Source organism: Paralichthys olivaceus, chromosome 15, assembly GCF_024713975.1.
Source record: "Paralichthys olivaceus isolate ysfri-2021 chromosome 15, ASM2471397v2, whole genome shotgun sequence".
Lineage (NCBI taxonomy): Eukaryota > Metazoa > Chordata > Actinopteri > Pleuronectiformes > Paralichthyidae > Paralichthys > Paralichthys olivaceus.
Genome location: NC_091107.1, coordinates 13,988,091 through 14,132,269, shown reverse-complemented (window position 1 = coordinate 14,132,269; position 144,179 = coordinate 13,988,091). Strand labels below are relative to the sequence as shown.

At 40.1% G+C, this 144,179-nt stretch overlaps 6 protein-coding genes and 1 long non-coding RNA gene across 11 annotated transcripts; 5 read left to right on the top strand and 2 right to left on the bottom strand.

The window, feature by feature from the left end:
• Nucleotides 1-5,383: 5,383 nt before the first annotated feature.
• Nucleotides 5,384-12,855, bottom strand: LOC109628394 (uncharacterized). Of its 2 annotated transcripts, none has more exons than XM_020085477.2 (4): nucleotides 12,732-12,855; nucleotides 12,195-12,314; nucleotides 10,368-10,715; nucleotides 5,384-9,959 (listed from the first exon to the last, which is right to left on the bottom strand). In XM_020085477.2, exons 1-4 carry the CDS (start codon nucleotides 12,838-12,840, stop codon nucleotides 9,853-9,855), a joined length of 684 nt encoding a protein of 227 aa, XP_019941036.1. In that variant the 5' UTR covers nucleotides 12,841-12,855; the 3' UTR covers nucleotides 5,384-9,852. The 2 variants fall into 2 exon arrangements, with proteins under 2 accessions (XP_019941036.1, XP_069396006.1); XM_069539905.1 differs by lacking the exon at nucleotides 12,732-12,855 and adding an exon at nucleotides 12,412-12,682.
• A 2,489-nt stretch (nucleotides 12,856-15,344) lies between these two features.
• On the top strand, nucleotides 15,345-20,487 carry thy1 (Thy-1 cell surface antigen). Of its 3 annotated transcripts, none has more exons than XM_069539904.1 (6): nucleotides 15,345-15,820; nucleotides 15,920-16,023; nucleotides 17,621-17,693; nucleotides 18,254-18,297; nucleotides 18,433-18,756; nucleotides 18,881-20,306. In XM_069539904.1, the coding sequence occupies exons 4-6, from the start codon at nucleotides 18,267-18,269 to the stop codon at nucleotides 18,985-18,987; spliced, it is 462 nt and encodes a 153-aa protein (XP_069396005.1). In that variant the 5' UTR covers nucleotides 15,345-15,820; nucleotides 15,920-16,023; nucleotides 17,621-17,693; nucleotides 18,254-18,266; the 3' UTR covers nucleotides 18,988-20,306. The 3 variants fall into 3 exon arrangements, with proteins under 3 accessions (XP_069396005.1, XP_069396004.1, XP_069396003.1); XM_069539903.1 differs by having other exon boundaries at nucleotides 17,324-17,693; XM_069539902.1 differs by lacking the exons at nucleotides 15,345-15,820; nucleotides 15,920-16,023; nucleotides 17,621-17,693; nucleotides 18,254-18,297 and having other exon boundaries at nucleotides 18,390-18,756; nucleotides 18,881-20,487.
• A 1,686-nt stretch (nucleotides 20,488-22,173) lies between these two features.
• f11r.1 (F11 receptor, tandem duplicate 1) lies at nucleotides 22,174-30,129 on the top strand. 2 transcript variants are annotated; one of them, XM_020085813.2, is made up of 10 exons: nucleotides 22,174-22,752; nucleotides 25,759-25,818; nucleotides 26,244-26,360; nucleotides 26,861-27,001; nucleotides 27,156-27,358; nucleotides 27,450-27,552; nucleotides 27,868-27,975; nucleotides 28,760-28,772; nucleotides 28,882-28,942; nucleotides 29,070-30,129. In XM_020085813.2, the coding sequence occupies exons 1-10, from the start codon at nucleotides 22,701-22,703 to the stop codon at nucleotides 29,103-29,105; spliced, it is 894 nt and encodes a 297-aa protein (XP_019941372.1). In that variant the 5' UTR covers nucleotides 22,174-22,700; the 3' UTR covers nucleotides 29,106-30,129. The 2 variants fall into 2 exon arrangements, with proteins under 2 accessions (XP_019941372.1, XP_069395584.1); XM_069539483.1 differs by lacking the exon at nucleotides 28,760-28,772 and having other exon boundaries at nucleotides 27,868-27,979.
• Nucleotides 30,130-31,122: 993 nt separating this feature from the next.
• On the top strand, nucleotides 31,123-50,142 carry ubash3ba (ubiquitin associated and SH3 domain containing Ba). The gene is made up of 14 exons (XM_069539482.1): nucleotides 31,123-31,920; nucleotides 43,298-43,351; nucleotides 43,552-43,738; nucleotides 44,791-44,989; nucleotides 45,180-45,349; nucleotides 45,457-45,665; nucleotides 46,415-46,559; nucleotides 46,750-46,870; nucleotides 46,973-47,095; nucleotides 47,490-47,582; nucleotides 48,009-48,153; nucleotides 48,251-48,357; nucleotides 48,806-48,915; nucleotides 49,011-50,142. Exons 1-14 carry the CDS (start codon nucleotides 31,790-31,792, stop codon nucleotides 49,146-49,148), a joined length of 1,932 nt encoding a protein of 643 aa, XP_069395583.1. The 5' UTR covers nucleotides 31,123-31,789; the 3' UTR covers nucleotides 49,149-50,142.
• Nucleotides 50,143-56,699: 6,557 nt separating this feature from the next.
• LOC109628528 (uncharacterized) lies at nucleotides 56,700-121,978 on the top strand. The gene is made up of 3 exons (XR_011246174.1): nucleotides 56,700-57,008; nucleotides 76,281-76,333; nucleotides 95,890-121,978. It is a non-coding gene; the product is annotated as an uncharacterized lncRNA (long non-coding RNA).
• A 201-nt stretch (nucleotides 121,979-122,179) lies between these two features.
• Nucleotides 122,180-131,632, bottom strand: LOC109628365 (carotenoid-cleaving dioxygenase, mitochondrial-like). The gene is made up of 12 exons (XM_020085446.2): nucleotides 131,485-131,632; nucleotides 129,032-129,236; nucleotides 128,725-128,936; nucleotides 127,833-127,948; nucleotides 127,623-127,725; nucleotides 126,947-127,075; nucleotides 126,688-126,848; nucleotides 126,433-126,600; nucleotides 125,827-125,964; nucleotides 125,529-125,711; nucleotides 124,821-124,931; nucleotides 122,180-123,656 (listed from the first exon to the last, which is right to left on the bottom strand). The coding sequence occupies exons 1-12, from the start codon at nucleotides 131,501-131,503 to the stop codon at nucleotides 123,540-123,542; spliced, it is 1,662 nt and encodes a 553-aa protein (XP_019941005.2). The 5' UTR covers nucleotides 131,504-131,632; the 3' UTR covers nucleotides 122,180-123,539.
• On the top strand, nucleotides 128,822-140,070 carry snx19a (sorting nexin 19a). The gene is made up of 13 exons (XM_069539481.1): nucleotides 128,822-128,960; nucleotides 132,394-132,642; nucleotides 133,814-135,304; nucleotides 136,281-136,419; nucleotides 136,507-136,607; nucleotides 136,679-136,798; nucleotides 137,127-137,245; nucleotides 137,545-137,635; nucleotides 137,723-137,873; nucleotides 138,067-138,190; nucleotides 139,138-139,322; nucleotides 139,414-139,501; nucleotides 139,704-140,070. The coding sequence occupies exons 3-13, from the start codon at nucleotides 133,832-133,834 to the stop codon at nucleotides 139,831-139,833; spliced, it is 2,721 nt and encodes a 906-aa protein (XP_069395582.1). The 5' UTR covers nucleotides 128,822-128,960; nucleotides 132,394-132,642; nucleotides 133,814-133,831; the 3' UTR covers nucleotides 139,834-140,070.
• The last annotated feature ends 4,109 nt before the right edge of the window (nucleotides 140,071-144,179 follow it).

Sequence of the window (144,179 nt, the reverse complement as noted above, 5' to 3'; positions counted from 1 at the left end):
GGCAAACATCATTCACTTTCAGAGCTTGTATAAATATGTGTTTCCACAGTTCCTTCAGCAGTAAAACCAAACCATTGAGTCATGTGATTGATATCTTAAATTAAATCTGAGTGTAAATTCATTGGAAGGGCAATGAATGAATGAAGCGTGTTACTGCTGGTTCACATTAAATACATTACAAAAACATACTGTGCCTTTAACACATTGACTTCAGTTTGTTTTCAGGGTATCAGCCCAGGGCAGGACCCAAATTAAAATGTCATCATGACTTTTGATCACTATCAGGACTAATTTCATTTCGTCCTATAGGGGCCTCACTCAGTCTCTGCACGCTCTTAGCTAACTGGTGTTGAATGAGCTGTGACTTGAACAGAGGGTGTACACCAATACATCTAGTCATTTCCTCATTAATATAAATGGAAACCATTAGAACACATTAAGGGTTTCTCAAGGACTCAGTATGTTTCCAACAAACTAGGTCACACAACATGTTGCTGTCACAGCCTCATTCTGTGTCTCTGGGGTCTCTATGAAATATTTTAATATAAGATGTATTCATACAGTAGATAATGAGATAATATATATCACTGATAAATATTGGGGTGTTGCTTTCACAGGCATGGTTTGATTGTTTTGATTGATGTCCTCACATATTCCTCTCTGTCAGAGGTCTGCTGGCTAATCTGACAATTCATAGTATGAGCAGGCTACAACCCACAACTTCAGAATTACCTTTATGGCGGCAAATGTGAACAAATTGGTGGTTGATCATCTTTATTGACTTTCAAATTGTATTGATTGCCTTAATAAAGGATAGGCTTTCTGTCAAAAATGATGGATGGTCACCTCTGACCCCCCACCTCCCCGCCTTGTTTATTTGACTTTCTGTGTGGATAGACTTTGACCGAGTTTTAACCATTTTTAGCACTTTTGAAAAATCCCAGATTTAACCTTGAACTAGTTTTAACCGTTGTTTTTTTGTTTGACCTTTTCATCAAAGGGGGGTGGGGGGGTGGGGGGGGGGGAGTTAAAGTGAACCTTGAGAGTCTAAGAATTTCTATTTAAAATGCTTAAAAGCTCTTTTGGGAAGTCTGCAGAAACACCTGGCTCACGTCACATGACTGGACATTTCAGCTTAAAACATGTTGTAAATTACGTTGTTTTCGAATTGAATTTGAATGTCGGGGCTTATGAACACTTGGATGAGACCACAGGAGCAGTATGGAGGCATTTTATGTTCTTTTTTGCTTTACATATAAATAAGCGGTCACCATTTACTTAAATTGTATTGGGGAGACTGAGACTCAAACACTTCACGCCCCCATCTGCATAGTGGTGAGTAGATAATGAAAGCGTTTATGGGTGAACTATCCCTTTAAATTACTTTTATCTCTATTATAATTAATATTGCCACTATTATTAATGTGCATCCTTCTATGGTTGAAAAGTGCTCTTTAAGTTAAGTGTTATTATTATCATTATCTTCATCGTCAACAAAAGTCTATCCTTGAAACATCCTTCTCATATTTGTAACTTTATTTCCTGTTTTATTTTGACATTATTAACATTTGACATTACTAACATTTCCTGTCATTCCTGTCACCTGACAACTGTTCACCTGTTACCTGATTACTTCCTGTCCCTGTGCTTCCCATCAAGAAACCCCTTACGTGTCCTGCTTTGTAGTCCTTAGCCTGATTGACATGTTTGTCCTCATGTCCTTCCTGAGTGAAGCCTCGTTGGTTGCTGGAGTTTGGCGTGCTCCTGACCTGTCACCCTGCGATCATCTGGACTGTGACTGTAAGTACACAAGACATTGACTTCATACTTAATCCCTTGTCTCCTGAGTGATCTTTGTGTTTGAGTCCCATCACTAGTGTCTCAGTTGTTTACAGTAATATGAAACAAGCCAAGGTAACAGGTTTTACTGTGCACAGGAAATATCTCCACTCCAGATTGGGATTTTTATTTTGATCTGCACCAGACTTCACACATTCATAAATGGCCTCTATACATGCCTGATTTTATTTCAAGATATGTGCATTATTATCTGAGAAACTGAGAAAATGTTGAACATTGCAATGTTATAAAAGGTGAAACGATAATAATTCTGGATCTGCCTCCTGATCTGGATCCACACAAAAATGGAATGAGTTCTACCTTGAAGTTACATGGTAATCCATACTTTTCATAGTTTTTACATAATACTGCTAACATTCAGACAGACAGATGAACACAGACCTCATTATGGGAAGTAATAAGAGATAGTAGATCATTACAGCACAACCTTTATTGACACTTTGGTCTCAGTCAGGTGTGACAAACATGATCTCACTTACAGCAGGTTCATTTTTCCTGTATGAAAATAGGCCACATCGCAGCCACAGCAGGATCCTTGTTTGTACAGGAGCAATGTTCAGGAGAATCTGATAAAAATATCAAATATTCCAATTTTGTGCATCTGAAAGGACTTTCTGACTGAAATATATAGTCATTTTGTGTGATTTTAAAAATGTGTGCGTTCACTATTCTTTCATCACTGACTGTTTGACCATAAGCTTTTTTTTTTTTTTTTTTGAAATAGTAACAGAACCAACCGTCATCACACAATTAATCCCACCATGAGAGCCATTCAGTGACAATATAGTGCCTGAGTGGTGGTTGTTGTTTCCAGGGCCGTGGGGTCACCTCTCCTGCCTGACTGCTCAATATCGTGTGGTAGCAGGAACTAGCTGAGTGGGGAGGCTCACTGACACTTATTTGTTTGACTCCTGCACATGTTCTCTGCTTCATTAGCCATAAAACATGCACCTTTACACAGCCTAGACTTAAAGTATGAACTACTGCCTGTTCTGGGCCTTATTGCTTAAAGAAAAAAGGTGAAAGACTGAGAGAATATAACATGAAGTGATCAGTAACATGCTCAGCTGTCACACAAATGGGTGGCCCTTACAGCTATTGACTGTATGGTTGATATAATAGCGGTTTCTGCAGATTTGTCAGCTGCAGAGTCTCGGCTACAAGCAGCGAGGAGACTTTCTGGATCCTGACGAAGAATGAGAACACAGATGTAACACAGATGTAACTAACAAACAGTTGCACAAACATTTTCCTTTCCACTCGAAGCAATTTCTCCAGAATAGTCAGTTTCTTACATATTCTTTTCAAGGTTCTGATACTACTAACACAGGCGACAAACTGATCATCTGATATTCCCCCTCTAAAATGACACATAGCCAAAAATTACAACTTTATTCTCTTAATTTTACAACTATAGTCTCATATAATGACCTTATTCTAGAAATTTCAGTTTTTCCCCTTCCCTTAAGTAGAAGGAAAAATAAAATCAAACCACCTGAACCACATTTATTCAACAGCACTTCTCTAGTAAACTCATAAAATAATGTGCTAGAATATTCATAAACGAGTCACATCTGCTGGATTGCATACAGTAAAAGTAGTGATTTATGAGATTCTATGCCTTAAAATTGAGATTACGATAAAAAGGAATATAGTCTGTTCGTAACCTATGGCTGTAATTTATCACTTAAAGGTACAGTGTGTAGAATTTGGTGATATCTAGTGTTGAAATTTCATGTTGCAGCTGAACACCCCTCACCTCACCCTCTCCTTCCAAACATGAAAAAGAACCTGTGGTAGACTTTAATTGTCATAAAAACTCAAAAGGTGTTTAGTTTGTCCAGTCTGGATTACTGTAAAAAACATGGCAGCCTCTGTAGAGAGGGTCCCCTCGATGTAAATATAAAGTGTTTGAATATAAAGGGCATTTTCTGGGGTAAAGAAAACTACAATTCATACAATTTAGATGAAATGAACTAGTGAAAATATCATGAGAATTATTCTACATTAAATTTCTGCCAATAGTTCCCTTTCATCTAAATCTTACACACTGGACCTTTAAGGGATTTATTCAAACACTAGTTAAAGTGAGTGAATGTTGAGGTTAATCTGCAGCAGAACACATCTGAAATGAGACTTGCTGTAACTCATGACACAGATTGGGTTTAAAGGTGTCCTGCTGTGCTCTTGACGCTCATAATTGACTCATAGAAAATGCAGCAAAACCTCCATTAACATCTGCAGGGATTGGAAGATGACTGTTTGTTCAAGGCACCGCTGACCTGAATTAGATTATTCCTGCCATGCTTGTATAAATAAGGTGGACCTTTGTTCACAGGTTTCACCCATGGGGGGGTGGCGGCCTGGGCATGCGAGCTGGGGTCCGGGCTAATTTATCCGTGCGGCCATGGCACAAGGCCAGGCAATTAGATGGTTTGGGTCATTGGAGATAATGTAAGCTTTGCTAATGTAAAAGACAGCATGCACATGAGCACCCAGCATCAGAGCAGCAATGCATTGCTGTGTCTCTCAGAAGGAGGCCAAGATTGAGATGAATTCATGATGAGGTTAACCTGACAGCAGCTTGCTGATCAGTGGAGTCGTATAATGTTTGAACAGGAAACAGAGAAAAATCAGGTCGGTTGTATGGGTGCAAACAACAGTGGTTACCTGTGACCGAGCTGGATCATGGCTCTGGGTGAATGAATCAAATCAAATGCTTTTACGCCTATAAGAGAGAAGATGGTTGATAAATTGGTAGATGACATTATTGTTTTGTTTTTTCCTCTTGAAGGGATAATCTATAATTTCAGTGTAATAATTTTATAATGTTAAGCCCCCTAATGTTATTACCTCCGCTAAGGAGGTTATATTTTCATTTTGTTTGTGGGCTCATTGGTTTGTGAGCAAGGTTGTGCAGGACGGTGTGTTGGAGGGATTTCTACGAAATGTATGAAAAGATGTGGCGTGGGTAGATAATTCATGGAGCTCGAGGGGGGGGGCAGACAGATTTTTATAAATGATATCTATGAGTGTGTGACTCTCATTTGGTGCAGCTTGATTGGATGTTAGAACTGTTGGGCCTTTACAGACATATACTACAATTGAATGCTATTCTAGTTTCATACTGTTTTCAACTGTTGGACTATTTACCCAAACTAAAAAACAACATGGATGTGAAGTGTTATAATATACGCCAGCTCTTGAGTGTTGTCTTGCCTAAGACATGGTCATGGTGGCCATGTTTCAGAATGAGTAAGTAAGCCAACACTAATAAAAAAATAGCACAACTCAGATCATTGGTACTGGGTAGAGTTAACCCAGTATTGACTCAGTTTGTGTCAATTTGGATACAATCGGTTGATATTGTGAAGAGTGGTCGAGCAGGGTAGATCCTACACTTCCCATAATGCAGCAAATCTCAGTCCCAGATATGACATAGTAAGAGTTCCTTTCTAGCTCCATCCAGAATCACAATGTACACCATCACAATTGCATTAATGTAATCATCTTTGCTGAAAAGTTTGTTAGTTGTTGTTTATTAGTTGTATTTCACAAAAACTACAGGACGGATTATCATAACTTGGTGGAGGGAAGTGGTATAAAGGTCAGAGGAATTATCAGAGATTTATACTTCACGGATCTTGATAGGGGAAAAAAAAAATTATTGCAGATCCAAAATAAAATCTGGATCTACAATTTAAATGTTTCATGAGGAGACTGTTGGACAGAAAAGTCACATGTTTCTCTGAACTGCAGTGCTTACTACAACAGGAAGTGACTTCAATGTCAGTTTTTGTCTCTTCTTCACATCTTCAACATATGAGTGTTTCAGTTCTGCAGCACAGTATTTGAGCGTCACATGAGGGACGTCTTCTCTCGGACAGGCCCCGTTTCCTCAACCATTGTCCTTTTTCAGCTTCTGTGTGAACAATTAATGTCAGAAAATCTCTAAAATGTGACACCGCTACAACACTGAGACACTAGAACACCGTCTGGTGAAATACACACAGCTTTCTTTTTTACAGCGTGAACAACCACTGCAGGGAAGTCACACCATCAGTTACTGTATTGGTGTAGCTGCTCATCAAGGGTCCCTTTTCATGCATGAATTCACTGCTCAGCTTTAAACTTAAAAAATGAATGTAATGAACCAACTGTTGACATTTGATCATAATGAATGTAGTTCTTGAAAATAACAAAATTCTTCCTTTTTTTTTATGAATGTGTGTGTGCGTGCAAATGAAAGCCAGCGAGTGTGACTGTGTCATTTTGGCAAACATCAAGTAAGTGCTGCTCAGTATCATGTGCTGCTTGGAGGCTCCAACACAGTTTTTCTTGCTTGATCTGGATTTCTGCTGAAAACATCTTCAGGGACTGAGATGAGTTTATCATCATTATACTGCATTTCTGTAACAGACTTTTCTCACAGCTCATAGTTTGATTTTTGTGCAGTGGTGGAAGAAGTATTGAACTTTTCCTGAAATAAAAAGTAGCACTACAAACAGTGTAACAATGCTCCATTGTAACACATGAAATTACACATACATGCATATAAGCACTGCATAGATTGATCAGTAACGATGCACCGTGACCTATGTGCAATGTAACTATATGTTGTGAAGATAGTGACATAGAAAGTATAAATTGTTCCTCTGGTTACACGGTGGCAGATTTATTAGGATGTATAAAATGTAAATAGTAAAGTAAATAAAGGAACCTTTATGAACTGTGTTACTTCCCATCACTGTCCAGCTCTGAACATTGTGTTAAGTTTAAATGTTCCACTAATTCATGACAGGATGCAAAATACGAGCGTCCTGGACCTAAATAGTACTTATCATTATTTACATTGTATTATTATTTATATTGTATCATCTGTTTTTCAAAATGACATGTGGATCCTGATGCACAGTTGTATAACTTGAATTAAATTATGGTGCAAAACAAGAGCTCCCCCTGCAGGACGAAGGATGACATTCAGTTAAACATGGAGATGTGTTTGGTAAAAAGCTTGAGGTTTGAGAGCTTTTCAAAACTTATCATTCTAAAAACGAATTAGACTCTTGCTTTTGTAGTAAGTGGGACTGAATTATATCCCATCATGCACTGGAGGTGGAAACACTGGTCAGGTTTGACATTAAAGACATTTTTCCACCGTTTTCGACACTGCTGAACATGAACATATTTCTATATGTTTTACTTGCATATAATGTCATTGAGATTTAGTTTGAACTATTCACGTGTGTGTTTTTGTCTTGGACATGTCCATATGTTTTGACATTCATCATTTGCCAAGGCTACCATCTGGTGGCTGGTTGCAGTACAGGCCAAAACCCTGCCTCCTCCATGTTAGTGAATGGAAGATGACCAAATTATGTTATTTTTGGTAGTTCTTATCACAGGTTCGTATTTCTGATAAATGGTTTTGATTAGTTATTAAATGCTATATAACAGGGTGAAACCTAAAGGTTGACAGCTGAGAGTGACTCTCGATTGTTCGTGCATGTGTATCGTTGGGACCTTGACACCCTGGCTTCAGTGTGGCATTCGTATCTTCGATATTTTGGCTTCATTTCTGGATAGTGGCAGGAAGTGGAGATGTGTGGTCCAGAAAGTCAAAAGCTGCTTTCAGACATGTACTGAACCCCAAAGATCCTCTGTAGTTTCTCTGGAGGAGGTGCCTGTGTGAACACAAATGTCCGAGTGAGAGCCTCCCAGTTTCTACAGACTTTCTTCACCTGGCCTCCTAGCATGTAGATGCTGTTGTGAATGCATCTGTGCATAGAACGCCCTGTAATGTTGTGCATGTATGAAAGGCAAACTGCGGGTAGAGTCCAGAGATTTGGGGTAAGGATTTTACTCGCAGGTCATGTCTGAAAATGGCTAATAGTTACCCCACAGACAGAAAATAAACTCTGAATGCATGCTGAGGATGAACATTGACCCAAACACAGTATTAAAGTGTCTCAACTGAGAATAATTATCTTGTGTGTAAACTAAACCTCCCTTACTGAGAAAAACTTTCTCCACTATCTCTGTATCACCTTAAATGTACTTTTACATATATTTTACAGAAACAAGAGAAAACACAGGATTTTTTTTACTGTGCATAACCTTTATTTGTTACTATAGTTTTGCTACAGCATTTAATACTCATTTGGTAATGGAGTAAAATCAACAAAATCCGCTGACTTGTCTATTTGAAAAATATAAGAACACTTTGATTCGTAGTGCCACTATATGCAAAATATACTGAGCAGTGTCACTTCAGAGAATGATGGCAACATAAAGCAGAAAAACAATGAGGACACAATTCTAGTTCTAAATGTGACATAAAAATAGCATGAAGGTTAAATTAACTATTGAAGTAAATATAAAAGTTCAAATGGAAGCGACTTTAAAAAAGACAAGGCTCCAATATTTTTGTTATACTACACACTGTGATACTGTGAACATTAACACATAAGTACTTGTACATGGAGAGAGTTTGGACTAATTTTAACACACCAGGATTATAACAGGATTGAATATCTACTGTGTGATACATGAAACCTCCACCATCTCTTCTTCTTACTATCAATGTATTGACTATCCATCAGTAATTACTTGAGGTGATACTGAGTGAGCTGTGGTTTCTCTACGATTGTGAGGCTGCAGAGCTAAAACCTCTTCCTCGTCTGCATTTCTTGTTCTTCTATGGGGCAGAATAGAAATGTTTTATTTCAAATTTTTATGTTGTTCATTTTATCGTTTCATCTTAAAAACATTTTTTTGTACTGTTGGTTTTGTAGCATTGACAATGCAACACTGTTAGATAATGTGTGATCCGACTAACGGGTACAAATCACTGATGTTTCTTCTTCACTTTGCTTTATTTTCGCATAATGTATGTGATGTGTTGTGCATCCATCTGCATGTGTGGAATTAAATCTCAGAACGTGCAGCGCTGACTTTGCTCTTGAAATTACCACTACAGCATCAAAGCACTGAGTGAAACACTGTGTGTCGACGTCGCTGTCTACTTACAATGCTGATTGATTATTGCTGTCCAAAGGGGAAACTGGTTTTGTTTGAGCTGCTGTTTTATAACCAGATACCTTCTAAATTCTCTTTAAAGGTACTGAAGTTGTTAGCATTGCTAGCAGGAAAGGCAGTGTTTGAGCACTTATTATTCAGAAGCCATGACATCCATCTCATTACCTGTCTATGTTCATTACTGTATTGTAAATATAGGTGAGCAAAGTGTTAACACATAGCATAAAACAATGCAAATTATATAATGACACAAAAAGCTGCAATGTTTTCACTCTTAAGTGAAAGATTTGATGGTAACAATACATCCAGTCAAAGGGCTCTCCACTTTGTCACATACAGTTGAATGTTACAGCAGCACCATATATGTGTTAAGGGAATTTCTTTATATATTATAAGTCTTTATATATAATTTAATTAAACATATTTGTGTTGAGGACTGCAACAAGGTGCAATATAAATCTATAAGAAGCATCATTTTCTTTTTTTAAATCTAAAAGCGTAATGATTATTACAGATATAGGTCCCAATGTATCTTATTTATAAGGAAGACCTGATCGAGACAGCACTTCAAAAGACCGTAATCTGATTTTTTTAAATAGCTGTTAAAACAGAAAATGAACAGTGTTCACTGCTGCATTTGTTTACTTTGCTTTTATGTATTTCTCCATGATTCCTCTCTTCTTTTTATAGCATTGTGAAACAATGTTGTTCAAGGTACTGTGGTGATAATGATGTCTGTTACATAAAATCTTTCTCACCACAAAGATACATTTCTAAACAGAAGTCAAGGTTTGATTTAATTCAGTCGTATGTATTTCGTAGTGCATTCATGGCTTCTATTCTTTTGCCTAAAATTAAAATAACAGAAAACTAAAATCCTTCCACATCGTTTCAGCCCATTGTGAGTCAAACATGTAAAAATGTCCACTGAGTTGTTACCCTGTGAGAGGGTGTTCATGGACTCAGAAGACCCACAGCGACAGGAAGTGACATCACCAGGGACAAAAGCCACGGCGCAGATTGGAACATAACACTGATGGCAGAGCAGATCGGCAGGATCCCTGCGAAAGAGCAGAACGTGGGTTTAGATGTCGTTTGTGTCATTGTTGAGATGGAACGCTCTCCCGGATCCAGGGGTGGGGCCAGGGGGACTGACGATTAAAGTACCTTCACTTATTGACAATAGAGAGTGTTTATTTATTCAGTGTTTTTTGAAGAGCACAATTTGCTTGAACAGACAACAATGTTCAAATTATATTCAATGATGTGTGGTTTTGAATCAAAGCTATAGAGCTAACAGTAAACAAGTAATGACTTAATTGAGCACCTTACTGAATCAGGAAATGTGTAGGAGAAATAATTGACCCTTTGCTGTAAATTGCAGCCCCTTATTATGGCCCCTGATTTAGAAAAGGTGTAGATCCACCACTGAAACAAAAGGGAAAAGTCCTAATGAGATTTCTACTCACGGTGATGCACAGCCATGCTGTTCTCTTTCCAGCTGCTGCCCTGGTAAACTCTGCAGGTGTAGGTGAAAGGTTTCTCGTCATCCATCGGGGCCCAGGTGAGGCGGCACAGAGAAGGAGTGACCAGGCTGACGTTGCTCCTCCGGCGGTCATCGTGGGACACGTAGGTGACGGCGTTGGGGTAGGTGCTGCCCACCAGCCGACTGTCCTGCCGGTATTCACAGTAGGGGCCAGGGACCTGGTAAGTGGGTGGGAACTCGCAGTCCACCCTGACGTTTTTCTCCAGGTAAGTTAGACATGGAAACATCTGGGGCCCACGTGGAGTGAAGAGATACATATACACTGAGTTCACTGAAAGAGATGTGAGCAGGAAGTGAGTCACTGATGCAGAGTACACACTATGATTATGACGGTCTTGAATCTATTATGCAGGTCTGTATGAGTTTTGAAAAAGCTGAATGAATTAACAAAAATACGTTCAGCTCTAAACTTGCAAACATTTATACTATTGTTTTAAATCCAGTCATTATGAAATAAATGTATACATATATGTATGGACATGGATTGAAATTTATGAACAAATTCTTAGTGAAATTATTAAGACTGGTATTAAAGCTCTGCTGTCATGTTACCTATAGCCGCTAATTAGCTAAAGGCCAGTTTCTGTGGCAAGTGAAGAGTCTGTGTTAACCTTAGCTCTTGTTGGCTTGAACAACCACAGAAATGTCTGTCATTGTGTTTGATCTCCACAGGGTTGTGTGTATTTCTCTGAGGAACACTTAGAATCAACATGGAAAAGAGGTGGCCTAGCTGTAAAAAACCTTTTGAAAAGTATATGAAATGAAAATATTGAAATAAAAGTCTCTTTTACTATAAAATTAATAATACATTTGGAAGATTTCATAATTTCAGCTTTAAAATGTTCTAAAAAGTTTAGATTAAGATATTTTGACTTTTGTATACAGTTTTGTAATATTTTGAGTCTGTGCTGATATTTATTTTAATTTTAGGTTTTTTTCCATGATCAATAATTACCTGATTACATATTAGCTTTGAAAATATGAGCATGGAAAAAGTCGGAGTGTTGTCTGTGATACAGAGCTTTTGGGATGATGTAACCTACCTTTGCTACTCACGTGACCTCATCTCATTTATATTCATCTCAATGTCTAATTTTAAGTTGGATTGTAATAACTTTACCCTATCGTAATAAAACCAGTAAAACTTTATACATAAATCTTAACTAATATATGTGGTGAAACTGGCTAATGGTACATTTCGTGTAGTAGCATTTAATTTGTATCTGTTAGCCTGATATGGAGGACTGCACTGTAAAATGTCTGGCAGCAAAAGTTACCAAACTCTTCAGAAACACTTCTATAGAATTTTGTTAAACAGATATAAATACTTACATTCAGCAATATATATATATATATATATATATATATTCATAGAACTAAATGCAATTCAACAAATAAAATTAAGGAATTGAATAATCCTGTAATATAAAATCCATAATTCTGATTCAATAAAAGTATTTAATTCCCAATAAGTATATTTTAATGTACAAGAAAAAATACATGTAAAATTTGTTCAGTAAATGTATCTAACTGTTTTACAGTGCACATGGGCCAACTACAGTTACTCTAGATTTCCATAAGATGTATTAATATAACTTAATGTGGGCATTTAATTATGTTAAGCAGTATCCCAGAGTTTGGTTTCTGGCCACAACAACCTCCCATGTGTATCTTCCCGGCATGTAACATGTGACGTATGCCATGCCTGATCATATACTGTATATAAAAGATTACATGGAATGACACGTACTGTGAGACTGATGCGTTATCGTGATCCTGGCAAAGAGGAGACAGGCGGTGGTGATCAGGTGCAGCCCCATGGTGATCGGCCCGATCAGATCAGTAACCTTGGCACGCCACGTCAGATCACCTGGCAGAGTTCAACATGGGACGACATGAGAAAGTTGCAGACGCAGGCCCAGAGCACAGTGATCACAGCATGAGGAACACAGGATGCTAACGATAACCTGCAGACAGTGTCAACAAGCTGCTGCTGCGTTCATGCATCGCATGTGTGGAGCCTGGATGAGCTGCTCTCCCTGCAGCCTGAATGCAGACACGACTACGCCCATGCAGAGAGACTGTGCACTGCAGCAAAGTACCGAGCTCCCCTCTCCCTCTCTGTGAGTATGCGCACAGTCTGTCCTCACTGCAGGGGACAGGGCCGGACAGCCAGGCGGACAACCAGCGGACACATGCAGGACAGATCTGATAACATGACATGTTCTACACTGACATGTCTGCGTCTGGTTTTCAGCCTTTGTGGATGCAGAGTGCTCGGTCTCACCTGGTGTTTGGTCCCGGTGTGGAGATGGAGTTGCAGCGCCCAGTGCCGTGGGAAGTAGGGGTGCTGGGGGTGCTGCAGCACCCCCTGTTGGAAAAGGCAGATATCCCATAAGATGTATAAAAACAGATGTAATATGTAATATTTAATAAAATATTTTTCTGTTCTCATTAACTTACAAAGAAATTATTACCTGGGGAAGTTTTTAGAAATGATTAAATACTGAATAATTATTACATATAAATAATGCAATGCATCATGGTATACGGGAAGTCACGTATAGTAGCTGCATCATCAGGTAGATTTCTTTGGTAAATCACCAGCCTCTAAAAAGAGCACAACAGAAGACCAGTGGATGGTTTGGGATGGAAACCTTTAATCGATCATTCAAACCAGCTTGGTTTATTAAGTGGAAGTGGCTGCATTACGTTGCTGACACCACTCGAGTTGTCTGTTTTGCTTGCCTGAAAGTGATTGGGGGAAAAAGCTTATCAGTGCAAACAGTTTTAGGGCAGGCAATCCATTCGTGACAGAATGCTTTGGAAAGTGGTGTAAAGCCAGTGAAAAATTCAAGGAACACGAAAGATCTAAGTTGCACACCGATTCAATTCAAAGACGCTGCTTTGAGGAATGTGCTGATAAATTCTGTCTTGTTCGATGCTTTTTCCAAACAGCAGGAAACCGCACGTTGTGTTTTGGAACCCCTACTTTTTCTGTCCTTTAGATTCCTGGGCAGCAAGGGGATCCTGTTCAGGGGTGACACCTCACGTGATGGAATTCTCTATGAGCTGATGCTGGAATGCAATTGTGATCTCCCCAAAGAACGAGAGTGGGTGACGAGAAGAGACAATTGGATTTCCAACAGTATACAAAATTAAATTATCCAACAGTTTGCCCGTGCTATTCAGAGGGACATTGTTCGCCTGTTCGGAGGTTGCGGTTAACATTCTTGGCCTGTGCCCAACGAAGCAGTGCATCTGCACCACAGCCATCAAACGCTTCTGTTTCTCTTACAGCGCTCTTCTGGCCACACTGAATTTGCTGAAAGATTACAAGAAGATTCTCAGAGGGGACAGCAGAGCAAAGATCAATGCCAAGCATTGTTTGAAGCCTGCAAGGCAGTTGGCCGGAGACTGCAGAGGCACAAGTTTGGAGGAAAAATTTAAGTAGATTTTCTTCCATTTATCAGAAAACAAAGTTAAAACTCTGGGCTCAGATTTCATTACTCTCTTGTGTGTGACTCAAGCTTATAGTGACAAGGCTTCCCTACTGTAAGTGCTTCCATTGGGATATCTCTATAGAAAACAAGAACTTTGGTCTTTTTACTGTATTGAGATGTTCGTGTATTTATTTTTTTAAATAACCAATCGATTTTTCAATTCATCTATAGGTGTACTATAGGACAAACGTTTTCTTGGTGCAAAGGAACACTTCCCTCTGCAGGGGAAAAAACTGAAGGCACCAACGCAAAAAGTGACAAAGCAATCAAAGGTTTTGGTGGCATCTAGTGTAAAAGAAAGGTGTGACACACTCTCACACCCCCTGCAGTGTGTAATTTGATTTAACCATCTGCAATCCAAATCACTCAGGAACTGATTTAGTTTTATTTCACTTTTATTAGCATCCAGGGAATTAGTTTCAATGGTGAATGAATTCAATAGACCAACACAGACCTAACAAAAAGTGAACGAAAAACAATGTCCAAATACTCTCTGTAGCATCCACTATAGTTTTGGTTACAAACAAAAAGTTGTTTTATGTATAAGTAGAATGTGGAAAACATACACATCTCTTAAACTGATCAACTTGGCATCACAAAATGATAAAAAAAATATATATATATATATATATATAGAAATTCACTGTGGACCTAATGTGTTAGGTAGAGATGGAATAAAAGATGAACAAGTAGGTCAACAATCTACTCTCTGCCTACATAGTCCTATAACCTAATACACATCCAGTTCCCTTTGGAAAATACATATAGGCCACTGCTGCATTTTATTTACTTTACCTGAATTTATGTACAGTGAAAATGTTATATTGTCATCAAAGAGGATTAGTAGGAGCAACTCTCAATGAGAGACTGTAAATCTGGCTGTGCCACACAGGTGTAGCACCATGGAGATTGGTATCTGTTTGATCAGATCAATAACCTTTACACAGCTTCTTTGCCTGGCAGAGCACAACATGAGAAAGTTGAATATGCAGCCCGCAGAACACCTTCAGGGATTCATATTAGGAACACACAAGAAGCTTTCTGTCTGTATTCAGACACAAAATGGAAACTGTCCTGTCACTGTGTCCCACTACAGTGCACAGACAGCAGGCCTGGATGTGCTGTTCTGACTGCAGCACAACACAAACTGCAGGTGAGACAACCCACTTTGTGTTGTGTTTTGGGTCACTGGGACACAAAGATCTCAGCCATACTGCGTAGATCAAGCTTTGACATGGAATATAAACAATTTATATATATATATATATATATATATATATATACATATATATTTTAACACATGGAAACTTATATTGCAAGATGATGAATTGTTATTTCTATGTTAGAAATTCATATAATATACAGTATATTTGTAATGTTTTGACAATTATTAGGGGTGTGTTCAAAATAACCCTAGTTGGTAGACCGATATAGAGTCTAAATATGACAATAAAAAATGTGACGGAAGCATTTAGCCTGTGCCGTATCTAATGACAACCATTCATTCATATGCTGGTCTTTCTCTGAGGTAGAGTAAAGGAGAGTCAAAATAAAAACACACAAGACCTACACACAAACTTTGATTGTGTGAGACACAGTTTCTTTAGGAATTCTGTAAAACTGTTCAAACCAGAACAACCTTTAAACCTTGAATAGCCAGTGACTTAATAAATACTGCAGATTGAATGTATTATTTATATCAGTTCTAATGTATTGTGTATTATTAAAGAAGAATATGTAATGGCTTTGTGCCTCATCTGCAGTGAATCAGCAGCAGCAGCATCCAGCAGAGGAATCTCTAATGAATACCTCTGGCAGGGATCACTACACCTGCTCTCTCTGCCTCTGACTTTCAAAGAAAAGAGACGGATGAGTAAAAAATCAATATATATTGTTAATATTTAGAATAAAATATCATGTAAGATGGTAATTATCCTCTGCTTTCATTGTTTGCTGTGTTTGTGCCTTTCAGAAAAGTCAGCAACACTTCACGCAGTGTCCTTGTTCAGCCACTGTCGAGGAAGGACCTTGACAAAATGGATGAGCTGAGGGAAGAGGAGGATACAGGAGGACATGGTGAGACGAGCTCAGTGGATTTAACAAGGAGAAGTGTGTGTGTGTGTGTGTGTGTGTGTGTGTGTGTGTGTGTGTGTGTGTGTGTGTTCTTGTACAGATATCTTTGTGAGGACTATGTTGAGTAAGAAAACCTACAGAGTGAGGACATTTTGTTCACTCTACACTTTTTGCCTTAATGGTGAGAGGTACAGAATGAGTTAGGTTAGAACTAAGTTTATTGTTAGGAATTTAGGCGTTTAGTAGTGATGGTTAGGTTTGAGTGAATGCATTATGCCAGGATGTAAGTAAAAATACAAGGACAGATTTTGATTTGGGAATAAAACTTGTGAGGGAATTTCCAGTTGATTAATTATTTAGAGCGGATAGGTCAAAGATCAAGGTCAACAATTATATAGCCAGGTTCCAATAGGACTATAGACATGACCTAAAGCTTCCCCATATGAATCGATTAACCAATCATTTATCATTATATGTTATAAATTACATCATGATTAAAATATAAAAAAGATCCAGATGTGGGTAATATTCAAACAGACATCTGTTAAAAAAACCAGTTCATTATACTTAACAGTAATAGCAGCTCAAGTCTTCGTCTTTGCTGACATTTGGCCTCCGACCTGAGCTCACATCCCTGTTCTCTCTAGCATTTTTTGATTTAGCTCCTCTGGAGATTTTTGTAAAGGTCGGAGTAAAATGTCATCTTAGTGCATGAAGTGAACAAATGATGCTTTTCAAATTTACCTGGTAAAGTGTGAAGGCTACTCTGCATTGTTAAATGGTAAAATGCTAATGGTCTGTATTTAAATATCGATTTTCTAGTCCATTCTAGTCTTATCAATAACTCAAATTACTTTGCAGTCTGGGTCTCACATGTTCATAAAGCACAGATATACACAATACACTGTCGGCGCAGCTAATGGGGAATTTCGAGTTGAGTATCTTTCACAAGGAAACTTTGAAATGCAAACTGGAGGTGCCAGGGTTCAAACCACCAATAGATTGGTTTTGATATTACCCGCTCTACCTCGTGAGCCACACATGCATCAGTTGTGGCCTCCACATAGAGCTCTCAGTAGTCTAAATGTACCACGGTGTTACTGTGTAATATTTGCATAGTTATCTAGTATAAGCCTACAACAGAATACTCAAACACAAATTTGTATCATTCTGTGTGTTCTTTAGTTTATGTGTTTTCTTAATGTATGCAGATATAAGTTGTGTGTGATAGATGTATTGAATTAATCTGTATGTTTATATTAAAATGTATATGTTATAATTTGTTGTTGCCATGGGAGAGAAGCTTCTTTCCCTCACTGAATAATGAGACGTAGAACATCAGCGGAGGTGCCTCAGCTCATCCATCCCTCAGTGCAATACTTCCATCTTTTCATTATGGGGCCGGACGTTTGAGTATTGACATGTGAGCCTGTGTCCTCCTGTAAAACAGTGGGTACAAATCAATAGAAATCCTCACATAATACAGAGAGACGTCCCCAAAGTCCCCTCACTGGAGCAGCATTTTCTCCCACCTTCTCTCTCCCCCTCCCTTTCTCTCCCTCTGTCCCCCTCCCTCTCTCTCCTATGTTTCTTCTATAAGCCGACCTCTACTGTATCTACCCCCGGCATCACACTGCAGAGCACTGAGGGAAGCTCAAACTGCATCAGACAAGGTGAGAGTGATTCATATACTATCACATATGCTGAATCTCAGCCATGCAGGATCAAATACGGTATTTAACTGTGTCATTCAGAATGATCTCCTTGCTTTCCTTTATTCTGAATGATATTATCGGAGTCAGCACGAAAGCAAATGTATGAATGAAGGTGCGAGTGGGTTTGGATTGCTGAAGTGCTCCGTGTGTTTTCTTGACATCTCCAGTGGGCAGATAATCAACCCACAGGAATGCGTCAATGTTGGCAATTCACCAGAGAAGTTTGCAGTTCATCCCTGTGGAGCGCAAACACTGAGGCTGTTATTGACTAATATGGTACACTGACTTTTCTACACTCACCTCCGTGGGTGAAGAAGAGCTGCAGATATGGTGGTATCCCGTCTCTGAAACCCGACCCCCTACTCTTTACGGCACAGTCGGCTTTATTTGCTCAGAACCTCAATAATGTTAAGACGTTCAAGCAAAAGGAAAAGTCGGGCAGGATCTACTGCTGCTTTGAGTTAGCTGTAACTCTGACTATTCTTAAGGCTTGTTCTCTTTTCTTCTTCTTTGTTCAGGAGAGCTGCAAGAATGTTCCTCCTTACTACATTTTTCCTCTTCGGTAAGAGGATTTATTGTTCTTTTTCTGTAAATGAAGAATTTTATTCAAATCTTTATTTTTTTTCTTGAATATTTTGCTCTGGTATTGATTATATGAATTTAATATCTCATAATCTTTGTGTTACACTGTACGTAGGCTTTGCATCAGCCCAGAGGGTAATACAGTTGACTTACTGCTCTATAGACGAGCACAACCTCCGGATGGATTGCAAATATGCTCTTTCCGGTGAGTCACCAGAAGTCTTTTGCAAGTACACACAGGGTGAGCGACTCCTCGACACCACCGACCCAGATGAGGAGCAGCACGCCCCCTTCAAAAACCGTGCCAGAGCTCGCATCTTCCCAGGCAACAACTGTCGCCTGCTGTTTAAAAACCTGCCCAACGGCAAGTCCAACTTCACCTGCAACATCAAACAGACCAACTCGGCCACAGTGTCCAAAACCTCAGTCGTGGAGAAAAGTACGATTCCGTTTTTTTTTTTTAACCACATCTGTGCACATCCTGTCAGGCACATTTAACATTTGAGTTGCTGCCAAACTAAACGCTCCTCCTTCTGAACTTGTATTATTCTGTCTTATTGCAGAGCTCCTCCTTCCCTGCTCAGCGTGGAGTGTCCTGTTACAAAGCTGCAGTGGCCTACTGCTGACCTTGATGACACTTCCGATGCTGCTGGAAATTCACTGGCTGTGAACGAGGGGCCAAACTGCAGCATACGTTAACACTGCACCCATAATCATCCGGTGACTGCATTTGGCCTTAGCACACGTTGTGTGTATGCACAAAGAGCAACGAGTGGAACTGAATGTATGTACTATATATGCTGCGTTTATGTGACAAGCCTGCATACTCAGCATCATGCTCCCAATAGTAAGCACACTACGTACTACTGCTGCATACTCTGTATACTCTACGGCGCACTTACATATAATCAGTTGTGGAAATACACCGTATAAACCTGTACAGACCACAGATGTGGTTCACAGGATGAAGATCAAAAAGCATGAATGTGACTCAGTCCTCAAATTGAAATTCTATATTCTGTATCATTAATATCAATGTTCAATAACTTTTTTGATTTTACTCTACGTAATCAAAGATATTGAGCTTAGCCTCCAGTCTTAATAGCAAGGTGGAAAACTTGTCAATGAGGGCTGCAAATACGATGGATGACTTAGAAAGATTTAAAAACTGCTTTTGCTTAAGCCTTTTAAACGTTCCCAGCTCGGTAATAATGCAACCCTGCACCCCGCAACGTGACATTATTGCTGAGTTGCATCGCTCTTTAAAATAAGCAATCTATTTTGCCTGACTGAAATCTGTCCCCCGTGTCTCTTTCTTGGCTGCCAAACAGTGAGAGGAGAAGGAGGCGACCTTGGGCCACACAGGTCCTCTGCTGGAAGATTGTGTTGTATTTGTCGATAAGAGCTGGGCAGGGCAGCACCTTTGGCTTTGGCAGGGATCAAACTGATGATGAGGAGAGAAGCGAAAACTTTAAAGCTAAAAACTTTCTGACTAGTTAATGAAGCATGCATGAGCAATAAAGTCTCCATTCTATCGTAAAGAGACGACGTATAGAAAACCGAAACACACTCAGTGTTTATTTTGCCTTTCACTTGTGCCTAAGACACATGATCCATGTTCAGCCGAGGCTCGTAAGTGCACAGAATGTCTCCGAGGGCTAAAGGGCAGATCAACATCGATGGTCCTATTTATATATTTACACTGAATATGCTTTTTATGGTGCAATGTATTCTCTCATCATGTAAAAGATTTTGTACTTGTGTATATAGTTGAGTAGGTGGCGTGTGGATCAAGCACAAGCATTTAAATGCACTGAAAAGCTCTGCTGTATGTATTGTATGATGACACTAAACTAACTGCTTGTCAAATGAGACTAACCAACCAAACTGAATCATTCAACTGAGAGTTGAGACTCTTTTTCTCAAACACAAATATAATGTACTTGATAATTAAATATGTATGTGCATGAAGTCTGGTGTGCTTGACTTGAGTTAGTTTATCCTGTCCTATAGGGGGCAGCACTTAAATCACTTTGTACTAGTGTTTTACAGACATGAAGAAATATAAAAGATTTAATAAAAGGTTCTGTTAGGATAGGATGAGTTAGGTTGGGATAGGTTTGGTGTGGTTGGGTTAGGTTATGGGTTGGTTTAGGGTAGGATAGGTTAGTTTAGTTAGGTTATGACAGGTTTGGATAGGACAGGTTGTGTTAGATTAAGTTTGGATGGGTAATCTTAAATTAGGTTATCTGAGGTCAGGTTAGGTTAGGGTTAGGGATTTTGCATGTGTTTTTGTATTTCCCACATTAACCTAGTTACACAATATTGACAAAGGTGTGCAGACAGCCAAGTAGAGTAAGTGAACGCGAGAACTTCACACCAACAATTCGAAAACCGTGGGCATTAACATGCTGCTACTACAGACTCTGCTCCTCTGAGAATCCTGCAAGATTTTGTAACCTGGATGAAGGGATTTGGCTCAAGCGATTTAAAGGCGTTAGTCATATTGTGTGCTGACATTTGGCTTTGGTAAGTTGTGACAAGCTAGTTGGCCAGTTCATCTAAGGTCAGGGTTCTGTGATGTCCAGTCAAGTTATGGACAAAATTGGGAAATCCCTTTTGTTGATATTACTGTGTTGAAACAAAAAAGTTGGATGTATAGTCTAAATTCTGCGTTACAGCACTTTGACTTATTTTACTGCACAATGAAAATAAGGGGCTGATGCCAAATCATGAAAAATGCCCAAGCACCCCAAATTCTGTATACTTTTGACCATAAAGTGAATATTCTGTCATTTTAAGGAGTCAGCAGAAAAATATGTGCACATTAAAGTTAAAGTAATAGCACCCAACATTCCCCTTGTGGCCAATTATACAAGCTGAACAAGGTGACTCACACACTTGAGTCTCCATGTTGCTCAATAAATCACATTCATAACATAACAACATTACACAATAATGCACCTGCATTCTAAGCAACGAGGTTCAACTGTTTCACTTCCAAACTTGTTTCTCCTTTATTGAACATTGCAGGCGATCAGGTGTTTTATGTTCATTGTCTATTTAATTTTGGTGAATTTATTTAATTTACATGTGTAGAAATTAATCACATCATAGCCTATGTTGATTTTGTAAATACTGTATATCTACTGTAGCCTATGCTGACATTAGATATGCAGTAGATATGAATCAAATTACAGATCATTAATTGGTCAAAGTGCATTTCACACAGAGGAACCTGTCATTTATCTACAGAAACTGAGAAGAATGGAAAGAGAAACTGTTCACTGAAACAACAGGTGTTCAGAGAAGGAGAAACGAGGAGACGACATGATAGGAAATTAACTGACTGAAAAACATTTTTTTAATTTATCCACTGTAGCTGTTGTGTCAAAGTTGCAAAATTTCAAAATTCCATCATCATTATTTGTCGTTCTCATCATTGGAGTAACCATCAGATATTGGCTTATTTGTTTTTAACATTAAGACTTAATTCATATTATTTAGTTGGTGCACATGACGTTGCTATTAGTTTAACGGCTCAATGGATCAGTAAAACAATAGTATTAATACCTGTAATATAAATTTCATATACAGCAATGTAACACATAAGTACGGAAGAGGATTAGGGCCAGTGTGGGAAAAAAAAGTGAGTTCTGACTTTTTTCTCAGAATTCTGAGTTTAAAGTCAGAACTTACTTTTTTTTTTCCACAGTGGCCCTAATCCTCTTCCATATATAAGTATATATATTTGTCTTGAAAGAAATATGTGTCTTTGTGGTTACTTTCAATGTATTTCATATGCACTAGAAATAGGCTACACTTTGATCACATGCTGTGAACTAAAAAAGTCCTTAAAAAAATAAAAGTGACTTTTATCAAGATAAAGATCGAAACATCACATAGAATGAATGAAAATCAAATGTTTCTTCTGACTCCTCATGGATCCCATCTGTCCGGGGAGAGAAGAGAAAGAGATGAAATACATACAAATAAGGAAAACAGTGTGTCACAGCTGTTTCCTCTCACAGCTGAGAGAAGAATCCTCCCCTGAGTGTGAATCCATGTCACTTTGAGTGAGTGGAATCGAGCTGTTTCCTCCTCTTCAGGTTTCAGCTGCTCAGTTTCCAGTCGGACCTGTTCGTCTTCTTTCCCCTCACCTGTAGGCAGCCGGAAGTCACCCGCTGCTGGTTGTTGTTACCTGGGCGGACTCCTCAGGACAGAGCTCGGTGCTCACAGGCGGACACCGTCGACTCAGCGGATAAAAAACCGGGGGAATATCTGAGACCAGACGTTCACTCGACGGGAGGAACATTCATTTCGTTTCTTGAAACTTTCTGTTGGTTTCCAGGAGAGTTGTTGCGTCGTGTGATCGGAACAAACATGCTCGTCATCGGGCTGCTGCCCCTCGCTTTGTTCCTGTGCGCAGCCACAGGTGAGAGGTTTCTACTCAAACTCAACTCAGCTTGACTTTTAAAACGTTTAAAAACATGTGTTCTTCTGTTTTTCTAACTTTACGACACCAATGATGACGACAGCCAAGTGTCCATTGTGGCAGATTGCTTTAATTGTCAATGTGAACCTCGCGGCCTGATCCTGGAAACTACAGGTGGACCTGCTTTGTTTATTTAAGGTTAAAGAGGCTGGTAACAATGTGAACTTGTTTTACATTTACATTTTAAATTGCAACAATAATTATAAAACTGCTTTTGTTAATAAGTTGTAAATTGTTTTACAACTTAATCTTTGATGTTTTCTTCAAAACAAGGTGTTGTGCAACAGATGCACCAGGCCCTCAAATATGTGGACACAAGCAGGGGATTTCTTAGTTCCTCCTTTGAATAAATGCCATTGTGATGTGGTCACTGAAGTAGAGCTTCACTGTGCTTAACTAAAACAGCATGAAGGTTCACTACATTTTCACATTCCTCCTCCAACTGTGCAGATTATTAGTTTGAAGATAAGATCACATGCTCCTTTAGTAGTCCCACAATGGGGAAACGGACTAAAACTCACTAACAAAAATAGACAGAAGTAAAAGTGGTCAATGCGTGTACATGAAATATAAACACAAGGTAATATAAACATACTGTATAAACAGAATAAATGATCATTCATTTTATTATTCAGATTCAGGGTCCAGATACAACATGGATTAAAATAGAGATAATATATCCAGTGTAAATAGAGTATGTACAGTGTGAGTATGAGAATATATAGACTAACAGGATTGCATAGTAGCCGTTTTATTGCACAGATAGATTACAGCATAATGTTTTTAGTGAGGGTGGATGCTGAGCTCCCTGAACGTCCCCGTGGATTAGATTCCTTCTTTGCCAAGTTTTTCATTGATCTCACACGTGAACTGCATCCTGTGAAGAGAGTGAAAACTGGGAACACGACCCAGGTGCCCAGCTCTCTCTGCACTTCCCCTCTGAATTTTTGATGGTGAAACTCATTACGTGGTCCAGGTACTCAGATTTAATTTGTTCGGGTGAACGAATGCATTATTTGAAGTAGCTGCGAATGACGCCATGTGTATTCTAAAACGTGAAGAATTTTCAGGTTGTTTGACCTACACATCAGTGCACCCTGCTTTCTAATCTGATCACCTTGAAAGTAATGTTATCTCCCCCTGCTGAAACTCTGAAAGTATGCAAACAAGGAAATCATGGAGTTCTCTGGTTTCACTTTACACTGGAGCTCTGTCTCGCTCCACCAAACCAAAACTGTGACGGTGCTGCCATATCTCACCTGAGACCAGCTGTAAAAAATGTCTGCAGGGCTCTGTCTTTGAAGCACCTGTACAATAAAAGTGCCACTTGTAAATTTGAATGATCAACTCAAGTAAATTTAAGGCCCTTGCCTTTGTCATTTTGTTGTGGGCTGTGTAATGTACACAATGAATGACTCAGCACGCAGTTGATGATTAACTGGCTCCTGTTCTCTGTCGTAGAATCTCTCTCCTACTTGTCAAACAACAAGGTGGCAGTTGAATCGTCTCACTCCAAACTCTTTATGTAATGGCAGCGGTGTAATGTTATGTTATGTAAAGTGATGCAACGGATGCATAAATGAGGTGACAGACAGGCTGGCCTCCGTGTGCATGAATGATTTAGTCCCCCCCGTGTCTGGTGTCAGCCCCTTCGTGCCTGAAAAGACCAAGTATCAGTCACACCTGCTCATGGTTTCACAGGAAGTTTTCTGGCTGAGCAAAGGAGAGCAAGCCACATTTTTGTTGTCCACACCCAGATGGCTCGTGAGCACGCATTGTTTTAAAAGGGGCGTGTTCTCTGATCAAGTGCTTTTAATGTGATCTTTGAGAGGATGGTGAGCTGTGATCATACCTTTTTTCCTTTATTGGTAACACACATGTAGATCTTTAATGTCTGGGAGTGATATAAAATCGATTTGAAAGGCGGCAGCTAACTATTATCTTCACAATGATTCACAAACCAATAATTTTCTTGACAAATCGACCATTTAGTCTGTAAAATATCAGGAAGTATGTATTACAGAGGGTCATTTTCTCAAAGGGCAAATTGACCTCAAATGATCATTCATTTAATTTACTATCCTGTAAATAATAAAATAGTTCCTGACCAGGAACCAGTGTTTTTTTTCTCAACTGATATTTATTCTTTGCTGTACCAATATTAGGTATAGTACAACATTTTTGCTTCCAATTAAATCAATAATATATTGAAAATACAAACCAATATACAAAACATGTTATTTTACATGAATGCACACTGCATTTTTTATTGTATTTAAGGTAAATGAAATCTTGCATATTGTTGAACGCTGATACCAATGTGTCTTTGAAAGACTCATATTGGCCAAATTATGTATTTGTCACGCTCTATTTACTTTTTTTAAAACTGACAGCAGCAATTTCACACATTATTCTTGAAAAGTCAAGAATTTCTGCTAATTTCTATCCCAACAGCCTCAGTTCAACAGCCTCAATATCCAGGGCTGCTCTTTGTGTTTTAGTCTCATAAATATTTCAACATAGAGTTTTTTTTAAATCCGGCTCTAACCTCATATGAGGAAGACTAAAAATACAGGTTTCCCTTCCAACCCCGTAAATACAACATGGCTGTTCTGTCTGCTTTGGATTGGTGCTGCTGCAGTACTCACAGAGAACACTGCTATCATCGGCCTAATAATCAGAATGATGATATTCATCGAGATTGAAAGGTGTTGCTCCACTTACAGAAAATGAGAAATAACACACAGCACCTTGTGGTCTTTTACATCAGGAAACCCAAAAAGTGACTGAGCCTTTTCACTATCTAAAAAAATATTCCTATTCACTATTCCTGTGTAAAAGTACATTGTGAATAATATATTTTCCCCTTCAGTATTTAGCTTGAATTTATTTATTCCACAAATATCTGTTCACTAAAATAAGTGTTTTTTATGTCCCTGTGTTTAGGTGTAAGAGGCTTCACAGTCACTACCAGTAATGCAGATGTGCGGGTGAAAGAGAACGATGGTGAGTCCTGAGAGCGTCAATGAATTTGAATGTGGAGGGTTTGTCGTCATCATGATGTTTGTATGGACATTGCTCTGTGAGATGATTGTGAAAGCAAAGACAAAACACAACTGAGCCTCTTTCAAGCTCTGGGTATTTTCATTCCATAGTTATATTGTCATAAATAAAGTTTTGTGATTGTTTTCTTAAATAAATAAAAAGAAGTCATCTTTGATGTCTCGTGTAGATTTGTGTTTTATCTGTATTGTTATTATTATTATTAGGAGTGTAACGATTATCCATCTTGAGCTGATAAAACCTTTGCTGCTGGTATTATCTTGATGATGATTATTTGCGGTCGAGATAAAAGATTTTGGAGATCTGTATTGCAGTTTTGCACTTGTAGTAATAATGACCATATGGGTATGGTATGTTTGTTATTTCAGGAGCTGACCTAAAATGCACTTATTCGGGGGACTTTGGTTCAAATGCCAGAGTTGAGTGGAAATTTAAGGACTTAAAAGGCTCACAGTCGTATGTGATTTTTGACGGAAAACCAACAAGTAAGTAGTTGGAAGTTACTCTCTTTTGTTTATCAGTCTATGCAAACCTTTTCTCACTTATTATAATATTTTCATATTATTGTCCCGTTTTTATATTTAGAAGAATATCTCAAAAACTGCTATTTAAGATTGAAATGAAAATTAGTAGAAAATTAGTTCAGCTCACTCTATCCATGCACACGTGTTCCATTTCTCAAAACATTCATATCTCAACCCGTCTGATATGAAATTTTAAAAAAGGTATTCTTTTTATTTCCATACATGACAGATAATTGTTGGCAAAATCCTTGTGCGTTGCAACCACACATTCTGTCTCATACAATTCTGTAATGTCTTAATCAATTGTGACGATGCACACAGATTCAGTTGCCATTTACAGGCTGTGTTTATGTGATGCAGATTGAAAGTTTCTAACTTTAACAAATAACAATTTTAGAGAATCAGGAAGCTTTGGCCCAATTTTTTTCCTTATGTTATTTAATGCAATGCCTTTTGTGCAGCACCATATGCCGGACGAGTGACGCTGTACGACGGCAATCTTAGATTCACCAAAATGACCCGTGTTGACAACGGAGTGTACGACTGTGAGGTGTCTGGCAACGGGCATTTTGGGGAAGTCAGGGTGAAGGTGACTGTTGAGGGTAAGGATTGTGAAAACAAGCCTTTCTGGTTTTTTCCACCCAAACACCCATCACTGTGAAATCACTGATATTTGGAGATAAACTAAAGTCCTGAGTTTGAGAGTTGTAATGTACATGAGTAGACCTGCTGATAACTGAACATTATGTCCTGCAGTGCCTCCATCTGCACCACTGTGCAGGATCCCCACCTCAGTGACAACGGGCAAAACAGCCATGCTGACCTGTCACGACAGCGTTGGCTCACCACCTCCCAAATACAGGTGGTACAAAGATACCACACTCCTGCCCCCCGATCCACACAAGATTGCTGGCTTCAAAAATTACACCTACAAGCTCAACCCAGAAAATGGCAACCTGGTCAGCTTCTTATCTACCATTACTTTGTTCCATCTTAACTGTGAGCGTTGTGGCTTTTTAAACTGAAGACGTGTCATGTCTGTCTGCTCAGGAGTTTGTCAGAGCAGCCAAGATCGACTCAGGCTCGTTCTTCTGTGAGGCTTTCAATGATGCTGGTCCTCCTCAGCGCTGCAAAACAGTGAAAATGGAAGTCCGTAAGTGCTCTTCACTTTCATTTCAACAGCTCGTGAGATTTTCCGTGAGAAAAATATTTTGTATTTATTTATTATTTAGCAACTTCCGGTCAGTGGTCTGACTGCCCTTACAGGACATTAAACTGCTTTGTTATCAATAGAGTATATCATCAAATTTAATCAGAAAGACACAATCTTCATTTGTAGTTTTTTTTATGTTTGGGTACTGAAGTAGTTTGAGTTTTAATTTTTTTAAAACATTTTTTAATGAAAGGTTACTAGTTTACCACTTCACTGTAATTCAATGTATCCTCATAATGTGATGTTTTCTTTAAGGTGACCTCAACACTGGAGGAATTGTTGCCGGGGTATTAGTTTTTCTGCTGCTTCTGGCCCTGCTGGCATTAGGCATTTGGTATGCTCACAAGAAAGGATACCTGCCAAGTAAGTGCTCAACACTGCATTAAATCTTAGCATTTGATACGATCATCAATATTCTCATACTCAATGTTGAGATTTCAACAAACCTTTGGAAGAGGGTTGTCTGGAAAAATCCTACGTTTTATGTTGCTCTGGCTAACGCTACACTAACGGAAACCACTTCTAGTTCACCTCTCTAAAGGCAAAACAAAAATCTGCAACTGCTGGATCTTATACACTTTAAAGATGTGGCATCAGATTGGTACATAGATTCACATATTCGCGATACACTATCCAGCATTTTCGGCAGAATCAGAGCTGGTATTGTAACTTCTACAAACAGTTACGGTTAGTGGCTTATTTGATGAACCTTTAATTGTGCCTGTTGCCAAATTAATGTAAACTTAAAGGCAAAAAAGGCCACAAGTTTAACTGCAAACTCACTGACGCCATGGCAACGTAATGCTCTTTATTCACATCCCCCTAAAGACCCCAGATTAAGGGGATTACGTGTTGTCGTAATTACTTTGACTTGATTGAAGCCCACAGTGTGAGTCTGTGATAATATGTAGGTTACACTGTATAAATTTGCATTTCTATATTCTGGATTATTAGATTTCACTTTTAATTTTCACCACTTAAAAGAAGATTCTGAAGACTCCTTTAAACCTCAGCTTGGTCCCATCATCATAAAGCATGTCCTCCATGACACACAGTCATATCACTGTCAGTTAAAACAGCTGTATGTGTTTCAATCTGTACCAAATACTTCATCCTACTCATGGTGTTTCCCTTTTCCCCTCCGCAGAGAAGAGTGACAGGTAAGAGATTGACTTTTTAAAATTCTTTTTCCTGGATTTTAGCAGATAATCAACAAGCCGATCTTTCATCTCCGTCACTACCTCAACATGTTTTTTTTTATTCCTGCAGCAAACCAAAGCCCAACGTGGTCTACCAGCCTCCATCTCTGTATGGCGGTGAAGATGAAGACGTAAGGATGAACCTGCCTGTTTTTGAGCTATCACATGCATTGTTGTTATCTCAAATCTTAATATCACAATTTTATTATGCGTTTATTTGGATTCTTGGTGATATTTATTTGATATGTTTGTTTGCAGAGGGATTTCAAACAGAAGTCGTCATTCGTGGTATAGTCCACAAGAAGATGTCGCTACAGGAGAGCACCCCAGGTTTCAAATTGCTCTCAGCTTGTTTTTTTTCCGACAGTTTTCTATTCTGTTTGGTAATTTACTACAGATAGATTTTAGTGGAATGTGCTGTGACTTATTTTAGCCTCAGACATTTCTTTAGCTATGTTTTGAAGTGTGTGTGTTTCTAAGTTTTGTTTAAAAGATTCATCTTCATGTAAATACTAAATGTAGCATAGATTATGTCAGCACCACCACTAATTGGATTTCTAATGAAGTAGTTTTTGGTAGCAACAAACATAAAGTACAATGGACTCAATTTTCTCTGATAATGCAGCGTCTTTAATAGAACCTCTTAAAACTCGTACAGATTTTTATTACATCACCTTCATTTAAGTCTAATCTTTGTCTGTACCTTTTTTTTAACAGTGCACAAGATATTGTAATGTAAAGTATTCTTTCTGTAATGATCTATTAAGGTTTTCTTCCTTGTAAATAACATTTTAAAAAAGTGACATCATTTGAAAAACTAGGAAGAGTTTTTACCGAGCTCCTTGACTTCATCTGTGGCTGTTGATTGTATGACTTAAATGTTATATGTGTACATTTTCCTTAACATATCATTAAGTAGTGTTAGTGAAATATATTATGTGCCCACATGTGTTGTCTCAGAAATACATTCGCAAACAACTACGTTGACAGTTAAATCATGACATTAGTTTCATCAGCAAACAATTAATGATGTGTTGAAACAAGTTAAACATCACGTGTCACCTTTTCATAACCATTATCTGCCCCAACTGTAACACAGCCTGACATCATGGTTCTGTAGTCGACCTCCAGACATTGAAATGACAGTCGATGATTTTGCATCGTCCACAACTCTCTGTTCATGTGTTTAGGTAGTTTGCTTCACTGCATATTTTCTGCATAGCTTTGCCTTTTATAGACATTTTAGAGCTGTTGTGTCAGCTGATGATTGTAACGCTGTTTTATGCATTGGTTAATAAAATGTTTGTTTTACACTTTTTTTCTCGTGTTTAGTATTCAGCTTTACTCAGTAAAGCCTCATCAGAAAAAGCTTGTCTTTTTTACTTTTGTTTTTCTTTTCTGAGAAATGGAAAGTAGATTTTTACTGAAAAGGTCAATTGCTGCAGATTGAAGAGAGATGAAGACGATGCTTGGTGTTGTCAATAACAAATTATATTATTAAGGATCCAAGAAAAAAAAAAGTTTACCATGGAAATTTGACTACAGCCTCATTAGCCGTCTGTTCCAAGAGCTGCACTCATCTATTTCATCATTATAATACTCAAAAGTGCACAGTCATGCAGTAAATGCATAACTTACTCCCAAAGCAATGGATCAGTAAACAGCATGAAGCATACGGATTCACACGTGCATCATCAGCAGTCTGGCTGTAAGTGAACTACTGTTTCTGTGTGTGTGTCCTTGTGTCACCCCCTTGTGTCCACATGGTATAAAGATGACAATCACTTGTGACATTAAAACCAGCAAGTAAAAAAAAAAAAAAGAGAAGAGGAATTTGCTTCCACCTTGTAACCAGTCACAACAAATGTCTTCTGTAACTTGTGGGGGAGAATTGTTGAACCAAGTGGATTCTAAATATAAATGTGGAAATATGAAAGTTTAGAATCACTACTGATGCAGACAAATTACCCGTTTACATTTGTCCAAATCTGAGCATGAACAGATTGTTTAATCACTAGGACCAAACATTTTTCTTACAATGTGAATAGGCTATGTTTTTTCTTTAACTGCATCGTGCTCACGTGAGAGACTGATATTCCCTTTAATGTCCAGTTAGTGCATGTCCAGGCTGTCGCCACAGTCAGGTTTCAAAATAAAATGCATGCACTCAAAGTGTAGGATTAAACTGTCCACACAAGTTCTGATGTTCATCATGATGGACTGTTAATTGCTTAATAATCAATCACCACAAACAATTTTCTAAATAAAATACATGCAGTGCAATGGAGAAATAAGCTGATATCTTATGGAGTTTTTATCTATCTTTATTCAAGAGCGTGTTCTTTCAGTTGGAGTGCATGACTTGTTGAATTTTTATTCAGATTGTGCATTACTCTTCATCGTGCACTGTCTCTTTAATACAAGTGTACTGTATCTTTAAGAAGACTGTACTGTCCCTTTAATAAGAGCGTACTGTCCCTTTAAGATGACTGAACCGTCTGTTTAATTAAAGAGACCGTAGTAAAGGGCTGACTCTTCTCTCTCTCTCTGCTCTGGATTCATTCATAAATAAGACATCTTGTTGAGAGGAAGCTGATCTGGGAGCATCATGTTCTTCATCCAGTGAACCGGATGTGAAGGTCGAGCAGGATCCAGACCTGCTCACCACCTCAGCGGGGGAGACTGTGAGTCCGGGGCCGATGGAGCAGAGCTGACTTCCCGGGGCTGACCCCTTCATGTGCGGGCCGACAGGAGGCAGCTCGGTCCAGCCCACTGCGTCTGTCGAGCACCGAGAACATGCTCGTTTCCTCGCAGGGTTTGGTGTTTTCTACGCGTTTCCGCTCAGCACAAGTCCTCCCGGATTAAAGAGCCCGACGAGTCCTTCCTGTTTCAACCTCTGATCGTTTCTTGATTCGAAACAAATGTAAATACGCCAGAGGAGCCGAGGACCGGACACTCCGATGGAGCAGCAGTGAGATATGGCAGCGAAAGAGGACGACGTGTACGCCAAAGTGACCCCGCGGAGGCAGCGCCAGAGCCGGCCAACCACCGTCAAACATGGGTCCGCTCTGGACGTGCTGCTGTCCATGGGCTTTCCTAAAACCAGGGCGTGAGTGCACACACACACACACACACACACACACACACACACACACACACACACACACACACACACACACACACACACACACGCACGCACGGTTTCCAATCTGCATCATCAACATCAGCAGCTGCAGAGAGACAGTACATGTCTGCTTCTCACTGTGCATGTTGTTAACACATGTCCCAGGCTGTGGTTTCCCCTGTTAAACTGACAGTTACACTCTTCCATACACATTCAGTCCATCGACAGGACTATTCTGCAGGTTTAAATGTTTTTAAATCAGATTTATGTGTTGTCCCTTTTTAGTGGTGAATATCACACAAGAAATAAACCTAATTTAAAGGGATTATTCACCCCAAAATGAAAATCTACTCCCCACTTTGCCGTTGGATGGGTGGGTAAAGTGGTATTTCAGGGGTAAACAGTGTTGCAGCCAAATCCAATTCAGTTGAAGTACTTGGTGACCACTTCTTCAACCTATATAAAACAACAGAAGTACAACATAATACTGCTTCTGTTGTCTTTCACGTTTGAAGAAGTGGTCACCAGTTACTAAGAAGTGTTTACCAGTTATAACCAGTTCATTTTCAGTTTCGGGTGAAATATCCCTTTAACATCAGCTTGGATGTTGTAAGTAAGTAAGTATATACTACCAGAAAAAGTATATACTACCAGAAAAATGACCATAAAAGTATTAAAAGTACTACATGCACACAGAATAACTCCTGTTAGTCTTATGTTGCTATATATTGTATAATAGGATTTCTATTACTGATGCATGTGGCCTTTTAATGCTGTTGATGGTGAAAGTGGAGCAAATTCATATAACTGATGAGTTAAATTAATTATATTACAGTGCAACACATTTGAATTGTTAGATGTATACCTGATGGCTCCTCTACGCTTCTTTTCATTCATCCCTGAGAGGAGTGGTTGCCAGGAAACGAGCAGTATTGGCTTGTGATTGTAGCCTGTGGATTATGTAATGCCATTCAAAAATGACGAGTGGTCATGAGTGGTCATGAGTTGTCATGAGTGGTCATGAGTGGTCATGTGTAGTCTGCTTGCAACTAGTGGGTTCAGACATAGCATAACGGTGAATGAGTATTGATAATATCCATACGTATTTTGTTTGAATGGGACTGCAGATGATTGTTTAAGTCTCAGTGATTGAGACCATCAATCAACAGAGCCAACTTGCTTTTAAAACCGAGAATGAGAGAAATAATAAGAATGGTAAATATAGACGTGCTGCATTGTCAATAAATAAGAGAGTAACCTGAACCAGCATGAATCATTTTAGGGCTCCTATGGCCACAGACACTTAATGTCGGTTTAAAAATTTCAATTTAAGTTCTGCACGGCTCAGTTTTTACATCTCAGCCTCCTCTTACTGCACCGGCTCTACCTCGTCAGATAACCTACAATCATAATGTCCCCGTCTCATTGTTCCTCTTGTCAGTGATACACCCGTTTTATATTAAGCCTGATGATTTGAACAGCCTCGCCTCACACAAAAACCCTTCTGTTGGTGCAGCAGGGCCCCAAACTGCATCCAATGTAACAAAATAAATTTGAATAAGTTCAATATTGTCAGTGGCAGGAGTCATCTGCGAGCTCTGTGATTAACTCCTAGATCTATAACAGTATCTGCTTTGTCGGATATAAAACCTTCTCCCAAAGTAAAACGAGGGACTAACATTTATTGTTGAGTGTTGACAGTTTTATGAGTTTAGCTAAGTAGGATAGAAATGGTGAAGAGTCACTTTTCTTTTAACTACACAGATGCCTTATCTCAAAAATAAAACCTTCCTTATCGGCCTCTAAACTGACTGGAAGGTCATTCAGGCTTTGGTGGTGCCTCCTCCTGCCTCCTGAACCACCGCAGACAAAGTGAGCAACTTGATTTGGTTATATATGCAAAACTCTGGCATCTATTATTGATGACACACAAACTCACTTTAATTTGTTTTGATTGAGGCTATATAATTATGGTGAAGCAGAATAATTCAGCGTCATTACCTTCAAGCCTGTCTGGCCCGATATCAGTGAGGACACAATAACTGAACACTGGCAAAGGAACACAAATGGTTGTATCATACAAAAGATGAACATGTGAACAGCCTGAAAAAACCTGATCACCCTTGGTGCTGGAGTTTGTTGTATTAGTTTGATGTGACTTTAATTCCAGTAGACATAGATATAAGTGAGAGAGTATTGGTTAAGCTGGGTATCATTAGAAATATTTTCGTATTATTTTCTAATATTTCTCATGTTTCTTTAGCAGTGTTAAAAAGATAAATCCATGGACCTTGGGTCTTTTCTACTCTATTGATCATTTCTGCTTCCTTCAGTGTTTCGTATTGATTTTACAACTCACAACCTTATTTTGCGGCGGCTCACATTAGTGCCAGTGAACCACAAAGTGACCTTTACTCATCCACTTAAAAAAACAGGTGGGTCCAGGGTATATTGGTATATGTTTAGAGGAACCATCTTGGAGTTTACAAAATCCAAGTAGTATGAAGCCTTGTTCCCGACAATAGGGAAGAAACATATAAGTCACACCAATAATAAGTACATTTTATTCAAATGAGTATTGAAAGGACTAGTTATTGAATTACTGTCTCTTCTATACGCACTGTACATTACCTGCCACAACAGGCAAATGTTCTGATAACATGTTTGTCATAACTTCACAATGGAGGTTTAGTTTTGTACAAACACGAGCAGCAGTTGAAGAATTTTGGCTAAATATAATATAATCTGAAACTGGGAAAATGTTGTTTTGATTGAGGATGTGTCCAAAATATCAAAAATAAATGTCAGGTTTGCACGTTTTGTTGGCATTTCTATAAATGGTGGTGAGAGAGGGAATAATAGGAAAATCAGTTATCAGTCATAGCTTCAGGGAACAAGAGCTTCATTGTGTTCAAGCACTAGCATGAATCATCACAAGCAGACAGCAAACAGCCTCTGTGATTTTAATTGGGGAATTTTCTGCTGAGTCATTCAGGAATTGACCAGTGTAATCGGATAGGAGCTGGCTGGACAGGGACCTGTCTCGCTGTGCTGGCCGGAAGACACATAAGAGGCTATCCTCAGGTTATTTCCCTGTGACTCTGGTAGCATTAGTGTGCAGTGATTGGACCAGAGTTAGATCAGGCTTGGTTGGACTACAATTAATTAAATTGGGTGGAGTGCTGTTAAATGCTTATGCCAGGAAAGCACCTACTATTATGATGAGTAAGATCTCTCTCCATTTGTCATTTGTTATCAAAATGTTTCTAAATGCACTTTCAGTTTTGTGTATAAGGTTTTCATCTTTCTTGGGCTGTGACAAATTGTCAATAAAGACTTTATTTATATAATGAACTGTATGTAACATATCTTTCCCAGATTCCATAGTCCTAGAATTCTGGTGGCTAAATACTTGTCTACAAATCATCATAATTGTGTTAAATCTTTAACTGCAGAATGTTAACTTCCCTAAAACACTCATCATTTCCTAAATACAATTCAGAGGAACACTGCTCTCATTCAGTGATGCACGCTTTCATGGGAAAACAGATGACTTAATTACTCCTTCAGTGTATGAATCATATGTTCATGTTTCATTAATGGAACTTGTGAAAGTAGAACTTTTTTTACCACGGTGGTAAGAGTGGGTTAAGTTTTAACCTATTGTTCTGTTTCCATTTCCTTAGTATTTCAGTTATTGTGCTTGTGCATAATAAAAAATACTGGTTAGCCAACTGGTTACTATTGCATACAGAACATGACCTAGGAAGTAAATTTGTATCATCATTGATGTGTGTAGTTTGAAATGTTATGAACTTGTGCTGCATAGCTGTAAACATTCATCACAAGGATGAGTCCCTCTGTTGCTCGGCTGGACACAGGAACCCACAGTAGTGGTCATAATATTTTATAAGTGGTTTTGAGAAGCATGAGAAACTTCAGAACACCAAAGTGAGCTGACAAGCACGTCTGTGGCTCCGCCATGTCAGCCATGCGTGAAGCACGAACCTGCCTCAAAGCAGCCGTGAAAAAAACTCAACTGAAATAGAAACACATTTGAATATGATGCAGTTTTGTATCATCTACTGCAACTTTGTTTAGTTTAGTTAGGCCCTTTGTCAGCCAATCTAGATCTAACATTGAACCAGAAGAAGAGGAGCAGTTTCTCGTAAAGGAGCACAACACTATCATGTGACATTTTACACCAATCGCAGACATTCTTACAGTGATGCTAGTGTGTGGAAAATTCAACGACCACACTTTGGGGCAAAGAGCTTGTGTCTGGATGTGGAACCTGAAGCACATATAGTGCTTTATTGTTATTTTCCAGCACAAGTCATTTTTAAATAAGTTGTTATACGCAGATCCTCCATTGATAAGGTAATTAACTGGCAAATCATTATCGCTAGAATAACCCCATGATAAAGGCCGGTAGGACTGACTGAGCCGGATGACATCTGACAACACAACCATGCGTCATCACAGTTCACTGAAATGTAAATAATAGCTTTTATTTTGAAATGTTTAACAGCGATACAGTTCATTTAGCGTTGCTCATTTGATACAGATGAAACTGTCTTAAGGCCCAGACATGTTGACGGTGTGTTCCATCCTGCTTCCTGAGCAAAAACATAAAGGTCGCTGTGGTTACTGTGCTTCATCAGGCTATATAAGGTAAATTCACATTTTCTCTTCACCCAGCCTTTTGTGTGTTGAAGAGGAAGTCAGAGTGTGAGTCGACTAAGTGAGACTTAACTCTTTAATCATACATGTAAAACCACATGTAAAACTTTTATCTACCATGCAAAAGAAAAAGCACTGTTACAAGCCACTTTGTCACATAAGGGCTCCACATAATCTCGGTAATAGTGACGCATATTGTGCACAAACTGTACGTCACACACTTTCTGCGTGTGCAGCTGGAAAACACAAACTACGCTTCTAGACGACCAAGAGGAAGTCGCCCATTTCCGGAAGTGGCTTGTGACCTCTGCTGAGCGCTCTGTTGAGATGGTGGTTTGAGGGCGGCTGAAGCAGGGGGCTCTCACACGTAACTCACAGTTAGACACACTGACTCAGTTACCACAGTTTTATGTTCCTTAATATTTGACAGATTGACTTGCAGATAAGATTTCCAGATTTGATTATTGATTATAAATTAGATTATCATTATTAAAGTTTTTATTTTTTATTTTTAGATACGAATGATGGATGTAACTCTCAAACTTGTTTTGTATGACGCAGCCTGGGACTTAGAGGATTGCTAAACGATGCCTCACAGCTTTGGCATTGTGCCTCGTGTATTCTTAGTGAAATGTTTGCTTTGTGCACTTTGACTTGTTTCACTGGCATTAGGCAGCGCTGAGAATAAAACAGCATTTTAGGTTTGACAGAAGCCTTGATTATCATTTGTTCAAACTGACAAGCTTGATGGACACAAAATAATAATGGTGAATATTATTAACACATTTTACACTAGACAGTTGGTTCCATAGTGTCAGTCTCTGTCTTCTGCCTGAGCGTGTGGACTCGTCATCTCTCTTCTCCAGGAATAATGAAGTAAGAGGAAGAGAAGCGGTTCCAGACACCGACTGCACACAGCTGGCTTTGTTAGACATGTGGTACTGAAATGTTGCCTTGTCAGCTTCGGAGAAAAGCTTCATGAGCGTACATCACCAGGAGCTGGCCTTGTTAGTGGCTTTGCTGACCTTAAAATAAATGTTGTGGGCCCCCAAAACACACTTATAGCTTATTGCTTATTCATTTTCTTGCAGAGAGTGGATACAGCTAGTTTGGCTGTGTTCAAAGGGAAGAAAATATAATAATAATTTATGTCTTCCACAGACTGTAAATCAAGATGGCTCACATGACAGCTCCCCAAAAGTGAAGCCAAAGGGTCTTGATTGCCACCTGGTGGCTGGCTGCAGAATTGGTCATAAACCCTGCCTCCTCCATGTTCATAGTTGGTACATGGACCAAACAAAAAAGACACATTAAATAATCTTTTAAAATGTTTAAGTACTTTTTATTGGACCCCCTATCCCCCTATCGCTGCTGTGCAGATTCTTCCCTGAATGTACAAGATGGCAGAGTTCCTATCTGAACCTTCATTTCTTGATAGTCAGTGGAAGTGTGTTGTCCATCTTACAGTTTATGGTCTCACATCACATGCTGAACAAATGTTTTGTGAACCAGACTGAAAGCTGGATTCATATGGTCACATTTATTTTCGTAATTCACTCTGACTGAGGGTTAATGAAGAGGTCAAAACGTCTGGGGTTTGGCTTGGTGTGGGATCACCAGGCTTGAGCATGAGCTCACCAGACTCATGCTCAAGCCTGTGTGAGTCTCTGGACGCAGAGACTCACATTTCCTCAGCTGACTGGGGTCTCCTTAGGGAGCAGTCTGGTGTCGGGCAGCAGCAGTGCTCTCAGTGCTCTAGTGCGATAAGTGGTTTGTGATGTGTGTCCGCCATCGGCTTGTAAACAGGAAATGTTGAATCGCCCTTAGAGCTGAGTCAGGGAGGGGCCCTTAAGAGCGTGTAGCTACAACTTCACATGAGTGTATTGCCAGGAAGGCATAGTTTTGCTCATTTTAATCCACTTGTTATTTTATAATATTACCTCCTTGTTCTTTCTTGGATAATATCTAACCATGAAAGGCATGACATTATTTCATTATCAGAAGAATAAGAACAGAATGTTTGCAAGAATCCCAGGTACTCTCCCCCATGTAATAACTTTTTATGAAACATGGAAAAAGTCTAAGTCTAGGTAAAAGTTCAACTATAATAAACAGCCCAAAAAGTGTTTATACCAGGAAGCCAGAATATTTGCTCTGTTGTAGGGTTAAAAAAGGGAACTGAACACATTTGCCATATGTGGGTGAAATCCAGAGGCTCTCATCTAATAATAGTCATTGTCATTTACTCATACAGTGCTGCTGATTTGAAGCCATACCTAATCAAGACTGAGTTCTGTCCCCAGCTGTCTGTAATATTTTTATCTTTTTCTAGCTGTGAACAGGAAATGCAGTTTATAAATAACTTGTTTAGTTCTTGCTAAGAGCAAAGGGGAAGTCTTGGGGTTGGATGCAGTTATCAAGCACATTTTTCAACTCAATTCAGCAAAAACAACCTCTTCGTCAGAAAAATATTGAGTTGATTAAATAAAAATGACAAAATGATCAAACAGCAGATGTTATGCACAGAGCTGTGGTGCAGGATGTCCCAGCTTCCTGGCCAAAACTTGCTGGCTCATAAGGGAGAGAAGTTGCCTGTGGAACGTCTCTGCTAACTCTGCCCGGCACTGCTCCATCTCCTGTCGTCACTCTGCAGCTCCCTGCTACTCCTCTCCTTCTGTCTCTGGAGATGTTGGTGTCCCACATTTCTTTTGCCTCTGGAAATGGAAACAGAAAAAAAAGAAAGTTATTAAGAAAGTTAGTTTGACCTTTTTCTACTCTGGGAAATTAGGGTCACTACACCACTGCTAACATCCAAGACATGTGGCAGGGACAATAGGGAAGGAACTAGACTCAGGCGTACAAAGGTAGAAACAAGAGTGAGATCACTGACCGACAGCACAGCAGGTGAATTTAACAATCTGGAGCCCACTTGTGGTTCTCAGCATAGAACGAGAGAGAGAGACTCAATCCCATCTGCAGCTGTAGCAAAAACATTCCTGGACAAGAGCTTAAAATCTGCTCATCGATGCTGTGTGGACTTGTCCCTGTCACAAACCTCAATCCACACCTGCTGTAAAACAACCATTGAGGGACCACTGAAAAAGGATGTCTCAGCCTCTTGCGGCCCATTGCACAAACTCCTATAGTGAAGAAATAGCTTTGAGAGAATCCTCCTGATTACATCCAGATTATTGTAATGGACACATTGTACCCACTCCAGTTCTTGAGTAGACCAAACAAGGTCAAATCATCTAACTTGCTGATGATTATTGCACTGATGTCTGGGGTTGATGAGTCAGCAAGCAAGAGGCAGCTGGCTGGTCTTGAGAAGGGGTGTCAGGACAAATATCTTTCCCTAAATATCAGCAGATGATAATTTACCCACAGTGGAAGCGACACCCACCACTGCACATTAGATAGACTGAGGCGGAGAGCAAGCACTTTTAAATTCCTTGGTGTTCACATCTCTGTCTATCTCACCTTGACCTGCACCTGGTGAGGGAGTACTGACAATATCAGTATTTCTTGAGGAAGTTGAGAAAATGTGGCCAAGCCAAACCCTCAAGTGCTTCTACAGATGCACCTGAGGGTGCACAGTCTAGGGTGCACAGTCTAGTTTGCCAGCTGCACACAAGGGCCCCCCCCCCCCCCCAGGTCCTTTTTGCCTGGGGCCCCCAATGGACGTTGGCAGGTAGTCACTCAAAGTCAACCATGCATTAGAATGGTCAGAATGGGCATCAATACCCAAGCCTTGGTCTATCTGCAATTTTCGCATCATCAGTAAATTATTATTGTCAGAAACAATAGTTAAGAGAGATAACTGTCTGTGCCTATGGGACAAATGGGTGTGCTGAAGTTTTTGTCACAGTTTCAAATACACATACATTCATTAAGAAATAAAATAATTATCAACAATGAAAATAATTTGCAGCTTTGTGGGAAACAAAAAGTGGATCAGCTGCAGATCTGTCATTAAACCACAGGGCTTCGGTGTTGAAAAAATGTAGACTTAAAATATGTTGCAGTCTGTGTTTGTGCAGACGGATGCTCTGACAAAATGTATGTTTTTTAAAAATCTTTTGTGACTAGTGTTATGAACAGTTGATGTCTTATTCTGTGATATGTTAAATTGTTGATTCAGTTATATTTATAAGAAAGACTATAATAACTTCTACTAGCATTTTATGAATTCTACTTAAAACATTAAACTTGCTGTATGAATTCATCTTATTGTATTGTCTTGAATTGCACTCTTTTGCTGTTATAGGAAGAGGAGCTTTTATTGACATTGGTGTTCCACATCTCTTTCCTCATCAAGCTGTCAATGGGGTCCGGACTTTGCCGTTCACACATGAAGAACGCAGCAGGAGATTGTTCGGATCAGTTCACAACATCAGGATAATCTCCAGAGCATTCAAGCGAGGGGGGGTGGCGTCTGGGTAGAGAATGTAGGAGGCAGAAAAGGACGTCTAAATTCTGCTGTGGAAATAATGCTTTGTTACAGCACATTGACACCTGCGCTTACTCTTATCACCAAAGGGCCTAGTATCTTGTGGTCTTTCCAAGTTGACATCATCTGTGTATGGTACATCTTTATCATCCTCACGCCCACTTGCTCATGTTGAATTCTCTGGTAATTTTCCATCTGTATTCTCACATGGTCCTGTCAGAAAGTCTGTGGAGTTTTTACAGGATGGCTGTCAGGAGAATCTGCAGCGATTGCCCGACTCTGACACTCGTGTTCTCAGATTCAGCCTTTCTGAATAATTTAAGGAGATTATCAGCATGTCTGTAAACAGCCAACGTTTTCAGAGACTGTGCTTCTGTCTCTTTGTAGCTTATATTCAATTTCATTTCAACCTGCATATTTTCATATTTGTGTGCACATGCTATAGTAGATCTGTGTGAGCCATCTGCTTTGATGCTGTAGCGTTGGAGTTCCCTGCGCTCTGTGCTCTGTCAGGACACACTGCCCCAGGCTGTGGGGACTTTGCTCTATTTAGGACCCTCTCAGTGGGACACATTTAAAATGGCTCATTGGATTTGAACGCTAGAGTGGCACAGTGGATACTGTTGACATTGACAACACAATATTGTGTTAAGTCAAACAGTGGATGTGCAATGGTACAAATCAACACAGCTTCTGCTCACTCACTTAACTGTAACCTCAACTATAGATTATTATTTTCTACTCATGAGAACAACCAGTCTGAACAGTGACAGGCAATGCTGTTTTTAACGGCAGCAAATAAAGCACAGCAGCAGTATGGAGCTTTTGTGTTTGGCTTTGCATTTCACTGTAGTTCACATAAAGAAGTGGAGCTGAAAGGAGACGGCCTTGCATGACTTGCGGATGAGTTTTAAACGTTAAAGGCTGTGGAGACGATGTGCACCTCATTTTCTGTTGCTTCATAATAAAAACGCACATAGCCAGGCATTATGTCTTTAGTTTTTTTACTTGAAATTAAATATTTTATACTCCACACCACGCCCATGTGAGAATATAGTAGGAAAATGTTGATCAGGTGAATGTGAACTGGAAAACCCCCCGAAAACAATACAAATAACTCTGGATGGAAAAAGAAGAGCCATACACATAGAAGACGTAGCAGAGGATGTCAACTTAGAAAGACTTTCTTTTTTCTTTTTTTTTGATGAACACGTGATTTACACAGCAGACTTTATACATCTAGTCCTGCCTCTTGCATTCTCTACCCAGACACCACATCTCGCCTGAATGCTTTGGATATTGTCCTGTTGTTGTGAATACGTTGTGAACGTATACACACTCATTTGTTCGGGTAATTTTTGCCAAATCGTTGTAGATGAGGCTGTATTAGAGTGTAGTGTGTTCAAACAGTATGCCACTGATGTGCTGATTCGCTGAGAGAAGGCCGGAGATGTATGTGAACCTTCATAATTACACTCGCGTCTAGATATTCTCCTTTCATCATCCAAAGAAGAAAGTTGCTCGACTCAGTGAATCCCTTCAGAGGCGGCCCGCAATGCCAGAGGTTTTATAAAAAGACACTAATTAGATTATGAGCACTCAAGAGTCATCATGTTATCCGCTCTGTCTTGTTTCAGCAACGTCGGGAGAAATTAGAGTCAACGAAATGACTCAGCTGAATCTCGTCTCAGGACACGGCCACTGCATCTTTCTTATTGTTGTTTATATTAAGACACAAGGTATTAATTATAATTTTTCTTAGCGTCACTGTCACATTTTGAAAACTTTATATTGTTTACCTTTTGCTGCAGCAGAAATGAATTGTTTAAACGTAGACTGAGAGCTGGTTTTCTTTAGAGACGACCCTTTATCGCGGCCTGACCCACCTGTAACTTAACCACATCCTGATTCAGCTCCATGCATCTACTGAGCAGTTAAACACACTTTACTGGTGGTGGAGCCAGAGATTTAAAATGTTTTCTCATCAAACAATACAACTGTTTCAAATCCATATCAGAGCTGTTCCTCTGAACCTCTGGTATGATTTAAGAAATGCTGTTCCTTTTGTGAATTATAGTGCACTTGTTGTCATTTCCCAGCTCTCTTGGGTTCTCGGTTTGCTGACACGTGGAAGTGCAGCAATCTCCTCCTAATAAACTGGGTCCGGAAGAGAATCTATTGATTTTGCTGACTGTGATTTGACCTCCTCTTCTCTCTTTCTCTTTGCAGCTTGAAAGCTCTGGTTTCAACAGGAGGCAAAAATGTGCAGGCAGCTTGTGACTGGTGAGAATCACACGTCTCCTTAAATGTTCTCTCACACTTATTAATGAAAAGAAAATGTTAACAATTGTAAACCTGACAGGCCCTGACCCAGCTTAACATTTGCATTGACGTGTCACTGTGCCGTGGCAACAGTAGTGCCCTCTGCTGGACGTTAGCTGTCCTCACCTTCACTCTGACTAGCTGTATTTGTGTCGCTCCAGGCTCTTCTCCCATGTGGACGACCCTTTTCTGGACGACCCTCTGCCCAGAGAATATGTGTTATATCTGCGACCCAGCGGGCCGCTGCTGCAGCAGCTCTCACTCTTCTGGCAGCAGTCCCGTCTTTCCTGTGGCAAGAATAAGGCGCACAACATCTTCCCCCATATCACCCTCTGCCAGTTCTTCATGGTCAGACTCAGTGTGTGTGTGTGTGTGTGTGTGTGTGTGTGTGTGTGTGTGTGTGTGTGTGTGTGTGTGTGTGTGTGTGGTCTATGCACCCTATATTTTGTGACATCCTGTCTGATCTCACTGAAGCTCTTCATGATGCAGTCAACAACATAGAATTCATTAAATGCGGTTTATCTCAAGTTTACTTTCATGTTTTTCTAAGAAAAAAAGCAACTAAATCAGCTCTGCAGACACGTGTTTCATATGATCTTGCTAGTTTGTAGAATTCATAGACTCCCTGTCCTTTCTTCATGGCAAATCCCTGTTCTGACCCCACTTCCTCTATGTTTACACATTTTATGTAAAAAATAATTTGTTCTTTCTCCATATATTTGGATGTATGTGTTTGTTATTTATAATACAGCTGAAACTGTAAAATATCAATCCTCAATTACATTTCTTTGTCATAAAGGTTTGGATAACGACATATTAGAAATAATATTAATGTTTTGTCATTTATCAGCCAATGTATTGGTATTGGAAATATTACTCCGCATCAGCCCCACAAAAATGTGTATCTGTCGAGCTCTATTCGTAATTTTTGAATGTGCTCCTTGTTGATACATTATTTTGGAGGGTACAGACCTTCAGGTTCCCAGAGGATAAATTCTACCAATTTTGAGTATCCTACCACTTTATCTCTAACGCCACCAGCAAATATCCCAATATCTCCTGCATGGCTTGGGGCAAAAAGTGATTCACAGTTTCCAGATGATGAACTTTAACAACTTTGGTGGTCCCTCCACCAAACGCCACCATCTGCTCCAAAGTTTTTTTTAACCAAACCTGCAAAAATAATGATATACATATCAACCTCAGCTTTATTTTGTATTTAATGCAAAGGAACCTCACCAAGCTGCCTACATGGCTGTTGTTGGATCACGATTCCACCTCTTTGACATTAATTTATGTCTCAGGTGCACATGTGATTGAATGTCTTATGTAATGACCAGGTGCTCACTGTTTCACTGCTGACACTGACATTCCTGTTTTGCTGTCTCTGCTGTTCTCAGTGTGCCGACGGGAAGGTGGATGCTCTGTCTGAAGCTCTCCAGACCACAGTGGCCAAGTGGAAGGGTCGCATCCCCATGCCGCTCCCCCTGGAGCCCTACACCTCCTCGAGCTTCATCGGCCTCTTCGTGGAGGAGCAGGTGGCGGAGGTGCTGAAGAGTTTCGCTGCTGATTTTGCCACAGAAGCAGCAGCTAAAGCAGGTTTGAGTCACACTATAAACCACCACTGTCAGATGTGGACTTATTGCATTTACTGTTATCATCTTTTGGGGATAAGCACCACTGTATCACCAGATAATATAGATCCATTGTGTGTAAATGTTGTAAAATGAACATACATCATTGTCATATATCCGGTGTTCAAATGTTCTTCTTTTTTTCTTTTATCCAGATGTTCATGTGGAGCCCCACAAGAAACAGCTTCATGTCACTTTGGCGTACCACTTCCAAGCCAGTCACCTTCCAACTTTGGATAAGTTAGCCAAAAGCGTGGATGTGTCTTTGGGCTGTGACTGGCTGGCTGTGCTCTTCTCGCGGGACATTCGATTTGCAAACCACGAGGTAGATACAGTTTCCCTTACTTAGTTAATTATTTTTGCATTAAGTGAAAGAAATGTTGAAATTCGTTTCACCACTGTTAATGGTTGTTCACGATCTGCCCACTGTAGACACTGCAAGTCATGTACCCATACGTGCCACAGAATGACGACGAGCTCGAGCTGGTGACGGGGGACTTCATCTTCACGTCTCCAGTGGAGCAGAGCAGCGCCAGCGAGGGCTGGGTGTACGGCTCGTCGCTCGGCACGGGGCTGTCCGGCCTGCTGCCAGAGAACTACGTCAACCGTGCTGATGAGTCTGACACCTGGGTTGTTCACGGGTATGGGAAGCGAAGCGCGATACTTAACTGCACAAACAAAAACAAAATCCATGGAGGCCTTCAAAACGTCCCATTGTGCCACAACTTCACAGAAACGCCAACGTCAAACTTGGAAATCCCTTCAGTGTGTTTTTTTACAGCACAAATAAGGGGATGTTTTGAATCAGCTGGAAAGATCACAGCAAGAGAACAGAAATGAATCATTGTGTTGACCTGCTTTCCTACTGGCCCTGCGACTTAGCTTCTTCGTCCACATCATTATTCTCTTTGAACATGTTGTGTTTCACTGTCATAGGGATTTCTCAGCAGTCAACACTAAATTACAGAACTCACTTCCTCCTGGTATTTTCTTTTGATATTTTCACGACTTCACAATTTTACTTACTATCATTTTTAATAATATAATAATGCAACTATTTCTGTAGCTTTTCAAAATAGACAGATCTAAAATAAATAAATAAAAAATAAACATCCATGAAAACAAGTTAAAAATGTTAAGGAATTTCAGAAACTTGAGGCCTTCACTTATAAACTAACAAGTGTAGATAGGAAGATCTTGGTGTATGGTCTGGAGCATAGGGAGTTAACTGTGCTGGACTTTTGTTAATTCCTTTTTATCTGCACGGTCGCATCACATCAATTCTTTCGCGTGTGCAGGAGCAGGTTTCATTTCATTAAGATTTTGTTTGTACTGTTGGATAGATTTACTCATATTTGAAACTTGAGATGAGTTCTGTGTGTTTCCTCAGGTCACACTCCATCCTCAACTGTGCCTCTCCATCTAACTCTGGCAGCACTGTGGGCGGGTTGTTGTTTGACGGACAGATCAACGACACTCTACTCGACAGTCTGGTGGATCCTCCCAGCCTGGCCGGCCTCTGTCCGCCCATGCAGGTACAGTGGTTTTTGTATTGTGGGACTCCTCCTGTTGCATGCATGGTAAAAGTAAGTATCCTCAGCATCATGAACCTCGCTGCTCTCTAGTGGTGATGTCGTGCCTTCCAGTGAGTGCTGTGTTTCCAGCTTTAGATCAGTTCTGTGCAGCTTGTGTCCAATTCCTCACAATTTAAAATTTTCCTCTCAGGTGTCGAGGCCAACGAGTCAGTCCTCCCTGTCTAAGATGAGACTGTTTGTGTGTCGCCATGGGGAGAGGATGGACGTGGTGTTTGGGAAACACTGGGTCACTCAGTGCTTTGACTCCAAAGGTTAGCATGCAGGAGAGATGAGTCATCCTGCAGACTTACATCAGACATGTTGGACTTGAGTATTTCTGTCTTCTCATAAGAGTCTCATTTCTGTCTGTGAAGGTCGATATGTTCGCTCTAATCTCAACATGCCGTCCAGCCTGCCGGCCAGAGGCGGAGGTCATCGGGACTATGATAAAGATTGTCCAATTACAGTGTTTGGCTCAACCCAGGCTCGTCTTGTGGGTCAGTGCATTTTTTATATTGATTGATTTTTACTCGTTTAATTCAATGAGTACTGATGCATAGTTACCACAGATGACTAAATGATTAAAGAGCGGATACTGCTCAACAGATGTGGAAAAACATCCCCCCTCACAATGAACACAAGAAAGTGATAAAAATTCCTGGAACCGCCCCCTCATCTGGATCTGTACCAACATTTAATGGATTCTTCTCTGACCCCTACCGCATCTTTCCGCCAAGTTTTGTGTAGTAGTATTTTTTGCATGATCCAGCTAAGTAACAAACAAACGAAATAAAATCACAACCTCCTTGGCGGAGGTAATTATGTTTCTTTAATTATTTAACAATCAAGATTCCTGACAAAAGACTCACACTGTGTTTTGATCCATCACAGGTGAAGCTCTGTTGGAAAGCCACGCAGCGGTAGACTTCATTTACTGCTCTCCTTCTCTACGCTGTGTCCAGACAGCTCAGCACATTCTGCAGGGTAGGAACTCGTCTTCATTTCCCTCGTCAATACTCCGACCACGATCACAGACAACTGACACAGCATCTTTTTTAAGTTCCTCAGCTGGAATGATTCACAGCTTGTTTTTGTGTGTTAGCTTTTGGATCTTAAACCTTCTGTTTGGTTTAGATGTGTGGTTAATATGGTTTGTTTCATTATTTAAAGCATTAATTGTTAACAACAAACCTTCAGTTGTACCTTGAGTTGTCACTCAGAAACAAAAGGACTGGAGAGGAAAGAGATTCAACAGAAAGTCTAACTTCTTTTCATTTCTTTGCACCTAATGATTATAGCTTTTATACACAAGTTCTAACAGAGGAAGACAAACTGACATTACTACATTAGTAAATGCAGTGTGACTAGAAGAGACGACTTCCTGTCTGACAGGTTTTCTCTGTGCCTCAGGTCTCCAGCAGGAGGGAAAGACAAAACTCAGAGTGGAGCCCGGTTTGTTTGAATGGACCAAGTGGGTTTCGGGCACGTGTTTACCCAGCTGGATCCCCCCCGCTGAGCTGGCTGCTGCTAACCTGAGTGTGGACACAACGTACAGGTACACAGCAAGTGCTATAGAATCAATGCACTTTTTCTTTGTTTTTTGCCAAGCTGTGGTTGACAATAAGCTTCTCTGGTTCCGGTTTTGTTCCTAGACCTCATATTCCCATAAGTAAGCTGGTGGTTTCAGAGTCTTACGACACCTACATCAGCCGGAGCTTCCAAGTGACACGAGAGATCCTGGCCCAGTGCAAGAACTTAGGTAAAGTGGAAATGTGCATCCTCCTGTTCCTCTTAAGATCCCAATGTCCGAGTTGTGTTGTTGTTCCAACTTAAGTTTGTTCATGTAACAGGTATCCAATTGAATCACACTGAGTATAAAGAAAAATCTGAACTGAACAATGAGACATGCTCCTGCATCGCTGGTCCTATCCTCAGAAAATGTACCAGACTCTACACACCCTGTAACCTAACTGAATAGGGTGACATAATTGTAAAAGAAAATACAGTTTTTATATTAGCACTTTGTTCTCAGCCTGCTTGCCATCAAAATGTTTACTTTTGATTCTGAAGCAAACATTTTTCTGTTGATACTGTCCCAGCCTCTATGTCAAAGAGCCTGAACACTTCAAACTGCCTATAATGACTAGTGAGTGTTCCCAAACATCCGTGCTATCTATGGAATGTGCGTCTCTACCTCTTTTAAACAGGAAACACAGTCCTGATCGTTGCCCATGCCTCTTCCCTGGAGGCCTGCACTCGCCAGATACAAGGCCTGAGTCCCCAAAACTCGAAGGACTTTGTCCAAGTTGTCCGGAAGGTCAGTCTGCTCCTGACGATGCTTCTTTGAATTCTATCCTCTTTGCATCTCTTTTTTTTTGATAACAAACTCATCTGTCTGCTTTTTCTGCGCAGATTCCTTACTTGGGTTTTTGTGCATGTGAAGAAATGGGAGAGACGGGGGTGTGGCAGTTGACTGACCCACCCATCATGCCTCTGACACATGGACCCAATCACAGTTTCAACTGGAGGGAGATGCTAACACAAGACTGAAGGATGCTCTGTTTGGCTCACTGTCTTTCGGCTGCCCTGAACTCCTGAAAAAGTATTTATTTTTTAACTCACACTGCTATAAATCCAGCCCAACGACCAAAAAAAGCAAAGCTAACTATGGCTTCTGTCATCATGCAAAACAAAATGTGCATACGGCAAACGTACGGCTCAGGAAAGAGAAAATCTTGTTTGTTTTGAGATCACAGCCAAAACCGGAGCTACAGGTTGGTCTCATGGCCCTCAACATTCCTCTTCTTTGACCCAAAATGTGGAGGTGCAGCTAGAATAATGGAAGATTGCTTGAAGGTTGCTGATGACCCAGGTTTTATGCCACGAGAGGCTGCGTCATGAAGCCCTGTCTGTGGCTCCAGCTCAGGAGGAAGGGCTGGTGAAGACTCTGCTTTGCTGCCTACACACACTGTGACACTGAGAGTACAATGAGAGGACTCGTACCACAGAATTATTTTTCCATGTGTTATTATTTAACTCGTAGCTGTGACCCTCCTGCAGAAGAAAAAGCACAAAAGAAATGTTGACAATCAGAAACGGGAGAACTGATCTTCATTATTTCTGGTGCTGAGGTGGGAAGATTATCACAATTGTTTGATTCCTGCCAATGTCATATCATTAAGCACTTCCTCTAAGTTAACATGTGTGTGCCCACGTGAATCCTTTAAGCTTCCTGTGAGGTCGCGGTCTGCCGGCAATATGTGGAGGCAATGCAGTTTCTGCTACAAACTTAGAAATGAATATAATGAAATGATATTACTGATGTCCAGGTGCATTGACTAAAACGTTTTGCTTATTAATCATGACCCTGACACACACTCTCTGTAAGCCTGTTAATCACACTGCTTTTCAAACACGTGTTTCATTGCATTTCAGTATTTCTTTGGTCATGTCAGATGATTAAAATGCTTTCTGCTTATACCTCTTATTTGTTGTATGACACAGAAAATCTCTCAACAATGAATAAAGCAAAGTTGTGGAGGTATATCGGCTTATATACATCAGCCTGCACCATGTGATCTGTAAAAACTGTACTTCTTCATGCCAGGACGAGAAGTGAGAAAACATACTGACCAAATATTTTGTATTTACCATATCTTTTTACTTTGCTGAGCAGCACAGGCAGAACTACAATGGCAGTCAGAGAGTACATACTTACCATACCATAGCAAGGCCCCCTATATGAAACTACATTTAAATTCACTGCACATTCTGTAACATACCTGATACAACAACCTTTCCACGTGGTAATCCATCCAGTAGTTTTTGTGTTCTTACTTACAAACCAACCAACTAAACGAACAAACGGGTGGAAACATGAGCTCCTTGGTGGAGGTAAAACAAATAACGTAAAGGCTCAATTCCATTTAGCATCCCAGTAAAGTGTTCTAGATATCTGCCAAGCACAACACCAGGACCTCCACCAAGGGGGGTGCAGCCGTTATTAATGTTATTCCATATAGCTGATGTGCTTTTCCTGTTATGACATGACAAAATGTCTGCGGTGGAATAAAAGCCAAGCAATGAGATCCTGTAAAGTCAAGTATTTAGGACAGAAATTTTTATATTGATATGTATTTATATTTATTCATGTCCCTAAAAATTGCCCTGCAACCAAATCAAACCTTAGATAAGTTTTCATTGTTTCACCTGGATAGAGGAGTTTTATCAAGCACTGACTTTTGCCATAAAGAGCCTGCATCAATAATCCAGATCCCTTATTACCTCCCAACAAATAAAATATCTAGTTGTCTTCCCTGAATAATATGTTGCTATGTATTCGGTTTATTTTCATTATTATCTATAATAACTTTTTGTGTGGTTTTAGATTACATTTTAGATTGTTCATCTGAGTTACAGTTTAGAAAAGGAATGCAATAAAAGGCCAAACAACAGAGTTGATATAACTGGACAGTTGGATTATCTTTATCACGAGTTTTGTGAATAAAAAAACAAGTTATACTTGAGAGTGAATCGGTAAGAATTGATATCCAACATTTGATTGGGTGACTTCACTGATCACACAAGCAGCAGCCAATCAGAAACCTTCTCATTAATGTTCAACGGAAGACGGAAGCAGCCAATTAGAAACAAGTGTGAGGACACGTGAGGCTCCTGGAACAAACACAGGTACTTATCTGAACTTTAAGGAAACCAGCGTGAGGACACAAACAAACACAAGGATGCATCTGAAGTTTAAGGAAACTAGTGTGAGGACACAAACAAACAAACACAAGGATGCATCTGAAGTTTAAGGAAACTAGTGTGAGGACACAAACAAACAAACACAAGGATGCATCTGAAGTTTAAGGAAACTAGTGTGAGGACACAAACAAACAAACACAAGGATGCATCTGAACTTTTTAAAGGACACAGGTAAAATGAGCGTGAGGCCTGGGCTCAGTGTTTTTATGTGGTATCCCACCAACACGCTCGTCTGTGGTTCACTTGAGGCCATCGACGCGTGTCCGGTGGTGGAGCTCCATTTTGGGCTTAACCACCCTCAGGTGTTCGGTGAAAACGAGGAGGCGGACATGGGTAAGAGATGTTTATCAAGAAATTAGACGAAGGAGTTTTATTACGCTGCTTTTTAAAAGGTGTTCGTGTGTTAGCTGGGTTTAGAAAATGAAATACCATTAAAGTATTGTGTTTACATCATTTGATAATCTCATGAGCATCATAGTAGCTTTATATCTATCACATCCAAGTACGATGCTGCCTTCACGAGAACTCCGACAGTAGGAAACTCATTGTGTATATTTGAATTCACCGCAATACAGCGGCGTTCACTTTGCTGCTGTCATCGGGAGAAGTTAATAAATGAATGGAGAAGGAAGTTATTTCCTCCAGGGGGAATTTATTAGGTAAGAGAGCGTCCATGTTCCTAATAAGATCCGGAGTTAACGTCATGTTGATGAAGGCAGCATGGAGTACCCGTACAGGAAGCTGACAGAAATACTGCAGTAAAACAAAGAGTACTCTCTGGGAATGACACGTGTTCGTGATATATTCTGACCAGCAGAGAGTATTAATGTCTGCAGAGAAGAGCAGCAGCTTATTGAGCTTGAAACATCAGTTTTACCTTAAAAAAACTTTTTTAGCCTTTTTATAACTTAATGAAATACACCTTATGTAATCTGTACATTCACATTCAGCTGCTGACCTCTGACCCCTCTGACAACCTTAAAAATGACCTGTCATGAGAATACTAACCTTTATACCCACTGTTTGTTGATAACACTGAGTTTGTGAGGTCTAAACGAAAATCCTAAATCATATTCATTATATTTTGAAATAAATCAAAACACATTGCTTTAATTTGACTCCTATGTTCCAATTTTACATTTACAATTAGCTTTACAGATTAATATCAGCATATCAACACGCTTCTTTTTGGATTTTAAAATAAGGCCCAGCTATACCTGGATATTGTGTTTGTCGCAGGTGGAGAAATGTAGTTAATGTTAACATGTGAAATGTAACACAGCAGAATGACTTAAAGGACCTGGAGTCCATTTATACCTCCTTGTTTGAAAAAGTAGATACTCTGAAATAGGATAGTCTTTATAATAATGCACAATGCTGTACTTTTACCATTATTCTTAAATTCTTATCAAGGTATCGTCTGTGCATTCAAAGACAGCATGGTCCTACACACCACTAGATAATGGTATGACTTTGTATTGTAATGTTCTCAAATTGTTATATTTGGTTATTTGGTCAAAATTATATTGTAAACAAAGATGGATGACACGTCTACTTCCTCACAAATTATCTACTTTTGGGTAGCCGTGTTGTCGAGCATTTTTTTATACAGTGTATGGTTTATACATACAATGAAAGTTAAGATGTACTATATCTTACGCTATATTAGTCACTATATTTGAACATATTTTTCAAAATACTGTAAAAAGAAGTAAAAAAAAAGCCAAGGATCACCTTTTAATTTTGAGCTCCTCATTGTCCATGATGTCTTAATGCAGTACGTTCTCATAGACCAACAGTTAGTCAGAAACACTAGATGGTGCTGTATGATAACCAATAGATGTAGCGGCCCTTCAGTGAACTACATCCAAAAACTTGGACTATGAGCAAATGTCTGTGTTTTGATTTTCTGTGCACCAAATTCTCCAATTTTTGTATTTTATTAACTTGTACCAAAACAGATCTTGTTAAACGTTAACATGTGATCTTCCTTAAACAGCACATATGTAAAATAAGTTTGCTTGGTGCTTAGTGGTTATAATTAATCCATGCATTTCCCAGCACGGTTCAGAGGGCAGGAGCAGTGAAGGCCGTTACCCCTGCAGGGAGGCGTTCATTGACTAACTTGTTCTCTAATTCTCCTTAGAATTATGAAGGAAATGAGTAGCAGTGCTGGTGCTTTGCAAATTTTCTTCCATACATTTATTGTGATATATAAGTATTAACATTTTATTACTTATCAACTTTCAATATTCAAGCTTAAATTAAATACATTAAAATTACACACCTGAGTTGCTATTTTCAATACATCTATATCTCTCTTCATTTATTTTTGAGCTATCCAGCCACTGTGCTTAAAATTAGATAATCAATCCTCAGACAAGTAATTGCAGGCAAGACCATCATTTTCAGTGTGGTAAATTAGGACAAATAAATCCTTCTTATCTTACCTCATTTCCTATCATCGAAGACAGGAGAATTGAGCGTGCTGTAAAAGATCCACCAGGAGCTTAATTTAGCATCTTAAAATTAAGCCGTAAATCTATGATTTTTTTTCTAAATAATCATTGATCCTCTTTGGTTGTGAAAGTATGCCATACAAATGCTGTGTAGTAGGATCTACACAAAATCACTTATTTCTCTCAGGCTGTGATCTGGCATAGACCCTATTAGATTTATCTTTAATTAAACCTGCACTCTTTAGACTTTGGCCACTTGGGGGCAATGTAACAAGCAGTAAACTTAGCACTGACATGGTATTATCACATTCTTATTGTTTAAAGGCCACATCTCGCCAACACTAACACACATTTAAAGTCATGCATCCAGCTGCCTGATCAAGTTCCCTATTCTTTAACCTTTTAGCTGTGTTTAAGTCTCCACCAACTGGACTATATCTGCTTCTTTATTTGCTAGATGCTCTATTATGTTCAACAGCAGAGAACTTTGTCTGTCTGTTGTTTGGGCAGGTAGCAGATTCCTCCTGTGAATGGAAACAAGGTTGATGAGAGCGGCAAGACTGTGACAATGATGATGCTAAAACCCTTTGTGGAGCTCCAGAGGAACAGCTAAGTCAGGTGATACTTCTGTCTGAGTTCAGCATTACGAGCTTAAACTAATAAAAAGTAATAATTGGATTGAAACATGTAATTATTCTGTTTAGGGTCATTTTTACTAATAATTGAATTTGTTGCTTACTTACACATGATTAATTCCATATCATCAGTAATTTACTACTCCAAAGTAATGGAGCTGCAGCTTGTGGCCATTTGGTCCCTAATGAAAATATTTCTGACTTTTGAAGTCTTGGTAACATCCGACAACAGTAAATGGCTGTCAACCCCTTTCTTTGAGGAGTTGAGGCTCTTCAGACACAGCAGAGCAGTCATGAAGGTATGAAAGGGAGAAGTATCTGAAGTGGATGTCATGCAAGGCTGCTGGGCTTCCTGTTAGCAATGACATCAGCTGAGCGGCTGGGGGAACTGAAATCTATGTTTCTTTTAAGATGGGGTAGGAAAGGTCAAGAGGTGTGACCTTTCCCTGTTAAGTGTTAAGGCCAGTTAATGGCAAAACCAAAACAACACAAGTGAACCATAATGTAGAATATAGGACCCAGGTGAGTGTGACAGGGTTTTAAATACTGTGTGAAAGGTTTCAGGACCAGGACGCTGCTGTGCGACATGAACTTGTGCTTCATTAGATTCAGGCATGTGGCAGTTATGTGCACTTTTTCCTGAATATGTGTCTGTGATGTTGGAAAGTAATGCTAGCTTGCGGGTCATCTTGATTTTATTAATTATAATAGGATTTATGCTTTGAAAACAAACTATATGTTCCTAGATTCCTTTTTTTGGTGAGTAGTATCTCAGTATATACTCGAAAGCTGTAGGATACAATACAGCTATTTGCCTTTCAACTTTTTGTCCCATTGAATAAACTAAAACTAGTGGCAGATCTTTGTACTGATAAGGAGATTGTACAGATGTTTATGTAGGAAAATCACATTTTAAACACCATTCAAGGTTTGTCTGTAAGGTTTATCCCCCGTCCTTCTTCTTGCCATCCCATAATAGCACCCAACAGCACCACCAGCTCTTCATGTAAACTCCCAATATTTGTATAAATGTAGTGAGTGGAAATTTTGTGGAAATGCATATTAATTAACATTTTCTTCAGTGAACTTTAGAAAAAAATAAAGAGATGTCTTGAGTGGTTTTATAGGGGTGAAGGAGTTTATGTGATTTAGAGATGTAGTCTTTTAGCCTTTGAACAACAGATCTAGTCATCCTGCCCACTAACAGGGTTTGACACAGCTGTCACGAGTTATTGAGGCCTCTGAGATGGACCAAACTGGCTTCTGAAAGCAAGAAGTGTGATCCTGCTGCACACGGCATAATTGATTTGAATTAAAAGTTATTCAACTGTAGCAGTGATGCCAAATAAGCTTTTTCTTTTAAAGAATTATAAAACATTTCGGTTTAGCTTTACCCTCTGTAAACACCACTTTGTTCTTTTGAAATTTTTGAAAGTGAGAGCTAGCATGTTCTGTTTGAGGGCAGCTTTAGCCCGAGGGAGGCATTGAGTGATGTTTCCAAAAGCCTCCATGAGCCCCCCCCCCTCTTCTTTTCTAAAAACTGAAAGTTCAACACTATCGTTCGAGGCATTCTTGCCTGCCTCGCAAGGCTGACACACAAAACACTAGCCACCAATGCACACTTACTGTATTCAGTTCTATACAATGAAATTCTTCCAGAGGGTCAGTTAAAGTCAGCATCCTTTGTCGCCACAGTCCGTTTGTGAGTTTCTGTGCATTTCTGTGATTCAGCTCTGTGTAGTTTGACACTAAATGAGTCAGAAAAAAGCCTGCACTGAAAGCAGCATCAGATGGTTTTTATCGTCCTGCACAATGCAACGATAAACATGTAGAACATAAGCACTTTCATCTCCCTTCCAGCCTCTGTGCTGCTGGCCTCTACAAAGATATTTGTAAGAAATCATTGTGCAGGTTATGAGTTGATTATCTCTTGTGCTGCTTAAAATATGAAAGTTTTGACATAAGCTCAACGCGTGGAGAAAGCAGAGAAGTGCTGCTGCACCTCATCGTTCTTGTACATGAGCTGTTTTGTGAGTTATTCAAGCCAAAAGAAAAGCTTCTGCATTACACTCACAGCTGTTCACAAGAAAACGGCCCCTTCTGAGTCGTCCTTTCTTTTCTGTTCTGTCTTGGAGCTGTTTGGCAAAGAGGGAGGGGAGGTGCAGGGAGGAGGAGGAGGAGGAGGAGGGAGGTGGAGTAAGGTTGGAGTCCCACACAAGGGGGAACCACTGGCCAAAGCCGTTTCATACTGTGTTCCTCTGAGCTGTTTGTATTCGCTGGGAGTGAGCGTGCACCTGTATCTTTCAGGACGCACTGGTCTCTCTCATTCCAACTGCTTGTTTGTGAGTGCTGTCATGTCAGCGGCTCGTGCAGCAGATCAGCAGGAGGGGGGCAGAACTGGACCGGGCAGACTCAAAAATAACAAATACTCAGAGCAAAGGAATTGTGTTTGGAGAGTTTCTGCCTCCATTTTGAGACAAAAGAGATCTGAGGAGCAAACTTGCCTTGCCGGGGATGAAGGACTGATGACAAGCAGACTTGTGTGGAAGAGGGTAAGTCCCTGACAAACAGCAAGTTATTCTAGCATGTTTGGCTTCTACCAGGATCTGTATAAAAAGTGTTTACCTTCTCGTACAACTGCTTGGAAACCCTTCAGCAGACTGAACAATACTTTTGCCGTGTGTGAGTGTGCGCATGTGGGGGCGTGTGTTGTTTGTTGAATTTCATGATGCCTTGGTTGCTCTCTGGTTTTTCTCTGGATTAGACTCAGCTGCTCTCTCTGGGTTTGTTTTGTTATCGTTCATCTGTTCAGACATCAGCACACACCTCCACACACAGGAAGCAACTGGACATTGTGATGTTTTCACTCAATAGGCCAGATATTTACCCCTGCTTGTTCAAATAACAAATGTTTAGTTGTAAACCATTAACCTGTAGTAATAAAAAATAAAGCAGCTCAGGCAGTCTGCAGTTATTGGTAGATTATCTCTGTTAGAGAGTTCAGTATTGTTTCTTTAATAAAAAATGAGGTCAGAAAATACCACAATTGATCATTCTGGGAAGTTTGTTGCCCATGCAGTTTTTTATTTTTGTGGTCAGAGCTATTCTTCAATATTAACATATCATAATATATATATATATTAGCATGACCAGGAACACATGAACACAAGGACATGCTCTATGTGTGGAGTTTTGTAGTTACTTAAAGCTTGTCTTCTCACTGTTAAAATAGTGTCAGTTTAATTAAGGGAAGCGATGTTAAAAGTTGTTGGCAGCTTCAATGGATGTTGACAGATGAGGACAGAATTTAACAGTCTGACAGTTGTTAATGCAGAAGGTGGGGCTAATTTAATGTCAAATAACTTTGCTTGAATTCCAGGTTTGAATGTTCATCAGAGGTAAAACACAACATTATCACTGATCAAAAAAGTTTCTGGTCACCACTGAGACCCAGCAGTGCCCAGACATGACATCTTCGTACCAGTCGAAAATAGAACCAATCAAAGTGGATCACCAATCAAAACCGCATGTGCATGATGAATTAAACATTACAGTGAGTAACAAACACCAGATAATCAGAGCCAGTAGTTGTTAATCATTTGGACCCAGCCGGACGGTTGTGATTACTAGGAACTAAAGAGGCTTTCACACCTACCTGATTGATCCGGACCTTCTGACCTTTCCACTCAGTCAAACCAAAATAACAGGTGTAAAAGGTACCTCAGACCAGTCTGGTCCAACAGACGTACATTTAGTCCAAAAGAGGTGGTTTTGGACTTGATCAAACTAAACCAGGTTTGGATCATTTGTATTGTGGAAACACTTTCTTGAATAATTAAGACATTAAGCCTTAAACAATAGAAGAAGAAAGAGGATTGCGTACAGTCTTCGCCTCAGACAATATGTTTGAAAGATGAGGATATTCATTTTGCTGGTAGTAACTACAGTGATTGGAATGAAATTAACAAAGTAAACCAGTTCAGTCATTTTCTCCATTCAACCACTACTTTCTTCTTTGGGCTTTATTCAAAAAAGTTTGTGAATACAAAAGAGCCTAACTGACAACACACCAAAGTCAAAGCCACTTAGGTGATGATAACAGGATGTACATATGTCACACAAAAGTCTATAGTGCTAAATCCTAAATTACGATATGAAACAAAAACTAACCGGATCAAATGGAAACAATGTAACACCTTGGTTTGGACCATTGTCTGGACTTTCAGGTATGAAAGCATTGTAAGCTAACCTGTGTTGATCTCCATTTACCTCATTACCATAGGACATTAACGTTTCCTTTACTCTGAATTAGTGAAGTCAGATAATTTTACATATAGGTTTTAAATCCCACCTCCTCCATGTTAGTTGATGTGACTTGGACCTAAGTAATAAGTCAAAGAACATGTTTAATGCAAGTTTCTCAGAGATGGTGTCTATTGTTTTAGGTCTTTCATATGACAGTGATGTTTTTTGAAGTGCTGATTTTACTAGTAAATGATAGAAAACTGGGTGAAACATCAGGATTGACAGCTGAGACTGACTTGCTATTTGTCGAGCTTGTGGTCGATTCTCGACTACTGCTCCGCTACACAATCACTACTGTGCAGACTCTCGCTCCGAAAGTGCAAAATGGTGGAACCCATGTCCAGGATCTTTTTGCATCAATATTTGTACAGTGGTAGGTAGTGGAGACTAGTTTTCCATCTTTATGTGCAGACTATGATCCATACCTGAAGTAACCTGCTGAAAAAATGATTGTTCAGAAAAGAGATAATGATAGCTCGAGTGATGAATTCTTCGTCTTGTCTCATGTCTGAGGTTAAGCACTCGTAAAATGGCTGACCACTCTTCTGTAGCCTCAGTTAGGCAGTTTGAAAATCTACACGCTATCCTGCAGGGAAACAGATTAAAATAGCTCTGCTGTTTTTCACAGGTCTCTCTGATGATTACTGCGCATGGAAATACTGACCAGCGTCATTACCACACTATATTTAGTGATCTTGCTCACAATGCTGCAAACATTGGAAAGTTATATGTGTGGGACAGGACCAGCAGAAAAATATGATGTGGACATTTAGGAAGATGGAGTTACCTTAGCTTTCCATGCTTCAAATTCAAAATAAAATGGAGCTGCTGTACAGGGGTAGCAGCAAAAATGATTTAAACAAAAGATGTGAAGGTTGTTGGGAAGAGAAAGGCGTGTTTCAGCTTCTGCGTGCTTCACATTCTTAGCTGCTGACCTCTATGGAAAATAACAACAGCCGGGCTTGAAGGTCGCAGTGGCCAGTGGCTGAAGTTGACTGGGAGCAAACCATTATGTTAGAAAGAGATATTTTAACAGAATGATAAGAAATGATAAAAACCTAATGTAACCTTACCAGTAATGATTTTACTTATCACTCAGATTTGCCCTGTAAGACCAGAAGTGTTAAAGATGCTTGTCTCTCTCTTCTTCACTGTCCATCTTTAAATTTTGTCAATAGGTCAGATTTGTATGTTTACATTAGGACTTCAGTGAAGTTTTTGGACAGAGACGACTGTGTCTGTACAATATGTGGTCTATTAAGAAGAGACAGAAATATATCTGAGAATAAGGTTATAAATACAGAAATATTTACGCTTTGGTTGTGAGGTGTCACGCCTAAATGTATCTTGCTTGGACAGATCCCGCAGTAATAAGCTGAAAATACAGCATCATTGTAGTGATCACAAAGCATTTCACTAAATGGTTCAGACTAATCCCTAAACAAACCAATGGCATGATAAGCCATCCGGGTCAACCCAAACAGAGCAGTGTCTAAAGTGTTTTTTGGCACATGGACTTAACGTAAGCAGGGAGCAGATATTTTTAAGGTAGAGTAGAGTATTAAGGCTTAAATCAATAATTTTTAGTAAATATTTGCATATTGTGGACGTTTTATTACTTGATGAACCTTCATCCACTTCTGTCACTTTACCTGCTCCTGTAGTATTCTGATCAAAGCTTAAGGCTTCTCATCTGACATTGGATGGTGGAAGCTTAGCTTCATATTTAAAATGTTTATAACTAGAACAGTGCACGCTCTGAACTTGTCTGTTTGGAATGGGCTGTTTATTTGGCCTGTGGGGATGCTGGTTTCAGCTTTTCTGTCTGAAAGTGTAAAAGTGCAATTATTGAGCTGCCGCAAGTAAAGACCGACTGCAGCACTCCACCCCTGCAGAGAGCTGTTCACCTGTTTATTCAAAGTTCAGTTAAGCTTGACTCAGTACACAGAATCCTGAATTGGAGAATCAGTTCTCTTTGCTGTTCTTGTAAACACGCTGTTGTCTCGATCGATAACGTCTCTTAAGTTGTTGAGTCCCCGGCGCCGCTGCTACCGAGCGCTGGTCGCTTGTTTATTCAAAGTTTATTAATAATCAACATATCACATGTCCACATCCCACCAAATTCAGCACTGCACTTCTTTGGGCCCTTAACAATACACATGCCAAGTGTGAAGCAGATAAGATAAATGTTTCTCAGGATATGTGCACCAAAGACAGACAGATTTCTGGAGTTAGTAAAGAGATGATCTCTTTAAAATATTCCATCATGGGGTTTGTTGGTAGCTTTGTCAAAACACAGACATTTTACTCTTTAATTGTAGCATGTTCATTAGTTTGGATGAGTGGAACCAGTTTAATTTTATCCGAATTATGACGCATCCTCATTGTGTGAATGAATATGGTAAATGGACTGCATGTATATAGGACTTTTCTGGTTTACCGCAACTCAAAGTGCTTTATAGTACAAGTCTCATCCAGTGCTTTTCTATCACAGATCAATCACACACTGATGGTACAGCCATTAGGGCATTGAGTGTCTTGCTAAAGGACACTTTGGTAGGTAGATCGAACCATGGTGAACCAGCCGTTATACCTCCTGTGCTGCAGCTGCATACACTAAGCTGTAAGTTACCAGCCTAGAGAGGCAGTATAAGTTGAAGCAAGTCCTCTTAAACCTTTTTATTTGACCTGTGATCTGTTGGAAGTGAATCTGTGGATACATATGGATTGCTTATACCAGGAGAGAATCAGTGGAGTCTGCTATGGGGCCATATCCTTGTGTTTAGAGAGTGTAGAGATGACTGGTTTCAACCTGCTCATTTTTTTTTTCCAGAAAGGACACCTCCTCGTAAATGAAACGACTCTAATAAAGTAACTCCTGCTGTGCTTGCCAGACCACACGCTTGCAGTCGGCTGTAAAATACGACCGTGCTGCTTCCCTTTTTCTCTCCTCCGTCTTTGCCCTTTCAACCCCTTCTCATTTCTGTTCTCGCTCTCTCACTCACTTTTTTGTTAGATTTTTTTTTTCTTCCTTTCAGTGTGTTCCTGTTTTGCTTCTGTTTTCATTTGTCAACAATGTACCTCCCTTTACTATAGTCAGTTTTTTTCCCTTTGTCTGGTTTCAGCATGTTGTGTTATTGTTAACGGACAAACTGTACTTTCAGTCCTGGAATATTTAAAAAGCTGCCATAGCATAGCCTCCACACAGTAAGTCCCGATTTAAATCACTACAGAGCTTTAACTTAAATGGAGTGAAGACATAAATTGAAACCTGACATTAATCGTTTTGGAAAAAGAGTCTTGGACAACCCTTTTACAGATGTTCGTCTTTTCTCTCATAACATATTTAACAACATTTCATAAGCATTCGGTTTTTTGTCAATCGACCTTGGTGGATTTGGTGCAGTGACTTTTACACTAGAAGTAATTTTTCTTCAACAGTCAGGAGACAGATTGAAGCACACATCAAGAATAATGAGTTTCTCTGTTGACTCTTGCTGATCTCTATCCATGCTGCAGTCTTTTAGTTTTCCGAACATTTGTGAAAGTGGGGTAGAGATTAAACATCATCATATCATCATTATAGTGTCCTGAATTATCATGGTGTTCAGTGTTTTTGTATTGTTTAATACAATTAACAGCTATAACAGTTCTCAAACTGAAATTGTCGCGTAATCTAAACCAACACACAGAATTGACGAGTAGTTTCGGAACAATGAGTGTGGATGTCGGAGAGGGTCGACTGTTTATTCTTTATGAAGTTTACTTCACGCTGCGACCTTGGCGGTTGCCGGACTGACTGACCAACGTGACCATCGATGGTACCTTAAGTTCCCTGTACATTTTGTGTATAGGAATGCTGTTGTTATTGACTGTGACATGGTCACTTCTCTTTCTTTTCACTTTCCTAGTTGTTGGTTTATGAAGATCTGCCGTAAAACCCGGAACGGTAATTTTTGTTGTCTGTTTTTTGTTGTTTTAATTGGATTGAACTGAACTATGTTGGACTTCTGGGGTAGACAGACTTTGTAAATATACGGATTGAACTCGATGTTGAGACAGTGGGAAGTTTTACATTTAAACATTATATTCATTTTTAATAAAAAGGAGAAAATAACCACCACCATATCGCATGTGCAACATAAATATTAAAGGAAGAAGGCTTAAGCTGTAGAAGCCAATGAAGCCTTCCTGAAATGCAGGTTTCAATCAAACTTCAATGTGAAAAGTTGTGTGAATAGTTTTCCAGGAGAATTATTTCAGCTCTTTTCAGAATGTCACAACAAACTAATTAGCACTGTTTCCTAATGTTCAGATCCCCCCCATTGTGGACTTGTAAGAACAGCTTTTTCTGGAATGCAAACAAAACAGTTGCTCACAGAAGAAAAATCCAGCTCATGCTATAGAATAAAGCAAACTTAAATTGTCTTGACAAAAAGGACTGTTGGCTGGTTATTCTCTTTTTAATGGGAATGATGTCCATACCAGCAAGATCTTTTTCTGCTCTGTAGGGCCTCACTGTGTCAATCCCAGTAACCTGGTGGTTGCTTCTAAGAAATCTGGCTATTGACCAGAGAACAGGACCAAAATAAACAACATACTGTGAGGGGATTAAGAGTGTTGGAGAGCTTCTAAAATTACAGCCCTCAGAACATATCCAGATGTTGCTTTTCTGATCCTCCTCAGGTAGCACACGTGACAGAGCTGTATGTGCAGAGGAGCAGAGAGTAGCGAGTGTGGCTCATGTACAGCAACCCTCTGGGTTAACCTCTTAACATTCTTCTGCCGCCCTGGACTCCAGCTGGTGTGATCAACCTGCTAGAGGCAGAGGGTCTCACAGTGTGGAGCCGGCTCTGTGTCTGCAGCTGATCCTGTACTGAGCCGCTGAGAAAAATGCACAGTGTGAGGCTCGCTGGAAAGAAAAGTTATTAACTTTAAGTCACTCACTTGTTCATCTTCAGGCAATATTTAACCTTTAAAGTCATTGAGTTTTACGCTCACTTAGCAGAGACAATAATTCAAAAAAGCAAAGAACATTTTTAACACATTTTTATTTTAAACACTGCTTTTTACCTTTGACACTGTTAATTTGAATATGACAATTAATACATAATCTTGAAATACATGAACCTGAAGCTGTAGAAAGTAATAAGAAACTAAATTTGACAGCAAATGACAGAAAGAAAACAAAATGACTTCAATTTCAATATCACTTTCATGCGTTTACATTTTTAAACATGGTTCCCAGGGGCCATTGAAAGTGTTTGTCACAAGTCAATAAAATATGAATTCACTTAGTAGTCACAACGTGTTTTTTTAATGTAATGTCAGGAAAAGGCCACGTGTTGCTGTTGGCATATGTCTCCTGCCATCTCCCACCTCTTCTACTCTTCTAAATATATCTGCATCTATTGCTGAAATTATTATTATTAATTGTTTTGCTACCCCACATTTTGTCCTCACAAAAAACAACATTATCATCACACTGTCCCCGCAATTGTGTTATTATGTTTGAGCAGCCTAACTGACAAAACAAAAAGCACAACTTATTTAACCACCCTTTGAGTTGGTTCAGTCCAACCCGTCGCTGATTGTTTTCCACAGCGTGCTTTAGCTGTCAGTCACAGAATCGTGAGAATTGTACTGTTGAGCTTACCTGCGATTGAAAACTGAACACAGAAAAATATTGGCCCACTGACTACTATCAAACGTTAAATGCTGAAAGAAGCATTGTACTGTAGCAGTAATCTTGGAGCAAACTGTGAGGCAGCATTGGTTTAATTTGCCAGCTTGTATACTTAGTGTTATTTAAGTGTCAGAAATTATTTTCCTGCAGAGACAACAGCAGCACCGTGCAGCAGCAAATTACTCAGACCATCAGCAGAAAGTGAGAAATACTCACAAATCTGTTATTTCACCTTTTCCACGATGCTGCTCAGAGTAGTCAGCATCATCCTTGTCTCCTTTTGTGCTGGAGACATAATATGAGATAGTTAGTCATCACACATTTATCTCCTTTTTATCAGTGTTGTTTAATAGCTTAATTTACCTTGGTATCAGAAATTAAATTACCTTTGTCCTAATAAAAAGTTAAAGGTGTTTTATTCAATTAAAAAAAATCACAAATCCAAGTTCAAAGTAGAGTCATGCATTAAATAGTCCTAAATTTGAGGTAATGTAGTACAAAATAACCTGCTTTTGTTATGATTATTTATTCCTGTATCACACTACAATTAGACAAGCTAGTGGTGGAATTAGATAGTTGATGTACGACCCGTTCCATTCATCTAAAAGGTTTGTAGTCCTTTGCAGGCTCTAAGCTGCTTTTTGAGTTTTGAGCAATGCAGCCTTAAGGTTTATTATTGTTGAATCATATTTAATGATCCAAGTCATATTTTGTAAAGGTATTTTATTTAAATAAATGTTTGTCCTTATTTCACCTCAATGATGGCCTCATTGCTTGTAACCTCCAACTTTTTTAAGCCACATAATGGTTTTATAAACATAATTTCAAATATAAAACATCCATTCTTCTTATAATCATTTCCTGTCCTTATCCGCACTGGTACATACTGGTCATGATGCGTTATTGGTTTTTATAGCCTCCTCAATCTAACTTAAGTAGACCAGTGCATGTTGGCTGGAGCTTGATCGACTGAACCCAAGTGGTTAGGTGAAAATGCAGACAATCTGTTTTAGATTATTTATTTTTTTGTTTTTGGAGGGAGGACCTACAGATCCCTACTAATTATGTATCTTCCAAGCTTACATCCCCACTTTAAAATATAATAAATCAAAATGATCAAATATTGCACCATTACTTTGTTTAGCAAATTGAAAATACATGTTTAAAATATATGTTTTATTGATAAAGACATATATACCACTGATATGGGTGTAATTTAAGAGAAGTTGTCAGTACATTATTTAGCCTCTTATTGTAACAGGCAGAAGGAGACAGAGGCTTGAGAAACAGCTGCATTCCCACAACACTCTCCAGCACCCTGCTGTGTACTGCTGCCAGAAAAGCTCCACCAATCAGCTGGTTGTGTTTAGGTTATAGATTCCTAATGTCAGTTTTATGAGTTATGGTCTGAGTTTGGGTATGGTAATCATGGTGAAGGATTTATGAAGTTTTAGAAATCACGTCTCCGCAGTGAAGTGGCTGCCTCGTGGCAATCAAATCCCTCGGTCAGCAAAAAGGTTTGGTTATAGAAATATTTCCTGTGGTTTTTCATACACTCAGAACTCAGCCACATGGCTCAAAGATAGAGGATAGAGGATTTAAGATTAAACTCTGGATTAAACACAGAAACCAGCAATAGTTTAAAGCTGCAAAATAAGGGTGATTTTACTGCCATCAAAGTCTGCTCACAGGTCTTGGGGTCTATAACTACATATGGGAAAAGATTGTCGTTTTCTTTGCGTTCAAAGAGAGTGAAAAGTATCTGTGTATGTATGTGTTTGTATATATACACAAAAGGTCTAGTCTCTTGATCTTGGTAGATTATTCTCTCTTAACCAGCCACATGTCTATTGTGTATTTTCTGTAATTGCAGGTGAGATGACAGTTGGTGCCTTTGGATTATCAAACACAAAATAGTGAGAATAGAGTTTCAGATTCTTATAAAGAGGCTTAATTGTAGGATAAAATCAACTGTAATATTTTAAAACATCCTCCAAACCCGATGTAAATCTATAAATTATCATTTTTAATTATCTTGTATTCTGGGAGAATTTCCCCAATTCTGGATTTTAAAGGCAGATAGTGACAATGACCAAGACAAGGATGTGTACTGAGCAGGACATTTCGCACTGATTGAAAACAGATTATATGAAACACATCTTTGGTATTTCTTGCTGCAGTTTCTTGTTCCACTTTGGCTGACATACACCCTCATTTTTTTGCAATAAGCAGTATAAAATTGCTCAACAACACTTTAACAGATGTTGCTAAAATGGGTGAGAATAGTACTTTGGAGGTTATCTCTAGATGGTTAACTTTTGGAGTTAAGAGGTCAAACGTCAAGCTAAAGGTGTGGTCCAGAAACACTCCTAGACTCATAGCTAGAGAGACGATCTGAAGCTTATATTGATTCAAAATTTCCCCTCTATCCTGTTATGTTGTATGATAAGTGACATCGTGAAGAAGTTACAGTGAAGTCAGAAAATTATGTTATGCATAGTTTGATAAAAAAGATTTTCTCTCTGCATCCCATTAGACACAATCTAAAGCTTATATAGATTCAAAAATTATTAATGATTATATGGTAGGAGTGATGTCCTGATGATGTCGCTCTGAAGTAAGTAAATTATATCATGAATAGCAATGCAGTAACCTTTGCAACCAATAAGATTTATATAAAGTTTATGTAGATTAACCAATTATTCGTCATATGGTGTAAGAGACATCATGATGTCATTATGAGATTGGGTTATTACAGAATGAGAAATTTAGCTATATTGGGGTAGATGCAACATGCTTTGCTCCTCCAAAGCTTTTCAATCTACTGTGCAAGTGATGTGAGCATCTCTGAGTGGGGGAAAAAAAACACTTGGTTTTGGGTAACCCTGCATTTCCCTCTTTCTCACCACCCTCTCATAAAGATAGCTCCATTCACTTATCTCCTCAATCACAACAGTCACTCGTTTCTTCTTTGTGCTTATCACTTGTACTAGTGGTAAGAGTGAAGATATGTTTTACAATCAAACTAAGAGACAAAAGAGGATAATAATGAGTCCTATTCTTAAACTGATCTCAGACTGTTTTGTCTTCTGACTGATGACTAGTTTATTTCACTGTAATGTTTCCACACAGTCACATCATGCCTCTTCTGAATATCCCCTCTGGTACCTCTAATCCTAATCCCACTTTTGGTCCAGACTCTATGCCGTCATGTATCCATAGTAACAACATACAGCGACTCGCCTCACAGACTTAGGTCTCAGTTAAGTAGATGATTGGATTTTCCAATACGTTTATTAGTGTAGATAAAAAAGATGTTTGCAGTGTGTGCAAAGAATATGGATTAGCATCTTCCAAAGTGAGGGCCAAACAAAATATTGATATTTGCAACAGAATGAGATGTAGCATCTTTGTGAAAAGTGGGACATTTCTCTTACTGAGCGTCCTAAAATGTGGACTATTACAGTGCTCTGGTGTTCCAACCTTTTTCATTTAGGTGCACCAGTACATTATTTATGTGCACCCCAAATTTTTCACTAGGACTTTTGGCACAGCAATAATACACCTATTATACCTTTTCTTGACAGTTCCCATATATTTGTAATTTCTTAAGGCTTAGGTATTGCCATTGATTTCCAAAATTGATTTTATCCAATATCACAATAACAGATATTTTTGGACAATATTTCATCCTAGAAGGGATTGTGATAATTATATTATTGTCTTAATTGTGAAACCATTTTAAAACACTGGTATAATGATAATATTATGGCATTATCATGCAACTGCACCCTTTCAAAGAGCAATGAACTTAATTCTAAAGAATATTCAGTCTGACATTTGAATTAGAATTAAGGATATTAAAATATCCCAAATTAATAAAACATGAACCACACAAAACCAAAACAATAAATAAAATGGACTCTTTGGCTCTGTTAACATAAATTGCTCTAAAATAAATATTAAACATTTGGCACAGGATGTATGATACCAGCTCAGTAAACAGGATGGGGTGGTTATGATTTACATGAGTTTTGAGGTTTGTATTGTATTAGGCTAACATCCCAGCATTTCCTCTAGGATTGCGTGTGTGCGGGCGCTTGTCACATTTTCAATGTGTTTTAAATACGTGTCTCATAAACTCTGGAGCAAATAAAAAAACACAAAGTAAACTTTATTTCGACATTTATGCCCTTTTCATTACTTTACATTTCATTTGTTGGACGCTGTTATCCAAAGCGACTTACAATTAGTGCATTCAACATATATTAGGGGCCATTCAGGGGTTCAGTATCTTCCCAAGGACACTTCAGCATGCAGATGGGGAAGACTGAGGATCGAACCTTCTGGTTGGAGGACTACCACTCTCCCCCCTCAGCCACAGCCGTTCATTGTCTCTAATCTCTGCTTCACTGTCCGTGTGTGAGTGAGTGAGGTGGGGCCTGCGTGTGTGTGTGTGTGTGTAAACTCTGCAGAGGAGATGAGGAAGAGACACGACTCAGTAAAATACAGAAACACACCAGCTAAAGGTTTGGTGCACCGGTGTGACAAAGGACATTTTTTTGTCTCACTTCACAGATTTTCACTCTCGATCTCTGCATTAGTTTCTATTGTATAATCTCTGTAATGCATCACAATCTTCTTGCCCTGAACTTCAGATCACACTACTCCAAGTAATGAAATTTGTTTTTTTCCTCTTGCCTTTTCTCTTTTACTGCCCAACATTCTTCTTTCTATCCAGCTATTCATTTCTCATCCTAAGCCTCTGCATCGTGGGCTGATTCAGCATCATGAGTGGAAATGCAGATATAGCATTATATCTGCTTCCAGAATGTGAATCATTCGTGCTGAGTGTGCAAAAAAGACTCAAGTGCACATTTCCTAAGTTTCTTCTAACCTTGGAAAGCTCCCATGGCTGTTGCCTGATTCGCCTTCCAATTTTTCATTCCATATAGATACTTAGCTAGCTAATGCTTAAATGAGGAAGAATTTGAGTAGAATGGATAAAAGGAACAGTTGTGTGTCAGCCTGAACATGATATCTGAATATCACAGGGACACATGTATGATGCATGCTTACACGTTTTTAACCTGCATTGGGCCTGATCATATGTAATTATGGTTCGCTGCTTCAGCGGAGACTTCAGTCTGGAGTCACTGTTAAAACCAAAAATATCAGTAGTATAATGATCAAGAAGTTCAATGCGGTTTTGAATGGAATTCAAACCACGACGTTGTGGTTATATGATATGCGACTTATCCACTCTGCCATCAGGACACCCCAGCCCTGCAGATATTATGTTAACCCCTCTTCACTCATGCACAAAGAAGATGGAAATGTCAGACCTGCACTAAACCTAGGTCGACTTCAGGCTCACAAGTTGCTCTAAATGAGGTATTTGTGAAACAGTGAGGATCTTTATTGAAGCAGACCTTGTTATTGCTATTTGTTTGTTATGTTTCCAACAGGCATTTTGTTGAGCAGCATTAGGATGTGGAAGTCACTTTTGGGCTGTATAGAAACAGTACAGTGTTCTATGATAACAAAATCAAATAGAAGGCAGCTCATTCCTTCACCCAGTCTATCGTCCTATCTCGCTATATAAAAGAAAGAAAAGAGAAAGAATCTTTATCAATGCCCTACACTATGGAGAGTATGGTTTAAAATTGAATTAGCTGTTGATTTATAAATTTGTATTTTATTTGTCCTAGTTTTCCTTAAAATCTGATTTTTCATGATCTGTTCAACATGGACATTCTAAATAATGTGATTCAGACATTGAAAGTTGTAGCACTTTTGTCAGATAATATAAAAAAAACATTTTGGAGCAGTTTGAAAAAAAAAAAGAAGATTCAAACCAAGGTAAAGTCCAAGAGACAGTCCCAAATGCATTCTACAGTTTCTGCCTCAGGGCGATGTTCCAGCTTAAAACTGCATATTTTATGTTTTATACCTCAAAGATGATATTTCAAATTACTCTTCCAATTTGACCTGCTCCAAATTCAGTGCTGCTAAATACAGTTTTTCAATGTCTACCTGAAATGATCTCAGTCAAAAATCCTGTTAAAGTTTAATTTGAATCTATTGGAAAAGCACTTAAGGGGAATATCAGACATGCTCCTGTATGCTGACGTGCTCACATGTTCTCTCCCACTCACATCCTGGCAGAGGCATTGAGAAACTAAGTAAACAAACTTGCGCTGGGATTATTATGTCAATGACGCGGTTTTTCTTTTCAGAAATATTGTTAGCAGTTGTGTTGACAGACAAAGCCTACGGAAGAAACTGCTGCATGTGAGTTCTATTAATGTTGTGATACCAATGTGGTGGTCCAGACTGTCAACATCTGGATGGATTAGCATGACATTTTGTACTAACAGTCAAGATCCCCAGAGGATGAATACCAATGACTTCTGTGATTTCATGACCTTTTCTCTAGTGCCACCATGACAGTGGCATTTGGGGTTTTTGTGAAATATCTTGACAAATATTTAAAGTCTTGTCATGAAATTTGGTACATGGACATGTGTGCCCCTACAGGATTAATTATAATAAGACAGGTTATCTACTAACTTTTCACCTAGTTCCATCATCAGCTCAAAATGTCACCATGTCCATTACTGCATTCCTTCAAAATCTCTAACGTTCCCATTAGCTTCTGTTATATCATGCTAAAGTAAAAAATGAGCTTAACATTTGCGATTATTCTTGAACACATCCCCTTCAAAATGAAAAACATCATTGAACACTCACACATCTCACCAATACATTTAATCAACTTTTAGATGATTGACGTTAAGAATTCATAGAACTGTGGGTTCATTATTATTCAGCTGTCATTTTAATATCTTTTCTGGGACACAGCAGCTTGGGTTTCATTTGCATAACGTAAATCCCCAAAGTTTCCCAAACTCTCTACCTTCCCTGGTATCTTCAGGGTTTAGAGCATGTCCACGTATGTTGAGCTTTGCAGGATGACACAGAGGCTGTGGAGAATGACTGTTAACAGCGGGAGGTTTTCTGCACAGACGCGTTCACAACAGCAACAAATCCTCCGCATTATTCAGGCGAGAAGTAGAGCAGCCGGGTGCAGCAGGCAGAGGCAGGAAGCGACGTATTAACTCCGCTGCAGAGATCACGTGATTTTCTTGACAACAAACGCCACAAACCCTCTTGACATCTTCGTCTGTGCCTTCTACTTGTGTTTCACCGCCTTTTTACCAGGAGATATTTGTTATCTTTTCATTTTTGTCGCGTGTTAGAAGAGCCATCAACCCCCTCACTCGCCTGCGGTAAATCCAGCAGTGGATCCCCTGCTGTGTTCCCACATCGACTTATCCTGGATTTCTACGGACATTATACTAGCAGGTCAGGCGGAGAAAGTCTGCAGTGCATATCTGAAAGCAGCTGTAGAGAGAACATAGCAACATCGATCATTACTGTAAAACTACACACATACCATTAGTGAAAGCAATGTATGCAACGGTAGTATTTCTATATAATCTAACTGTTACTTGCTTGAAACCTTTTGCTGCTGTATTTATCAGAGGATTTATCAGTTGGTTGATAATGAGGTGATAAGGGCATTTCTCAGACATACAGGTGTCACTGTTTGCTGACATTTATTTTATTTTACAGCATTTATGTTTGTTCTCTTAATCCAAGTTTGATGAATTTGGTTGTATTTGTTTTCTTATAATTTATAGTTATTCATAAACACGTTTATAATTAAAGTGTCCTCAATTACATTTCTTTGTCACAAGGGTTTGGTAATGACAATCCTAGGAATCAATGCCATTTTTGCAATATATACATCAGCGGATATATTGGTATTAGTAATTATTTACTTACTGGTTTATGACATAAGCACCAAAGATGGGTTGTGCTCTAGTATTCAAACATTAGCAGTGGAGGTTGATAGCGACTTAGTCTTGAGGCAGTATCCTGGTATGTCATGGATATTTTTACAGATTTTTGGAGAAAAACAAAGAATTACTGGAATTGAGTGAAAGATGGGAATCTGAATTCTGCTGGATTATTGTTACCATCACACTTGTAGCAGTTATGTCCTCTTGCTTCTCCCTCTGCGACCCTGCATCCTCTTCCCTCTAATGAAGCTCCTTCTCTGTGATCAAATATGGCTGGCCATGAAATGTAAGTCACTAACTATCGTCCAACACAGTTAATTTGGTTATAAGCCATTTTGTCAGAGCTATGTTTGCCAAATTTGGTGCATGACCCACACTCAGAATAGCCCCAATTATGAGAATTAGACACAGGTTGAAGAATAACAGAACATCCCTGTAACAGTGCTGCTTTGTACCTGATCATTTACCTCGCACTATTTCCATTTAATTGGCTGCAGCTGTTGCACACTCCACTGAAGATACGTGCCGCTTTGTTTGAATCTGTGTGCACGTTCATTGTGCGCTGTTTGCATGAGCTGGATCAAATATCTCAGGTTTCACACATATTAGTTAAACATGTAGTTGTCTGTGTTTCTGTGCTCGGCTCCCCATCCCACGTAAACACACAGTTTAGCACACACGCACGCGCGCTCTACCTAAATAGCAGTAAATTGGACAGAGAAGGGCCACCTGGTTCCTGTGTGTTTCAGAGAGCTTTACTTTTAGGGCGAGCCTCGCTACTTAGTTAAACAAAAGGGCCTCCGTGTTGGTCCTCTAGATAAACACACTTTCCTGAGAAAACACGGACACGGTTACACTTTAACTTACCCAGGGAGGCCACAGCGACATCCTCCCGGACAGTTTAGGTCAGACTGGGCTAGAGTTCAGACCCGCAGCGAGAATCATGCGCTGCACGTGAAACCATGCTGGCCTGTCAAACAATGGAGCCTTTGACAGCCATGCCCCCCCTCCCCGGTCCACAGTACAGTCGGAGCACTGTCTCTCTAGGGCTTGGGTGTCACTCCCCATCTCTGTTGTGCTCCCCTGTAGCTGACCAGCTGGCTTCTAGGCTCTGGGATGTGAAAGCAGGCGCACAGAGGAGGTACAGTCAAAGTTCAGCCCAGATTAGCCCAGCAGAGAGGCCGGCAGCACCTCAGCCAAATGCAAACTACTCCTGCATAAATAACCTGATAAGATTAGACAGGAGGCTGAACTGCTCCTTTTTTAGTCTGAACCATCCCAGATCCTCTCAGCTCGACTATAAAAATATTTTTTTATGATGTGGTATTTTTTCATAGCATCTTTACACATATAAAACACTAGAATTGCTTTAACGATAAGTTAGATTAGTGTTTTTGCAATAACAGTGTTGTCTTCCAGTAGACACATTGACAAGGGTGCAGCAGAGGCATACAAACTGTTCAGAGTGGATTACAGGTACTCTCTGTTATGCTCAGTTCACAATAAGTTCATACAGTCATTTCACAAGTGTTTTCTCAGTATCTCTGTAGATGTAAAACACAAAGGAAAACAGAGGTGCACTTGCAGTATATCGATCTGCCTGTATCACTGGGATAAAACAATGTGTTGAGTGGTCTTTTGCAGAGACAAGAATGCAGTGTCTTTGGTATAGGGTCAACCCTGGAGCCATTGTGCCAGTATTTACAGTACGTACAGTAAAAATAAAGGGTTGGATGAAGTAACAGTTTTCAGTATTTAAAACAATAAATAAAGGCTCCTTATCTTCATGGTGGATGGTGAACATAAATGCAAGCAATAAGTGTTATCTGATGATGTTGTTATGCGAAGCTGCCACCTCCCCCCGGCCCAACGGCAGTCATGTAAACAGACAGCACTCTGGAGGAATGCTGTACTCTGTGACCTCCCGCCCAGAGTGCTGTTACAGTGCACTGAGTTCAGCTGAAACAGCCTGCCCCATGCTGCGCCTCCCCAAAGCTCCGCCTCGCCCTACCCCAGCCTGAGGCCCCTCAGGGTGGAAAAAAACACACCTCTTTCACCCAACACCACCGCCTCCTCACATACATACGCAAACATGAATAGACACCCACACACACACACACACACATGACACACACACACACACACAGAGACAAGTGCTCAAGTGCTCCCTTTCTTTATCATCCCAGCTGTCAAAGCAGCAAGGTTAGTTTCGACAGTTTCAATCTATCTTTGTTTGAAAGATCTTACAATTCGATTTATTATACTTAGCCCTGTCTCATACAGTTCATTTCGTTGAGTAAAGAATAATGCATATTGTTGTTGGATATATACTTTCAATAAAAACACAGATTTGTATTAATAAACTTGTGTCCAGTTCTAGGAAGCCTCTTTTAGTCATTACTTTCGCTCGTCAGTCAGTATTTGACATTTGCAAACCTCCTGACAAGCTGATGTACTGAGCTTGACTGCGATGGAAAATAAAAGTGCATGTTGTGAAACCAAAAGGCCAAGTTTGTGTTTTCTGAGAAATTAATCCCCTAATTTCTCAGAAAATGCAGTTCAGTAGAGGCAGTGTGTAGTGTCAAGCAGACACTGCCCTCTGCTGGAGTGCAAACAGAGAAGAGAGGGCAGGTCAGGGAGGAAAGAGGCCATGAGATGTTGGTTTTGTGACACACTGATTCACTCTTAAAGAGAAAGAGAAGAGGTGAGGCACAGACACTGAAACAGACGAGTGATATCTTTATATATTCAGTCTGCCTCTCAAACAGCTTCAGCTGTCGGCTCTTTCAAATGTCCTGAATAAATCAGGTGAGACATCAGGTGGAATGTCGAGTTGTATCTTGCTTATATCTGTCATGGGTAATGAATGTGAAGTGAATTTTATCACTGATTGCAGTAAAGGCTCACTGATTATCACTTCGCTGCACCTCATCACATTTGACTGTAATGTACACATATTTGTGTTGCCATGCACAAAATGAAGACACATGGAGACACAGGCATGCATGTGCGGAGGCATGCATGCACACACAGACACACAAACGCAGTTAGCCGATGTCTGAGGAAACGTGGAGCTGTCTGGTGCCATAGCAACCATTGCGGATATCCCACCCCTCCACAGCGAGAGGGGAAAAAAGAGAAGTGGCAGTGACAGATTGACAAGACCCTAATGAGATATTTGATACAGAGATGAACTCCATCCATCTATCTATCCATCCATCCATCCATCTATCTATCCATCTGTCTTTCTAATGTCCCTGTCTTTTTGCCTCTCGCTCTCTCTATCTCTTTTTGTTTGTCTGTCTGTCTCTCTTTTTGTCTTTCGCTCTGTTTTTATAATGTATTTGTGTCTGTCGCTGTGTGTCTATTTCTGTCTGTCGCTCTCTCTCTCTGTCTGTCCGTCTCCCTCTGTCTTTCTCTTCCTCTCTCTCTCTGTGTCTATCTGGTTGTCTGGCACTTTGTCAGAGTGACACCAAATGGGGAAGTCGAAGCCTTAAAATATGGGGACAAACAACATTGGGCGTATTTGAAAAAGGAAAATGGAAGAAAAAGAGCATTGGAGTGAGAGCAGGAGAAGGGGAGAGGGGGAGAACACACACTGATGAGGGAAAGGGGAGAAATGAAACGAGGCAAGAAGAAAAAGACTCCGACAACTCTCTGGGGCACGTCTGTCTGTTGTGAGCACGGAGCCACAGCCTGAAAACACAGACACTGCCGCAGTCTGCACCATCCTCCCTTTCACCGCCGTGACTCCCATTTGAACTGCAATCTCATATGTAATGCTATTATTCTGGCCCATATACCCAGTTACGTAACACTCCAAGCCAAATCCTGCCCTCATTCTACAAAGCAGCTACTCTCGCTCTGATCAAAATGTTGGGCTCCGTGTCAGTATGAATATTTGATGGTTTGAACAGCTATTTGCTCTTGATACTATCTAATCATCTTTGTTTTCTGTTTCTTAGGATCTTGTGTGAACTTCTGCAGAGGATGGAATCGGCGACCATGTTTGCCACCGGTAAGTTGAGCCTCACTTCCTGGGCTGGCCTGCAGGTGGAAGTCACACCCACTGCTCTGTGCTCTATACACACAGTGCAATACAAGCAACAACACCACAGTTAGGGGAAAGAAAATAAACTCCACTCCCATTTCACTGGGCCCCTGTCTGCCAAGTCTGGTCTGGTGTGATGTGACAAGGCGACAGATCGTTGATGGCCACTTCACCTTCATGCGAGGCTGCGGGGAGTGGGTGTCCGTGTTTTTGTTTTGTCTGTTCGATGTTGCTGTTGCTTATGTCAATGGTTTATGGCAGAAGACCACATGAAGTGACTCACAGCACAGGCGTGACCTAATTTTTTATTTTTTCGGAGACCAGTGTCACTGTGAGGTCTACGTGCGACGGCAGCCAGCTTTACTAATATTGTTCAGCTTCGATGTGCTGCCCTGAAGTGAGCCTGCGCTGCCGGAGAGGGTTGAATGAGACTTTAATTATCTGAAAAAAGTGGATGATAGATTTTAGATAAAAATATGGACGTCTCCTGAGTGGTGCGACCTCTAGTAGGTGATCATCATAAATATACCTTAGGTTGAGGGTTTTACCTCAAAAATACTTAACCTCATATGACCTCATTTTACCGTGTTGTTGATACTTGCTGGGACAAGTTTACATGATGATAATTACATTTTTTCACTCAGCCCTGCAAAATCTTAGAACTTGTTTAGTTCTCCAATGCATCCCGGTTCTCCCCTCTCTGTGAATTAAACTAATATAAAGTGCAATGAAAAGCATCCTGTTGCTCGCCTGCTGGTTCTCTGATACCTGGGGAAGCACAGAGCGCCTCGTCCGCCGCCTCTTCCTCCTCCCTTGGAGTGCAGCCCCACCTGATGCACACATCTGCTTGCCCACTCGTCTACGCCACGGCTTGGGGAAGCGGGGCGGTTGGTGGTCGTGGGGGGGGGGCGGCAGTGGAGCAGGGTTGGAACGCCAGCCAATGACGCTCCTCATCCAGATAGCGTTGAAGTGACTTGACACACGTATTCAGCCAATCACAGAGCACTGCAGCAAAGACAGCAGCAGTAGTAGAAAAAAGAAAGAAAGAAAAGAGTAAATACAGTCAGAATTCTTTCAAAGGGGGCATCTTTGCTGTGCTGTGTCATAGTGTTCAGTAAGACAAAATGACAGTATTTCAATTGTTAGATCATAATAATTCAACCTTTCATGGAAATTGAAACAATTATTAATATTTAATATCATGTTTTGAATCTGGCTCATGCAGATGTTAAAGTTCTACATTCTGTGTTTTGTTACTATGTCTTTGAAAACGATTAACTGTAGATACAATTGGGTTTATAATCATCAACATCTCATCCACTACTGTTATTCATAAGAAGAATATCGAATGGGATGGCTGCCCCTGAAATTACATATCAATCTGTTCAATGTTAAAAGACAAAGGAATACGACAGCCGATAATCAGTCTCTGTCTGAGCACCGTCTCTTTTGAATTTCAACTTTGGATTGCCCCTCAACTCACCTTCATCTGAAGCCAGATCACTTAATCTTCACACAAGGTCATTGACACAGTCTTTTAATAACGTAGAGTTTTGTCTGTCTCTCTTTCACTTTTTCTTCCACTCTTTCATTCAGTGAAGTCCTAAACATCCGTACGTCCAAAACTCACTTCCTCAAATATGTGGAGCACTTTGTTGCTTCTGCACTGTTCTCAAAACTCAGCCCTGTCACTTCTTAAAGAATCAACCCAGAATGTGGGTTGTCAGTTTCAGGACCTGTCCAGTCCGTCACCGCAGAAAAATAGACTCACTACCTTCAGTGACACGGTGTGGCTGTACGGACTTAGCGTCTGCAGATATGTGTCAGACAGCAGTGGCCAGCCAGCAGAAGGACTGTGTGTCAGTGTGCACGTTGGTGGGCACTGTTCCCTCAGTGCTGTTATTTCTGCGAGTGAATTAGAGAAGGACGTAGACGACCAGTGCTGTGTTTTAATCGGGGTGTCTGTTGGTCACAAGAAAATATTTCACCAACGTGATGCAAGATAGCAACAGTCTTTCTGACCATCTGTGGGTTGACGCAGTCTTAAATTTATTAACTCGTCAATTAAACCATGCGCGGTAAATACTTCTGGAGCTTTTTGAGCGACCTGAGAATCATGCACATTAAGCACAAACAAGATACGTTTCTATAGCTGCTCATTGTATTTAATAAGTTTAGTTAATACATTATTCAGCATGTTTTTCAAAGCTTTTTGAAACTAACTTCAATTCTTTTTTTGTGGAAATGTGAGATACAGGTTAAAAAACAAGTACATCGTTTGTGTATGGGTCTGCATCAGAGTGCAGATGTGCTTGTAAGCAAGATGAGAAACATGCTACTGAACTGATTTTCCTGAATCTTGGTGGAAAGATGAGGTGGGGGTTAGGATTGAACCCATTTTACTTTGGTGCAGATCTTTAAAGGGATGAAGGATATTTGGGGAACTGGTATCTACATGTGTATGAAAACTCTATTGAATTCAAGGGGACTGATTGGGCCTTGACGGAGGTATGTGCTCTACAAAGGGCCACTCTAGTTTTATTTTTTGGGAGAGACATTTTCCCTCTAAGAGCTTTGTAACATTAGCTATTGATTATTGATGATTTTTAGAAGTAGAAGAAGCTGCAGAAATACCTTTTTAATTAATAAAAAAGTCTTCAGTTGGATTTAAGACTAGATTTCTTCCTCAACCTGTTAAGTTAAGAGTTTTTCTCTGAGGAAAATTCCACTGCAGTGGATTCATTGTAATATTTGTAAAATAAGTTGACAAATAACCCACTTATTTTAATTTGAAGAAGTTAAAATGTTCATGTTAAAAGTGTTTTTGCAAAGTCAGTGCCACTGAAATGACAGACTGTATGGACTGTAGTAATGAAAAGAATAGATTATTGATAAAACAATATTTGACCTGTTTAATTACTTCATAATTATTTTATATTCTCAGCTTGCTTTACTTGTAGTCAACATTTAAGGACACACATTGTATTCATTTAGGAGAAATAACAACCACATGCCCACTCTTTAACAACACAGAAATGCCATTCTGTCTGTAAAGGTATAATAACTGTCAGCATGCTGTACCTTCCATCTGTGTTTGAGTCAATAATATTCTGTTATTGATCTCCATTGTTCAAACAACTGGGATTCCTGCCACATAACTTAGATACTTTTTTAAATGGGCATGACAGGAATGTCTTTAAACCTTAACTCACAAACACCCGAAAGAGAAGAGACAGAAGAAGAAAACCAACCACTTTTATCTCACCAAAGTTAAATTCAGAGAAATAAGAATCCCAATGACCCGGTATTACCTTTCACTTTACTATTTAAATCACTGACTTGAGATTTTAGCTGCAGTTCAGATATCTGGAACAAGGGGACCTGAATATAGGAGATCCAAAAATCTTAAATTGTAATCAAATTGTTCTTGTGTTCTTTTGAGCTGAGCTAAGTTATGATGAGACGTCAGTTTGAACTATAAGTTTCAAGTAGTTCATGAAAACCACATTGATCTTGGGGTAGTGATACATTTTTTTCCGATGATTCTTGATTTTGTGATGACACAGTGGGATGATGGGGTCCATGCATAATAAGAGTATTATAGTAATGTGATTGTCACAAACTTCTGTTTGAGTCACACTGAGGAGAGAGACTGCTGTGCCCACTGTCTGTATCTGTCCCCCCACCCTCCATCCCACACCCAAAGCTTCACTGCTTCACAGCTATAGTTCATGACTCACCAGCTCATCTGTCCGTGTGTTTGTGTGGTTACACTTGATGGGGAGTCGTCTACCTTGTGGGGACAAAATGCAAAGCAAATCCCTATAATGTAAATCATGAAGACGTGTGTTGGGGTTGAGGTGAGGGTAATGTATACAGGCAAACGTGTGTGTGTGTGTCAGCGCGAACTGGAAAGGTTAAGGAGGCACATTGCAGACTTGGGTGGATCTCTGCCTCATGGCTTCGACCATGGACAAGATTATGTGAAAGAAGAATATTCTTGATTGTTCTGGATTGTGCGTGCGTGTGTGTGTGTGTGTGTATACAGCTATCTTTGTGAGGACCAGTTTTAGCCTATAACCTGTGGAGTGAGGACATTTTTGTCAAAGTGAGGACATTTTGGCCAGTCCTCACTTTGTGACCCTCCTTTAATGGAGTGTTTGGGGCCAAGACTTGTTTTTAGGGTTAAGGGTTAGAACTAGGGTTGGGTCAGGGTAAGGCATTTAGTTGGGATGGTAAGGGGCTGGGGAATGCATTATGCCAATGAATGTCCTCACTAAGATAGAAGTGTGTGTGTGTGTGTGTGTGTGTGTGTGTGTGTGTGTGTGTGTGTGTGTGTGTGTGTGTGTGTGTGTGTGTGTGTGTGTGTGTGTGTGTGTGTGTGTGGTCAGTCAAGGATATGAATCAGGCTGACTGTCTTCGGTGGAATGACTGTTGGTTTCATGTGATCACAAAAAGTAAAAGTGCAACTGAGTCATCAGACAGACACAAGAGTGCAGGAAGCCACAGTGATGTCCACACACACACTTTTTAGGATTTTTGTTGCTTGCTCATAAAGGCTTTCCGCTGAATCATAAAAGACACACCCAACACAATAGTTTGATTTATCTTTGAAACAAAAGCATTTATTCGCCAGTGACAGACGGACAATGTTGAGTCACTCATCTGAACTACTGACCCACAGACGATTACAGTAACACTAACTGTGCTCTTTTGATAGTGTAACTAGGATTGAACACATGTTTGCAAAGGAAATTAAAGATATATATACATGAGAGAAAGAGAGAGAGAATGTCAGTCATATGCTATAACAGTATTTCTGATCTTTTCCAATCTTCACATATCTTTTCTCTTTGACTTGACAGTTTTTTTTTTATTCAAAAGCTTTTGCAGGCTGACATTAGTTTTTACCTAATTTTTTGGCAAACAACTCTACTTTTTAAAGAAATGTCCCCTTAGCCTTGGTATACAAATGAGAATACACTAAATTACACAATTCAAAAACATAATTTCACCTCACACCAAAACACACTTCCAACCACCATCGGAAATAAAACCAGAAAAAAGAAATGTTATCAAACTTACCATCAATCACAATGCCCTGTCCACATGGGACTGACCCATAGGTCCCAAACAACCACAGGAACAGATTGAAGAAATATTGTTTATTTATAATATGAAGGAAAAGGGTTGCCTAGATTGACTTCAACACAATAAACAAAAATAATCAAACAGAGACAAATTACTAAAAAGCTCCATTAATAGAACTAGTAGCCAACTCATTCTCATTCAAACTCCATAAGACATGAGCATGGACGATAGCATAAGCCGACATGTTACGGTGAAATTGTGTGCATATCAAATCTAATTTGGAACAAGCAACAAAATGACCACAGTTATGTCAACGCTTGATAAAAAAATATTAAGTATAAAATTAATAGATAATGAATTTTACTGCACTTCAGTCAGACTTCTGTATATTTTAAGAATTAATAACTAAGAATAAATCAAGATGGCTGATTAGGGATAATTGAGAGTGTGCTCCACCTGGCAGTTTGACACGATGCAGGTAGAGTAGCTGAAGTCACATCTTTGTTCGAGCTTGGAGTGAAATTTTGTTGCCTGAGAAAAGCTTGTTATAAACCTAAATTGCGATTCGTTTGCCGTCCGACTCTGACTAACTCTTCCAGACTAATTACTGGCCTCTCATAGATCCAGATGATTGGCTGTCCTCCTCCTCCTCCTCCTCCTCCTCCACAGCAGACATGTGTAACAGTCTGGTAATGTCTGTGTGATGTTTGGCATTTTCCAAACCAGAGCAATCCGCTAGCTGTTTATTAGCACAACTACGAGAGAGCGATGTCCAAAATGAAAAACAGTAACTTGTTAGAGGTGAAGGGTGTGACCACAGACCGACTGTCTGAGTGACATCAGCCGCAGGTTTCTGAAGGGAGGTTTTCACAAATTGATTTTGGGTTTGCTGACCCAAATTTGGACGGAGGGGAGGTGGTCGACTGTGAAAAGCAACTGTAAGATATAATTCAAGTGTTACTGTGAGAGGCTAAGAGGCCTGTCAATCAAACAAAGACCGCAGATTGTCAGAATGAAGAGAATATGTAAATAACAGCTCAACATTAACAAAATTCAACCTGTATCACACATTTCTTTGATGATTTCCTCTGATATTGTAAATTAAATAGTTTCTGATTGCTTAGTTAATATATCATATTTATGGAGCGAGGTACTGTAAGAGAAGTTCTGATACCATTTTCCGTTCCCAATATCTGTACTTTGCTTATGTCGATACAGATCACCGATCCAATACCTGCACATGTAAAAACAGAACTTACTAAATGTGTTATTGACAGTTGTATGCTGCTAACCTTACACTGAAGTGATGATTGCTCTCATTGTTCTATAGTCCATTATGTGATGTGAGATGTAGGCCAAATCTTGGCCAAAACACTACGCGTTTATGTGTATGCTGAGTTTTCTTTCTGTAAGTCCAAAGAAAATCTGTGTTATCTTGAGCCAGCATTGGAAATTTTGCAGCTATCTTGGGCTCACCGTTTGTACCATTAATTTAGATTTTCTGTCCCATGTCTGCATTTTATTATTATTATATACTTTCTTTTATCTCTTTTATCTCTCTTTCTTAAATCTTTTATTATTTCTCTCCTTTGCTTTGCTTTATTTCATTACGCTCGGCAGTTTCCCAGATTGCCATTAATTGTTTGCTTCCCAGTTGCATGAGATTTCTGCAATATTCACTGAAACAAATCAAGTTGTGACAAAATATGCCCCCTAAAATAGAGCTCGAACTGACCAATTCAGTTACAGTTGACACATACTTTGCACACAGATGGAATGGCCTCCCCCTTGCACGTTTGGCTTGTTGGCGTTTTTGCCTGCTGACGTACTGCAGCATAATCGCAGCCAAATGGACCAAACAGCACAATTTTTTAAATGACATGCAACCTTTATAAAATAAAAATCTTTCTTCTGCTTCAATAACTGACAGAGCTGACAGTGCACAAATCATTGTGCAACTGGATATCAAATATTACCTGCAGAGTCCTGCTCAGACTTCCTTTCCTTTAATTGAATACAGGCCCAGGCTCTGGAAGTGTCACTATATTAATGTTACAGTCAATTCCTATGAATTCAATTGACAAAATTAGATTTGATCGATCGGAAAGCACATTAAGCAGTTTTCATGGATAAGATTTGATCATTCTATGCTGTAATCTTGTTAATTAAAAATGTAAACGCCTTTAGAGATGCTTTTGTGAGCGATACCTCGTCATCAGAAATCTATCTATTAGGCCAGCCTCTCCGCAAAACTGACAAGTCTTGTGGCCAAGCACACCATTAACTGGGGAATTAGAAACCCTGAGAAGTTGTTAACCACCGCAGTCATTCACATTCCACATAGACTCTACTCCGCTCAGGACCTCTATGAGCTGGGGAAGGGGCATGGTCTGGGGGAAGCTGGGCCAATGCTATTGGACCCAGTGGTCTTTAATTAGAGGGAGAGCTTGGCAGGGACTGATGGAGGAGAAAGGCTCTCAGGATGTGAGTCCAGGGTGAGAGGGTTCACACACACAAAACACTGGCTTTTCATCACTGCATGACTCACTCAGTTTGTGTGTAAAGTGCGGTGTATGTGTGGAAGTGAGTGCACACGCACGAGGCAGAAAAAGTGAGAAAATGTGTGCACTCGTACTGTATGCATGTGTGCGTGCACGTGCATGCGTGCACATGACAGTGCATGCGTGTGTTTCTTACCTCACTGCTCAGGCATTCCAGTAGAGAAAGTGGTGTGAAGTGAAAGAGTGGCTCTCACAGTGTGGGTATTCATGGATCTGGCCCCTGTGGGCCGGTCCGGGCTCCAGTGTTCGCAGACAAAGCCTCTCCAGCAGAACCCAGACACACTCACACACACATAGAAAAGGGGAGCAACAGAAGGAGAGGAACGCTGGAGAGGAGGGGGGTTGTTGGGGGGGGGGCAGGTAACAAGGGGAGAGAAAATGGAGAAGGGGGTGGGGGGGCAATGGGAGATGGTCTGTGTGGCTGCTCCCTTTTCGCCAAGAATGCAGGTGTGATTGGTTTTCATGTAAAACCGGATCAAACCAATGCTGCTCTGCTTTGATCTCAAATCTGAAGTTAGTTTAAAAACCTCATGAATGACACTTGTTCATTAAACCAAAGACCTTGTCCCACTGAATATTAAGTCCTACATTTCAGACTTTGGAGTGATAACAGTCCTTCTTTTCATTTGTCTCTCCTCTTGTAACTTTACAATAAGAAAATGTCATCTTTCAATGCATTTACAAACACCCCACCCCCTCCACCACCTCTATCCCCCCCACTCCTGCTGCCAGAGTCCATGGATCTACTCTCTTCCTGGGGAACAGGCTCCTCCCTCTCTCTTTTTGACATCAGCCAATCCCCGTCCCGCTCTCCCAGCGCGCTCTACTCCCTCCAGCACCAAGCAGCTCAAGCTCTTAGGATTCCATGAGAGTTTCTTCCACTTGGCTGTCCTGTCACTGTTCCCCCTGCCTGGCCCCTTCCCTAGATCGGGTAGCCTGGTTCACTGTGTCCTTAAACAACCCATGTGCATGTACAGGAAAGGGGCCCCAAAGTGGGGAGGCCCATCTCTAACCCTTCGTTTTCGAAGAGACAGACTCGCGCTGGAAAAATCTCTTCGCTGAAATGTCTTTATTGATGAACTCCAGGCTGTGATATTACCACAGTCGGCATCACAGCAATATTTGTGTTATCTATAGACACGCACATTGTATGTTTATTTTCAGCATTCGTCCAACAATGGACAGGAAGCATTTAAAACAGTAGTAGACCTTTTGTGCATGTGCCTTCTGCATATTTGCAGGGTTGCTGAAAATGTACTGAAATCCATAAATCTGAAATTTGTCTAATTGAAAACTGCTAATGATAATTTGTGAGAATCTTGAGGTTGACCATAAAATATACATACATATATGTATTTGATTTACTGTTATAAGATCATGCTGCTTCGCTATGAAGGTGGATATAGCTAGTCTGCATTTTATATTGACTTCTGCACTTTTTCAGAAGTTTAGTGGGTTAAAAATTGTCAAATCTAAGGAGAAGAAAAGCAAAAAAAAATAATTGTGGACTTATTTTAAATGTTTATAAATTAATATCCTAACTGCAGTTAAATGTCACTTTTTATTCAGATACTTTTGTATGCAACTTAGGTTATAATTAGCTTGGGCCTCTCATTCCTCTATAGCATGAACATGGGGCACCTGTCTGTCTCCAGATGGATGGGTGGCACCTGCTAGGATGAAATTGATGGCCTTGTCCTGTAGGTGCAGAGTCAATAGGCGTGCAGTGTGTGCAGCAGCCAAGAAATGGACAGAAGACGAATGAAGTCCCTTTTGAAGTTAAACTAATGAGTTAGTTTGTAGTTATTACTATAACTATTTCACTGGAGGGAAGCAATTCACTTGGAAACCGCAGATACAACTGATGCTATGAACCCAAATATGTTACATTTTTTATGATTTTCTTGTATTTTCCTTAATTTATAAATCAGATAAATTAGTATCAAGAATGCCATTGGTTGAGGATACTCAGTTCATGTGACTGGAGAATAGTCAGTCTGAATCTATGCCAGCTATAAACTAGGAAAGCAGAGCACAATGTGACCACTTGTAGTGAGACCTGGTCTCAATAAGTGGAGGCACAAGCTTCACATGTTACTCTGAAATGCACTGAAATGCACCCGATTTCCTCTCTAGTGGAGTTTTCTCCATCCATTTCCACTCAAGTTATGTCTCCGTGAGCCATGAAATTACCCAACTGTTGCCGGTAGGGAAGAAAAAAAAACGATTTCACCAAGGTCACAGCACTGGCACAAAATTAAGATTTACAGTCTCATGTTCAAGTGCATATAGCAGCTCTCCTCTGTATTCCCTGTGTTCAACAATGCAACTGCATCTTTAAGTCCTAAAAGTGAAATTTAGCGGTAGACCACGGTACAATAGAGGATTTTGGAAAGGACATAAATATATATAATGATGTATATATGTTTGATTTGGCAAATTATGTAGACAGGACACAGCAAATTACAGCACAGTTTGCAGTAGAACCCGATAATATGGCAGCAGCTGATTGATTTAGTCGTCACCTGTCTGGTTTCTTTGTATAATAAATTTTCTAAGATGCATATTATGTTGATTCTGTTCAAGGTAGATAGCAGTAAATGTGGCCGACATGCATATTTTATTTATCTGTGCATATGTACAGTATCTGCTTAGCTCCCTTTTCATGAATATTCTCTGAAGGCTGACTCTTAAATAAAGTGCATCAACAGACTAAAGTGAAGGAAAAAGCACCTTGATTGAGTTTGATTTGCAGATGTTTCACTCCAGCGCTTGCATGGAATGCATTAAACCCATTGTTTGGTTTATAGTGGATGTATAAATGAAACTGGAATTCGTTGGCAGTGTATTGAAAATGTGCATATTTAGTAAAAATTATATTCCTCTTCCTATATATAGTTGAATACTTATACCATGACATGGTTCAGACTATTTAAATGAGCATAGTTCTGCTTCACTGGCTTGAGACATCTGTAAATGATGACCATATGTGTTGTGTCTCTCTTTCTTCATTCTTACCATATCTCGGTCAGCCAGCTCACATGGGATGGATTATTGGATTTAATATGCAACGTTAAAACCTCTGACAGGTGAAGTGAAAAACACTGTGTTCTTACAATGCCACCTGTCCAGGATGGAGTGGGATATACACTGATACAGCCTCAATATTACAAGCAGTTACTGCTGTCGTGCTGGTGCGAATCAGACAATAAGATGTGTTGGATATGTGAGGTATTCTTTTATTGAACTGGCTCCAAATGTCTTTATTTTAAAGATACATTGTACTCAATTAACCATGAATACAAATCAGTTGTTCATCGTTGCACAACTTGTCAACTGCAAATTAACTTTTCTTTCTTTGGAATATTCTCTTTACAAAAACCACAATGATCTGCTTTTTAAGCTTTTAAATGGAACATAAATGAATGGCTCTGTGAGGATATCAAAAGCACTGTACACACACACACACACACACACACACACACACACACACACACACACGCACACACACGTCATATGGCTTTATGATCCCTCTGACTCCTGATCCCCTGAAATCCCTGCTGACCCAGAGGCCACGACCCCAGCATCTGCCACCAGTGGCAGAAGGACAGAACAGCCACAACTGTCTGAGTCACACCTACAGATGCTCTGTAACATGAAGTTTTTTCATTGAACCTGCCCCTTTATTCTGCCACTGACTGAGAGTAAGATAAGTCATTACACATTAATCCTGAATTATTTGGCTATGGGCTGCATGTTATAATTTGGAGCAGAGTAGATATTAGGAATGACCTACAATGATTAAGTTTGGTCTAACACCAGTGAAATGTGCGTCTCTGTGTGAAACACCTCATCACCACTGTGTTTGCTCAATATTCCCTAATGAGGAAGGCCATTTGAAATGCAGTGACATCTTTTTGTGTTGCTGTTGTATGAGGACTCACTCCAGTGTCAAAGTTCTGTCACTGTGTCAAACCAAGTGCCTGCAACTCCCTCAAGGTAACAATGCACCATTGTGCTTGTGATTCCAGATGGGATTTTGTGGAATGTTTTGGTGCCAACATTCAACTGTGATGCACTGTAATTGATACACCGATCGTAATGCAATAATGAGCTGACGTTTCACCGTGCAGAATCCTAAACAATGTAATTTTACAATAGAAAAACCAGACTTCAAAACATGTCTTCTGAAACTTATTGATATCTGAGGGACTATGTCCATATTTTTAACAGTTCATAAGTTCATCTTTTCAGATTGGGTCTGGCTTTATGAGGCTTTGGGAAAAAAATGCATCCAATCCTATTCATAAACTGCCAATAAATGTCCAATTACAACTGAAATTAAACAACCACCAGTTACTGATCCCTGGGGAAAATGAAAAATACCAAACACACGATAAATCAGATGCCCGGTGGCACCCATTATAGAAAATGTTTAATTAATTTATACTAATAAAACTTTTGAATAATGTATTTTTAAATAATTTCTTGTGAATTAATGAAAAATTCATGGTGCAAAACCTAAATGTTCTCACAAATTGTCAAGCATAGATGTTAACTTAATGTGTTGTGAAAAATTCTTGACATCCCATAATAATTTGTGTTGACTCCTGTGATACTATTTGCAGTATAGTTTGATTTCTAATTACACATTTCTCTGTTTCTTTGAAAAACTCGTTTTCATCCCCATCCATTGCAGAATTGCTGCAATTTTGAATCTTTTTTTTTTTTTAAAGAAAATTCATTGATAGTAGATACAATAGAATATCACTATCTATATTACTTTTCCGGATATTTGGGTTTGATAAGTCGTTGACAGTGAGAGTGGAAATTACGATTGGAATAGTTTTCATTTTTTGATCTTCTAAACAATTTAATGTTGCTGCAGCTACACTGGCGTGTACGTGTTGGTGCATGTTTGGAGTGGTTAATAATTTTTTTCCTTTCCCTGTGCTAGTTACGTGGGTGAGTCCTTGATTTATTTGTCCGTGCTCTCACCGCGTGCAGAGGTGCGTAAATTCGAGCGAAGAATATGTTAGTGAAGCTTTTTGCCTCATTCCTCCCTGTGTGTTCTGAAATCTCCTCTGCTGCAGACGGTCTGGGGTACAGAGAAGGTGGGGGACTGGTGGTGGGGGGTAGGCAGCGGACATGGCGGCAGGCCAGAATCAATTGGCAGTGTAATGAGATGGCCTGGTGCCAGGTAACCATGGAGCTACCCTCTTTGCCTGTCTACCAGTGCAGAGTTCAAAATTAAACTGAATGAATGAGAGAGCCCGGGAGGGAGGGAGGGAGGGGAACGAGGGCAGGGAAATAAGGGTCTTAAATTGCAGGAGTGGAGGGTGAGAGAAAGAAAGAAATGGCAAAGAGAGGAGGGTCGCTGATGAGGCACGGTGGGCTATTTCTAAGCACTGCTGCAAAATCTAACTTGAGCCCTTATTTCAGAGAAGGGAGGCGGCAGGAGTGAACTCAAGACTCACCCAAGGGTTTCTACTCTGTATATATTGTGTCCATTCATCCACATTTTTCTGCCGCATAAAAACATTTAGGGTTGAACAAAAAAATTAATAAAAAATAGGTGCCATCAATCATTGCTTTAATTTCCTTGTAGCTCTCTGCATTTCTTCATCCCCTGTCTCCCATATCCCGCGCTCTTCCTCCTGTCACGGAAGATGTGTTAATATCGCGTATTTGGCTGCATTCTTTAAGTGATTAGTACAAGCCAGTGAATCCTGCAGATGAATAGAAATTAAGTAATTAATACAGTAATTAGATCTTGTTCTTCTTCCTACAGCCTAACCCCCGCTATGTCATTGTGCTCACTCCTTTCTCAGCCCCTTCCGCGAAGCATCTTTAAGAGGCTGTTGTACTCTGAACTTTGTCTCTGGGATGATGTCAAACACTGCAGTATAGTCCAACCATGATCAGCTGTACGTAAAAGCTTCTCTCAGCGATATTAAAGTTGAGAAACAAAAATGTAACATTTCAAAAGTTATTAAAAGTTTATCATTTCATATCATTAGTTTAATTCTAAGAGGAAACCTTGGAAGTTGGTTGAGGTGTTTTTTTTTTATGCTTTATCTGTAGTGGTGAAAGTATCTGTTAAACATAGCTGAACATACAGATTGCATACTGTGTACCAAAGGACTGGAGTGCTACTTATCCTGACCTTAACCTTTACTTTGACCAGTATGCTGTCTTTTCTTTTTTCTTTAATCAGTTGTATGTAGGGGGAGGGGAGAGTGTGATATACCACCAGTCTGTCTGTACAGTAACAAGAATGTTCGGCGTCGGGCCTCATGGCTTGTGAGAAATGCTCAGGCTCTCTGCACTGAAATGGCCCAGACTTCGAGAGTTTTGAGTGCACATTAAGAGAGAGACGAGACAGTGGGCCAAGATGTCTGTGGTGTGGATTAATGGGGAGGACTGGAGAAAGGGTGCCGCAGTTGTGCGTGAGCAGAATATTTGATGGTGGTGGTGGTGGTGGTGGGGGAGAGCAGCGAGAGGAGGGAACAGTGAGGGACAGGCAACTGCAAGAGATGGCTGAGATGAAAGAGAGGGGAAAAGAAATAAAAACCGAGCGAAACATCAAGAAGCAAAGATGTATGTGAGCGTGAATGAAAATGTACAGTAATAAATACTGCTGCCGTCTGGTGTCTCCCACTGGTGCTTTATCCTGCTCTCTTGTCTGATTACACTCTACAGCAGTGCCTTTTTTTCACACTCCCATTTTGTTGCACCAGGCTGAATATCTACATGAAGGCCTTGTTCAAAGACAGCTGGAATATATACACCTCACACACGTTCAATTATGGATATCTCTAAAGACAACACATGTAGGGAACACAACCACAGAGAGACGAAACAAAGCAAGTCATGAACACACTGAGGTTAGTTCAGTTTGCTTTATCCAGTGTGTCCACAGCTTGTGTTTGAATTTACAATTCATTGTACTTACTTCCATGAAACTTTAAATCCCTGTGAGACACAATGTGGACAGAACTGTTCCTACAATACAATTATATTGTATCAACTACATGTTTCTTCTAGTAAATGTCTGGCAGACAGGTGGATACATCTAATGTCCTTCTGTCTGCTTTTGTTTTTATCAAATTGTGCAAATGGAGCCCGACTGATATGGAGTTTTGGTGACAGATACCAATATTAAGAAGTAAAAACATGTATATATATATATATATAACGTGAGTTTAGAAAACAACAACAACATGAGTACTCATCTTATCTGCATTGTTTATTCTATAAAATAAAAGTTTTCCTATCGGCAAACATAAACACGGACGATATTATCAGGCAACCTATATATATTGATCAGCCAGCCAGTATTTTGCCAGAAGAAAATAATCCTGTTGCTTCAAATACTGTAAACACCAATGATTTCATCTTAATACTTTCATTTGTTTGGATATTTATGATTTGGAGTTGTAGATGAGCAAACTGGCAAATGATTAAGTGTCATTACTGTTTGAATTATTCAAACACAACAAAAGTCTGTGCAGAAAATTCACATTACAAAAGCAACCTTTGTTTTTACACCTTCTATCTCCATGCACGCCCTGATGTGTGTGAACCCTGCAGTGTGCTGCAGGTTGTCATCACATGTGCGCTAGTTTTGCCAGCTCCTCAGATAATACAGCCAACAGACTGGGCTCTGGGCGCCTATCATGTTTTGACTGCGCTATCCAAACAATTAAAATCAGCCATTTGCAGTACCTGCCCCCTGGGATGTTAAATTTCATTCTCGTATGTACTCTGAGTAGGGATTGTGATTTTCAATAAAAAGCCAAGACAGGAATCATAAGAGGAACATCACTGGACACACAGGTTACCGCTGACTAGAACCTCATACATGTGTAGGTTTTTGTATTAAATTAATCCAGACACATAACACAAATATAGAAGAAAGAGACTAGAAAGAACTGAAATGCTGACTGTTATGAGAGGTGCTTAAATTATGGATGCTGCTGCTGCTGCCTTTCCTGGAATCTTCTTTTGATCAATATTAGTATAATATACCATGTATAATTCCCCCTTTGTGCATTTAATTTGCTTAAACATATAAGCATGCATATTATACTTAATTGTACTAAATAGATTATTAGTCATATGTAAATGAAGACATCCATGGGTTTCAAACCATTATCATAATGAAGGTTTTAAAGAAGTAGAAGTGATCAATAACGGTGATTTTCAGTATTACAATGAACATTTTCTTCACTCCTTTAAGATGAGAGTGCAAAAGCAGACCAAAGTCTGTCAACTAACAGTGTGAAGGCATTTTAAGTTATTTAATTTTTGGTTTAAAGTGTAGGCGACAGTTTGGTGAAAAGTTTTAACTCAGACCAATTAGGGTATGGAGTGAACCCAGAAAACAGGGACCAGAATGTCTCTCTAACAAAGAGTCATTGATACGACAACTGTACCTGTATCGCTGCGTAATAAATGCCTCACTTGAACACCAGTATAACATTAAGTAAATGATTACTTTATGTCACACAGAGATGTTGTAATAGAGAGGAACATTTTTTTGAAGTTGGGTAGATTTTTAACACGTACAGGCTACCTCGAGGCCTGAGATCAACAGTGATGAAGAGAGCTACTGCAAGATCGATAGAAGATAATGCACAAAATTAAAAAAAATAGTCAAACAGTCAAATTCAATGACAATCTGCATTTTTCCGGCATTAGTTCTTGTCACTGCCTTTTCTGCCCCTGACCTTATGTCACTATATGATAAAAATGTGTTAAAGGTTTTTGCTCATTGCACCCCACTTCTTTCCTTCCCCACTTTCCCAGGCTCTGAGAGTGCTTTCAAGGGGTTACCTTGTTAGAGGTTTGGGGTTATGCCCATGTCGGTCACTCTTGTTTTCTTCAGCCCTCTTTTTTCCGAGAGGCCCCCCTCTTGTGTCGGCGCTGTGACAGGGTTCTGGGCAATATCCTGAAAGTCAAATCTGTTCATTTGGATTCAAGTGGTGACCATGGAGCAGACAGCGGCCCATTGGCATGCTGTGGCAAACTAGTATCCAGGGCACTTAATATCCTGAACCCAACATTTGTTCTCTTTCATAACAATAACAAGCTGATATGTGTGAAGTTACTTATTGTGACTTTAAAATATGGCTCATGCTGTTTCTTTTTGTGTAATTTGTTTATCAATGAGCACAAATTAGCTGACAGTTCCAATAGAGATCAGAAATCAGGGTCAGGAAGAGGATAAAAAAAGGATTGTCACATCTTGCTTGTGACACTTAAGCAGGGCAACTGCTTATATATGTGAGTACATGAGTGTTTGATCAGCTACTTCATAATGCCTCCAATGTTAATGCAGACTACCTCACTGGTTGGCTCTTTTCTCATATGTAGGATGGAAATGTTTTGTAAATCTTTTGTGTGTGGAAACCCACAACTGAACATTCTACCGGGAACAAGTGCTGCACTGTATAAAACAGAAAGCTTATTGCTGTAAAGGAGGAACAACAAGATCAAGTGTATGGAAGTGGATTTCACCCACCCTTGGGTTTTTTGCAATAGGGAAAAAACCAGGATGTGCTCACATAAAATAATCTCCCCCGGTTGCATCATATTTTGTTATTGAATGGGGAGTTGGAAAATAAAATTCATTGCCTGTGTGATTGTTGCCGGTTGTCTTTTAGCCTAATGTTGCTTCTTGTTGTTGGATTCGTATGGTGGTATTGGAGCTGAAGCACATTTCTCTCAGCAGTCCCGATAAGACTGTCTCCTAACTTCTGCTTACATTTCTTATTTTTCCATTTTCTGCACTTTAAATGATCTTCTTAGTCGCATGCAGACTTTGGTTTAATCTTAAATCTGCAGCGAATTTCAAGGAACACTGGAGCAAAGAGTGATGAACAGAACTGGTCCATGGATAGAGCCTTGAGCTGCTCCTCAGGATGAGGATGTTGTGCTTGTGACTGCAGCAGCCTTGCTTTGAACAATGTGCTGTACTGTTGTGATATTAGAAGTGTTGCTGAGGTTACGTACAGCGAGAAATACAATTGACGATAGGAGTCCATTCAAGTAACTCAGCGTTCATGATAAACATTTTGACACAGAAGTACATACAACCTGAATACTAGCACACTACCACACGTGCACACAACCACACGTGCACACAAATATATATGTAAAGGACAACAAAATTGATATTTAATGTAATTTATTTCTGTTAAATAATGATATGGACTTATGAGGACTGAGTATAAAAATGTCCAATTCCGATATGTCGTACAATATCATATATTGAACAAAAATGGCAATCATTCCCTAAGATGTCGTTATCGCTCCCTTATGACAAAGAAATGTAATAAACATAAACTTTATTTTAAATAACTATAAACAACAAGCAATGTATATTATACTAAAATATAAAGAAGTTTTCACATCAAACATAAACACTGATACCGATATGTCTGTGAATGGCTCATAATAGCTCATCGGCAAATCAATATATCAGGCTCAAAAATAAATACATACAGAATATTCTGTAATCAGACACAAGTCATTTGTCCTGTAGTGTTTTACAGACACATCAGAATCGTAGAGGAGGACGACACATGTACACAGGCGACAGTGCAGAGCATCAGGATGTGGGCATGTGGGAGACGCACAATCAGCCATATCAGCCGCACCCGTTTAGTTCGAGTTCTCTTGCATGGTGGGCCAAGCAGAGTTTCTTACAGACTGACAACACAGCTGCTTGCCATTCGTCCGATCTGAAAGACGGCTAATGGGACAAAGGGCATGAGTGAGGAGAGGGGAAACGAGGGAGAGATGTTCGCTGAATTGCCCAGCCCTCCCCTGAGCAGGATGGGGAGCACCACTCTTCCTCTCTGCTCACAGCCGCTTTACCCCGGCCCTCAGCCATTTTGGAGAGAGGGAAAGTGGCTGCTTTCTCTCTCCCTCTCCCACTACGTGGCATAGCTTTTGAAAGGCTTCGGCTGCTGTGTTGTAGCAGCAGCGAAGACACTTTGCGGCTCGCACTTTGGAGATAATATGTTTGCAGGGGGAAAACATTTCTGACGCGAAACAACCTTCTTACGTCTTGACTTTTTTTTTTTAATGATTTTTTTTTGTGTCCCTTGCTCTGAGCTGCTAAGCCTCTCTCTTCTTTGCTGTGCACTTTCACTCATGCTCTGACCTTTTCTTCAATAACTTGCGCTTTAGTTTTTGGTGGCTGCTTCCTTTTCCCCCTTGCATCTTTTGACATATCTTTTCTCATGTCTCAATCTGATTTTATGCAACAAAGTTTAAGACAAAGGGATATGTCTAAATTCTGGCAGTGCTACGAAGAGACAGAGCTGCAGCCAAGGATCCTGCTGAGATCCAAAAAAGCCAAGCAGAATGAAGCACCAAAAAAATGAAAAAAAGAAAACACCACCCTTTCCTTTGCTTGTCACAAATTCCACTTTCTCTGTAGCCAGCCCTGCGCTGCGACTCCTCCTCATCCACATCGTACCGCATTGAACCTTTTGCCATTTCTCTCTTGCCGTACCTTTTTTTTTTTTTTTTTAAAGGCGATTTGAGGTTTTTGTACCCCTGAAAATGGGGACTGGACAACGGGTTAGGAGGGCGTAACAGGGAGAGTACGAGGGGTTATTATCTTCTCACTTTTGCACGTTATTTATCGCTTTTTAAAAAAACAAACTGTTATTGTTATTTGATCGTTGTTGCTGTGGTTGTAGTTTTTAGTCTTTTACTTGTTTTAAGATTGTGCTTGGATTAACACGTTGTGTGAGTGTGCGGTGTTAGGAATGTGTGTTCGGGTGTCTCATCTGAATGTGAGGCTTTCTGCTCTGTTCACTCAGTTTGTGATTATTTGTGTGTCTGTTTTTATAGGTTTCTTAATTAATGCGAAAGCGCTGGCCTACACTAACCCTCAAGCCTGACTCCATCTGATTCCAGAGGACGTCTGACCATCAGATTCAGCCTGTGCCCCACTGGTATGTTGGCAGTTTATAATACTCACAGTTCTCTCTGCTAGCTTGGCTCAGTGTATTTTCTTATCTGCACTACACTATGTGTACCTGATAATTCTTTTCACAGTGCATGGTGTTCGCTGATCACTCTAAATATTTTGTTACGTTTATGGCAGGTAGTAAAGACAGGAGAAACAGTGTTTAGTATGAAAACGCATTTATTTGACGATAGAAAGAATTTAAAAAAACTACCGCTTTTGTTTTCAGAATTAAACCTGGTGTCATATTTTATTATGTTTGCACAATTTAATATGATTTCAGAGTCTCAGTCTTAGTTTATAATATTTACGTAAAGATTGCGGATTTGCTGTAAAAGGATTTGCATCTTTGTTGTCAGACTCTTGATTGTATCAGTCTCAGGCAATTTTATTGTTACTGTGGTACTTCATAAAAAAGCTACACTGCGTAAAAATTGCATTTTTTACCACACAAATATATTTTCTAAATTAAAATCATTCATAAGGAGGTATTTAGCATTTTTTATGTCCAGATGTGAAACACTGTACAGTACATTAATGTGTGACATTTTAAAAATAAATGTTGACCTCCAAAGAATGTGATCAGTAGGTTACACAAACACCACGTCCATCTCACACTGTTCTGTGCTCTGGCCTGTTCACTGTTCACCGTAGTTTAATTTCAAGACTCTCCTCTGGAAGACGCACACAAACAGAAGCATGTTTTGAAGCCACATGGTAAAGGTCAAATTAAATGTAAAACAAGAGCAACACATGCAAGTATTTTATTTGATTCTCTGTTTATCAGTAAAAGATTTATTCCTTGAATATTATGGAGAAAGTTGAAGTGGACTGAACTTTTAAGATAATTCGATGTACATCAACACTATGATCCGGTGCCAGTGTTTGTTCATTGTGACATTTACTTGAATGAGATGGGTTTATATGCTCAGACGTTAACATGAGTTGCTGTTTTGTGGGTCTCTGCCTCCTCATTTGCTCTAGAAGGGGTGACGCCAGCTGCCACAAACCCGTAGATCCGAACTTGTGGTGACTGGCTGCACAAGCTCGTATCTATAGGTATGTGTCTTCCTGGCAAACACAGCACCTGCCCTATGCCTGTAAGAAAAGAAAAAAAAAACGACTAGCTCAGTGTAATTACCTTCAAAGCTCACAGTGCTGGAAAGCCATAAAGACGGGAACTTGCAGACTTTTTTACTGTCTTGTCTATAAAGTAAAAGTCATTTATAGCCCAATCAGAGCTCCTCATGATTTAACAGCATAAACCCTGAATCCTGGGATACAACATATTCTCTAGCAAAGTTATCCCACATGCTTACACAGTGTCCCCACCCAAACTAGCAAGGATGGGCTGTATGACAAAAAAATTAGGCCACTGGGTCAAACTGTAGAACAGGATCCCTTTGAAGGAATTCTGCGTTTACAGAATGTTTGCATACAACTATAACTAATCATCAAACACCTCATGTGTTTATTTTAGTTTTAGACTTTTACTTACGTTTTTTACAGAACATTGCAGTCGGTATCATGTTAACGTTCATTATCAGCGCGCACTTTAAAATGACATCTGCTATGGAAGATTTGATCCACACCTACTCAGCTGCAGCCATCCTGCAGTTTCCTCCAGTGCTCCGCAGGTTGAGGTAGTAGGTTGTATAGTTCAGAGTGACACCACAGGAGATAACTGTACAGCCTCCTAGCTTTCCCTGAGGAGACACTACACACTCTGGACACTGATGCACCAAACACCAAACTTTGCTGCTTCATTAGAAAGATCAAGGGTTTATCCGTTGGTATTAAATGCTGTGTCGTTATATCAGGTGGTTTTATATCTGACCTTTAAAAAAAATCTTATTTTATAGATTATGGGAAAGGGTTTAAAATGATATCGTGAACATGGCAAAAACTGTCTTTCTGAGTGTGACATTATTCATCACATGAATTAAAACAGAGTCGAGAGCATCGTCTGGGGAAAAAAATGTCTCGATTTGTGGAGAAAAGCACCAACGTGCCGCTGCAGTGAGGTCTGTGGGCCGCTCTAATGAAAGAGATGCCACTGAAGGGAAACACCATACAGCCGCGGGGGGAAGAACGCAACCTTGGCAGCCAATTATGTACAAAGTTCAGCTTCACTTAACCAAAACGATATATTTCCTCAGCACTGCTATGTGGTTGAGACACTGCTGTGATCAAAACAGCCAGCAACAACTTTCACTACTTCAAACCAGGGACACAGACCCTTGAAATCATCTTGGTCCCTGACAGCGGCATAAAAGACGCTGATTTATTGCTTAAGTTCAGGCATATTCAAATAAATGTCTTCATGACTTTTAGCTGTCATTCACAGACGTGTTTTAACTGTGTAGCTTTTATCTGTGCCAAAGACAATATTTTGAAAACGCAGAGTAGAAGGTGTTTCAGTTATGGACTCCCATCAACACCTCATAAAGGAAATCATTGTTGAGTAAAAATGTTTTTTTCTTTCCAATTGCATTACTTTTCCAGGGGATCGAACGATGTGGAACATTATGAGTAATTTACAGTTAATATAACAACAGTTGCAGGATTTACTGGTTCCCCTGTTCTGTTCCCTGTATCTTTATTTGAAGTTCAATGTAAAAATGTTCCTCCCACAGTTTGTTGTCTGAGCTTATCTTATAAATAAAAAGGTTCAGTAGATGCAGTCCTGTTGGGGATAAATGGTATCCCTGTAGTGCGGTGTGCTGCTGTGTGCAGATGTGTGGAGCAGGGAGTGGTATGATGATGAAAGACTGTTTCCACTTAAACTCTTCGCTCTCTGTCCCAAGGCCACCGGGTTCGACGGAGGTGGAGTAAGGAGATCTGTGGGCCAGAATGAATTAGGGGCCCTTGGTACGGGGCAGCTTCATCAGTATGAGAGACTGAGAGTCATTTACAGTAGATCCAACATGAATTTACTGTGAATTTACACTAGTGTGTGTGTGTGTGTGTGTGTGTGTGTGTGTGTGTGAGCACAATTACCTTGCTTAGTCTGATTTTTCCTGGAACAAGAAAAAATATATTTTATTATCACCCGTGTCTGTGTTAAATGTTTTTTCCTTTTTCTCCCATGGCCATTGGGTAGTGTGTGCCCTTCTTGTGGAATCTAAGTGCAGGTTTTTGTCTTCATTGAAAATTTCGTGTGTGTGTGTGTGTGTGTGTGTGTGTGTGTGTCAGAGTTACTGGAAAGTGGAAGTAGAGAAATGTGTTAAAGTGAGACGAACAGACACTTCCCTGCTCTGAAGTGCATGTGATGTGCTAAGACGACACAGCATGTGACTTCTGTGACCCAGAGAAATATATTGTCTTTTTTTAAAAGTGCTGGAATAGAGTCAAAAAAGAGGAAATGTCTCTGATAACGACAAATTAAAAATAAAGAAAAATCAATTGAGAGACTTTGTTTATATATATTTTTTTTACTAACTTAGGAGTTAAAGAGGCTCCACTCGTAGGGAAAATCCATTCATACTAGTAGAAGGAAGGAAGCCGATCATGTGGGACAGGCCATTTTTTCTGCTGTCACTGATCTCAGGCCATTATGTGTTGTCCGTCAGAAGAACCCTGCTCTGGCAATCCACTCTTCTCCCCGCTCCTCTCCCTCTCCTACCATCTTGTCTAGCGTCATTATTTTTTTCACTGTGATTTTTCTGCTGCTTTACAGCGGCTAATGCTGATAAAATATAAGACCACCACATCACCAGGCTTCCAGTTACATTTCCTTTACTGCTTCCTGAACTCACGTGTTTTCTCTCCCTTGCTCCCTCCTTTTCTCTTTCAATCCCACCCTCCTTTTCTCCATGAAACGCACGCTGTAATACCCAGTCACTCTCACAGACACAGAGGGAGAGAGAGACAGGAACAGAATACCGGACTTGCCGACTGGGGAAGGATTTTTTTCTTTTCTTAAATGAAAAGGAGCTTGAAAGAGACATTGTAAGATGAAACTGTGGTTACCTATTTTTCTTTCTCTCCTCTGTGTGCTCTTGCTTTTTTTCCAACTCTTCCTCCCTTCCTCCCTCTCTACCTTTCCTTGTCTCTCCTTCTCTGCATATAGCAGGCATTTTAGAATCTAAGTGATTTCAGCTGTGGGAGGAAATGAATGGATGTTATTTATTTCTCCGTCCCCGCTCTGCTATTGCTATTTCAATGCTGCATGTAACAGGCAGAGAGGCTCTACGGTTTCTCTGCCCTGGGGACTTGAGCCTGCAATCCATGAAGCATGCGAGGCAGAGGAGGGAAAGAAAATACAGAGACACAGACAGAAGAGGTGTGATATAGCGAGACTAAAGCGCCGAGCAAAAGAGCAGGGATAGAATGTGAGACAGATGGAGCAGTGAGACAGACAGACAGACAGGGGAGGAAAGAGATGGGTAGTAGTAGTGTCACATGGAGAAAGACAGGGGTGAGTACGACAGCAACAGGCGTTACACGTTTTTTCCTATTATTCACTCTTGTGGCTGGTTTGCCGCTCTATGCCTGTTTTCAGAGCTTTTAATCATATCTGCTAATATCTGACGATAACAAGAATTTCCACGTGTTTGTTGCTTTTTCTACGGTCTGATAATTTAGAGCTTTATATGGGAACGTTAGAAATTGTGGGCACATACCTGCTTTATTAGATTACATGTGGCATGTATGTGCATTGCTTTTGAATTGGCTTTTGATTTACTTAAGTAATCAGTTATGTATTTGACCTTATCTGACCTTAATAATGCTTTTCTTCTTGTCTGTCGGTCTTTCAAATTTTTTCTGTCTCTCTTTCATTTGCCCTTGCTCTCCTGTTCTAAGTAAGCATTCATGTTGCAGTGCAGGCCCATTGATCTGCTCTTGATTTTTTCTTGTGCATGCTTTCGTTTCTACCGCAGTGCATCTAGTCGCACACGTTTTTTGCTACAAATGTTTTCTGTTGCTGCTTTACATTGTAATATATTAGTATCTTTAATCCTATAGTTTTCAAACTCATCTTTACTATTTTACTCGTCACCTACTTTACCCTTTAACCTCGCACCTGTCCTCCCTCAGATGATCTCTCTCTCTCTCTCTCTCTCTCTCTCTCTCTCTCTCTCTCTCTCTCTCTCTCTCTCTCTCTCTCTCTTTTCCTTTCTCTCCCTTTCTCTCTCTCGCTTGCTGCACATGGTATAGTCTTGCATGTCTGAGCAGCAGACGGCTAGACAGCAGCAATCTGCTACAGCAGCCTCATGTACAGTCTAGTACAGTCCGAAAGATCCATTCAACAAAGCGTACGCTCGCGGCACTAAAATCTCTTCTTCTTCTGCTTCTCTCTACAGCTTGTGTTTCTGTCTGTTTTTTTTTTTTTCTTCTCACAGATCTCTCTCTTTCCATTTTGTCTGGCCCCATCCTCTCCCCCTCTGTGCTATAGGCTGACTGGGACGGACAGACACACAGAGCGGACTGCAGCAGCCACTGCGGTCAGCCGGGTGAGTTTTTCCTCCTCTCGTTCTCCCCTTTTTCCCTGCATCTTGTCTCATCATCACTCGCCCCAGCCTCCTCCATTCCTCCTCCTCTTTTCATCTCGCGGGCAGTCACATCTCATTCGGTCCACCTGACGAATGAGCTTTCCCTCCATAATGTCAAAGCCGCATGATTGACAGGTGTGGTCCCAGAGGACTGACGAGGCTGGCGTGTCTGGCGATGGGATATCTCGTGGGGGAGAATGCAAGCGGTAAGGAGCTTTGGCTTTTTTCAGCGATGGGGAGGGATTTTTTTTTTTTTTCATCTGAGCACGAGAGCCCATTTTCAGTCTTTGCTGCTGTCCTTGTCATCTGACTGGTGCTGCTGTGCATGTGCACAGTGCGATCTGTGGCATATTTTAAAATTACTGCGTTTTACCATCGATTATCAAACCATTGTTCGCCCGAGCCAAGCTGTGGCAGCAACGGACAGGCCGAAATATGCAGAAGCAGAGTCATCCTTATGAACATCATGTGACAGTGCTGTCTGTCTGGGTGTGCATGGCCATTCAGTGGTGACTACAGTAAGAGTGTGTACAGTAAGTGTGTGTTCAATAATACGATATGTGGTCAGTTTTTGTGTGTGTGACGTGATTTACTGCTCGTACGACTATTTGACTCATGCGCAGAACAGCATGATTGTCTCATATCAGAATAAAAGTATTAATATGGATGAACTAATGCATGTGCCGTGCAGACCTCGACTTACCAGCACCCGACCGGACTCGGTAGCAGAACTGAGAGGGTAGAGCACAGCACAAAGCCAGGAAGAGCGGAAGCTCCCATTGTCTGTCTCTAGTCTCAGCCATGGCGCTCGAGCAGCTGATGATCTACTGTATGTCGCATAGGAAAAGGCCAGACAAAAAAAAGCAATCTGTACCTCTCTCATTCCCTGAGACCCTAACTTGTGACGTTTTGCTGTGATGTGCACGGGTTGGGTTCTTGGGAGCTGCGAGGGGCACTCACACATCTCTGTAACCTAAAACCAAAAAAAAAAAGAGAGAAAAAGGGAAAAACATGGCAGAAAGACAGACAGCGCAGCAAAGAAGGGACGTCTTTGCTTTTTTAGCTAGGCGTGGTGACAGAGAACGTTCACTCGATCCACCCACACAGGGAAAACGAAGATAGATGGAAAAAAGGGGAGATCATTGGGTTCCTTTCGGGGTTATAGAGTGGGTTTGGATCCAGAGGCAGGCGCAGTGCGAGGGGCGTTCGAGGGGGAGATGGATGGAGGAATGTTGGGTATGAATGTGGGCATGTGACTGGGATGGAGTGATGTCCAGACGAGGAGGGGTGATACGGAAAAAACACTGTCACATTTACAGTATTCTTGTTTCTTTGGGGAGGGGGGCAGGTACAATGAATGGAGGAGGAATTTGTGACTGTGGTTACACCCACAGTGACTAATGCTACACATGCTAACACACACGAACTGCACAAGGATCTCACAACACAGCTGGAGACATGTGTTACAGTGACAACATGTATGTAAAAGAACTTCGCCGCACACATGATATTACCATGATGATAATGCTTATGCTGTCCCCGGGCTCTTCATGCACTATCTTGAGAGCAGCACAAAGTACTGGTGAGAGCGTGACACTGAAAGCTCAGTACACTTGTGTTTGACCTCATGAAAATTCTCATCGTTCTCTCTCTATAGAACTTTTATCATCAACTCATTGATACAAGTTATTACACTGTGGATGGCAGCAGTGTCGCAGTGACAGTGAAATGAAAAGGTTGTTATGATCTGCAGTGATTGAAGACTGAATGATTCTACATGTCACGTGAGGCCAGTTTACGCACTCGGCTGCTGACAACCAGCGTTCGCAGTTCTCCTTAAACCAGCGTGTTAAAATGTGTCTGTTTCTATAATTGGTCGGTGATCTGTCATCACAGTAGCCTCTTCACTTCCAGCTTTCCCCTCCCTTTATCCATACCTACCGTTTGTAATCCGTTACATCTTTTTCTCCTCCTCCTCCTCCTCCTCCTTCTTCTTCAGCCACTCTGAAGTCGCTGCAGCAGCGTCTGAGCAGCGGCACCGTTTGATGTTTTGTCCCCATTCTTTCATTAGCTGGGATTGAAGGTGATGCCATGATTTTGTAGTTGAAGGACGGGCAGCTTTGTAGCTGTGAGCTCTGGTTCTATTTTCAGCTTTGATTTGAAGGCATTTTTAGCCACATCAGGTGAACGGTTGAAGGAACAGCTGCCGTTCCTTTTGTACAGTCTCCCCATGCTGGAGGAATTTGAGAGATTCATTAAACAGGACATTTACTATGTGGTCAGTCGTTCCTAATGAGCAATGACTTCTGTAGATCTGCAACTCGTTGGCATTGTCACGCACTTTGATATCTTCCTGGGAGTTTTTTCTCTCCAGCCTGGTTGCTCTTTACTGTGTGAGGATGCAGCTGTATGAGAGGTTGCCTCAGTGTAATGCACATTAGGCAAATTTCTATAGGAAAATTGGCATATCATATCTTAAAACACGTCCTGATCCTACAACAGAAATTAAAAATAGACTGCTGTGAAGAGCAGAACCTGTTGTCTGAGATGTCTGGTCTGTGTCACAGCTTGAATAGGCCTTGATCTGTCATTGTCAAACATACTTTACTCCTGAGCTCTCCACATGTATTTGGAGATGTTTTATGTGTCTGATGCTTACATCTACGTCATTGTAATGCCATCTTTCAGTCTGAAACCTGCATCTTGAACATGATCAGAGAGATGAAGCATTTATTGTCAGCAGAAGCAAACTTTTCTTGTTTGAGGGAATTCCTTGTTTTTTTTCTTACATTCAGATAGTTGGTGGTGAAATATGAATTGAGTCATGCCATCTCATTTCAATGGGGTTTCCTACTGGTAGCAGCAAGTCTGCGGCAGTAGGTCAAGGTGTCAGTATTTGTGACCTTGTTCGGCGTGCAGTGTCCAGATAGACACTGAGGAAGAAGAGAAGACGAAGACGTGCACCGAGTGTTCTTTAGAGAGATGGCAGATACGATTTCTGTTTGCTTTTGAAATGTCATCCTTTTGTCCTGACAAAAGAAAAATAGTAAAATGAAACTTCCACGTGTGCAGTTTAAAAAATCACACTGTACTGTGCATGTGTGTCTGTGCATGTGTGTGTCTGTGCAACAATAAGACCTCCCACTGCAGCCTTATTCCCCCCCCTCCCTCCGGCCTCTGCTGGATGTTTTTCCAACTTGTGAAATGGCCGACCATTTAGAGGACTATAGATCTCAGTGTCTCTCACTGACACTGACAGCTTGCTCAGTATGTGTACAGTGTTACACTGTACAGTCCGTACAGCAGCTGGACTTGTGGTGCTGGAAATTATTTCAGGAAAGGCAGAAAACAAAGCAAATATTATGATGAAAATCAGGCTGATTTTTAAGAATCTAAGCATTTTGAGCAGTGAAGACATTTTTTAAAATTTTTGTCTCATTTAGATAATTCACCTCAGTGTTTGTACAGTGGCTTGTTGCCGTCAGGCTGCCAGTAGTGAGGTAATGTAAGGATACAGCCACCTGTGTGCATCGTTTTCATTTAAATAAATGAGGTTTCAGAGGAGATTTTGTAAATCTTTTTTCTAAATTTGATCAGAAACTTTAACACTAAAGCAGCAGCAGCATATAACAAACCCTGGAGTTAAATATACATTTGACTACAAACACAAACTTCTGTGATGTCTAAATGCATGAATGAGCGTGTGTGCGCAGCATATGCCAATGTGTGTGTCTTTGTCTTCTGCTGTGCTGTGACTCATGCTCCCAGAGTCCTGAGATGCCCTCTGATCGCTGGATGAGAGGCCGGAGTCGAGCTGCGTGAATCCTGCTCACTCTGTTGCAGTCTCTGCTGCTCCGGCTGCAGAGGCAGGTGTGTCTGTACCTCCTGTGCCACCCCCCCTCCAGTGCCCCCCCCACCCTTCCTGTTCCCCTTATCACTGCAGTACGGCAGCTCTGTCTGGGAGGCAGCCATTCCATTGTTCTTGCACCCCCCCCCCACCCTCCCCACCATTACCTATCAGTGCTCTTGTGGGTACTGGCGCCGCTCTGCCCGCCCCACCCCATGGAAAGGACTGGCTCCAAAAAAGCGCTGTGATACTTGGCACCTAGGTGCCCTGAACAGGTTACAGCTCAGGGCTTTCCTCTCCTCTTTCTCTCTGGACAGAGCTTGCTACGCTCTCTGCTGCAGACCGCCGCCATCTTGTTACTGCCTGTGCTGCCGGTCTGCCCGCCTCTGCTGCACTCAAACTAAATCATCTAACTCTGCCTCAAGTGTTTGCCAGCGTCTCTCTCTCTCCCTCTCTCCTTTCTGCCACACTTGGTTTGTTCCATGCATGCCAACACTGCCTCAGCTTTGCTTTATCGCAACACTTCAGCAGCTAATGGACACGTTTTAATCGTGGGACAGAGGCAGACACACCTGGAACACTTTCAGGTGTGCATTACTTTTAAAAGGTTTTCATAGAGTGGAGCTGCAGACACTGTCGTCAGGATCTCACAGCAAATGTTCCCTTATTTGCACTAAAAGGATGCAGATGCAGATGTAGACTGTGTGGTTTTAACCAGGATTGGAGTTAAAACCAAGACCAAAACCTCTGTCACCAAAATAACTTCCTCTAATCTTGACCTGAATAACTTGCCCTACACCATCCCATACCATGCAATATAATAAAAGCAAGTAATAGTTGTTCACTTACAGTTTATCTAATTAAAAAGTGATGTCTCTTTTAAGCAGGATATAATTCATTTAGCTTCTGAAAACAGTAGATATGAGCCACAATCTGTCCCTGATTCCAAGGCTACTAATTCAGAAAGCATATTTTCACAGAAGACATTCTGACATGTCACTGATATAAATATTGAAATAAATTGTTGAATTGGACAGATCCATCGTTAAAAGTAAAGTGTGTAGGAGTGGCCTAAATCTCACCTGGTAGAGCTTCCGTCCCATTAGGCTGCTGGATCGATTTCAGCCTGTAGCTCTTTGCTGCGTGTTGCCCCCTCTCACCACTGGACTCTCTCTCTCCTATCAAGTAAAGGCCATAAAAATATCTATTAAAAAAGGTGGCAGCATCTAGCAGTGAAGTTACATGTTGCTATCCTTCGCAGCACCCTTCCATTTCACACATGTAGCAGAACATACAGTGGCCTTCAGATAACATAAAAACATGAAAGGCCATTTCTAGAGTCAATATTTGGTTTGTCCATTCTGGGCTAATGTAGAAACATGGTGGGTCAACATGGAGGACTCTGTGTAAAAGGACTCACTCCAGAAAGGGCTGTCTTTGTTTGCAGATGATTATAATCTGATTAAAATATAATTATGAATGCTGCTATCATTTGTGGCATTAGATCTCCTTAAATTCTAAACACTGGACCTTTAAAGTCATCAGGAACATATTTCTTACCATGACAAGGCAAAACGTCTGCTTTGAAAAGGGCCTATTGCTTTGGTGGAAAGCAACTGGAGGTATACAGAGGTAAATTCAGAAGGTCTTCATTCATTTTAGATAGATGACTGAGAAGAAACAACACAAATGAAATGATACAAACTATGCAGAAAACTGAGGTTTAATTTATTTCACTTTTATATCCATGTACCTTTGAGGGGATCCTGCATATGTAATGTCATCGGGTGCCTTGCTTCAGGGTTAAATGTTGTCAGCTTTTATCTGATGTTCCCCCTTTTCAGGTCAGTGGAGATGGCCCTCCGTCGCGCCAGCTGTGAGTCGGTCACAGAACTATTCAATCATAGCCGCTAGAATGATACTAATCACAACGAGTCTGGATGTTTTGTGGGTCGAAAGAAAGTAGAAATTGGACAGCATTCAGTCACTCCTTAAATTACTTTAAATGCTCAAGCTATCGACTCAAGTGTCGATGGAATAATCATTCATACAGTTCCTATATTAGAAAGGCACTTTTTAATATAGGAACTTTATTAAAAAGCTTTATTCTGTGCTGCTATCAAGTGTTTGTCATTCTTTACAGATGAGGCAGGACTAATAACAATGAAGCAAATTGTGGTAATGATGTTGTTCAACAAATAGAAGCGTTAAAAAATAACAGGAGGGTGTTATTGTATCAAGTGGTCAAATATATCAATACAATAAATGTTGCATTTAACAACCAAAGAAATTGAATGAATTGCTTAGAAATGTGGTGCAAGCATTTACATCCATTATCCATTAACTTTGCCTGTAAAACCATCCACAAGTCAATATTTAAATGTAGTTGTAAACAACCAAGATGAGAAACTTATCCTTTAAACATTTGCATTGCCAGTGTGAGCCTGTTAGCATTTAGTTCAAAAAACCACTTACTCTGCTCATGTACAGTGTCACAGCTGCTAGCATGACTGTAGGGACTATTTTCTTTGGCGGATATGAAACTGAACTGTTGCACTGCATGCAGCTGCAACTACAACAGTTAAATGCATATTTAGGCAAAACTTCTGAAAGATGATTATTAGTTGCCCTATTGTTTTTCATGTATATTTTCACATTTATGTTAAAGGTGGTGTAGTTACTTTATGTGATTTTCGAGCATGCAGGTATTTATTATGTGTAGACTCCTGACCATATGCTACTGTAACTGTTTTTAGTTGTTTTATTGCACATTTGTCTGAACAGATAAATCAATTAAATAAGTAGGTAAGTTATTAAATATCAAATTGATTTGTATTTCTTTCCGTACCTTTACTGTAACTGTACTGTCTCACTGTATTCAGGAATAAGAGAACAAGTGTGTCGTGAATTATCTTCACGGCAGCAGAGGGGACATAGATGGATTGCATGACATGGTGCAGTTTGCACATGGAATGTTGAAAGATTTCAGGCACTCCGTGATGAAGGCCAGATGTTTGAGTTATGCATAGGAAGTCAATTGTCTGCAGTTGCTACCGGGTATGACAGTCATGCAGCCAGGCACCAGCCCTGGTATCTGCTGTATAATCAAATTTAAGAAGACCCTCTCACGTACTGGGGCTTGTGTATGACCAGTGCATGTGTTTGCATAGAAAAGATCACTTAAACAGAAATACATAAGGACAAATATAAACTGTATATGGGAGGTTAGAGTTTGAATAGTAAATAATCCTGTTTGTAATCCTGTGTTGATCACAGTGATTGGTCAAAAATGGAAATAAAAGCACATAAAATCACAATCCTTTGTTATAAGATTTCTTAGCTTTTGCTTTTGTATTCAGTGATAATATTTCTTTGTGGGATTGAGTCGACATTCAATTGGTTCTTTAAAAAGAACTGATTCGAAACAAGGTAAAAGACGGTTGAAATATTTGTTTGCTTTGCTTGGGGAAAAAAATGCTTTGTACGGATAAAGTTTTCATCCATAAAACATTGACAGGAAATCAATCCACTGCTGAATTCTTTAAAAAGAGTTGAGGGCTTCTGCTGGACGTGGGGGTCACAGTATGTGAGGAGGAATGCAAATCTATACAGCAGGCAGCGTTTATGCACACAGTAGAAACTCATCTTCTACTTCTGCTCTCCTTTTTCCTCGTTCCCTCTCTCTGCTTTTTTCCTCCTCGTCTTACACACAGTTACACACACACACACAATCCCAGCCTGTCTCTGTGTCTCACACATACACACACACTGTCTTTTGTTTGGAGTCAGACAGCATTGAAGGCAGATCCTGTGGCCCTTCTGAGGAGAATGTTAATATGCCCGTTCTGGTCTCTCTGGGGACGCAGAGAATGGACTCGGGCTGCTAATGCACTGTCACACTAACCCTGCTCACTTTTTTTTTTCTCACACAGTTAGCAACTGCAGCATTACTGCCAACACTGTGAACTCCGCTCACAACTTACTGGATCAGTAAGAGTTGCACAAATGAAACTCCAGGTATATACAGATGATGAGGAAGCATTTCATTCTGCATCCAACCTGATGTAAATGTTTTTTGTGGACATGTCACTGTACTAGACAGTTTCTTTCTCTGCGTCAAATTTATGGATTATACATCTTGGGGTTTTGCCATTTCAACCAAACACAAAAATGATTCACTAAAACGTTTATGTCACATCGGTGCTCTTTGTTTCAGATTCAACAAAAGATGAGTCGTTCAGGGTCAAAACCTTTGCACATCAACAGTGAGATGAAAACATGGCACGACATATAAATAAATATAAATCATTAAAATCATTTTTTTAAATGTCTGACAATTCACATAAAGCGCTTTGCATTATCACAAATAAAGTAAGTGTCCCAGAAATAAATAGCACCTCTGGAAAAGAAAGATTGAATCAACATCAGCTCTGATCATCTGGTCCTTTTACTTAATAAACAGCAAAAATTACAAAATACCTGCAATACTGATAAAGAGATTAAAACTTTGTGAGTTTCACTGCTTGGTTCAGGAGCTTAAACTTTACCTCAGCCACTTCAGGACATATTTCTTGTGTTTGTGGAGAATAACATTTGACTACAAAGTTCCCTGTTTTGTAAACTTTCCCAGTTGTGTTTATTTGGTTAATTTCTTCGACGGGAGTTCGGTCACTTCATGTAGTCCACAGCATATCCTTGTAAAGACAAATGACTGAGAGAAGTGGTTACGACAAATATAAATCAACAAATAAACTTAATATCAGACTGAAGAAGTTATTCTTCTACTGCTTGACACTTAGGGTAAGGGATTGTTTAGATGTGTTCATGTTGGTGGCAAAGCAGGTCTGAAGAATTAAACCTCCCTGATGTAAAAGCTTGCAATGACTGAATACAGGTTTGAAAATTCACCCAAAAATTATCCTAATGTGTAAATGCCTTTAATCCCATTATAATAATATTAATAAAACATGCATTAATTGACTAATGGTATAAATGGAAATAGAAAAACTAACTTTTTCCTCTCGTCCGCACGCAAACAGCTGATATTTTTCCAAAGTGCAGATTTTCAAAAGCTCCAGTTTCTTTGTATCTGTGTACATGTTAAACAGAGCATTTGCACATGCCCACTGTTGTTTTGTGTACTGAGCATGGACCAGAAACAACAGCAACAATGGCGTCTGTATCATTTCTTGACACAAGAATAAGCTGACCGAGCATGCTCACAATGTTCGTCGTCTGGACGGAGATTTGTTTTCTATAACTGAGGGGAAAATATCCACAGCAGTGTTGACAAAGTTTTGAGGACACCTAAAAATGTGTCCTCATTGTTTCAGTTTTTTTGGGACATTGTACTCATTTAATAAAATTTTAACGGGACAAACTCAAGCATAAATCTATAAAATGTTAAACAATCGTTTCATGCTTTGCAATATTACCTCACAAACTATACATTGTGAATTATCTACACACATTAACTGTATTGTACTGTGGCATAGACATCTAAGTGAGAGTTATTTACATAAACAGGTGGTAATTCAGAGATAATCCTCCAGGGCAGAGCAGTAGAAAAATGTTTTACGAAACAACCGTGAGTCAAGGTCTACTTATTTGTTTGTTCTGGAGCTTTCGTCTGTATCGCTCAGTCTTCATCAGCAGACAATGGGTCAGGATATGCCACTGTCCAGTGTCAACCTGCATCAACATGCGTCAATGCTTTACAAAAGCATCTGCTCATCTCTTACAGTACGTTGACCTTTTCTGCCGTTTGTGTGCGCGCTGTGTCCGGAGTTTGTTACACTTAGTGTGATACATAACAATTTAAAAAACACAAGGAATGTGGAATAAAGGCGATTCTATTGCAAAGAGAAATTTTAAAGATGGATATTTTTTGCTAGTTTGACTCCTATTTGAGTCTAATTATCATTTTTTATTATCCAAGCTAAATAAAGTACCATTTTAAATTTTGCCACGAAAAGAAGACAAATAGTGTGGTTTTACTAAGTAACTATGGTCGTAGAGTAAATGTGTCTAATGATCGACTTTCTTGATCAAACAGAAGAAAACCAACACCACTTTCCACTTGCTCACTCTTGCCCTTTCCAAGAATCATTATTATTGTTGAGCACACATGAAATAAAGCAGCAGCCACACGAAACCCTGCACATGCTATTAACACTGTAGGTTTAAGCTGCACCGGCAGATTATTTTGAAAATACCAATTAACAGCTCTGACCTTTTTCGATAACACTCAGCCGCCCAAATATACAAATTAGCTTTGTATAATTGTCATGAATGATCCATTTGACTATCACTTGACTTGTGTTTAAATCCCTCGCTTCAGTAAACTGTGGAGTCAGTGAACTTTTCTTGCACCACACATCTGTACAGCGCAGTTTCTTCTTTCGCTCATTCATTTCTTTCCCTCTGTTTCCCCAGCTGTGAGCAGGGGAAACGCGCTGCACCTCACTGAAGTCCTTTCATAATGAATGGCAAGGTACAATAATGGCCTTCAGGTTGCCATAGAAATGAGACAGGGGCCCTGTATGTGACTTTTTTTAGCCAAGCGTAAATGACAGAGCACTAGGAAGCAAACTCTTTCTCCCCTCCACCAAAGCAGGCAGCTCTGCACTTTGCCTCCACCTTTTCTTAAATCAGCAATTCTGTTGCTACCTCATCCAATCTGATGCATTGATAAAAGAATCCCCTCCATTCAAAGTAATTTATCTGCCAAACATTTATTGAAACAGAAAACTGATGTATTTTCAGAATAATTTAAATCCCCCCTGATGTGTCCATTCACTTTCTATCACACGAATAATCCAGAGAGTTTTTCAACCTGCAGCTCTGACATCGATCGCGATGCACGATTAGATCACAAACACCCGAGCAGCTTTTCAGAATTAGTGTTGATGCAGAGGAACGAATTAAGACTTGAGGTAGCAGATGGAGCTTTTTCACCACACGAGCCCAATGCATGTCTCCTCCCGGCATCGAGCATCTCCGTGCAGCTGCTGGTGTGGCTTTTGAAACTGAGCTCTTGTGATCTCAGTTCCCTCCCAACAGCTGCTCCCGAGCTAAACAAAGTATTGATCCAGTCCATCATTTTCACACTCGTGTGTCTAGAGGTTGGTGATGTGTTAATGTCATGTTGGTGGCTTGGTAGAAAAGAATGACTTGTAACTGCTGGTGTGTGTGTGTGTGTGTGTGTGTGTGTGGCTCAAATACACAGTGACGATACATTTCATAAATCATCAAAGGGCAGCTCATAACTTTAATCAACTGTTGATTTTAACTCATTAAATATCTGCAAAACATGTCATCAACATAGAAGAACACTCGAAGAACCAAGGCTAACGCCCTATCACCATGTTTAGGAAAGTAGAGGAAAAAATCCTGGAGGGGCCCGTTTATTTGAATCCACTCCAAACTTTAATGGGTTCTTCCTGGGGTCATGTCTTACCCTCCACAAGACTTCATGAACATTTCTTTAGTCAGAAACAATATAAATACCAAGTGGTGATGCAATAATAATCGACTGTTAGCTTACAAGCAATTGACCGAAAATGGATCATTGCAAGAACAAACAAGCAAGCAAAATTCATTCAACTAATAGCAAGGTGCTGAGAATTGTCCTTTTTTGTTTCCTCCCTCCAAGTTGAAATGTCTTTGAAACCACATTGGTTATTAAAAGTCAGTTTCATTGGTGCCTGGTCTCTTTTGTCAACCATTTCCTGTTAAACTCTACAGGATTTTGAAGGAAACTGTCTCCAGAGTCACACAAAGACTTTAAATCCCCCTTCCTCTCTAATTCTCCTAATGAGTTTTTGATTAACATCAACAAATTATTTACTCATTCATACTTATCGTATCAGTCTCTTGGTAGAAATTAATTTTAGTCTAAATTTCTGGATTAAGTTTAATGCAATAGACGCTGAGATTGCTGTGATTGGCTGACGGCTCGGATCTGTCTTGTGTAACTAACCACCCCTGCTTACCGGCCGTGGATGTTGGGCAACTGTAGTGACCACTGAAATGACTCTCAATCTTATTTTGCCAATGGAAAAAAATGCAGCTGACAGAAACTCAGAAATTGTATTTCCTCAACAATATATCAGATCAATCTGAAAATATTTGATACATAAAGTCTTTTTAATCTTTTTGCAGTTTTTTTTCTCTATTTGACAGTCTGTAGAAAGAGACAGGGAATGTGGGGGAGAGAGGTATGACATGTGATAATTGTGGGGACCTTTATTCAATTTCATGCTGGGAACTGAACTGTGGATGTTGCACTTATGTGACTTTAAAGGATAGTTCACCGAAAAATGAAAATTCGCTCATCATCTACTCACCACTATGCCAATGGAGTTGTGGTTGAAGTGTTTGTCACTTTTGGAGTCTCAGGGGTAAACAGCATTGAGGCCAAATCCAATACAATTGAAGTAAATAGTGACCGCTTCTTCAGACGTTATAAACAACAGAAAGGATATAACATCCCTCCATACTACTCGTGTGCTGTCATCCAAGTGTCTACAAGCTCCGGCATTCATATTTGAATTGAAAGAAGGTCATTTACTCCATGTTTTTATCCTGAAAGTCTACTGGAAGTACTGTAGCTAAGCTAGTGGACATAGCCACACGATGGTGTGTCCGAGGGATCATGAACGCACCTCGTAGGAAGATATTAAAGAGACATTTTAACACACACAGGCAACTGAAGCCTTGAAAAGCAAAGTCAAAGTGGCTTTAATACTGATGAAACTTTGTGAGTGAACTATTCAGTTTGTTATATTATATGAATGTAATGTAATTAGTTATTAAATCTAATTTCACCATGAGATGAGGTTAAAGGCTCAAAGAAGTTATTTATCTTTGAGCCTTTAACCTCGTGTGTGTATGTGTGTGTGTGTTGATTAAGAATAAAAGCTGCTTAAATTTCAAATGAGCTTATACTGTTGTGAGTGCTCGCACTGATGTTGTGTTTTCAGGATTAGATCACACTTCAGGTGTTTAGTACATTTTTATCTGACAGCAATCACTCTTAAAAAAATATTTTATTTAAAGTGTATATTGTATTTTCCTCAATTAGTTTTTGTGTGTGCCCTTAAATAGCAATCATACAAATTTAAAAGCGTGACAGTGTCACTTTTTTATTATATTATTTAAAGTGTAATTCATCTGTACACCTGTAAGTCAGTTTAACATCAGCACTCTTGACCCGGAGAGAACTCTGGTTAGTTTGTCACTGCACAAATACTTTACTTTGCCCACTGAGTGCGATACCAGCATCAGAAAAAAATTAAAGATATCCAAACTAATCCTCCCTTAATCCTGTTCTTGCTAGTTCATGTTCATCTGTGGTCTCTTGACCTGAAATATAAAATCCATCTATGGAGCTAATCTCAATGCAGGACTCCAAGTACACACTGATTATCTTAAATGAAATGTTAATTTTGGTTTCTCATTTGTTTAAATAAGAAAATAGTACAAAACCTCTCCAAGTAAATATTTTACTGAAGAGGAGACATGAAAACCTTGACCATAATCTTCTTCTGCACACAGACATGTGAATTATTACTTAAAGAAATATATTGAAGGACAGAATGATTGTTCTACATTTTATTGATTGCAGCTGTTGAACTATTAATGTAAATGAATGGCTTTATGAAACAGGTGAGTCAGGTACAGTAAAGCTCATTGAACTCACATCAATCATTCAACATGCCGTTTTTATTTCAGAGGGGGAAACAGACAGACAGTTTATTTCCTCCTCTGGAAATAAACATCTGTCCTTTGACCTTATCATCTTCCATCTGTAACTGCCCACATGTCTGTAGCTCCCCGGCTAGCGAACTTTAAGACAGCAAGGCCGAGGGGCGTCAGTCTTTCTGTCATGGACCTGTTTTTCGCAGGTCTCTGCGGCCAGTGTAACCAAAGACCCTTTTGGCCAAAGTCCACGTGGCACAAAAAGGCCGCGGCATTCCTGATGTCTGTGGCTAATCTGTGGTGTCAGCTTGTGTTAACGCCGCACCGCCAAATTTGAGGGCACCCGGTGCCGGGGAATATTAAAAACTCCCATCAGCAGCATTCCTCCCGAGAAGGGGGCGGGTCTGACGAGAGCAAGGGTCACCTAAGGTTGAACGGTGGTTGTGTGTTAGAGCCGCTCGTACTGTAACGGTCTGATCCACTGGACAGGAGGTGGGGCCGGTGCGGGATGGAGAGAACTCACTTCAAAGAGAGAGCGCTCTCTCCTTGTCTATCCTCATTGAAAGTGGGCTAAATGAGCTTTGTGGGGGCTTTTGTTCCCGCTGTTAGACAATTTTGAGACTGGACGGAAGATGCCGAAAAGGACAGGAGGTCATGTGGGTAGTTAATTATCTGCTTCTCAACCTGCCAGACGCTTTCTGCATGCCACCCCAATTGACCTATAATGACCATGAGATATTGTTCTGCTAAATTTGAGAAGTCTAGCAAGTGTAAGGTCAGACTGTTCCTACAAGTGCCACATGTCAAATTTCACACAGACCTGAGACAGACTCTGTACTTGAGTGCAAGCATTTCTCTTCAGATAGCCAACCCTGCAGCATCTGACTCTAAACTGAACACACTAATATCCAGAGTGTGACAGTTCTGCAGCTCACAAAGTGATTTGTGACTGATAAATAAGTCGGGGGGGGGGTTTGTGCAATTTAGCAAACTGTGACCTCCCCGTACCTGAGGTCACTAATAGCAACATGATAGGCGCAAAATTCGACATACTTCTGGTTGTGTGAGGCTGCTGTGCAGACATGTAACATGTGCTCTGTGCTCCCGACTCCCAGAGGGGCAAGGACAGGAATGCATGCAGGGTCAGGGGTTGGACAGTCCTGTGCACGTGCACTGCTGTAGCCTGGCAACAGGTGCTGTGCAGGGGCCACAGCCAAATCCTTCAAGATCTGTGCAAATCTTCAAAGTTTCTTCTGTTTCATCTAACAGAACATTTGCATACTTCTTCTTAAATCTGTAGTTTGTGTGCTGTCTGTTTTAGAGAAGTAATGTATGTTATAATAATTACTCTACTTTTTTATTATAGTTTTGGTTGAAATGTTCAATGCTGGACAAGCCGAGCAGCGAGTGGAACATCTGCAGAGAGAGAGAGAGAGAGAGAGGCTCATAGCTGAGAGGTTGGTAGCGTCTCGGGGAAATGATAGCTCTGTGCCAAGGTATTCCTTCTCCCTCCTGAGAGAGGCCCCGCCATTCAGCGCGGTGAGGTCAACAAGTACAGACCATTACCCACAATGCCCCTGAACGGGAGGGGGGAAAAAAAGGAAAACTTAAATAGGGCTGTTCCTTTAAGATGGTAAGACAGGAGCTGCCTGAATGCACTCGGAGACAGAGCTGCAGCCAAGATGGGGAGGAGGAGGAGGGAGGGTGAGGAAACAGAAAACAGAGATGTCGGAGAGGATCAACTTGTGTTTCCCCACGTCTCTGCTGAAAAGCTGTTAGGTTGCAATTATTCATATCCTTAAAAATTATGGGTGTCAGTTTGCTGATTGCAGCGCTCGGAGAAAAAGGAGTCTTGTTGCTAGGAGAGGAGAGATTCAGCCTTCTCTTATTGGCCACTAGGATGCGTAAGATGGCCCAATGAGAGCCCTCTCCCTAACAGCGGTGCAATAGAAGAGCTGCCCCCACATGCAGACCTGATTAATATGTCCGACATGTTTTATGGGTTAACTTGAATCAGGCTCGATGTATTGAAAAGGCTGCAGTAGGGAGTTAGTGTGGTGAGACTGTGTAAGTGTATGTAAGTCTATACAGGGTGCGTGCCGGGGGAGCAGACGCACACACACACACGCACTCACACACTCACACACACACACACACTCACACACACACACACTCACAGTACTTTGAGGTCAAACGATGCTCTCGACTCTGAAATATGCTCATACACACACACCGACACACACACACACACAGAAACATAAGCAGCTCTCTCCCTGTAGTAATGGACTAACTGAAAACAGACTAGTAAAGAGTGGAAATAGGAAATAGAATTCCTCACATGTGCATGATTATCATGAGAATGCAGCACACAAAAGAAAAAAGGAAGCTAAACATTTGACTCTGGTGTGAGGCAGTACATTTAAGACATGCTACAGTCGAACATGTCAGGAGTCACCTCGGATTGTCTGTAAAGCCTATGCCCATCTCTCTCTCTCAGTCTGTGTCATCTCAAAGGATTTTAAAGGACAATCAGTCATTTGACACATGAGCTTGTTTTCTGTCTCACCTGCTGTCAGATGAGAAGATGGACATCAGTGTCATCACCTTCTCACTGCACAGATAATCAAGTCCAGCGCTTATTTTTTTGTCAAGCGTACTTCAAGGACTGGGGGCTGGAGGGAAAACCGCTCACATGTCAGGAGTAGCTGTAGCTGTAGTCATTACAGGCTGCTCAACAGTACAGTCAAGACCACCTTCACCAGTGTGTGATGGTCACTGACATGAAGGGAAATACCTTTATTCCGTTTTTTAATGAGTTACGTAGAAGGTCTCATGTTTTTCCGTTAACTAGCTTAGCACATTACATGAAGTCAGTTTGACCAATGAGACACATTTATGCCATAGACTGTATACAAAGATTGTCAACATGTCTCCATCGTCACCTGGTGGCTGGCTGCTGTATTGATCATAAACCCTTATTAAGCCTCCTCAATGTTAGTGGATGGGACAACAAAAAAATTAGTACCTGTCTTTGCTGGTTTCTGTCATTGTAATAGTCGTAGTTCTCATTGCACTTATGTAACAAAGGTGTTAATTCCTCAGGTAACTTTGGTTTTAAATAGTTATTTGATGCGATAAAAACATCATGGTTGACAGCTGAGACCAACTCACAATTGGTGCTGATTGATGGCTGCAAAAACAAACACCGGTGCAATAACAACATCATAGGATGTCATGAACCATCTTTGAGTTTAATGCGTTTTTTGCACATCTGGACTTGGTCCATGTCCCATCCACTAACACGGAGGAGGCTGGATTTAAGACCTATACAGCAGCCAGCCACCGGGGGGAGACGTCCAACTTTATATACACATTACAGTCCCAGAACAATCTAATTTAGACCATATCTCTATACTGTGGCTGGACTCAGACAGTGTGACCGCATGAACAACACAAGAGCCTGAAAGTGAAGCAGCTCAATGGAACCTGGCCATCGTCACTATTTTATTTACACCGGTGCTTTTTCTTTTTTTCACACTCCAACATGTCTTCCATGGAAAAAACCTTTTGGAAATGACATCATAGGTTGTGTCTGAAATCGAACACGCATTCACTCCCCCTTATTCTCTACATGGTTAGTGGGTGATTTCGGATGCGGCTTTAAACTGACTGGGAATTTGTGCAAAGTAATTGCAACAGCAGACAAAGTGTTTTTCAATACTGGATTTTTTTATTTCAATTGAGAGAAAGATTTTTCTCTCAATATTTGACATTCACCCCTTTTGACAAATTATAGGGTGCAATGATGTTTGTACAAGAACCCTGCTGTTGTTTTAAAATGATGTAATATAATAGTGTTTTCATATCTGACTGAGAAGAACAATCTGTGGACTAACTGCAGTCTCTGGGGTGGAATGGTGCAGATTTAGGATCATTATTTCCATTTATGTTTAGAAAGAAGATCTTTGTCGTGGTACAACTCCAGGTGTTTCCACTCTCAGGACGCTGTGGGGGTGTACAGAATGATTTACTCATTCCGCCGTTTGTTTCTTTACACCTGTGAATGTCTTTACTTGTAAAGTTAATGAACCTTTGTGCCACGTGATACATGTCTCAGCTGTTGTCTGTCAGAGTTATTTGTGTTGTCATTTTTTAAATCTGTTTCAAACTTCCTCTTAAAGTAAATGGTTTGGGGGGTTGTCAAATAATCCCTTCCGTCGCTCCACCCACTGTCAACCTGAGCATTTATATATATATATATATATATATATATATATATATATATATAAATACATATATATATACATACATATAAATCAAATGAGTATTTCTGACCTGCTGCACTGGATAACACCCATGAGTCTAATAGTTAAAGCTGCTCTAAATGATATTTTAATTAAAATTTGATTTGGCTTTACTGACTGTAATGTGAAAGATGTTGCTGGTCACTAACCCTGCAGTGGCCCTCAGCCCTGCAGAGCATTTTAGAGTCTTCAGGCTGTTTGTTTGTATTTCACGTTCACGGTTTTCAGCTCCGGAGTCTCTGTACTCACAACTGTGACATAAACCAGAATAAAAACAGAGTGAATGTTTTTGACTGTCATTCGTCTGGTGCACAAAAAGTGTAAATAATGTTGCCTCTGGCCTGCACCATGTAAAATGAAGCCACTTTTTGCGGAAATGTTTTCTATATCAACTTTAAAATTCTGACAGTAGGTCAGTGTTGGGCCCCAAGGTGGCCAAGTTAATTATTGCAGGTTAAGATCTAAAGCTCAATGACGAACTGTACTCTACTCTACTTGCAGGGCCCCAACAAAAAGTATCACCTGTCTGTTGGTATCTCCTGCCTGCTGTTATCCTTCCTGCACTAACTACTGTAAACAGGCTTATACCAGAAACAAAAGTATTCTTCAGTTTCACAATGACACGATAGAGTATATTTTAACAGTGTACTGCTGCCTGTGGTGGTGCAGATGTTCTCCCTGTTATCTGACTTCAAACGCTTCCTGCATTTACACAGAGGGCAGCAGAGCTATTCATATCACCAACACCAAACAAACTAAAAATAAATGTGCTTCTTATTCCACAGCTGATCACAAACTATCATCCTGCCAGAAAAATCACAAATCCTGACCCGGGACATGTCTGACGGCTTCAATAGACAAAAGTGCCTTTTACAGAGCCTGCATGCTATCTGTAGCGCAGAACAACAGAATCAAACCAGTGGTCAGGCAAGCAAAAACACAAAGGATTAAAAAAAGAAAAGTTTTTATGTAATGTTTCTGTAAAACAGAAATCTATGTAAGAATCCAAAAATATCTGTCAGAACTTCTGTGCTCTACGAATATCTGAAGTGGAACAATGTCAAACTAGAGCTGCTAATAACACATTTACATTTAAATTCACTAGATCACGATTTTATTTGGATTTGCCCTTAATTTCACACACACTGTGAATTATTCTCTGGGAAATCGTTGAAAATGTTGAAAATGCCCTCGTAACGTTAAAGAAAGTGACACAGTTCACATCCTTCCACCAAGTTCCATGGAAACATGTCCAGTGGTTTTTGTGTAACTATGTTTACAAAGAAACAAACCAACAAATAAATGGATGGGGAGAATTAAACCCCCTTGGTGGAGGTGATCACATCAGCTTCCCTGTAAGCAGTGAGGAGTACTCGAAAGTTTCAGACAGAGAAAACAAGTGCAAGGGGAATTTTTTTTTTTTTTTTTTTAATCGTTCTAATATACCATCTGCAGCTAAATCATAATATCCATCATCAATGCATGTCTTGTACTGTGAGAGCATCTCTCAAACTTTACAACTTCAACTGTCCGGGGAGAAAAACGTTTCGATTTAGAGGTTTCATTATAGGAGTTTGGTTCCTGTTGCTTTAACCGTCTGTCAGGAACACACAGAGAGTTTTTTTTTCTTCTTTTCCCTTTTGTTCACTCCTCTATGGAAATGTGCATCTGTTCTGCGGCCACACACGCAGCCCAATAAGTGAAATGGCAAGCTGCAGTTAGTCTTCTGCTTTAATCCACTGTCTCGATTTTGATCTATTCCAAGTCTTTTTATGTTTTGTTTTCTCTCTGAACCAAGGTGTTCCTTTACTTGTTCTTTTTTCTGCTTCTTGTCTTTTCAGTTTTTTTCCCAGTGGAGGCACTCTGTCTCAAGTGTCCTATAAAGGCGGTTGTTAGGGTCACAGACTTGGAAATAACCCGTCTGAGGTTCAATGCCAGGCCTCTGCAGTGTTTGCCGTAAGTTTTTGATGAGGCAGGGTGGGCTGGCAGTTACAGACTGTCCCATTGTCAGAGGGTCACAAGCTTGATCCCTCTCATAGCCGCTGTGCCCGTGTTTAGCCCGCCTTCCTCAGAAACGTTACTCCTGCCTCTCTCCTTTGTTGAGCCAGAAAGTGGATCCGTTAAGATTCATAGAATCATTCAGCTGAAAGCAGAGAGCGACTGTTCATGAGAGTCACAATAAAACGACTGAGTGCAACACAGGCATGTTGTATTATTGTCACTCTCAAAACCAAGATGGTACTGTCCCCCAGTTTTACACAAACAGCACAACATGCAACAGTTTTCTGTCTCTTTATTTCTCTCTCCTGGTCAGGTAGTGAGTTCAGGTCCTGACTGCAGAGTCACTCTATGGCTGGAGGTACTAAGAGTAAATGGGATCATGTGCTGCCCTCTAGTGGACAATTTTTTGAGTTCTTGCAGGAGACAAAAACCTGCATTAACGGTCGTTTATCAAGTTTTTTGTGCAGTGCTGGTCTGAGTAGAAATCCTAGAATTTGATGTAAATTAATGGATTGAATAAGTAAGTACCTGTGCACTTTCAAATGTGTGCATCACACTACACATAGTGGTTAGTGAGTTTTAAAAGTCAATAATACTCGCACTGATTTATTGATTCATGCCATGTCTCAACTTACTTTGTAAAAATACATGTTTTGAAACTGTGACACTGTTCATGATGTGCGTCTACTGTTTATAAAATGTTTCTTAAAATTGTGTGAAATTGGACTTTGTGAGAGAAACTTTCATTTCATAAAAGAAAAGGAAAATGTGTCATCTTCATTATAGACAGAATTAAAGTAAAGAAAAGACACAAAACAAAGAATTGTGTGAAACTGCAAAATGACTTAATACAGAACGACTGGAGGACAATTGATACAATAATAAAAAAATTACATGGAAAATTTAAATCGTTTGATGAAAAGAGAAATCTGGGAAGGACAGATAATTGACTGGTAAAAAGGAACAGCAACATAGCCTTGGTCACAAATACATGTAATGATTTATTTGTCATTATTAGAAGTCCTGGTTTGACTTCAATTATGTGGCAAGCAAAGTTGTATTAAAAAATCTATATGTAAGAAATTGTTTTAAAGATCAAGAGTAAAAGACCCGCTGTCTGGAATAAAATTGAAATGTTTGGTTAAAAATGTAATTGAATTTACTATAAAACCTCTGACTCATATCTGTACCCAGCCTCTACTAACCAAGACAAATGTTTATTATGATAGATAATATATAAAGCTGGATACAAACATACTCTCAAACTGCAGACCTTTTTCCTTTGCTTCTAATGGATACTAGAAAATATTCCATACAAAACTTTATCACTTCATTACAAATCATAATACATTACATATAAGCAGCAACATAGATTTGGAGCTGGTGAGACCACTTTATTTGTATAAAAGGAAGAAATTAAAAAATAGAAACAGCAATAGAAAATAAAGAATATGTAGTAGTGGTATTTCTGGATCTCAAAATAAAAAAAACATTTGACACGTTAGAGCAAGATTTACTATTTGAAAAAATACAAAGACCTGGATTTAGAGGGAGAGGTCTCTCTTCGTTAACCCGTTTCTGAACATTACCTTTGGGGATCCCCAGGGTTCAATGTTGGGATGTTGGGACCCTTGATAGTTATTTAAGTATGTTTTGGTAAATGTTTAAAATTTTTTGCAATTTGTTAACATGTTCAAAATAAATGTGTTAAATCAAACAAATTACAAACTTTAGTGTTTAAAAATAACGTAGCAAAACAAAAGTAGCACAAGACATAATATGATGATTTTCATTTTCTATAAAAAAAGTTGATTCAATTCTAAAACACCTCAATAATAAAGTCCGGTTGAAGCAGCTGTTTTCACATGTGATCATATTTCAGAAAATGGCAGAGATTCTGTGTTTTAAAGATGCACAACTGTGTAACTGCACTTGAAAGTTCACAGAGGTAAATATTAGTAAAGTGAAGGATTTATAAAAGTAAATCAGCCTTAAAAAAATATAATTTGAGACTAAAAAGAGTACAAAAGAAAATGTCCATTAGACACTTGTGTGATATAAAAGTAGGACCATCCTACAATATAAATTGATGCCCACATTATAGTAATAACTTGTGTGTGAGTAATACTGCATTTAGTATTCTTTGTATCATGTCATGCATCAGAAGAGCTACATGGTTAGATCTATGTAGATGCATTGAAGGTTCCATGGAAGCCATAAGGAATATTAACAGGCACATCGGCTCTTCCCAACTCCTCAAATGTCTTGGCGTCCAAAACCAGGAGGAACGTCCCTTTATCCTGGAGAGAAAAGTTCAGTGGAGATTACAATCAGAATCCACACAGAGCCTCTAATCTGAGTGATGCCATTCATAGTGTCACTACAGCAGAATATTCCTCTGTGAGCACAAACAGCTACAACTGACGGTTTGAACAGCTTCTAAACCAGGTACGGTGTTTCAGAGATGTATGATGTGTTTCAGAGATATATGATGTATTTCAGGGATATTTGTTATGTCAGAGATATTTGATGTGTCAGAGATATTTGATGATGTGTTTCAGAGATATTTGATGTGTCAGAGATATTTGATGATGTGTTTCAGAGATATTTGATGTGTCAGAGATATTTGATGATGTGTTTCAGAGATATTTGATGATGTGTTTCAGAGATATTTGATATGTCAGAGATATTTGATGATGTGTTTCAGAGATATTTGATGATGTGTTTCAGAGATATTTGATATATCAGAGATATTTGATGATGTGTTTCAGAGATATTTGATGATGTGTTTCAGAGATATATAATGTGTTTCAGAGATATTTGTTATGTCAGAGATATTTGATGATGTGTTTCAGAGATATTTGATGATGTGTTTCACGGATATTTGATGCAGAGATCTATGACGTGTTTCAGAGATAAGTACATGAGTACACAAGGCCACAGATACACACAGGTGCTGAGGGAAATAAAAGAAGCATGAAAAATACATAAAAAAAACATCCATTTAGGACATTTTATTTGGTATAATACGGTACTTAAAATAAGCATTGTATCCTGTGAAGGTCTTCCACAGACTGCATCAGTACTCCTGCTGGTCACTATACAGTTTTAGCTTTCATTCTCCACCAGCGTTTTAATGCTTTACAGCGACAGCTTAGATACAAGCTGCCACACGTGCTGTCAGTAGGGGGCACAATGACAACTGCTACACGGTTCAAACCTTTCAAAATAGAAATAGTAAAGTTTTACTCAACTTTTAATTAGAGCTGTGTAAACTCATTTGCTTAGTTGAGAAAATATGCAAAAAATCCTGTGTGGAATAATTTTCAAACATTGTAGGTTTGTTTTTACAAAGACACTTTTATTCCTGCAGTTTAATTCTCTCTTTCTCAGACCATTTAATTTTTTTTTAAATTTCCATGTCACATCTCTTTTCATCAACTCCTGTATTTTAACAGTCTTACTTGTGAGGGGGTGAGAACCACAGAGAGGACGACACCATCATCCTCCTCCACGGCTTCAGGTGACGGCACAAACACGGGCTCTGAGGGGTAGAGACCCTTCTGGTACCAGACCTGTGGAATATCAAATTCACAAGTGTTTCAGCATTCTACCTTTAACCACAGAGAAATGGAGAAGCTGTTTTAAGGCATCAATAGGATGTTGATTAAAGCTGACAAAATGTTTTAGGGTAATTATATCTGTGCTATAAGTTTATAGTATTAGAATATCTGAATTTTACTAAAAAGTACAAATGTCTGTGTAAGTTAATAGTTAAGATAAAAAAGGGACTTGTTGAATTGTAAATCCTAAATGTATTTAAAATGTTTGATTTACTCAAACAGCCAAACAAATGGGTTCGTGTTGCTTTGCTTTCACCTTATTCCAGTTAGTTCTGCAAACTGTTGAACCTTCAATACAAACTGGAAAGATGATTGTGCAGCACTTTGCATTGACTCCCATTCATTGTGGACAGCCTAACCAAAACCAAATCTATAACCTTAAGCATTAAAAGTTCATGCCTCACGCTAACCTTAACTGACCACACTTCACATAATAGCACTAACCTTAACCACGACCTCAGAAATTATGTTTTGTCTCATTAGATCATGCCCTCAAGGACCTCTCTCTCTCTCTCTCTCTCACACACACACACACACACACACACACACCTTGAGTGTCTTGTCGTTCAGGTCCATCTTGAGCAGAGAGTCTCCCACCAGATGTCTGAAGCCACAGCCGTAGAAATATCGGTATGGTCGTGTGTTACATCTGTCATAGTTGATCTGAGGGAACTCCAGGCCTCCGTAGTCATTGAGATCATCACCATGGAGGTCCTCATGCTGGCAGAAGACCTGTAGACAAAGGTCATATGTCTACTGTTAAGATGTTTCTGCCATCCTGTTTTCTATGATCTTTAAATTGTTGAGCTCTGTCTTGAGCAAGTGACCTTTTCATTGTCCAGCTCACCTTATCTGTGCTGACTTTGACACACGTTGCGTTACTGGAGGGCCGTGTGTTCAGGTTCTGGCCTGTTGGTGTTTCACTTGTCACATTCAGGGGCAAAACAAAACGCCGGGGGTAATTCTTGGAGATGGTGTTGTACACCTGGGAGGGACATACCACAGGAAGAAACTATCATGAAGTATTTTGGTGTCTTTGTGCAAAGAGACTAAAAAAATGTAAGAAATGAAGCAACAGTAAAAAGACAAAATCAATTATTCAATATAAACAGTCCAAAAATATGAGCAGACAGACGGCAACACTTAACTTTGAAAAAGTTCTCAAAAATGTATTCCACAATTATTTAGCAGAAAATAAAAAGATGATTAAGCAGTTATACACAACTCAAGATGAGAAAAAACAGATCTGATCATGTCTGACTGTATGAGAGGATCTGAGGATGGATTTATTATTTATTTATCTCTCAGGCACAGTGCACATTGACAACCATTACTGCAAATATGCTAGACTTAGCAAAAAGGCTAGTTGTCATGTGCAGGTGTTGTCAGGATTTGTTAAATTCACTTCTCTCTACACACAAATTTATGTTTTCACGAGTAATTAAAGTCTGACCTCATCGAGTGCATCTCCTGACTTGCGTAAGTTCTGGATGAGGTAGTTGTTGATGGCTTGGCCGTCGTCTGAGCAGCACATGTCAAGCATCAGGAATCCATCCTCCTCGAAGGCGTTGATCTGATGGAAGGTGGCGATGGCTTTGGTGTGGTACTTCACTGAGCTGACCTGCGGCACAGAACAAATGGTTAGACCACCCAGGACCTAAAGCAAGCCTCCCCACTTCCTCACCTCTAACCATCCCTCTTATCTCACCTTGCCTGTGTGCTTGTCAACAACATGGAAGACAGTTTCCTCATTGGGATCCCAGTAGATGCCCTCGCTCAGAGCCTTCCCCCTCATCTTACATGTCACGATCTTCAGCAGGTCCATCTTGATTGGCTGCTCGATGAACACCACACAGTTCTCTGACATGGCTGGAAGCAAGAGGATCGTTGTGCTTTGTGGTTTAGGACAACAGGTGAAAGTTACAGACACCACTAATGCTGAGTGATATCAATGAGCGCTGACTTACCGAAGCTGTGATAGTAGGAGGGATGGGACTTGTTTGAAGGCACGATAGAGCAGAGCACTTTGGCGCCTTGAAGCGTGTCTTTGGCATCGGTCTTCTCAGACGGCACTTTGATGATGTTGTACTGGGCTCCTGAAAAAAGCTGGATTACCATCTACCTTTACCACACAATATTACTTTCACCAAGGAGGTTATGTTATCATCTGCTTTGTTTGTTGCCTGTCTGTTAGAATGATGACACAATAACCACCAGAAGGATTATTACAAAACTTTGTGGAAGTAGCGAGGGGAGCACATGTATGTGCATGATGTTGCTCTGACGTGCAGCAAATTCTGAGTGACAAGCACACAGACAGAGCAGTGACAGACAAGTAATTTTGTGTGAGAGAGAACTGCAATGCATTCCACCTGCAGGTGTCGCTGTATCTGCAAGGAGGATGCAAGCTTTATGGCCGATCTCCTATGTTATTATAACAAGTGGAAAAAGTGTTTTGGTTCATTATGAAACTGCCTACAGCCTAAGCAAATGAATGGGAAACACTGCTTTGACATAGCGAGATGGGACATTAGCCTTGGTGAAGGTATGCACTTATAGTTTTATTATTTGATGATCAATGTGTGAGAAACAAATAATTAAGGTGTATATTTAATTCTGGGTCTTGCGGACAATGGGACTAACCTTTGCTTCCATAGGAATTGCCCATATTGTAGGTGGTACCATCAGGGTCATAGTGTGGGTGGGCAGTGGCTCCATTAACAGCAATAAACTTGCTCCAGTCCACCTATGAAACAAAGCATAGAATAAGTAGAATCAGTGTGTGTGTCAATAACTGGACTATTTATAAATATATTAAACTAAAATATTACTGCATGATGCTCATGTTAGTACCTTTTCCAGCGTTTCCAGATTTTCTGGGTTCACTTTGTGCATGAAGTTCGTCTCTGTGCTGACATAGTAGTCACCTTTGTACTTCACAAAGCTCACACTCGCATTATCCGTTGGCTCTGCAACAAAGAAAAACACGTTACTGGATTACTGGGAGGGCTTTCAGATGAATGACAGTATTCTTCTTTTCAAAATAATTAGCGTTCTAAAGCACCCTGCTTTGTGATTTGCAGCTTGCAGTTGCACAAGTCTAGTGGTGTGTTGTAAAACATTTTGAGAATGTCTTGCCCCCTGTCTGGTTCCTCACTGTGGCACATGTAATTATGTAACTTGTGTAAATAGAATTCTTGGAAGACCCACCCTCAGGCCTCAACATATTTTTCATGAAAATAGCTTGTACGGTGTCGTCTTTTCTCCCACCTGATCTAGAAAGGTATCCTATCTTTCTCAAATGACCAAACTGCTTGCATGACCTTTGCCAAGGAGGTTATGTTTTATCAACACTTGGTGGAAGGATGTGCTGTGGGTCAGGGAGGGATCCATAACATTTTGGTATGGATCCAGGATATTTTTTGGGGGAAATTTTTTAATATATATGAAGATTTCACAGAGAATAAATTACGGAGCTTTATGAATCAAATCAGGCATATTTAGGAAACTGATATCTATGAGGTTATGCAACGTGGTGCAGCTAGTTTGAATTGAAGGCCACTACTGACATCCTATAGTTGTTATTTCATTTATACCTCGGAACATGACATAAATAGAGCGAAGCAACTTCCATGTACAGGGAGTCAACTAACCAACCACCTCTGATCCCCATAACTCCTCCTCTTTGACAGGCCACTCCCCTAACACTAGTCTTTCCCCATCCCTTGTTATTACATCTCCTCACCCATCCTCTCAAAGCGAGACAGGAAGCGTTGAAAGAAGTTTTTACAGGGGTCGGGCATGGCGAGTGTGCCGAATTCTGACATCATGATGCGGTCCCTCTCACTGTTCTTCTTGTAGGCATCGCTGCTCAGGAACCGACTCATGTACGTCACCTGGCCTTTGTCGATCTTGAACTGGTGTAGCATCGCCATCCCGTCGAACCAGTGGTTGTAGCTGCGGTGGGGAACACAAGTCCAGGTTAAATCACATCACATGTATTTATTTTCATTTGTGTTGAGCAGCAGTATATTGAGGTGTTTCCAACTCACTGTGTGTTTCCAAATTCAAACTTCCCCGGGCCGTTGCGGAGGAATTTGCCATTGATCCAGGAGGGAATGGTGCCTTGTACTGTGGTAGAGATCGGCTCAGGGGTCTCCTGTGCAGAGCGGACCAAAGGAGAAATCGTCTCCAGTCCCTTCAGTAGCGTGTTGATGGATTCCTTGTCCTTGCCATTCTCAACAGGCTTGTCATTATCTGTAGGAAATAAAACACATCCACGGTATCTTACCAAAATTGTAGGGAAATGGCCGTCTTTGATTAGGGTGCATTCAATTCAAACTGTGCGATTTCAGGGTGAACTTTGGAAAAAACTACAGTTGTGTTTCTTTGTCTGATAAGATCAACTTTCAAGCAACAATCTACAAAGAAAACTCAATTTAACTGCACTTTTTAAATTTTAGCCAAAAGATGTGTAATACATTTCTAGAAAATGTCTTCCAGCCAACCAGGATATCTTAGCTTTCCTGCTAAGGCCTTGTGCCATGCAGCAGAAAGAGTTGTTTAGGAATAAGAGCCACAAGCAGCATCAACCATTTCATGTAGTTAATGCAGAATGCAACATTCATCCTTTATATTTTTTATACATTTATTTAGGAATTTAAATTCTGTTGTAACGAGTCAATCTTCTCTGATTCTGACTAAACATTAGAAAATCGACTTAACTGTTTAATTATATGGTCATTAAATGGTGGAGTTTTGTTTTATAGAGGAAATCTCATGCAGCTTGTTTCAACACTACATTTGGGCAAAAGTCAGGGCGTTCTGGAGTTTAGATCCTCAGTGGGAATTAACACAGGCGGCTGTGTCAGTGACTCTGCTCCTTGCGTCACTGCAGAGTTTTATTAAATCAGCCTCCTCATAGAACTCCGCTGAGAGACGACTTCTCCCAAACGGCAGATTCCAGTGTTTATGAAGACATCTGACTTAAATTATTGTCAACAGTCAGCTCCACTGTTACCAGGCAAGCCATTATTTGGTTTACCCCATGTGCAACTACAACCAGGGAGTGACTTTTACATAATCTTTGAGTGTAAAGCAAACACAGAGGAAGGAACATGTACAGTAATGTGATATGAAGATATTTTAATGAATCCTTCATCTGCTGGAGTAGTCTGTTTTGAAGACTATGTGTGAAACCAAGGACATCTGATTAGATAGGTAATTAAAATCATTTTAAACCTATTAACATTGAAATTAAATTTAAAGTCTTTAATTTGTATTTAACCTTAATTCACAAGAATGTTTTTGACCTTCACTGTGAAGGATTAATATGGAAACCTGAAGCCTGAATGGACCTGGGTCCATCCCTCCAACTAAGTGGTGCCAACTAGGCCATGCAAGCTTTTTTTGCTTTCTTCACACTTCTCAATTTCCCAGTCAGCACAATGTTGTTTTAACAGCAACTGCACTTGTGCCAATATAAGCACCCATGGGTGTGTTGGTCTTAAAATGAGGCGTGATCAGGTTAAGCGAGGAAGTAGAAAGCGACTGCACTTTTGAACCGTAATAAAAAACCCTGGTAAACATCATGGAAATTATAATATTTGCTTACAAAAGTCAGTACACACAGCATGTGGATACATGCACAGATGGTCTGCTCACAAGTAAACTGACACTAGGTCTACTGCAGAGAGGCGTCCTCTCTTATTCCCTGGCACATCTACCCTTACACCAGCAAACATCCTATGGTGCCGCTGAATTACATTAGGAATGGGAGATGACACTGTAGATGCAAATTCTATTTAATAAACAGCAAAGTCAACACTGGACTTTGTGATATTTAATTCATCACCTGCAGATGGACTCACAACACATCATCAAAAATGAGTAATGAGGGAACATCAGGGATCTATACCCGTCAGAGAGGTCACACATTATAACACTGAGACTTTCTGATCACAAAATCTTCTCCTGCATTTTAAGCAAGCGGATGGATTTATGGATTTGGAAACGCCTCACAAATGCACTAGAGCTACGCGCAGTAGACCACGTGCTTCGCTCTATAATAGAACTGACGTTTAGCCTGAACCAGCGCTGCTTTATCCTATCACGGGACTGCAGCCTGTGAAGAAGCAACCTGCGTCAACAACAATATAATAGCGTTATTTTTTACGCATTCAATCTTAATCTGCGAGCTGCGATCAAACCAGACAAACCGGTCTATAGCGCATCGAAGCTGAAAGAACAGTTTGTTCTTCCATCACCCATCATCACAGTCACATGCATCAACCCGCACTGTAAACGTACATTACAACATGGAAAATAAGGAAACTCCAGCCATCACAGTGCGTCCAGCTATTCAAGTGCTCATCCCTCTCATCGGTGTGTGTGTGTGTGTGTGTGTGTGTGTGTGTGTGTGTGTGTGTGTGTGTGTCATCAGCAGGTGGATAATAAAACGGTGCTGATGCGGAGTTTGAGTCAGTGTCAGAATAAAAACACTCACCTGAGCTCACAGGAGACATGGCCGCAGTTAACAGGGATGGACACAGCCACTGATGTCTGCATCTGGTGGACCAGTCACTGCTGTGCCACTGGAGCTGCACATGCTGCTGCGCTGTTACATAACCCGGTTATACAACACAGTATGGAGAGAGGGAGAGAGAGAGAGAGAGGGCAGAATGACAGATTCTCTGTCTTTCCTTCTTTCTTTCTTTTGTTATGGTTTGCATGTGTTTGTTATATGTTCTTGTTTGAGATATTAGGGCTGTAGAGGAATTATTAGATTATTATTATTATTTTTCTCTCTTTTATTTTTTGCTTTGTATGTGTTTATTTGTGTTTTTGTTTGAGATGTAGTGGTATGCATAGCTTGTTATTGTTATTATTATTATGGAAGTTTTCTGGAAGCTGGTGAAAGGAGAACTCAAGCAGCAGCTGATGTCTTATTCAAAAGATTTTAATGTAAACTAGATATATCTTCAATGAATGTCTAGAACTGCTGTCTCTCTCTATGTTACATGTAGGTGTTCGCATCCCATTAAGTCTAAAGTATGCACTCCTGTATTGTCCCTACATCTTGCCACTGGTGAAATACACAAAAGAGTTGGAGCTAGTGCCTCTCTGTCTAGGGCATCTGAGTTAGATATGAATCTTTTTATATGCATGTCCCTAAGTGTAGTACAATGTAATTGGCCCTTTAATCTATATCCTGACCTCGGGTACTGCTTGGAGAGAGAAGGGAGTATGTGTAGAGGGAAACAGGCCCCACTCATTATATCTGTACAATGGTGTACAGATATAATGTGTAATATACATTATATACATAATATATAGTGGCATATACAGTAATGAAAAATTCCTCAACAATTATCTTTACTTTTCTTTCTTTCTTGTTTGTTTTGTACGTGTTTAGTCATGTTTCTATCGACAGCTGCAGTGGAGGAACGTGTCTCTCCCACAGAGCTGTAAACACTGGGGACGTCTGCACCTGATAGCTCCTTGTCCCTCCATATGGCCTGTGTGTGTGTGTGTGTGTCCATCTTGACCAGCTGATCCTGATAATCTTTGTTGGAGGATTAGAGCCATGACCCACAGGAGGACGAGGACGTCTCATTTGGCCTGTGTTCCGTATAGAAAGCTCCAATAACCTGGAACCTTTCAGGTAATATTTGCTGTTTCCTCGCTGTCAGAACATGTGGGATGAATAGAACAGTACATCAGTAGATTATAGTCTATAGCTGCTTGTGTTAGTTGAGCATTAGCTCCACCTGTGACCTCAGCTGTAAGCTATAGGTGTAGCTACATCAGAAACACATGTAGTCAAAGTGGTGAAGAAAAAGAGCAATAAAGCACAACAGGCTGGTTTCACTGCAGGAGACTGACAGATGATGGCGTTTACTGACTGCCATGGCAACAGGTCCCTCTCTGATAAATGTTGACAACAGCTCTTTTATTTTGTAATGATTTAATGTTACACCAGCATTTAAATGAGTTCTCTGCTGTTATCGGTGACTTATTTAAATATTTGAGTGCTTACATTTTCTGTTCCTTGATGTTACTCTGTGTTTATGTCTGAAGTTTATTATGTAGACCAACATACTTTATATACATACTTTATACTTGTGGTGGAAATTTATCTCGAGATGTGAAACAAAGAGTTTCTCAGACCGATTAAGGAATTTTCTTTGGGTCTTTAATAGTGCATAGCAGCAGTCATGGTATTGGATAGTTATGGGTAAAAAAGTAAAAGGTGTCTATCTAGTTTCAAATCGTCTGTCTGCACATATTCCAGAAAGTTCCTCTTATGCGAGCACAATTGTGTCTCTGTATGAGTTATTGTTGAACACAGCACACGAGCATTGATCATAGGAAAGAGTTCAAGCAAAGTTCATATGCAAGTTTTCCATTACATACTTCACTACATTAATAGTAAGTTTTCCATCTAGTTATTTTGTATTTTTATTTGTATTATTATTGTATTATTATTGATTATTATAGACTATATACAAGTGTTAGCAGCAGATATGTTAAAATGTTCTTTTTATGGATAAAGATAAGACTGTTGATCCCTTGGTGAAATTCACAGTCTACTCAGCAATATATTACATATACTCAAAAACAAGTGTGGAACGAAACAGGCCCCACTCTCCCACACTATATACAAAATAGTGGCATACACAGTAATGTGTGAGGATGGTGTAATGGAAATTTTGTCATTTGTGGATGTGATATTGCATGAGCAGACGTGTATGTGGAAGACTGACCAAACTGTTTATCTAAGGGCAAGGGGGAGCAAGCCATTCTCGTGAAAGTACATTGTCTTTTTTAAACAGGACACTCTTCTGCTGACTATGATGCCCTCCTCCAAGAGCTCTGATCACTGGACTTTATCAGAGTTACTCGGGCAGAGGAGGCTGTTAGGCCTCGGAGCTCTCCTGGCATGGCTCGTCCTCTTTCACCTCCTGGTCAACGTTTGGCTGCTCTGCATCTTCACCAGTCTCTTAGTGGTCCTCGGAGGATGGCTCGGGTCTCGGGCTGTGCTGGATGCAAACAGCCTCCTCCACCTGGAGCATTTTTTGCCTCTTGGCGCCATCAACCCACCGTCGTGTTCACCCGAACATGAATGGAGGTTGAACCACGAGATCGACAGTGCCGTTCACAAAGCGGTGCGAGACTTTGTGTCCTCGTGGTATCGTACTCTGCTGCCAGAGGTGGAGGGGGAGTTTGAGTGTGCAGTTCGTAATTCAATGTTGGAGTCAGTAATGGAGCTGAAGGAGCGTGCAAGGCGATTGGACAGGAAGGCGCTGGTCGAACGGCTGCTGGAGCTGTACGGCTGTCACCTGCAGAGCTACATGACGGCCCGGCAGATACAGTTAACACACAGGGAGGTTTTCAGCCTGTGGAAGCTTTACAGTGAAGTAGATTCTCCTCACCCAGCTGTGAGCAGTGAAGCCGTTGAGCTCAGCTACTCCAGAGCTCTGGTTAACCTCGTCTTGCATGTGCTTGTTCCATACCCTCAGATGGAGACCAGGACTGGAGGTTACATGGTTACAGAACTCATCACCTGCAATGTTCTGTTGCCTCTCATTAGCAGAGTGTCTGATCCTGACTGGCTGAACCAAACCATTGTAGATATATTCACCAGGTCCAGAGAACCACAGGATGGGCTCCCAGCAGCTGCATTGTACAGATGTCAAATCCAGCAGGACTCCTGGACCACCTGCAGGTCCCTGTCTTCTTCTGAACAAGCAGGTCTCTCCAGCATAAGCTTGTCAGAGCCTGAAGATCAGAGCCTCAGTCTGATCAATGATCAGGACTCCTCACAGAGCAGCCTGATCAGCCTGACATCTATGGACAAATTAGAAAGTTGTCACGCAGGTTTACTCACACCATGCAAAGTGAGCTGCTGTACTCTCACCTCTGCTCATTACTCCCAGTCGTCCGAGTCCAAAATGATTTCACTGGAGTCTCTGATTCAGTCTGACTCAGAAGAGGACCTGACAGGAGGCTTTTGTGACTGTGGTCCTCCAACAAACTTCTGCAGCGTGAGCCCCTTGAAGGACGACGAGGGATTCGGCTGCTTCGGTCCTCTAAAAAATCTTGGGCCGAAGGTGGTTGTGCCCGAGGACTCCCAGTGGCCGGCGGGTATAGCCCAAGAGAAATCCCCGTCTTCTTCCCCGAAAAGACTTAACTCCTACAACTGTGATTCGCCCAGCAACCAAGCTGCAGCTGTGCATGTCCAGAATGTACAAATTTCTGGTACAGTCGCTGCAAAGGAGCAGCGAGGCACAGGCGCACATCCCTATACACTCTACACTGTGAAGGTAACACCACCTCCTGCTGCCTTTAAAGCAATACTGTTATTACTGTAAAATAGTATCCTCATAATTAGTTTGATGCTTCACTGACATGGAAGAAGGAGAATGGTCCCAGTCTCATTCCCACTTCACACTCCAAACGCCTGTTCTCGCTCTATGTAACTTTAGTATGTGGGTTTGATCACCTTTGAGAAGTGTGTGACTGACTGAAAATCACATTTTAAAGGTCCAGTGTGTAAGATTTAAGTGAAAGACAACAATTGGAGAAATTTAATGTAGAATAATCCTCATGATGTTTTCACTAGTTCATTCATCTAAATTGTAGTTTCCTTTAGCCCAAAAGAGGCCCCTTATATGTAAATACTTTATATTTACATCAAGGGGACCCTCTCTACGGAGGCTGCCATGTTTTTTACATTAGTGCAGACTGGACAAACTAAACACCTTTTGAGTTTTTATGACAACTGAAGCTGCCTGCCACAGGTTCTTTTTCATGTTTGGAAGGAGAGGGTGAGGTGAGGGGTGTTCAGCTGCAACATGAGATTTCAACACTAGATATATCACTAGATTCTACACACTGCACCTTTAAATAATCAGAATCAGATCCAGCAAGTTCAACAGTAATGCTGACTTTATGTTATAAGTTAAAAAGATAAAGAAGACATTCAAAACCAGCGTTTATCGCTGATATTCAGTGAAGAAACTAAGAGGAATTCTACACGAGTTTGATGCATTTTTCAAAGTGGCAGCTCCCCTGCTTCAGGAAGCTGCATCATGTCAGTTGTGTTTCACTTCAGTGAGTGGGAAGATGCAGTCAAGAGTTTAATAGAATCCCACTTGCTCAGAAACTTGACAGAGCTAGTCACCAGGTCTGGCTGCAGAAGGCGCTGTTGCTAAGTAAACGTATATAGTGTAGCTTTAATGTTTGACTGAATACGTGTTATCGATTATCACACTTTGCCCTCCACTCTCTGTTTTACAGTTTGAGACAGTGGCTGAAGCAGAATGCGGTGCGTCTCTGCAGTCTGCAGCCTCTCACACTGTCAACCGCAGATACAGCGAGTTCCTCAACCTGCAGACACGTTTGGAGGAGAAGCCTGAAGTTAAGAAATTAATCAAGAGTAAGAAGTTATCCTTTGCTTTTAATTGGCCAAATTGAACTGTGTCAAGATAGATTCATTGATGTTAGTCACTATTGTGCATTTCAGATGTCAAAGGCCCAAAGAAAATGTTCCCTGACCTTTCGTTTGGAAATGCAGACAGCGAGAGGGTGGAGGCCCGTAAAAGCCAACTGGATACGTTCCTTAGAGTAGGTACCAGGATTCCGTCTGCATTATCAATGATGATTTGTGTGGTCCCATAATTTGATTGATTTTCTAGCAACTGAACAACATTCCTGAGACGGCCAACAGCGAGGACATGCAGGAGTTCCTGGCTGTCAACACAGAAGCTTGCACATATTTTGGAAGGAAACCTTTTGTTAAGTCCAGAATTGATAAGGTGAGAAAACATCAACACCATGCAGTATGACCGAGAGAAAGTTAATTAATATGTATTTAATTCATTTAATAGTAAAAGTAATTGCAGTTGCTTGAATGCAATTAATAGCTGCATCTTTAATAATTTTTTTATATTGGGAGAATTTGCAGGGTCATACACAAAATTTTGACTCAACCTTAAACATATAATCTCGCCTTTATCTTGAATAATTTTCCTTCTGTATACTATCTAATAACTATGATGTGCCATAATTGCAGTCTTTGAATGTCCAGCAAACAGTGTATGAATATAATTTCTCATCTCTCCTACAACTTAATTCCAATAAAAGATGATGGAAAATGCACTAGACACGTTGAAGACAGCATTTCCTTATCCCGAGCCCCTCAGTCCAACAGAGGAGCTTGAGGGAGACACTGATGGAAGAACACTGGACAACAGAAAGTACAGGTGAGAGCTCTGTGAAGGCCCAATTCAGAGGCTACGAAAATGTCTTCCCTCTTACCCCTTCGTAACAAAGTGACCCCTCATCACAGTTTACATTGGACATTAAGATTCTTAGGTTTAGGACAAATTTCCCTGAAATAAATCTAATTTTCAACATGTTGGTTACTGATCATGTTTCTCTCTCTTAACTGATCGAACAGTCAGTTCAGTACAAGATAAATCAGTGCTGGTTGTTCTGGTACACTGTGTTTTGTTGTATTAATGTAATGAGGGAACTTCTGGTTTTGTGTTTCATGCATCAGGAGACTTATGTTCCAGAGCAAAATCTCCCCTTCTCTCAATATCCCTGACCTACACCCGAAAGTGACATACTGCTTTAGTGAAGGCAGCAATGTAAGTCACTGAACTATCTTTATTATCCCTGAATAATAAACCTGTGACACAGCTGACATGGTTGCCTCGCTCACTGTGGCTCTTCAGGTCCTGAATGGTATGACCCTGTCAGGCCTGGAGAACTTTGTCTCAGAGCAGGAAAGACTCTTATGTGGGCAGAATGAGAAAGACACAGCCAGACAGAGACGTGGGCAGCCTGACAAAGACAGGAGGACCTCAGGGAAGAGTCACGGGACAGGTTCATATTTACACAACATTGCATTCCTTGTAGCTCTAGAGAAGCAACATACACTTACGTAGCATCACCACTTGGGTGCAGCAACATTCTACAAGCAGAGAAGTCCTTGCAGTTACTTTCCGCCACTGATGTGATTTGCTTGTATCTAACATTTTGGTGTCCCTCTGTTCCTATTACTGTGTTTTATGTGCAGACACAGCTGTGGCAGATGTTGCTCTGAACATCCTGTGTCTGCTGATGAAGGACCAGTGGAGTTGGCTGTGCACTGAGAACATACAGAAGACCATCAGACTGCTCTTTGGTACCTTCATAGAGAGGTATAGCTGCTTCTTTTAGCTTCTGTGTAGTGTTTTCCTGCTGAACAACAAGTTCCAGCATCATGAAGAAGGAAAGAGTGATGATGAGAGAGCATTCACAGGGAATATACATTTTTAGAATTACAATTTAACTTGTATATCTTTCAAAGCAAGAAAGTGAATAAGTGTATTATCCAAAATATCTTTTAAAATGAATGTGCTTCAGTAAAAGTTCCCTGATATATTCACAGGATAAATCTCTATAAAAATAACAATAGGTTAAAGGAGCCTAATAAAACATAAGAAATAGATAAACATCTGTATAAAATGAAATAAAATAAAATGATGTATGACCTCAAAGTTGTAAAAGAATCATCTCATCCAACATGCAATGAAAATGTGTGACTGCAGATGTGTTTTGCTACATTGCGGCCATGTTGTGGCACTCAGTTATTTTTCCTTCCTGCAGCCGAACATCACGACACCGGCTCCTTTTGTTTTACGGGGTACTAAGTGGTTTGTGGTGCACAGATGTCTCATGAGAGTCTCTCAGATTGCCTTTCAAAATGTTATTTTTTCTTCGAGATGCAATGTTTATGCCTTTGCTGGGTATGCAGCTTTAGACAAAGACTTCTAGAAGTACCACTGGGGTTTCTTTCTGTGGGAACTCAGCTTGTCTAATCTCTGGTGTTCTGCCGTCTCTAACTGATTATTCTGGCGTTCATTTTTGGACTTGACACATGCCTCTGGGAGTTATCAGGTTCACAGAGCATGTCAGTAAATACTGTTCATGCCCCAGAAATGTTTCATAGACGTTTGAAACTGCTAATTTGTTTCTTTCAGTCTGCCTGATTGTGCGTTTTTAATTTGTTTCCTCCATGCAGTCAGTGATATGTGGTAAAAAAAAAAAAAAGCAGACACTGTTTGCACTCAACTACATTTGCACACGCACTTTTTCAACTACCCAGATGGTTGGATGTCGGAGTCGCTCACCTTACCAGTGCTCCCTGCTGGGTGATTTACCTGCAAGTGTTGCAGGAGGCTGTGTGGCCAGGAGGCACGTTACCTGCTCAACCCCGGCCAGAGCGTAGTGCTGCTGAAAGAACGGAGACTAAGGAGCAATGTCTGGACTGTCTCATGCAGCTGCTCCCAGGTCAGCAGCAGATGTTAGGTTCAGAATTATAGAAGTTAAATGTTGTCCTGATTTGCAAGGGTCCTAAAACTATGTTGTTGTACTTGAACAGAGCTCATCACTGACATTCTGGGTAAGGAGAAGTACAGACTGAGCTTGGAGACCATGCTGGAATCTTTACAGGACCATCAGATAAACAAGTGAGTCAGCAGACAAACTGTCGAGTAAATACTTGTCTGACTGTGAACTGAACATGGCCACATCACAAAATTAAACCAAGAGAGAAGAAGACTTTACAGACGTGTGGTTTACATTTAAGAATTTCAAGTTCACGTTAGAAATCTGCTGTATTTACAGTCAATGTGAGTCTGTTGTTGAGCGTGTTTGTGTGATTCTGTGCAGGCATCTGATCTACTGCATCTGTGACCTTCTGTTGGAGTTTCTGATCCCTGAGTCGTGTGACGAGGCCTTCCAGAGGTCTCTGCTGCAGAGCCTGGCCAAAGACACAGAGAAGGACAGTCCTCACAGATGATGAGCACACAATAACACTCTGAAGCTTCACAGGGGGAGACGGCTGATGGAAGACGTATATGTGCAGCTGGAGTTGTGAGGAATCCATAATGGTCTGTAGTTACTTGATTCTATGAAGGGCAGCAGTCAAAACACTTCTTCATGTGCTGTGTGTCTGTCATGAGTCTCCACCTGCCTTTAGGATTTCTAAATAAACTTGCCTACCTTGTGACTCTAACAAAATACATGAGAAGAATGACTTACATGTATGTGTGTATTTCTGAAACAATCAGCAGGGACGCATCAGGAGGAAAACTACCACTATACCAGCTCCACTCCATTCACTTTAAATGAATATTGGATCTTATGTGAAGTTATCACTTGTTACACTGAATGTCAGGTGACAGGCATTCAGTGGCAATATGCATTTCACCACTAGATGGCACTAAATCTTACACACTGAACCTTTAATAAACGGAAGAGCAGATCCACATATCTCCCTTTATATCCCATATAACAATTATCGTTATGTATTTATTATCGTCTTCTATGCCCCACTTCATCTCTTTCGCTTTGTATGAATACTTTTAACATTGATACACCTATTTTACACCTGTAAACATGTTATGTTAGACAGTGTCCTTTTCATGAATATTGTAAATATTGTTGTTTTGATACGTTTACTTCCGAAGCTCCAAAGATAGATAAGAGGATGATTATGAATATTTTCAACCTTTAATGATTTGACATCAATGAAACTCTGTATGACAAAGCAGCATGTTTGGAGACAACATCTGGATTCTGAATAGACACAAAGTAAGATCATCAGTAAACTGCACATTTGAAATAGGCTCATTCACATTGGAAAACATTGCTACTGGGTCAACATTTTATTCTAATTGTGTGTACATACACAATGTTTTACAGTAAAACTGCGCATTGTGTAGCTTTAAAGTGGCACTAGACAATTTGCTCTGGTCTGGCTTTGACTTGATATTCTGTGGGAAACACCCTTAGATGAATCAATTATAGAGATCGGACCATGAAGAGCACTGTTCCATGTGTGAGAAGAGTTTAAGATTTGGCACATGTACTATCAATAATTCATCCAAGAGCCCAGACATATATATTTCACTGATAAAAGTGGTTTAACGAGAGTTAGTGTTCAGTCTCTCTGTGAACCATTTTTCATCCTGACCAGGCTTTGAAAAACACTAACTGCCTCAGACATGATTTCTTTGATGAAGCTGTGAAAGATTACCGCCTTAGTGAATAACCACAGTGAAAAATTCTCCTTTTATATTTTACAATATCTTCCCCTCTGTGATATAAAGGCAAAAGCGCAACTTCAAGTGGCATCAGCAGATACTATAATAGCAGTAGAGTACAAACCTCTGCCAAGGCCCATCAGACCCCTTATGAAACCACATTTAAATTCCCAAGATCCACATCAGACCCTGAAAAACATGATTTTTTCCATCAAAATCTTTCCTGACCCATGTCGGTCCAGGTGGTGATACGTCCAGCAGTTACAAACAAATTCAATTATGATCTGTGTTTTATAAATACTGCTGGTATCTTTAAGATAAAGCCGATTTTAATAGTTTGTGAACTTGACAAATATCTCAGAGTCAAGTAGAAATAACCTTTTAACCTCACAGACACAAATCCCTCTAGAGCTAAGCACTCACATTGTCTCAACGTGTGTCCTGTGCAGGGATGTGGTGATGAGCCAGATGTCATCGTAATGAAATCATTCATCTTTTTAGAGTAAAAATGTGGGATTTATTAAGACAAAGTGTGCATATATTTCCTGTATTCGTCTTCTCCCAGTGTGCTGGAGTTACAGATATTTAACTTTGATGAACTTATCTTGTTTATGTGTTCCTGCTGGCACCACCATGTTGACCACCTCTTAAAGAGATGATTTGATCCATTCACTGCTCCCTACAGATAGAGACAGGAAACTGATGTGTCTGCCACAATGAGCTCATTGCGTGAATATAAAACAAGTTTAAAATGATCCAAAATAATTAAAGCTGAGACACGTGTTCTCTGCACCAGTGAGCGTTAGAAGAAGTGTCAGAAATAACATGCTGAAGAACAAAAAGCCCATCCATGTATTATTTATCTATTCCGCTTATCTGCTGAGGCTCACAGAGGTGTTGGAGCCAATCCCACCCTAGACATGTCACCAGTCCATCACAGGGTCAACGCACTGAAACAAATAACCATTCAAACTCACATTAACACTTTCAGGCGAATAGAATCTCCAAGTAATTTAAACAGCATTTCGTTGGACTGTGAGGAGAAAACCCACAAGGAGAACATGCAAACCGTCAGGTTCAAACCTTCTTCTTACTACGAGGTGACACCACTGCACCACCATGCTGCTCAGAACCAATAGTGTCATCTACTTATCACTTACCTCTACTTTAAAAGACATTTGTAGGTATCCACCTAATAAATCTCTGTCTGTCTGTATGTGGGTCACATATCTTGAGAACCATGCATGTGGGTTGTTCAGGAACAAAGTTGCAAAGCAATTTGGTCACATGATACGTTCAATGTTAAAAAAAATTAAATAGACAATCGGCGCACTGTAGCAGTGAAGGGTGGGACTCATCAACGCAAGTGATGTTGTCAATCACAACAACAGATGCAGCAAAGACAACTGATTCTCCAGTTCAGGGTTTTGCACAGTGAGTCAAGTTTCACTGAACTTTAAATTAAAATGAACAGCTCTTTGTGCAGCAGTGGTGGAGCTGCAGAATCCAGTACTCAGCAGCTCAATCACTGCAGGTCACTTTTACAGTTTCAGAAAGATCAAATGCAACTAGCATCACCACAGGCAGAGAAACCACTGCATTCCAAACAGGCATGTTTAGTCTTTTTTTAATGCAAAGCAATTTTATCTCATCGTTTGACAGTTGTGTTTCAGCGCTTTGTGCAGAAATATACAAGAGACACAACATACAACTCGATGCAATCTGTGTACTTTTCAATGCAGTACTCTTGTAACGAATACAGTACCATCTCTGTGAAGCTTTAAGATGAGTATCTAAAAGTTGACTTTTTTAATGGCGGTGCACACAATAACAGGAAAACCTGACAAAACAACACAACCCAAACAGCTCCTGACCTCATCCTCTTCTCAATGCTGACGTTCACATGTAGAAACGTGTCTCAGATGTCAGTGTAAATATCCTCAGCCTTTGTTTCCATGTGTAGTTCAGATGGACAAATTCGATCTTGGAACGTGTAGCACAGCATGCTTACTTTCTCATGATATCATGGCTGATACTGGCAGGGTCCCACCTCCTGCCTCAGGCGTTGGGACTTCAAGGGGACAAAAACACTGGGCCTGCCATGATGGTGGCCATGTAATCAATGGGGAAAGATACATCTGTGAAATTTAATAACACATAATCGATTTCTTGACTGATCGTTACTGAGTTTAGAAATGTATTGTCAATCATTTAAAAAATATTAAAATGTGTTAGGTTTTGTTAATTCCATTGAGCTATGAAACTCCTAAGTACAATCAATCAAAACAAGATTTCTTTCTTTCTAATTTCCTTTTCAGTGTCTACATCATTATTGATATTCTGCATATAAACAACATAGGAGCAACAGTTGATCCTTCCGTGCTATAGTACAATTACTTGGAGATGATATTTCCCACATAAATTAGGATTTAGGTTTAGGCAGCTGGACGTAGCTTTCTGATGTGTACTCAGCCTAAACACATGTTTCCAGTTTGACTGTGTTAACCTTCGGGCCTTTTCTCCTATTTATCCAAAGCTCACGTCATGTAACGTAAACTTCCAACTCAAACTTGGTCAAACCCCACAGTTAATTCTCAGAAACTCATAAGATACTGGAATTACATCGTATTTAGTTCTTCTGGCACTGGTTAATACACTGATAAGTTTCCTCCAGCACCAGCACCAGAAAAAAAACTACATCTAGACATAATAACATGTTAAGATTTGTTTTGTGCAAGGGAATTTCAGCAGATATCCATCATTTATGAGTCACTGGTCTTACTGGGTGTGTATTCGATCCCTGATCCAGACAGATGTTAAGGAGAGTATCCTTTGTCTGCTTCCTGGGCATCGGGGATGTTGCTTCCTGCTACTGTTTTTAGATATTTTTTTAGACTAATGAGCAAAAGCCTAATGGTGCCAAACAACACATGCCCCATATATGCGTGCAGTCTTAGGGTGCCAGCCAGAGTTGACACTTTGCTCACTGGCTGCAGTGTGTCCCACCTTTAAATCACAGCGCTGATAAAGCAAACCAACAGCTGCAGTGTCAAACAGTGAATATGTTTTCAGGGGAATTCCACCTTTTAAAAAAGAATGG

Bases quoted from the DNA above. Each gene is read 5' to 3' on its own strand.
- LOC109628394 (XM_069539905.1), bottom strand. From the start codon at position 12,667: ATGTCATGTTATCAGATCTGTCCTGCATGTGTCCGCTGGTTGTCCGCC. The intron at 12,315-12,411 runs GTTATCGTTAGC...GAACTCTGCCAG, and splicing joins CTTGTTGACACTGTCTGCAG to GTGATCTGACGTGGCGTGCC. The intron at 10,716-12,194 runs GTACGTGTCATT...CATCTCTTTCAG, and splicing joins GATAACGCATCAGTCTCACA to TGAACTCAGTGTATATGTAT.
- thy1 (XM_069539902.1), top strand. From the start codon at position 18,390: ATGAATTTAATATCTCATAATCTTTGTGTTACACTGTACGTAGGCTTT. The intron at 18,757-18,880 runs GTACGATTCCGT...GTCTTATTGCAG, and splicing joins AACCTCAGTCGTGGAGAAAA to AGCTCCTCCTTCCCTGCTCA.
- f11r.1 (XM_020085813.2), top strand. From the start codon at position 22,701: ATGCTCGTCATCGGGCTGCTGCCCCTCGCTTTGTTCCTGTGCGCAGCC. The intron at 25,819-26,243 runs GTGAGTCCTGAG...TTGTTATTTCAG, and splicing joins GCGGGTGAAAGAGAACGATG to GAGCTGACCTAAAATGCACT. The intron at 26,361-26,860 runs GTAAGTAGTTGG...CCTTTTGTGCAG, and splicing joins TTTTGACGGAAAACCAACAA to CACCATATGCCGGACGAGTG.
- ubash3ba (XM_069539482.1), top strand. From the start codon at position 31,790: ATGGCAGCGAAAGAGGACGACGTGTACGCCAAAGTGACCCCGCGGAGG. The intron at 45,350-45,456 runs GTAGATACAGTT...TGCCCACTGTAG, and splicing joins TTCGATTTGCAAACCACGAG to ACACTGCAAGTCATGTACCC. The intron at 48,358-48,805 runs GTAAAGTGGAAA...TCTTTTAAACAG, and splicing joins GGCCCAGTGCAAGAACTTAG to GAAACACAGTCCTGATCGTT.
- LOC109628365 (XM_020085446.2), bottom strand. The intron at 126,601-126,687 runs GTGAGATAAGAG...TCTGTGCCGCAG, and splicing joins TTGACAAGCACACAGGCAAG to GTCAGCTCAGTGAAGTACCA. The intron at 124,932-125,528 runs GTGTGTGTGTGT...GATATTCCACAG, and splicing joins TGAACGACAAGACACTCAAG to GTCTGGTACCAGAAGGGTCT.
- snx19a (XM_069539481.1), top strand. From the start codon at position 133,832: ATGATGCCCTCCTCCAAGAGCTCTGATCACTGGACTTTATCAGAGTTA. The intron at 137,636-137,722 runs GTAAGTCACTGA...GTGGCTCTTCAG, and splicing joins GCTTTAGTGAAGGCAGCAAT to GTCCTGAATGGTATGACCCT. The intron at 138,191-139,137 runs GTATAGCTGCTT...TCAACTACCCAG, and splicing joins TTTGGTACCTTCATAGAGAG to ATGGTTGGATGTCGGAGTCG.